General features: G+C 50.4%; 3 protein-coding genes across 13 annotated transcripts in view; 1 reads left to right on the top strand and 2 right to left on the bottom strand.

Moving 5' to 3' along the window:
- Positions 1-1,905: 1,905 nt before the first annotated feature.
- Positions 1,906-39,453, bottom strand: BFSP1 (beaded filament structural protein 1). 2 transcript variants are annotated; one of them, XM_058679538.1, is made up of 10 exons: positions 39,421-39,453; positions 38,416-38,509; positions 37,076-37,161; positions 19,700-19,760; positions 13,236-13,331; positions 10,909-11,001; positions 10,104-10,211; positions 6,532-6,752; positions 5,536-5,621; positions 1,907-3,000 (listed from the first exon to the last, which is right to left on the bottom strand). In XM_058679538.1, exons 4-10 carry the CDS (start codon positions 19,718-19,720, stop codon positions 2,042-2,044), a joined length of 1,584 nt encoding a protein of 527 aa, XP_058535521.1. In that variant the 5' UTR covers positions 19,721-19,760; positions 37,076-37,161; positions 38,416-38,509; positions 39,421-39,453; the 3' UTR covers positions 1,907-2,041. The 2 variants fall into 2 exon arrangements, with proteins under 2 accessions (XP_004598228.2, XP_058535521.1); XM_004598171.2 differs by lacking the exons at positions 37,076-37,161; positions 38,416-38,509; positions 39,421-39,453 and adding an exon at positions 21,909-22,270 and having other exon boundaries at positions 1,906-3,000.
- Positions 39,454-51,028: 11,575 nt separating this feature from the next.
- Positions 51,029-77,180, top strand: DSTN (destrin, actin depolymerizing factor). 2 transcript variants are annotated; one of them, XM_058679464.1, is made up of 5 exons: positions 51,029-51,187; positions 70,617-70,924; positions 74,596-74,672; positions 76,289-76,435; positions 76,972-77,180. In XM_058679464.1, exons 1-4 carry the CDS (start codon positions 51,185-51,187, stop codon positions 76,396-76,398), a joined length of 498 nt encoding a protein of 165 aa, XP_058535447.1. In that variant the 5' UTR covers positions 51,029-51,184; the 3' UTR covers positions 76,399-76,435; positions 76,972-77,180. The 2 variants fall into 2 exon arrangements, with proteins under 2 accessions (XP_058535447.1, XP_036353066.2); XM_036497173.2 differs by having other exon boundaries at positions 76,289-77,180.
- Positions 77,181-80,640: 3,460 nt separating this feature from the next.
- The window catches only part of RRBP1 (ribosome binding protein 1), a 55,209-nt gene continuing 13,488 nt past the window's right edge, over positions 80,641-122,361 (bottom strand). The window contains exons 2-24 of one of the 9 annotated variants that reach the window (XM_058679838.1): positions 110,077-112,384; positions 98,423-98,577; positions 97,318-97,440; positions 94,328-94,480; positions 93,168-93,286; positions 92,713-92,866; positions 90,938-91,076; positions 89,276-89,445; positions 89,155-89,189; positions 87,970-88,060; positions 87,372-87,464; positions 85,960-86,052; positions 85,795-85,875; positions 85,599-85,688; positions 85,056-85,148; positions 84,663-84,734; positions 84,186-84,281; positions 83,704-83,787; positions 82,439-82,534; positions 81,805-81,888; positions 81,448-81,546; positions 81,201-81,344; positions 80,641-81,103 (exon numbers count right to left, since the gene is read on the bottom strand). In XM_058679838.1, coding sequence (XP_058535821.1) covers positions 81,068-81,103; positions 81,201-81,344; positions 81,448-81,546; positions 81,805-81,888; positions 82,439-82,534; positions 83,704-83,787; positions 84,186-84,281; positions 84,663-84,734; positions 85,056-85,148; positions 85,599-85,688; positions 85,795-85,875; positions 85,960-86,052; positions 87,372-87,464; positions 87,970-88,060; positions 89,155-89,189; positions 89,276-89,445; positions 90,938-91,076; positions 92,713-92,866; positions 93,168-93,286; positions 94,328-94,480; positions 97,318-97,440; positions 98,423-98,577; positions 110,077-112,363 — 4,587 coding nt within the window. In that variant the 5' untranslated portion in view covers positions 112,364-112,384 and the 3' untranslated portion in view covers positions 80,641-81,067. Of the gene's footprint in view, positions 81,104-81,200; positions 81,345-81,447; positions 81,547-81,804; positions 81,889-82,429; positions 82,535-83,703; positions 83,788-84,185; positions 84,282-84,662; positions 84,735-85,055; positions 85,149-85,598; positions 85,689-85,794; positions 85,876-85,959; positions 86,053-87,371; positions 87,465-87,969; positions 88,061-89,154; positions 89,190-89,275; positions 89,446-90,937; positions 91,077-92,712; positions 92,867-93,167; positions 93,287-94,327; positions 94,481-97,317; positions 97,441-98,422; positions 98,578-110,076; positions 112,385-122,361 lie in introns of all 9 variants that reach the window. The other 8 variants (XM_058679837.1, XM_058679830.1, XM_058679831.1 and 5 more) reach the window with 8 other exon arrangements.

Below are 122,361 nucleotides of genomic sequence, written 5' to 3'. Positions count from 1 at the left end.
TAAGCAGTGTCTTGGCTGCTTGCTTCATGGTATGTCCTGCCTCCCCCAGCAGAATGTTCCATCTGTCTTATTCTCTGCTGCCCAGCACAGAACGGGCTCTCTTGATTAATGGAATCAAATATTTTAAATTTCATTTTTAAAATTTCACATTTAAATATTTCATTCCAAAACAATACTTTCTGCCTTTTAAAATACAAATGTTGACTATACACATGACCAAAATAAATTGAATGAACTTCATGGTGGGTAAGCCAGTGTTTGCAGCGGCTGCTACTGCTGCCTACCACACACACACAGGGCCGAGTACCCAGCACAGCCTGGTTCCAACACACAGCTCCTGGCTTACACATACTTCAAGCCCCTGCAATGGAGTGTGTTCTCCAGGCGTCTTCCAGAAAGAACCACAGAAGCCTATTTCTTTCTTGAAATTAAGACTTCAGATGAACTTGGAACAACAAGGTTTAAAGCTTTAAACAGAATGGAACGGTGACTCCAGTTATGCTCCTGTCATTCATTACCAAGACATAACAAAGGGTTAATGGCGTGGCTGTTGGTTTTTCTTTGATAACATGCACCTGCCAGATGCTTTGCAGGGGCTGAGTGATCCACTTAAGCACATTGCGTCAAAGCCCTTAACTGTGTATTTGAGACAATCCACATAGGGAGAAATTGTCTTAATTAGTATAAATGGAGTTACTTTTGGACAGCTAGTAGAAAAAAAATTAGATGCTTAAGTGCACCTGCAGTTTTGGTGAAGACCGGGTGGGAGTAATTTCTGGCTTTTTGGGTGTGGCATGGTCACATTCCCCTAGGATAGGGATAGACCCCAGTCATTCAGACCCTCAATAAATCTGGGAAAACCTCCCTTTACCAGCCTAGTAGTCAGGTGGCACACAGCGCATGCTCCACCTGCGGGACTCCGTCACTGACTTCTGAGCAAGAAACTAACGTAGCGACGTGCCTGTGCCCTGGCTCCATGCTCTTGGCCCTCCTTGCTGCTGTGTTCTTCCGCGTCTGACCTCTGAGAGAGTCCAAGCCTGCTGAAATTCTGGTCACACCTTCAGGTGGGAGGCACAAGCATGGCCCACCCATTTCCTAACTGGTTAAGAGACCACCAATGCGGAACCTCTTAGCTGTTGGTTCCTGCCCAACAAAGAGAGATCAGAGAAGGTTTAAAACCCCAGACCCTTTCAAAGACCCCTTCAATGTCTCTCTCTCCTTTCCAGAGGCACCGCACCTCCAGGCTTTCTTGGCTTTCTCTCAGGAGGTGTTTCCCCCTCCCTGTTTCCCTGCCCACCTGGTCCCTTCACAAATTCTCTGTAACCGGTTCCTGGCTTTTCATTTCTGTATTAAGTGGAGGAAAGAACCCACCAAATTTGTCTGGTAACAACCTCCAAACAGCAACACCCTTGCATCTGGGCCTGTGAGTCAACACACTTAGAGCGCCCCCACTGCCCCCTCCACCAGCAGCAGCAACAGCTCCTCGGTGGAATTCAGGCCTAGGGATTGTGAGTGGGGTCTCTCTCACAAACAGGTGCCAACGAAAACTTCCTGTGTTCAAACACTTGTTTCGGCCTCAGCTTCTGAAGGAACCCACACTAAACCCTACACTTGTAGCCGCCTTATCTCTAACGGAAGAATCACTCGCGCCAGCACACCTGTTTTTTTAAGAGGGGAGGATGAAGTACCAGGATCACCAATCCCTAAGCATGTTGCTGTGTGGAATCCAGATCCCGCCTAAGTATCTAAGCAACTGCCTGCGGGCTGAGCCCAGGGCCGAGGGGGCTTCTTCGCCAAGCAAGGTTGGCTGCAGGGGCCGCTGAACTGAGCATCCAGAGCTTACCCGCCTACAACCCCAAGGCGGCTATTGACCAGGCAAGGGAGGTGCAAGCAAAGAAAACGCTTTAATGGCAAGGCCAGAGGGGTTAATGTTGATGTCACCATGTCACGCAAGTGGGCACCCTTACTCTTGTAGCACATGTCCTAAACTACCAAAGCCCAGGCAGGAAGCTGCATGCCCCACCCAGGGAGCCCGGCTGGGTTAAGATCCCTTCTCCCCAGGCTTCATCTTGTTGGCCTTCGTCTTCCCAACCACGGTCTCCACGATCACGGCCGTCTCCTCGTAGGTCTCGATGCTCTCCGTGCAAATCTTCTCAATGGATTCTACCACTTCCACCTTCTTGTACGCCAGAGCCCTGGGGCAGCCTTTGTCCGGCAGGCTGCCACCCCTCGTCCCCTGCCCATGCCCACGCCCTGGTGATGCATCCCGACCTGGCCCGGGCTTCTCAGCCTGCGGGGCAGCTGGCCCCCCTGGCCCAGCGCACGGTCTCTTGGGCTCCTTGTCTTCCTCCTTTTGGCTGTCTTCTTTCTCCCCGGGACCCTTGGGGTCTTGGCTAATTCCCTCGCTCTCCTTGTCTGTGGACTTCTGGCTGCTCAGGGATCCCCCTTCTCCCTCCTGGGGCTCTTCCTGGCCGTTCTCCTGAGGGGGCTCGGGCTGTTCAGGAGAGGGTTCCCCATGGTCATCGAGAGGCTTGGCATCATCTACGATGGAGACCACCACCCCACCCTTGGCTGGGATGGAGGAGGGGCAGAAGCCGGGGTCCACGTGACTGGCATCGCCAGTGACCAGCACGTGCCGCCCCTTGGTGAAGAGGTCGGCAGGGGGCTCAGGCTCCTGGGGACTATGCGCTTGCTCCTTGAACATCTTGCAGAGTTTCCCAAAGGCTTTGCTTATCTGGCCCCCATCCGGCACATCCTCTGGGATCACTTCCTGCCTTGGTCGACTTGCCACCCCAGCCCCTAGCTCAGGTCTAGGCTCCTCCTTGTCTGTAAGTGCCCCCTGCACCACCATGGTGTTTTCCGGGTCTTTGGGGGGCACATCCTCCTGGGGTCTGTCACCTTTATCTTGGGCCAGGATCTCCTTTCTCCTCGGAACACTCTTGGGGAGGCCTTTTTGTCTGGGTTTAGCCGTTGTTATATCCTGCACAGCCCTGGTAAGGTCTAAAATACACAAATACACAGAGAAACAGAGGCAGTAAGTCAATGATACGGAGGTGACATCAAAACAAGGGGGGGGATGGAATAAAAAGATAAGGCATTGGGGCAGCAGCTAAGACATTGCTCAGGGTCCCTTGTTCCCCTATCAGAGGTCCTGGGTCCCTCTGGATCCCAACTTTCTAACCAGGTACACCCTAAGAAGCAGCAGCTGGGTCCCTGCCACACCCATAGGAGACAGACTGAGCTCGCGAGCCCTGACTTTGGCCTGGTCTGGGCCAGCCCTGGCTGTTGCAAGCATTTGGAAAGTTTCTTTGCTCTCCATTCTCCCTTCTCCCAATCTTTTTCTGCTGATGTGCCTACGAAAACAACAGATTGTGGCCCAAGGGCTCAGACTCCTGCAGCCATGTAGGAGACCAGGATGGGGTTCCTGGTTCCCAGCTTTGCTGTTGGTGGCCATTGAGAAGTGAGCAAGTAAGTAGGTTTTCTCCCTGTCCCTTCCTCTCTCCTTGTCACCCTGCCTTTTGGATGAAAGGAAGGACAGGTGCATGAATGTATAGGTGGGAGTAGATGGATCACACATACACACAAGTTTGTGGAAATGATAAAATGAAATATAAATGCATGGCGAACCCAGTTACATAACCTAGTGGCTAAATCTTCGCCTTACATGCGCTGGGATCCCATGTGGGCACCAGTTCATATTCCCTACTCTACTTCCCTTGTAACTCCATCCTTGTGGCCTGGGAAAGCAGCAGAGAATGGCCCAAAGCCCTGGGACCCTATACCCACATGGGAGACCCAGAAGAAGCTCCTGGCTCCTAGCTTTGGATCAGCTCAGCTCTGGCCATTGCAGCCACTTGGGAGTGAGCCAGAGGTTGAAAGATCTTTCCGTCTCTTGTCCTCTCTGTCAATCTGCCTTTCCAGTAAAAAAGCAAATAAATATTTTTCAAAAGATGCTGGGGTCCATGCAGTGGATGTGGGGGACACGAAGGTGTGAAGAGTATTGTTCCATTGCAGGCAGGGTTGCAAGAAATTTCCCGCTGCATGGCAGGGCCTGGCAGATGTCTCTATAACCACCTGAACGCAGCTCCACCTTCCTTCGCAGGGACATCGGACCCTGCGGAAGAATTCTAATCCATTCAGGCATTGTTTGTTGCAGTGGAGTTGGTTTTTTACTATCAGTGTGACTTGGAGGTTAATGTAGCTAATAACGTCTTGCAAAAGGGCCTTTTATTATTCCTGCTGTCTTGTCTGTCCACATGGACCTTATGCTAATCAAGGGATCTATGTTTAGGGTTTCATGCTTTCCTTGATCTTTAGGTTCTACTTTTCCTTGTGATGCATTTCCTCCCTTAACTGATCCAAGATTAAGTTGTAGAATGAGGATTATAGTAGGAATGTGTTACTGATTGATGTGCACCATCTATTGAGAACTTCTACTGAGAGCTTTAAAGTGAAACAAAGGGCAGAATTATTCTTGGAAACACCCACGTGACCCCCAGCGTGAAAAGTCTGTGCCAGGGCCCGGCGGCGTAGCCTAGAGGCTAAAGTCCTCGCCTTGAAAGCCCCGGGATCCCATATGGGCGTCGGTTCTAATCCCGGCAGCTCCACTTCCCATCCAGCTCCCTGCTTGTGGCCTGGGAAAGCAGTCGAGGACGGCCCAAAGATTTAGGACCCTGCACCCGTGTGGGAGACCCGGAAGAGGTTCCTGGTTCCTGGCTTTGGATCGGCGCAGCACCGACCATTGTGCTCACTTGGGGAGTGAATCATGGAATGGAAGATCTTCCTCTCTGTCTCTCCTCTCTGTGTATCTGACTTTGTAATAAAAATAAATAAATCTTTAAAAAAAAAAAGAAGTCTGTGCCAGAGCTCGTGAGGGTTTCTGTATAAAGGGGGCAGCTTTCTTGCATTTGTCCATTATGATCATGAGATTGTAGTGGTCCATTTATTTCCTTTTCTACGCCTACTCCACGCACCCTTCTCGAGTTCCGAACTCGGATGGAGCTGGATTCCGGCAAAAAGACTGCATGGAGATCAAAATATTTTTGCACCAAAATAGACTTCTTTCCATTTCTTCCTTAACATTGTGAGACACCCTCCTCGAAATCAATATTTACTTCAAGCCAAATGAAGAAACAAGAAGTGAGTCTGTGTTATAATTTCCCTCAGTGCGCCCCCTACCCAGGGAGGGAGTACCCGAGGGGTCTACATCCCCCAGTTCACAATGTTCTCCTTTATGTGTGCTTTGACTCGGGTATTTAGCATCCAAGGGCATGTGCTGAAGAGCAAAAGGAGAAAACCCCCTCACATAAGAACATTCCAGTCGAATTGCATTTCCAGTCGACCTGGAAGGGAACATGAACGACCAAGTCAGGAAGAAGAAGGGGGACAAGGTGGGGACGGAGTGGGAGAAGGGAAGGGGAGAAGAGAGAGGGAAGGTTGAAGGCAGGGAGGAAGGGAAGAGGGAAGGAGGGTTGGAGGAGAAGGAAGAAGGAAGGGAGGGAGGAGCATACAGAGGGCAGGGCTGGGGACTGTTACCTTTCCCACCAGAACCCAGGCTGAGAGAGGGTCCCTGGCTAGGTGTGAACAGGGCCATAGGAGTCTCTATGAAGGCGGAGCTCAACCTGGCAGGAAGAACCAGAAAGAAAATGACACCATTGGAATTCCTCAAGTCAATTAAATGGCTAGGAACAAGAGATACTCTAACGTGGAACAAAAGCGAACACAGCTTCCTCCAGATCCAACTGCTTGGTAAATGGCATGTGATTTTTCAAGAATCGTTTTCTTTATTTGAGAAGCAGAGAAAAGGGTACAGCTCCCACCTGCTGCTTCATCCCCTACATGCCCACCACAGCCAGCGCTGGACCAGGGAAGGGAAGCTGGGAGCCCAGAACTCTGAACAGCAACCCAGCAATCTGAGCTTCCCAGGGTCAGACCAGCACTGGAAGTTAGCTGCAGTCAAGGGCTGCAGCTGGAAACTGAAGCCAGGCCCTACAACAGGGTGGCAGATAGTCTTCCAGCATCCAAGCTACAATGCTCAACATCCATGCCAGGGGAACTTTTGAGAGACTTCTCAGTGGTCAAGACTGGCCTGGCAAGCGTTCAGTAATTCTGGTGCCCCAAGCCAAAGCCCACACCTACATACAATTTCTAGCAGATGTACACTTACATGCTGGAAAACAACATAAGGCTGGCCAATCCAGGCTGAAGGATTTAAGGCAAGCAGGGCAGCCACCAGCAGTATCTCTGCACCTGCAACCTCACCCTGAATACTCCAGGTCACCCCCCACCTGCTGGGACACTTGGGAACCCAGAAGCCTGGAGCGGGGAGGGGAGCAATCTTCCCAGATGCCTCTTTCTTACCAAACTTCCAGCATCCCCAGCCCTCCTCATCTCCCTCCGTCACTTTCTCCACGGCACCTGTCACACCTCACAGAAAACTCACTCATCAATCTGTCTCCCCCACTGACATTCAAGCTCCCCAAGGTCAGGGGGGAAGTTGTGTTTCTTTCCCAGCTCTCTGTGTCTGCACACCTGTTGCCTTCAATCTCAATGATGCGATGGTACCGCTCCAGCTCGTTCTTCAGCGTCTGCTGGGCGACGGCCAGCTGCCGGCAATCATAGGTTGACTTCTCGAGGTTGCGCTCCGTCTCTTCGATCTCCTTGCGCAGGGTTTCGATCTGCTCGTTGTACAGCTGAATCTCGTCCTCGTAGCACTCGTGGGCGTTCTTGATGGCTTGTTCCAGGGTGGAGGTCTGCGGGGCAGAGACATACTGCGCATGCGGAAACCCAGCCCGGACTCCCAGCCAGCGCTGGCCTTGGGCCTCAGCCAGCAAGAGACCGGCTGCAGGTCCCCTTGTGATTCTTAAGCCCAAGCAGAATGGAGACCCTGAACGCCCACATCGCTGTCCAAGTATCCACCTGGCTCTGGGATCGACCTGCTCTCCAAAGCAGTTTACAGGTGACATGCCCAGAAAATCAAGAGAAAACAACCCTTCATGGGTTTATGCATGGAATTCACACAAATTACATCATTCTTCCTATTTTAATGATTTAGCAGAGATCTGATAGACAGTAGAGAAAGAGAGGGAGCGAGAGAGAGAAAAGAAGGGAGGGAGGGAGGGAGGGAGGAAGAACTGACCAAGGACACTTCAAAAGATCCATGGAAAATGCAATTCAGATCCATCTAAGGGCAGCCCAGTAACATAACAGCCTGTTTCCACCTGTTGACACTGGACTCTTGTGAGAGTCTTACCCCAAATGCACAACCTCAACCCAAACCTCAGAAAGCAGCAAGAGGGGTGAGCTCCCAAATAACTGGCCTGGAATCTTCCAGAAAAGCAGTTGGATCATGAAAGGAGAAACTCAGAGGGTGGTCCCGATGGGGACACTTACAGCGCCAGCTGGATCCTGGACAAGGACAAAGCTTAGGGGGGGGTGGTCAGAAGGACAGTCCCTAATCATCAATGACAGCAGGGCATGCTGGAAAACTACCCCCCAAAACCCCTGCCCCGCAGCCTCCAGCCTGTGAGCACCAGGATGCTCATGTCCGGGTAAGTCAGCTGCAGCACGCAGGGACGGGAAAGCCCTGGGTTATTTTTGCTAACTTCTCAGAAATCTAAAATGATTTCAAAAGAAACTAAACCAGTGCCCTTTCAGCTTCAGCTGCTCTCATCAAGTTTCTGTTCCTCCCAAGGGAGAAAAAAAAAAAAACACAAAGTCAATCACCTGCAATGTCACAGAGCGTGCCCGTGTTCAGGAAATGCTCCCGAGAAACAGGGAGTGTTTCAGAACTCCATGAAGGCACAGTGCCTGGAACCCAAGAAGGGCTCAGTGTTGGAGCTGGGAGTGGAGTGTTCCCATGGCTCATGAGACCATGCCCCTACTTTCCCCTATGTTTGAAATGTTCCATCATAAAGAATAAAAGAAAAACCGTGTCTGGGGAGACTGTTGTTGCTATTTGCTTCCAGGTTCTCATCAAACTACAGGGTTCAAACTTGGGACTGAGCTCCCATCTGGGGCAACTGGTCAACCTCACACCCACACAGAGGAGAGACTGTTAATAGTCCCACTTGACAGATGAAGAAACTGAGTCATTCGGGTGAAACAGCTGATGAATACCACAACAGGAGCCAAGCCAAGCCTCACTGGGGTGTCAGATGTTCCCAAAACTACAGGCTTCCCTGCTTCTCGGCCTCCTCCCCATGGCTGTGGACACAGGAGCAGATACACACGTTCTGTCACTTGTTCATCTCCCACTGCCCCACAGCAACAGGCAAGCCCCAGCGGCTGCTCCCCCTACAGGCCCAGACAGCCGGGTGGATCCCCCATGTGGACCCCCTCCTGGCATGTTTCCACTCAGCAAACAAAGTGTGGAGAGCCGAGCATGGCCACACAGTGGGAGAAGACAACTAGGAAATCTCATCATGTGTGGCTGAGACAGGACAAGGAACCCCACCCAGAGGGGTGGCTCAGTTCCAGCCTCACCCTTCTGGCACCCCACACACCCAAGGTCGTTAAATTTTTTTTTTTTTAAGAAATTGGGGCATTTGGGGAAATCGAGCATCTAGCCTCACAGGGCTCCTGCCACCCACGTGGGAGACCTGGATTAAGTTCCCGGCTTCCAGCTTCGGTTCTGTTGCAGGCATTTGAGTAGGGAACCAGTGGATGCAAGCATGCTCTCTCTATTATCTCTCTTTCCCACAACTAAATTTTTAAAATAAAATTATATAAACTGGGTAGGTGCAGTGGATCAACAGTCTAATCCTCTGCCTTGCAGCACCAGCATTCCATATGGGTTCTGGTCCCAGATGCTCCACTTCCAACCCAGCTCCCTGCTTGTGGCCTGGGAAAGCAGTGGAAGATGACTCAAGTCCTTGGACCCCTGCACCCAAGTGGAAGACCCAGAAGAAGCTCCTGGCTTCAGATTAGCTCAGCTCCTGTCATTGTGGCCATTTGGAGAATGAACCAGCAGATGAAGGGTTTCTGTCTTTTCCTCTCTCTGTAAAATCTTCCTTTCAAATAAAAAATAAATACTTTTTTTTAACAAGGACGGTGTAAACAAGAAATCCAAGGATACTTCATTGTCTTACCAAATCGCACCACTAGATGGTGCACGGTGCCTTTCAAGAGAACGATTTTTGTCACTAAGGAGTTCACAGAGAACAGCTGTAGTCCCCTGTCCTATCTGTTAGGAGCGCCATCTCCAGGGGTGCTAGATGGCTGTGTGGCGTTTACTTGAAAGAGAGGTCCCCCCATCTCAGACACTGACAGCTATAATTGCAGGTGCTGCTTGGCCAGTCTCATAGTAGGGGTCTCTCCAGACTGGACCTGCACAGAACCCCTCCACATACCCCCAAGGGCTTGGTTACAATAGCACTGTAGGCTCCGTTCCAGAGTTCCTGCTTCAGCTGGTCTGGGATGTGCCCATGAACTTGCCTTCGTGCATTTCCAACAAGTCCCAGATGAGGTCAGAATGGCCGGCGAGAGAGGAAGAACTGTTGGCACCAAGGGCCACAATCCTTGGCGCTCGTTAGCAAGGAAAGCTGCAACCACAGGCTCAGCGGTTCTGCCAAGCCTGCCAAGATGGCATTGCCTGAAGAGAGACGGGGCCTGGGAATGTGAGCTGCATGAGGATACACTTCTAACCGGAAGCAGACCACTCCCTGCAGCTGTCCCTTCCACATTTATAACCTAGATCCAAAAATGTTACCAAGAGGAAGCACAGGATAAAAATTTCCACATGGGTCTGGTTTTGATACTAAGTATCACCCGGGCAAGACACAGCAAGGTAGCCATCACCTTCCGGGGAGGAGTGTAACTTTTGGGAGCCAAGAGGGGCTGGGAACTCACATGACCCCTGTTCTCCACTGCCTTCACCCTGCAGATCCTTCCAGTTTAGGCACGCAGAGTCATACATGCATCCTGGGACACCCCTCAGGGTCCAGACTATGCCAGGGGCCTTGACAACCTACCGGGAACACGGTGTTCTGCCCTGCAGTGCTGGGCACTCGTGTGTGTCCAGAGAGCTGTGGGAAACCCTTATCCACACGCACAGCATGAGCCCTGATTCATACGCATGGTGTGGACGCCTGGCAGAGGCATACCTGGGCCTGCAGCTCCGCCCTCTGTGCCTGCAGGTGGGACAGTGCCTCCTGGGCCTCCTCCAGCTGACTGCGCAGGGCCGACACCTCCCGTTCCGTCAGGAGCCTCTCCTTCACAGGGAAGACACTCATGGGAGAATCACAAAGAGCAAAGGGCGAAGGTAGCCTGCCCTCTGTGTCCCTGCTTCCTCCATACCACATGTAGAAGCCCCAACCTCCCCGCCCAAAGGTGGTGGGGAAGGAGGCAGGACCCTCGGGGCTGATGCATGCTGTCCAGGCCAGGAGGGTGGGGCCTGTGACAGAGGAAAGTAGAGACCCCAGACTTCTTCCTGCTGGTCACCTTGAGAAGGCAGGTCTGGGGAGCCACCCTGGGCACCCTGCCCCTGGCCTCCAGCGGCCAGAACTGTGAGACATAAATGTCTGTTGGTAACACTCCCCACCCCACTACCATCGAAGTCATTCTAGCACACTACCCAGGTAAGGACATGGGCAGTGGCACTGTGAGGACAGGGTGGGGCAGGGGTGGCTTCCCCTCTCTGCCATGTTGAGGATGTTGAGTACCCTCCTCCCCCCTTTTGCCCTGAAGTCATTTCATGACTCTGGAAAGAAGATACCTAAGCCAATGGCCAGGGAGAGTGAGGGTCGCCGAATGTCGCTATGTCATCATGTGTCACAGCAACAGGAGTCAGCTACAGAGCCGCGTGCAGTGTGGGAGCCCAAGTCAGCCCACCCCGGGTCTGTCCAGGGCTCCAAGGCCAGGACTGTGGGCCTCAGCTGCTTCCCGCAGTGGCCAAGGCTCCATCCTTACCTCTTTCATCCCACCTTCACCGGTGGGCACCTGAGGAGCCGTCTGCATGATCTGATGCAGGATGCTGACATAGGCCTGAATTTCCAGAAGATTCTGTGGGGAGAGCAGAACTTTCGCAGTACCTGTTGAGCTGCCCAGGTTTCTGCTGTAGCAACAGGTGCACCCAGGAGGGGATCCTCCTCCATGTTCTCCCAACAAAAACGGGACAGACTGGGATTAAGTCAGGGCCAAGAAAACAGTGATGGGCCAGCCCACCCCTGGACCCGTCACTGCCACTGACTGCACACCTCCTTGCATTCCCATGGGAAAGGGACTGAAGGGTACATGGTGGCTGGGTTTACCTGCCCGTCTCCCATCACCTGCCTGTTGTCCTCACAGAGCCCTGGATGGCAGAGGCCCAGGAGAAACACGGAGCTGTCAGGGACCCAGGAGCACCCAGAACCCTGTCGGACATCAGCACAGGGCTTCAGTCAGCCAGGCCTGGGCTAAAGGACCGACTGAATACGTGTGGCCACAGGCTAGCCATGAAAACTTCCTGAGAGGGCTGGCACTGTAGCACATGGGTAAAGCTGCTAGCTGCCATACCAGCATCTCATATGGGCACCAGTTTGTGTCCCCGCTGCTCCATTTCTAATACAGCTCCCTGATAATGGCCTAGGAAAAGTATTGGAGGATGGCCCAGGTGCTTGGGCCCCTGCATTCATGTGGGAGACCTGGAAGAAGTTCATGGCTCCTGGGTTCAGCCTGGCCCACCCCTGGCCATTGCAATCATCTGGGGAGTGACCCAGCAGATGGAAGATATCTCTCTCCTTCTCTCTCTGTAACTTTTTCAAATAAATAAGCTTCTTTTTTTTTTAACTCTCCTGAAATGCAAATTCATCCATAAAGCAGAGTAAGCCCTCTGCAGGGACACCTGGTCCCTTGGTGGGCAGCACTCCTGTCTCCAGCTCTGTGGATTAGATGAGGCCTTCTCCCAAGAGCTACCTCAGCCAAATGACACCCTGAATGAAAGATAGGAAAGGCCAACCCGCAGGCCACAATGACAGTCACACCCACACTCCCAGCTCCCCTGAGAGTGGCAGTCAGGGTTGGCAGGGGGAGGGGAACCCACAGTCCCCTGCTTGCTGCTCCCCGAGTCCTCCACTCAAACACCAATCACTCAAGCTTTCATCTCTCTATCTCTCTCTCCACCTTCTCTGTCAGAGGAATAAAAGTCCTGGACTAGAACCACACCCCAGGCCCTGCTCCTAGGAGGAGAGTCCAGCGAGTCCAGAAGCAGGAAGCAGGGAAGGCAAGAGGAAGGGGGGTCACGTGTCAGGAGTGAGAGTGCTAGCACACAGAGCAACAGGCAGGCCTCTCATGGCCTTGATGCAGAATCGCAGGTTTGCCCAGCACAGGCCAGGCTTGGATGCACCTGCACCACCATGCCTTAGTGTGGGTTCCCCCAGAAGCAGGTTCTGACGGCAGGCTCAGAGTGATACCACCTGCTCTGGGCAGTGACACCAGGAAGCTGGACTGTGGAGGGAGATGGGAGAAAGTCAGCAGTGAGGGGTGGGTTATCAGCGAGTCACCACTGGGGCACCTAAGGCTCCATCCGCAAGGGGTTCTGTGGGTCCCGGAGCAGAAGCAGAAGCCGCCATGCAGGCGAGAGGGAGCTGGGGTATGTGTGACATCAACTCCCACCTGCTCATGGGGGCAGCAGATCATCCACACAGCCCTATCGGACACAGCAGCCTCGGGCTGCTTGGACAAAGTGCCCAGGTGGTAAATAAGCACAGTGGGAGGGTCAGGGCTCACCAAGGCTGAGGACCGTGGTCCCAGTCTGCGGGCGCTGCAGAGCTGCCCCACTGGCCAACCCACACAGCTGGGTAGGCGAACCCAGCCCTGCAGTTCACAGAGATGAGGTCCCTCAGCCATGGGGGTCGGGGGAAGGAGAGGGGGCAGGAACCCCTCCCCCTCCAAAGTGAAGACTGTTAGAAAGTGGTGCTGTGGTGATCAGGGCGTGGCAGGAAGAGAAACACTTGAATGACTACATTCCTTCCACGAACTACAACTCCACCCTTTCTTTCTTTATTATTTCTGCAGTTGGAGAGCACTACGTAAGCACAGGCTTAAGCAGGACAGTGTCCAACAAAGTCACGTTGTAAACTGGAGACATGATGCACAGACGCCCCACACTGAGACACACACAGCCCCCCCACCTCCATCGCCAACATGCCCACCCGTGCCTGCTCCTCTGAACACGCCAGGCCCAGCGTGGCTCAAGGTGGCCCTGGGCTCTTCTGACAAGCCCCAGGCAGGTTTTCCAGGAGTGGGGTCATGGTTACCTTCTTGTACCTGTCCTTGGCTGCTGTGATGTCATCCTGCAGGAACTGGGCCTCAATCTGAAGGCGCAGGTTGTGCAGCAACGCGTCATCGGCTTCCTGTGAGGACAGAGAATCACAGTCCAGGCACCTGCTGTGGTGACCCTGCCGCAGAGGCCTGAAGTTGACCAGGGTGAGGGCGCTCCAGAAAACACAGATCCTGGGGCAGGCGTTTGGCCTGGCAATCCAAACGCCCAGGTGCCACATCAGAAAACAAGGGTCCCCTTCCCAGCTCCAGCTGCTGCAAGGCAACAGCGATTGCACAAGTGGCTGGATCACTGCAGGTCCTAGAATGAGCTGCCTGCTCCCAGATTCAACCTGGTCCTGGCCAGGCCATCACGGGCATTTGGGGAGTGGACAAGCAGATGAGTGATTTTCTCTCTCTCTCTCTCTCTCTCTCTCTCTCTCTCTCTCTCTCTCTCTTTCTCTCTCTCTCTCTTGTTCTGGCTAAGTATGTCTTAACATAAAGATTTATGTATGTGGAAGGGGGAGTGAGGAGAGAGAGAGGTCTCCCACCTGCTTGTTGACTGAAATCTGGGGATTCTCAGCTGGGATTGGACAGCCTGGATCACGTGCCTATCACCCCCTTAGCAGAACCACAATGATAGGAAAAAAACAAACCCTAGAGGCAGTGGATTGTCGTGGAGTGATGTCCACCCCTGGGGTTGGGGATACTGCCTGACGGAGGCTTGGTTAAAGCTGGGACCAAGGAGAAGGAGAGCCGAATGAAGAGCTTGAGTCAGTCCCTCCAAAGGTTTTTCTGCCTTCCCTCCAGCTCTCTGAACTCGGCTAAGGACAAGACAGATTGGCAAGTTCTAATCATCTCCACTTCTAGTACAGCTCTCCCTCCATGACTAAGCCACCATTGCTAGAGCTGAAGGACTGAGAGCAGGTTCCTGGGGACTCTGCATTGTTGATTCTGAAGGGAGCACATGTTCAAGGCTTTAGAGCTAGAAGACCATCAGGGCAACTTCTTTTAAGTGATAGCTGCCATCTTTCAAACTATCCCATGAGAGCCAATGCACCTAGCAAAGCCAAGATGCTCTTTGTAAAGAACAGAAGGGGACACAGGCACCCCCATCCACCCAGCAGCTTTCTCTAGGGAACCTTAGGGCTTAGCCAAGTACAGCTCAAGACCAAGAGTCAACCTTGGCAGGTTGGGGTGCTGAGCCACACAGCCCAGTGGGTCAGTGAGTTAATGGACACTAAAAGAAAATGCGAGAATGGGAGTCTGCCAGAAAATGGGCTTCTCTGAACTGGTCAAGGGCTGGGGGCTGACCCCTGATTCCATCCCTCAGGTCATCTGCTACTGCTCCCCATCTCCCTCTTAAGCTCCTGTCCATCACAGTGATAGAAGGCTGGTCATTGATTTGTCCCCAAAACAGAGATGGCCCAAATGCTTGCGAAAGCACATTGTCTGGCTCTGATGACAATCACCTGACCAGCGGCCCTTGAGGATGACTAAGCACCGCTGAAATGTGCGGCCGCTGGTATGTCGTGGAGAATTTGTTTTGGACCTGTTCTCTTTTGTGTGCTCTAGAACTCAGAAAATGTGTGGACGCTCGTATTTTCATGAGGTATTGCGTGCTGTCAGCTGAATTGTCAAAAGCTTTCAATGGCAGAAGAATCTAGATTGTACCAAAGTGATTCTGGGTCAACAGTTTCATTAGAAAACATCCCAGCCCTGACGCTGTGTCAGTTGTAGAAGTAACCCAGCAGTTGTCAACGAGTGGGCTCCAGACCACACCACCCAGGAACAGACCTGAGATTCACACAGCAGTCTGGCAGACCCCAGACAGACCAGATCAGCATCCCCGGGGCTCGGACCCAGGGATCTGGGTCCCACACACCCTCCAGGTAACAGAGGCACAAGTTGGGTCACAAACGCTGATCTAAGCTGTTTATAGCCACTTTGAGAAAGAGATTAAAGAAATCACTAGCATTCAACACACCCTGGAAAACCAGCCTGGCCAGCCTATTTAGGGAAATCTGGAACCCCTTAAAAACTCAACTACTAAAGGATATTCAAGTTCATTAAGATTTCTAGTTAGGGGGCTGCTGTGATGACGTAGCAAGGTAAGCCTCCACTATGGTACAGGCATAGCATATAAGTGCCAGTTATAGCTTCAGCTGCTCCTCTTCCCATTCAGCTTCCTGCTGGTGGTCCGGGAAAGCTGTGGAGGATAGCCTACATCTGTCCTTGGGCCCACCACCCATGTGGGAGACCCAGGAGCTCCTGGCTCCTGGTTTTGGACAGGCTCAGCTTCAGCAGTTGCAGCCATTTGGAGAGTGAAACAATGAATGGAAAATCTCTCTGTCTCTCCTCTCTCTCGCTTTTTCTCTCTCTGTAGCTGTCTTTCCAATAGAAAAAAATTTTTAAATATCTTCTTAAAAAGATTTCCGGTTAGCTACATTTTAATAACCATTTTTCCTTCATTTTCAAAATTCTGAGGATTTCAAAGAAAAAAAAAAATGGAGAGTGAAACCTGTAAGTCTACTGCTTAAAGCAAACCCTCATGTTCCTGGGGACCATAACTGCATCTATACATGCTTAGTGACAATGAGCTGTCGTCAGACTGGAATATTTCAGTGTCATCTCAATTTCTTACCATGTCCAAAGGCTAAAAATTCTAATGAATCTGGCTATCATGTAGGTGAGGGGATTGCTTTGGCTTCCACATACACCGCAAACAGTGGTCAGCTTTAGCATCTCTGGCTGTTAAGAAGACAGGAACTCAAGCCTGGAGGTTTAAACCCGTGGGAAGCCTCTATGCATGGCAGCTGTGTGAAAGCAGCCACACTCCGCACTTTCACACACACCATGCTGTTTTCGAAGCACGATTCAAAGACTGGGTCAATGACTTCCTACGGCCATGCCCTGGAACGGACAAACCCCAGCTGCCAGCAAGACCAAAGCAAGTGGTCGTGAAGACTGACCCAAGAGTCGCATTCTTATTGAACCCATATAAGCAGACTCACCAGCCAGAATCTAGACTAGAGGTGAAGTCCCCATCCATTCTCATCTCTTAATCTCAAGGACAGAGAACAAGAAGGTCCAGTGGTCACCTGGCCAACCCGTGATGCACAGAATGCTCAGAAGATAAGGTGCAGGTGATTATGTCAGAAGTGAAGCCAGCAAACACAGGGAAGGGTAGGGGGAAGCAACGCAGGGCAGATACAAAGACAACAGGAGGACTTGTGAGCAGGTCCCCATTGTGGACAACTGAGAGACTAAAGGGAACACTGAATCATCACCCTGACAGGTGAGGCAGCGGGTGAGCCTATCCACCTGCTGTCCCTCAGTGGCTGAAGGTGGCTCCTGTGGTGTTCAGGGCTGGCACTTCTGGACTGTGTACTTCTTGTGCGTCTTAGCACAGCCACAGAGTAGCAGGAAGTCATCTATGTGTTCCGTGTGTCTGGGCAGCTACCAGGTGGACCAGGGCATGTGGACACACCACTGATATCAAGAACTCAGGATTAGGGGTTGGGGGAATCCCAGAGCCTATGAAACTATGTCATAAAATGAAATAATAATTTTTTTAAGTACATTAAAAAAAAAAAAAACAGCTCAGGATCCTCTTTGACAAAGATTCTCTGCTTAGGTTGAAAGGAATAAGCCATGGGGCCCTGCGGCGTGGCCTAGCGGCTAAAGTCCTCGCCTTGAACGCCCTGGGATCCCATATGGGCGCCGGTTCTAATCCCGGCAGCTCCACTTCCCATCCAGCTCCCTGCTTGTGGCCTGGGAAAGCAGTTGAGGACGGCCCAATGCATTGGGACACTGCACCCGCGTGGGAGACCCGGAAGAGGTTCCAGGTTCCCGGCTTCGGATCGGCGCACACCGGCCCGTTGCGGCTCACTTGGGGAGTGAAACATCGGATGGAAGATCTTCCTCTCTGTCTCTCCTCCTCTCTGTATATCCGGCTTTCCAATAATAATAAAATCTTTAAAAAAAAAAAAAAAAAAAAAAAAGAAAGGAATAAGCCATGGATTCAAAACCCCCAACTCCCATGTTCACCTGCCACAGATGGGCAAGGGGCTATGACGTCACTTCATCTTACCAAGGGCGGTTTTACCCACTGATTATGAGAAAAGGTTGGCAAGGTCATCTCTAGGGAATAGCGCCCCCCACCCGAAAAAAAACCCTGAAGGCAACTGTCCAAGGCTCCCATGAGTCAGCAAGAACCTCCCCACCTCCCCACATGCAAGCTGTGCTTATGACCTCTGCTATATCCTGCTGTCACCTGCTCTATTAAGGACTCAATTCTACTTTGATGTGCTTACAAAGGGGCTTTTTTAATGTTATACTCTGCTATAAAGGACAGATCATCATAAAAAATGTGCAACCCTAAAAATCTGTTCCTACACACATCACCTCCCATTCCAGGGTCACACAGTTCACATTCCAAAGAAACCAAGCCAGGGTTTTGTCATTTCAAGTGCTCTGTAGTAGGGTCGGGTATTGTGGCGTGACAGTTAAGCTTCCACCTTCAATGCCAGCTTCTCACAGAGGCACCGGTTCAAATCCCAGCAGCTCCACTTCCAATCCAACCCCTGCTAATGCACCTGGGAAGGCAGTACAAGACAGCCTGAGCACGTGGTCCCTGCATGCAGGTGGGAGATTCTGATGAAATTCCAGACTCCTGACTTTGGCCCAGTCCCAACCGCAGCCCCAACTGTTGCAGCTGTCTGGGGAGTGAACCAGCAGATGGAAGAGCTATTTCCCTTCTCCTTCTACAGCTCACTTTCACTTGGGCTCACCTGTGGGCTGAAGCATCTTACCCTGGACCCAGGAAGCAATCACACCAAGGCCCTGTGCCGAGCCTCACTGAGATCTCTGTAACACCTTTCCCCCAAGCCTGCATAATATTCTCCCGGGGCTGGTCCTGCAAGTGCTCACAGTCCACATCACAACAGGCATGAAGTGCCACAGCTGGGTGGGATACATTCTCCTTCTTTTCCATTGCATTGTCTCTGTGTTTCTACTGAGAATATGTATTGCTTTTGTCACAAGAGGGAAACAGCAGAAGGTCATGGCTTCCACTGTCATTTAAGAGGAGCCCTGTTCTCTCTTGGGCATTGCCCAGGATGGTTCTGTGTAACAACCTGAGAACTCAGTCCAAAGCAAGACATGCTTGCCAAGACAGCAGATACTCCCAACGTCACAATGTGGAGGGCCGGGCGGGGGTTTGGGGCAAAGTCTGGACTGGCACCTGCGTGAAGGTGATTCTGTTCCTACATTCCTGAGGACAGGGGCCTGTGGACAAAACAGGGACTCATCTGGCTGCCTGGGATCGTCACCACAAACCTACAAGCAGACAAGAGTGGGATGAGCTCTAGACATTGGCAGGCATGCCAGGTGATGTCAGAGACTGGCAAGGCCCAGCTCCCAGCACCAGCTTCCAACTGGCTGAGGGTCGGCACCGAGCCTGGCTTCCCAAAGCCCCATCCTCCTCACCGGCTCTGTGCTTCCATCTAGAGGGCTCGCCGGTCCTTCCAGCTGGCCAGGCCTCTCGTTGTTTATATCAACTGACTGCATAACCACAGCCAGCACCCCTACACCAACACAGGCTACACCAACTAAGCAAAGTTTCACTTCCTAAATGCTAGCCCTTATAGAAGAGTCCCCACACAGAGCTTGCACAGATAGAAAACAAACAAACAAGAAATACTCTACGCTGATCTGGATGCCTCAAGTGGTGACCTGAAGGGCAGGAATCCTGTCAGCGACTGTCATGAGGTTGAGGGGCTCACCTGCTCTAACCAGTAACCCTCCACTAACCAGTCTGCAGGGGTCCTGCCACTCTACACCTGTGCCCGAAATGACATGAGAAGCATAAGGTTGTACGCTGTTTGCAGTGGAGAACACCCCAAGTGCTTAGGCCCTGGGAACCCACATGAGAAACCCAGACAGAGTTCCTGGCTCCTGGCTTCCACCTGACCCAGCCCTGGCTATGGTGGCCATTTGCAGAGTGAGCAGTGGTAGACATCTCTCTCTCTCCCTCTGTCTCTCCAATTCTCTGTCTCACAAACAAACCTGTAAGCAAATAATGTTGTCTCTGCTCTCTGGAGACCTCCCCTTGGGGCAGCCATCTTGGAGCCCTGACTGCGTCCGGACGACCACGGCCAATGGCTACATTGCTGCTGACTGAGCTGTCTGGGATCAGGCTGTCTGAAAGGTTGGCCAGCACTGATCCTGGTCAGGCTAGCATGCCTTGGTGACCCCCACATGACCAGGACACTTCATGGCCAATGATTCTCTCATGAGACTCTATCTGATGAACAGAGGCATGTGAGGGTGAAGACTGGACCATTCATTGGAAAGAATCAAAAGTCCCAAAACAACATGAAGAAGAGGCATGTGAAACCTGGGCTCTGGCCCTTGGTCCAACGCTGACTGAGCCACTCCCACTCCAATGTATCCAACTCACCTTGTTAAGCCGTTCAAGCATCTCTTTGAGCAGCAGCTGACACTCACACTCATTCTCATACCTGCAAAGGGGACACACAAATCAGAGGCCGGGCGGCTGCTGCGACGCCCCACATGTGGACCACACGCTCGGCCTTCAACCCTGCCTAGCCAGAGCGCCACGCCCTCTCCTTCAGGGAGAGTGCAGCAGTAGCTGAGGCGACATCAGGCAGCACACTGCTGCCACACCTCCTCACACCAAGGTGCAGGCAACAAGTGGTAAAACTTGCCCTGTGTATGCGGGGGACAGAGTGGCTCCCTCCTCTGCTTGGATAACCCAGCCTGTGGAGCTCCCAGTGCCCACAGTGGTACCTGGTAACAAGCTTCACTATGCACTCAGTAGCTGCCTTCCCCTGCCAAGTTGTCCTAGTTCTCCTCATAAGAGCCACTCGCCCTCAGATTCCCATCTCAGGCTTAGCTTCTGCGGGACTCCACACTAACATACAGGTGAAATAACCAGCCCTGTGCCCCTGGGGGGCCCCGAGGATCTTCCTGAACGCAGCGGGAAGGACCCTTCACACCACCCCCCACCCATCCATGTAAACACACACAAGGTGAATAAAGCAGATGCTAAAAGCAGGTGCGGGTTTTTTTTTTTTTTTTCTCTCTCTCTTAATCAATGCTTTCCTGGACTTGTAGAAATGACAGGTGTCAAGGTAACTTGAGACCCCAGACATGATTCACAGCAAGACCTCCCCTTCCCAAATGACCCCTGCCTGTAAGCTTCCCCCAGCCCTGCCTCCCTGTGGCCCCCCCGCCCCCCTCCACCCCATTTCACTTCTTGTCTTCCAAAATGTATAGCCCTAGATGTTTGGCAACCACGCAGTTGCCAATAAGGCAAACTATATTTCCCAGCTTTCCTTGCAGCCATGTGTGCCATGTGACAAAGCCCTGACCAATGGGAAGGAAGCAACAGTCTGTGGCACTTCCAGGGAAGTGGGGGCTCCTCCAGGTTTCTCTTCCTCCAATCCGCAGCCTAGAACGTGGCTGTGGTTTTCTTGAAGCCCAGGCAGAGCCTGCTGGGATTCAGACATCATACAGGGTCACATAACTGACATAACTGCTTATCCAAGGGCTGGTACTGTGGCACAGCACGTAAAGCTGCCACCTGCGGCACTGGCACCCCACGAAGGTGCCAGCTAGAGTCCTGGACCAGCCCAGCCCAGTTCCAGCCCTGGTGACCAGCCAGGGAGTGGAGCAGGCAAGGATGATCTTTCTCCCTCTCTGTTTGTTTAATTCTGCCTTCCAGACAGAAACAAACTTCCATGTCAGGCAAGCCAAGCCCTCCCCACTCACTCCCTTACCCCACTACCCCTCCTTTTTCCCCAGTAGTGGCGGTGGTGAAACATACAAAGCATAAAATTTACCCACTCAGTTATTTTGAGTGTACAGGTCTGTGGTGTTAAATGTACTGTGCCACCATCATCAGCATTCATCCCCACAGCTCTTGCTATTGCAAAACTAAAACCCTGGGTCCCTATGTACTAACCCTTCCGCTCCGCCCCAGCAACCTCCACCCTACTGCGTCTCCACGGCTGCGACGACACCGACCACCCGACCCAAGAGGAATTACACAGCACTGTTCTGTTCACAAGTGGCTTCTCTGAGTTAGCTTCGGGTTCTCAAAGTTCATCTGCTCTGTAGCCCATGTCAGGATTCCTTCTTAGAAAAAATTTTCTATCACTTTTATTTATTTGAGGGGCAAAAGACAAGCAAAGACAGCGCATCCGCTGTGCACTCCCAAATTCTTGCAGCCTGGAGGGTGGGTCAGGCTGAAGCTGGGAGCTGGAATGGCAATCCAGCTTTCTTTCCTGGTATTACGGCCCAACTACTTAATCCATCACCTACTGCCTCCCAGAGTGCACACTGGCAAGAAGCTGGAATATGGTGCAGAGCTCTGATAGGGAATGGGGATGCTCCAACCAGAATCCTTAGCTACTAAGCCAAACGACCCACGCCAGAATTTTCTTCCTTTTGAAGGCTGAAAAATGTTCCATTGTGCACACTCTGAAGCGCCATCCGAATGGAAACTGGTGTCAAGGAATGCGCCACGTGGCGAGAATGAGCTCATCTGTGCCCAGGGGAACCGAGGCTGCACTGCCAACCCGGACCCATGTCCATTCTGTTTCCACACATGCACATACGCGCGCGCGCGCACCGCCGCCGCTTACTTGTTGCGGAACTCGTCAAGCGCTCGCTGCGCCTCTGCGCCCTGACGCTCCAGCCGGCTGCGCTCAGCTGCCAGGTCCCGGGCGCGCTGGCGGTTGCCCTCCACGTAGCGGGCGAGGGCATCCTCGGGACCGGCCAGCTGGCCCAGACGCTGGAAGGCGTCCAGCTGCCGCCGCAGGGCGACGTGGCGCTGCTCGAGCGCTCGGGCCCGCTGGATGTGGGCGGCCACGCGCTCGCCCAGGCCCTGCAGCGCCGCCAGACTGGAGGGCGCTCCCCGGGCCTCGTCGGCCGGCCGCTCCGGCGCCTCGTCAGCGCGCTCGTACTGCTCCTGGCGAGTCTGGAAGACGTAGCTGCGCCGGTACATGGTTACGAGAACGGCGGCTCGGCCAGGAGCCCCGCGCCGAGCCCAGGGCTGCTAAATAAACCCGGGCGGGCCCCGGCGCGCCGCTGGTACCTTCCAGAGCCCGTCAGTCGCTGAGCTCCGCACCGCGCCCTGGCGAGGCCAGACAAAAGCGCAGCAACCGGCTTTGTGCGCAGGATTAGCGTCCCATACAGCCCCCTGGGGTGGGGTTGAGGGGGAAATGCACGTGGGCAAAGAGGCTTTTGTCCGGGCAGCGTGAAGGCCAGAGGCTTTTGTGATTGACTGGAGTGGCAGCAGGACAAGAGAGACGTGGCCTTGGTTTTGTCTCCCCCTGGAACTGTGAAGACAGCCCAAGGCGACCCCTTTGCACTTGGTTGATCCTGGCCGTGGCTCTGTACCTTCCCTTTCAATCACACTCCTGGATGTTCTAATTAGTTCAGCAATTCCTTTTCAGAATAACAGGACTTACAGGAGGCCACCCTGGGAGAGGGATCTTTACCGAGGCTGCAAAGTGAAGGTCGCACAATAGAATCATTACAGATTATTTCTTCCTGGGACTTGTGCCTAGTCCTTACAGCCTGAAGTGCTAACACAGTGGCTGACTATTCCTTAGAGACTTGCCGCGAGGGTTCATTTTCATTTTCATTGTGGAGTAGCAGTTGGATTGCAATGACAAGCTTTTAAATACACACACACACACACACACACACACATCTACATTATTAATAGCTAGACTCCATTAGATTTAAAAGGTGAATTGTGTTGTTGAAAAGAAAACAACACCTGTGCTCACGATAGAAGTATTTTGTCATAGTTTCTGTTTTTTAAACATCATCATCCAAAGGTTTGTTTTATTGGGAGAAAAAGTAAGAATTAGTAGTGTCACATCCTTACCACCTGTATGGATTGCACCTAATTGTACTGCAAATTAGAGCTGTGGTTATCAGAGCCAGAGGAAAAAAATATAAGTTTGTGAGTCACTTGAGAGCCTTTTGAAGGTACAGAGGTTGTGCTAACAACACAGTAAACTGATGTCAGTCTTCCCCGAGAGCAAAACCAGTACACAGGAAGAGCTCTCCATAAACCATTCCTTCCCTTGGATATCACACAAATCGTCCCACGCACTAAGTGACATGCCATGACCAGCAGTGTGTACCAGGGTGCTCCCAGGCATGCAGGGGGGCAGGCTGGCTCTCCTGCCAGCTGCGTGTCCTCTGGACACAGAGGTCAGCTCTGTTCCAGCTGCCCCTCAGCCTCCTAAACCAGCAACGACAAACGCACAAGAGCAGCCAACCACACGGACACACATTGTGTTCATCCCACTGATCAAAGTAAGGCCAGGGGCCACAGCCCAAGTCGGGGGGGAGGGGCAGGCATGACTCAGCCCAAGGAGGTGGCGAGGATGTGGGCCTGTGGCTCTGTTTCACTGGAATGAAGTGGGGACTCAATCTACCCCACTTGAGAAAAATATATCCCGGAAGCACAAAACAAGAAAGCCTGCTACTCCAATGCAAGGCGCTGGGACGGGACACAGGATGCTATTGACGTGCGATGCATGGTTGGTTACAAAGAGTTTAACATTGAACAAGGTCAAGGCCTTGTACTTAGGCTACAGCAGACACATCTGTGCCCACAAAAATACCCAGTATGTGGCAAACACTTGAAAACAGAAATCTACCCAGTACACTGTTAGACACCAGGAGGGGCAGGAAAAGAATCCTAGACAGAGGGGTTGGCATGGATGAGGAGGTGTGGGCAGCTGTAACCTTGCAGCACCTCTAGCGTTTGTATATGTGGCCTGTGCTGAGGTAGCATACGATCATTGTGGCCTGTGCAGGTGTAGCACACTATCAGAGTTCATCTGTGGAGTGACGCCAGGAAGCACTAGTACGCAAGAAAGGTTAGCCACGTTGTGGGAAAATGCAGACTCAAACAGACACTGCCAGCAGGTGGCTCAGAACTACCACACCCACCAGGAAAAAAAGCTGGAGGTTCACGCCTCACTAGGGTACCAATGGTCAGAGAGAGGGCTAAGGGAGGCACAACTCTGGCAGTGACGCGATGAGCCAGCAATCAAGAAGATGGTCAGTACTCAGAGGGTGCTACAGGTCTGTGTCTGCCCTGCCTCCCAATTTCAAATATTGAAACTCAACCCCTGGTCCCAATGGCATGATGGGTGATTTGAAGATTGAGGATGGAACCTTCAAGAAGTGATTTGTCTATGAGGGCAGAGTCTCTATGAAATGGGATTGGTCCCTTACAAAAGAGACCCCGAGAGGACGAATGTTGTGGTATGGCAGCTAAACCAACACTGGGACTCTCCATCCCATACCAAGCGTCTCTGGTGGAATCCCCCACCTCCTCTTCCCATCCAGCTTTCTACTAAGGCACTTGGGAGGAAGCAGTTGGTGGCTCAAGTCCTTGCATTCCTGCCACTCATGCAGGAGATGAGCTTCCTGGCTCCTGCTTCAGTCTGCGCCAGCACTGGCTATTGTGGACATACAGGGAGGGAATCAGTGGATGGAAGATCGGTGTGTTTTATTTTCCTTCCTGTTACAGTGCCTTTCAAATCAATCAACGCATAACATCTTTTAAAAAGAGAATGGCTTAGAGATTCCCTCACCCCTTAATATGCGAGGATGCAGGAAATGGATTGTCACCCAGCTTTGAGCCTGTCACACCCCAACTTTGCCCTTGCCAGTGTCCAGGACCACGAGAAATAAATTTCTGTGGTTTGGGTCAGCCCATCTACAGTAACTATTAGAGCAGCCCAAGGCACTAAGGTAGATACATGGCCACCACATCCCCAGCCACTCCTACAGCAGTTAGAGAAGACCACTTGTTTCTCCTCCTAATCCTTGTGCGGTTCCAGTATCACATTTGGAAGCTCCAGTTCCTGTCCCTGCTCCTCCACCTCTGATCTAGCTCCCAACTAATGCACCTGGGCACCACCATATCATGGCCCAAGTATTTGCGATCCTGACACCCACACAAAGTAGAGATAGCTGGTGGCTCCCAGAGGGAGGATTGGAAGAAGCCAATCCTGCTAACACTTGGATCCCAGCTTCCAGACACAGTGTGAGTTCCCTAGTCCTTGGTGCTTTGGTCTCTGCCCTAGCAACTTCATTCAGGGCTCTCGTATTCTGAGTTCTGCTCCTTCTAGTTCATTCCTTCTCTAGGACATAAAAATGTCTACCACAAGAGGGCCACACTGCCCTGAAATTGGATTACCCATCCAACTCTTCCCCAAGTGTGACTGCATGTAGAAGAGGGATGCTTACATAGACACAGAGACCTTTCCAGGAACCTGAATCAACTCAGGAAGAGAATAGGCCATGGAGAGTCTCATTTTGAGCAAGGTCCTGGTCAACAACCCAGGAGCAAAAAGGCAGAACCCTTACCGCTAGATGCCCACTCCTTCAGGCCCCCATCCGTGAAGACAAGCTATTCAATAAAGCTGGAACTTCTGAGTCAGTGTGGAGTGTGACAAACACGCTGTGAAGCAAGCTCCCTCTCCAACGGCACACACGTGAGTGGCCTAAAGATGCTCTAGGAATAGAAGCCAGAGGCTGGAACACTGTGAAACTTCAAAGATAACTAAGCATCCAACCTGTTCATCTACTGCAGAAATTCCAACAAGCACCAGAAAACCCAGATCTTTCTGAAATCAACTGTCCTCCTGCTGCTCAAATGATGGTGTCCAAAAAGGGGGGGATGGCATCCTAAATACACTGCCCATGCTAGATTGGGAAAAAAAGGGGGGAGGGTGATTAGAGTGCACAACAGTGTGATGACTGATGGCATGTAAAGATAGAATGTGGATTAGTCAATGAAATCACACCAGATAAAATGCCTGACTGCAACACTGATTGTGTAATACATAAGAACACATGTCTTTCTTATGAAACTTTCTTACACACGCTGGGTTAGGAATAAGGAAGCACAAGATCCAATTTACTCTTTAGTGCAAAAGATGAGTTCTATGTGTATATACTGATATGACTTTGTGTGTATTTCACAAGTAAACGAATTGACTAATAAAGCAACTGAAGTAAAACGCAATAATTGGTGATTCAGGTAAAGGGAGTGGAAATGTGCCTTGACTCCGCCTGTACCTGTTCTGTAAGTTTGAAATTGAAAGAAAAATTCCAAAGACCTCTGTGAAATTTTTGCTGAGAATAAATGGTAGCCCCCCCTCCAGTACAATTCTCCTTTGTGTCACCAGATTGTATCATGGTCTCAACACCTAGAATTTTGTTCATAATTCAGCTAAGAGCTAAAACCTACCGTACTGAGGTGAATGGCAGTAGGGAGCTCAGGACACGCCTGGACTTGCCTGCCTGCACACAAGCTGATGGGACACAGCCTTAGAACGTCACCGAGACTGTCACACCAACCGATTGCCACTCTGATTACGTGTGGGAAACGGCCACACCCATGACTTCGTTGCCCAGTGGTAAGTCACGACCCTGGCAGAGTGCATCCTCGGGACTGAGTTTGGAGAAGTCTGGTTCACAGCCACAGCTTCTATAAATCAAAACTGAGCCATGGGATTTATGGTTTCTGCTCTTTACTTCTCCTGAAGGCATCCTTAAATAGGCTTATCACCGCTCTCACGTTGAGTCAGGCACTCTCCTTTCAGGAATACAGTGTCCAACCTCGGTTGGCCAACTGCAAACCCACTCTGCCCTAAGAGGAGCATGCTCTAGACCCTGCTTTGCATCATTTAGGAGATGGAGCCCAAAGAGTTGGGCACTCACATGTGTGAGACATTTCTGATGGAAATGTACGTTCACAGCCTTACATTCGGAATAAGCAGGCAAGCGTTACAGCACAACAGGTGAAGCTCTCTCACTCTCTGTCTCTCCCCCTCCATCCCTCCTCTCTCTCTCTTCCCTTCTCTCTGTAACTCTGCCTTTCAAATAAATTGAAATAAATCTAAAGAAATTAAATCTAAAAAATTACAGATGAGAAATATCATTGCCCTGTCTCAATGTGACCATCTCCTCATTTGCCTAACAATTATCATGGCTCAGTTCCCTAAGGCATGATAATTCAGATTTGTTTTCTAATCATTTCCCTTCTTCCCAATTTTTTTCAAATAGAAGCTTACAAAGTAGCCCAAAAAAAGTAGCTTCTGTTTTTTTTAACTTGTCTTAAAATTATTTATTTATTTAATCTATTTATTTGAAAGAGAGAGAGAGATCTTCTGTCTGTTGGCTTATTTTTCCAATGCCTGTAACAGCCAAGGCTGGGCCAGGCTGGAGCCAGAGGTTGCAACTCCACCAGGTCCAACAACAAGGATGACAAGGACACAGTACTCGGGCCATCACCACCTGCTGCCTCCCAGGACGTGCGCTAGCAGGAAGCTGAACACGAAGCAGAGGCTCCTGGACTCCAGCAGGGACTTTGTACGGTATGCAGGTGTTCCAAGCAGAGCCTTAACTGATGCACCAAACACCCATGTTTCTTCTCAGTTTTTTTTTTTAATGCTTTTGGTTCTTAAGCATTTTGATTCAAATACTATGTCGACCATTAAAATGGATATTAATTCATTTCACAGAGAAAATGGGTCTGTTTTATCAAAAAAGAATGTCCAGCATGACTTAGTGTAGATTTTTTAAAATACCATTAAATATTTTGGGGAGGGTTACATGTTATAATGTGGAATAATCACAAACATATCAGAATTCCTGGGTAAGTGTATGTTTATGAATTTCCTAACTCTCAAAAAGAAATAAAAGATAGGAGGATTACCTTGGCACTGCCAGACAGGAAGGCCAGCAGTGGCTACAACAAAGATAAAGCATTGGAAGGGTTTCTACTGGCAGCTCTGGGGGTGCCCCAGCCCCCTTGCTCTGTGCTGCTGACTGCACAGCTCTAGTGGGCATGGCCGTGGCGAGTCGCAGCCCCAAGTCCACATTCACGTGCCCTCTGCTGCGGTGACTGACCTTTACCCTGCTGGAGGAAACGCAGAGGAACAGAACAGGAATACAGTCATTAAGGAAGAAACAGGGCACCAGCCCGCAGAAGGGCTGTACTTACAGGAGACGTGAAATGGAAAACTAATTCTTCAGACAAGGCCTTTCTATTTTAAGAAGGTGGAGAAAGAGAGAGACAGATGGGGCATGAAGGCATTTCCCAGGCATTCTGAATCGCTGTGGCTTTTCAGATGTAAACCCAACTCCGTTTCAGAGGATGGCACCCGGCTCAAGTCCTGCTTGCTTATTTTGTTCTGTGGTCAGTCCTTGCCGAACATGGCCATCCCAACTGGAGCCGCAGAGCCGAGTGGTCCTCGCCTCTAAAAGGCCCTTGGACTCTAATTGTAGTGACGCTAATTGTAGGACACAGCTAGAATAGCAATGAAAGGGCATGTTTTGGATCAGATTTGCTCTTTCTTCAAGATACTATGGTTTAAGCATACCCTCAAACGTGTCGAAAGCTTAAACATTCCATGCAGCAGCATCAGGAGATGGAGCCTTAGCAGGAGGTGTTCAGGTCCTGCGGATGAGTTTCATGAATGGATGACTAACCTGCTCTTGAGAGTAGGGTAGCTATTGGTTAGCTACGTAAACACGCCCAGTCTCATCTCCTATGCAGGCCCAGGCCTGGTTAGTACTTGGATGGGAGAATGGGGTGGCTCTCACAGGAGCTGAGCCCCGTGTCCTGTGCACTTGCCCACTTTCTCCTCCTCATGAGGCCCTCGGCAGAGGCTAAGCAGGTGCTGGCACTGTGCCATGGGCATTCCCAGACTCTAGAACCATACCCCAAGCTAAAGCTAGACCTCTATTGTTGTTGTGCTTTTTTTTTTTTTGTAAAGTTTATTTGCTTTTCTTGAGATTTACAGAAAGAATGAGAGACAAAGATCTTCTATCCACTGGTTCAATCCCCAAATAGCTGCAGCAGCCAGAGCTAAGCTAGTCTGAATCCAGGAGCCAAGAGTTTCATCTGGTTATACCACACGAGTGCAGGGGCCCAAGAACCTGGGCCATCCTCCACTGCTTTCCCAAGCCACAGGCAAGGAGCTAGAAGGGAAGTGGAGCAGCTGGGACACAAACTGGCACCCAGATGGGATGCTGACACCTGCAAGTGGAGGATTAGCCTGTTTTTCACCAGTTCCTCAGTCTTAGGCATTCTGCTTTAGAGACAGGAAATAGACCAAGACACTGAGTGACACCCACACCAGGTACAGAGGTGCTACTGCCAGCATTTGCTGTGTGATGTCCTGGTAACCTCTAAGATCAACTCCAGCACATGAATGAGCCAGCCAGCAGGTGTTTCCCAAGTCTAAGCTTGAGGTATTAATGGATTGAGCCACTTGCAGTGCTGGAACTCATTTGAGCCAATTGTTAATTTTCCAGAGTTTTGTGAGGCCAATTAACTTGTCTCCAGTAGCTTAAAAACCAGCCACAGTAAGAGAGTATTTACACCACAGAAATTGACACAAACACAACCAGTTAGGACACTTCCTTCCTGGAAAGTCAGTCTGACATGAGCTATGAAATTATAGCCTCTCTGGTGCCTGAAACTGCTGGAGAGGAGCTTTTGACATCCGTTCCCTGATCTGTACAAGTTCAAAAAAAAAGCATGCATCTTCCCAAGTATATAATTTAAAATGATGACCTATATTTAAATGCCCACTGGAAAAAATTAGAGTGTTTAGCTTAAGAATCTGGTTTGTTTTCACTTTCAATAGGCTCAAGACACTTCACAAAACGAATTCACGATAAACTGCCTTATAAAATTAAAATGCCTTCCAAAAATGTATGGGTCACTTTAAAACCTGGGGATGCCAGCCAATAGGCCAAGTTTATAAAGAGAAGGAGACTTATCTCAAAAATATTTTAGGCCCAGATGGAAGAATTTGCTTCTGTTTCAGAAAGAGAGATAGCAACCCCTGGCTAATCTGAAGACTTCTTTTTTTCTCTCTCTCTCCTGAAATAATGGCTGAACATTGGTTCTGTTGCTTTTGGCCACATCTCCCACCAAAACAAAAATTTTGTAGCTACGATGACCTAACTTGGGAAACAATCTTATAACATTTTCTAGGAACCACAAAACATTTGTCTTACTCTTCGTGAAGGCCAACGTAGGGGTTAGAGGAGCACATGGTATTTTGCCTTGCAACAAAGTCAAAGTGTGACAAAGTCAGTAGCCAGAAGACTGCTTGGGTTCAAATGCAGGTCATCCAGAGCCTGTGAACCATTGTCTTTCAATCCATCATGGGGTCATGAACATGCCTCACTCAACATCACAACCAGCTGGAATCCAACATTCACCCAGCTGGCAGTTAGGAACCTTTATTTATCACACAATTAATCTTAAGCAAGGCAATTAGTGCTTAGAAAAAATCAGCAGAAACTGTGGTCAGGTGGAAAACCAGATTTATCTTTTAGCAGAGCCTGGACAAAAGAAAACACTGTTGAACTTGACATGGTTGGACAGAATAGGACTTTCTGGGGCAGGTGTTTGGACTAGCAGTTAGGATGCCCATGAGCTGGAGTGCCTGGGTTTGCACCCCACTTCCAGGCCCCGACTCCAGCTTCCTGCTGCTGTGGATTCTGGAAGGCAATGGGGATGGATCGAGTAACCGAATTCTTGCCACCCATGTGGGAGACCTGGATTGTGTTCCAGGCTTTGGACCTGCTTTGGGGGTCATTGCAGATATTTGAGGAGTAAACCAGAATGTTTGGGGAGCAAACCAGAGGTTGGAGAGTAAACTTTCTTTCTCTCTTCATCAATCTGCCACTCAAATAAATAAATAAAAAGCCAGAGAGAGAGAGAAAGTTTCTTGTGCCCAACCTAGAGCTCACTGGGATGACTACAACGTGATTATTGCTAATTGGTTACAAGAAACTTCTGTTTCTCTGTCACCAAAATGCTCTCGAAGCCAATAAATATGAACCAGCAAAGATATGTGAGGTACCTTGTGCTGTATCCCAGTACCTACAGTGATTAAAAAGCATGGACACATGAGTTCAATATTCTATATTTCAATCCTTTGTGGCCTATTAGCCACATGCCTTCAGATAAGATATATGAGCTCTCCAAATCTGACCTCCTTCCACCTGTAACCTGGAAGTGATATTAGCTCCCCAAAAAGTTGTTTGGAAGGTCAGATGATGTGCTTCGGTGGTGTCTGGCCTGTGGCCTAGTTTGGGTCAAGCATCTGTCTTGGTCCCCGGAAGAGCATCAGGAGGCAAGAGTACAAGCAGTGTCTTTGGTGTCAGCAACGCCCGCATCGCCGCGTACCCAAGTTGAGCGGAGGGACTAGGGTTACAAAAAAGACAACATACAGTGGGTCATTCTTGTAAAGAGAATGCCATTTATTTGAAGTTGGCCTGCCTCTTTTATAGTCTGCCTAGTTGCTCCCAGTATTTTCCCAATGCTCAAACAACTCCTAAGCTCCCTCAAGGTCATCTTAAAAAAGGGGAAGCAGGGAAGAGGGAACTTGAGGTCAAGCCAGGGGCTAAATGTATCAGGCCAAGATTGCCCATCCTGTTACCCCTAGAAAAACAAGCTAAGCTGTGGAGTTAATGTTTGGGAGACCAGGAATTGCACTTTGGGACACAATCATGGACACCAAGAGCCAGAGTGGGAAAGTGAGAGCAGGAGGGCCTATGATGGGAGTGGTACGCCAGCACCACTGTGGGCAAGGGAACTCAACTTACACACGACCAAGATGTCCCACCCAAGGATGCATCTGTCCTTTTTGGGGGGTGATGAGGGAGGGACAGTCACGGGACAGGAAATGGCAGGTAATTTGGAGGCGGGTGCTGAGGAGAGATGGGAGACTGAGGAAGGGGGCAGACAGCCACTGTCACAGCCCTGCACCACTGTTTCCAGATGTCAGATTCGTTAAAGTTTCTATTTGTTTGTTTTAAGGGAACAAACTCCTAGAGATAATAGGGCAACAAAACAAACACCTGTGTTCATTCTATGCTACTTTTAAGGGAGGCAAAAGACAAAAAATAAATTTGTTTAAAAATATTGTAAGTTTCTACCAACCCAATGCAGACCTGGGAATGTTTACCCGTTTTGTGTGTGGAATCTCTCGCCTCTTCCACAGAGATATGCATTCTCTCTCTCTTTCTTTCTCTAATTTTAAGGAATAAGCTCATGTGATCATAGGAAATGGCAAATTTGAATGTTATAGAGCATGTTGACAGGCCAGAAATTCAGGTAGGAACTCCACATAACAGTCTGGGGCAAACTCCGTCTCCAGGTAGTAGTTTTTGCTGCTGAGGCCTTAAACTAATTGCATGAGGCCCACGTTATGGAGGGTAACCTCTTCTACTTAAAGACAATATACTGTAAATGTTGATCCTAATTGCACTAGGCTTTTACCGTAACATCTAGTTCGGGGACCGGCGGCGCGGCCTAGCGGCTAAAGTCCTTGCCTTAAAAGCCCCGGGATCCCATATGGGCGCCGGTTCTAATCCCGGCAGCTCCACTTCCCATCCAGCTCCCTGCTTGTGGCCTGGGAAAGCAGTCGAGGACGGCCCAATGCATTGGGACACTGCACCTGCGTGGGAGACCCGGAAGAGGTTCCAGGTTCCCAGCTTCAGATCGGCACGCACTGGCCCGTTGCAGCTCACTTGGGGAGTGAATCATCGGACGGAAGATCTTCCTCTCTGTCTCTCCTCCTCTCTGTATATCTGGCTGTAATAAAATGAATAAATCTTTAAAAAAAAAAACATCTAGTTCGAACCACTGGGCACTATAGAAGTGGAGCAGTTGCCACTTGAATTGGTGCCCATACGGGATGCTGGCATCACAAGCAGAGGTGTAGCCCTCTATGCCACAGTGTCAGGCCTGAAAATATCTGAAGCCATTAATGCGCACAAAAAGAATTCTTACAAAATGAGATAAAGTTAACTTTAAGAAAGCAGAAAAGGATTTCGGTGAGGATGAAGGGAGCCCCTGAGGGTTGTGATGAAGGGGCACTAACTGATTTCTTATGGAACAGCATTGCTTGGGTGGTTGTGTTGAGGACAGCAGAAGCAGGGATAGCAGTTAATCAGCTACTATAATAATCCAGTGTGGAAGTGACAGCGCATTGGGCTAGAATGGGTATGGTTTGCTGATGTGGGATATGGGAAGAAGAGAAACGTTAAGCTGAAGATTTTGGTTTGGGTGACTAGAAAGATGAAATTGTCATTTGCAAGATGGGGAAGATTGGAGGTGAGGACAACTGGAAGGAAAAATCTCAAAAGTTCCGTCTTCATCTTGATAAACCAAGACGTCAATTAAACACCCAAGGGCAGATGTTAAATAAGCAGCTGGGCCTGTGAGGCCGAAGCTCCAGAGAGAGGTCAAGGACGGAAATGTGCATTTGAACGCCATGAGCACGGAGCTGATGTTGCAGATCCTGAGACTGAATTAGAATACAGATGGTTTAGTGTAGGTGATGAAGGAAAGTCTGGGACTAAGTATGGAACACTCCAGGGGGTAGAGACAGGAGATATGAAGGAGCCAGCCACACAGTCTAACAAGAAACAGCCAGACGGGTACGGGCACGGGCACGGCAGGAAGAATGTGGCCCCTGCAAGTGAGGTGTTTCAAGGGAAACAAAAGATGTGACTGGCTCTGCTGAGTGAGGACTATGAATTGACCTCTGGATTCAGCAATACGGAGTGAGAACCAGAAATGCTTCAGGAAGATAATAGGAAAGAACCTGGGAGGATGAAATGCCAAATCCCGTAAGCTAACTAACTAGAACTGACACCTTGAATAGAGTAGACAAAATAACCTCTCACTTAAAAAAATGAGTAGTTCAGTTAATAATGAAAAGTATTTGCACTCAAAGCAAATATTCTGTTGGAGTTAAAGAGACAATAAACAAGGAAACAAATATATAGTGTGTCAATTGCTGAAAAATACTTGGAAAAAGAAATAATAGATGGAATGATTTCCAGAGTCTCTCAAATATTTGATTACAAATGTTTTTCAAAAAATTTTTTTATTCAACTAGCAGAGCAAGAGAGAAAAAACAAAGATCTTCCATCCAGTGGTTTAATATTATGTACCCCAACTTTGACATCTGCCAGAAATGCATGTTTTTTAAAAGATTATTTATTTATTTATTTGTTTTTATTGGAAATGCAGACTTACAGAGGGAAGGAGATACAAAGAGAAAGATCTTCCATATACTGGTTCATTTCCCAAGTGGCCACAAGTGCCAGAGCTGAGTTGATCCCAAGCCAGAAGCCAGGAGCTTCTTCCAGGTCTCCCACACAGGAACAATTTTTAAATCATTCGATTTTTAAAAAGATTATGAATGTTTTTTTCCTCACATATTTTCAGATTTTTCCTCCCCCAAAGCATGTACTTTTTAATAATCAGAAAGAAAAAAAAAAAGATGTACCAACGTGATTTCCATCCCAAAGTTATTTCTAAAGATTTTAGGCTCCACCGGCTAAACAGCCCAGGCTCACCTGTGTTCTGGTCCAGGGCCACCAACCCTCATCCTCAGCAGCCAGCATCTCCTTGGCTCCTGGCCTGTTTCCTTGGTAGAGAGAAAGCGCTCCCACCCCAGCAGGTCGTAGCGCTGACCAGGTAGGATGAACAGAGAAAAGTAGTGGGAATGGCAGCACAGGGCCAGCCTGTTTGGAGAGAAGGCCTACTCGGGCCCCAGATCACCTCTTCCTGAACTGCCTTCTGCACTTTGTCTCCCTGCAGCTGGGGGGAAGGATAGTGGAGGCAGTGTGTTTAGCCTAGCGGTTAAGATACTCATGTCTTTCATCAGATTACCTGAGCTCTGGCTCCAGCTCCTGATCCAGTTTGCTGCTAACGCACGGCAGGAGGCAGTGGGGATGGCTCCAGCAATGCAATCCTCCCACTCACATGAGAGATCTGGATTGAGTTCCTGCTCCCAGTTTCAGCCCTGCCCTGTCCTGACTGTGATCAGTATTTGGGGGAGAGAGAACCAGAGGATGGGAACTCTCTCTGTTTTAAATAAATAAAAAGGTTAAACACAAAAAGGAGGGCAGTTGAATACACAGTGTCCTTGAACATTCCTTCCCACCTGCCCCAGAGTGGTTGACCTTGTCAGCCACCTGCTTTCTCCCACCACCACATGCTTCTCCAAGGGAGTCAGGGGCTGGCTCTCAAGGTGTGTCTGCCCTCCCACCAACCCCACAATGTGTTCTGGAGTATTAGGTCCCCACCGCTCTGTGCCAGTCTCACCACTGGCCACAGGTCCATGAACAGTGGCAGGAGTGTCCTGGCCATGGCCTGGACAGTGGGCTGACGCTGTCCAGATTTGGTGCCTCTCACAATTCCCTCGCCTGTGGCTTTCAAACACTTGCGGGTGGCTAGTTCATGGCAGGTATAGAACCAGGGCCTTCGTCTCTTCTCACTACATCTTGTTATTCATCTTCCTTACCACCAGCAGTCCAGAGTCTGTGTGTGTGAACTCTGAACAGCAGTAAGGTAGGCAGCTGGTCCAATAATCAGGATGCCAATTGGGAAGTCCACCCCCACATCAAGGGCCAGAGTTCAAGTCTTGGCTCCACTCCCACCTGCAGCTTTCCTTCTGATGCCAATCCTTGGGAGTAGCAAGTGATGGCTCAAGTGAGTAGCTCCCTGACACCCACATGGGAGACCTGGGTTGTGTGCCCAGCTCCTGTTTCCAGCTCGACCCAGCTGCGGAGCCACTGTGGGCATCTGAGGAATGAGTCAGAAGACAGGAGTTGTTTCTGTCTCTGTCATTCTCTGTATCTCTGGCATTCAAGTAAATAAAAAAATAATAAATAAATATTTTTAAAAGAACAGTGTTACTGATGCTACTGTGTAAACAGTTTATCTGTTAGATAGCATAAACCAAGCAAAAGGCAAATTCAAGCTACTTATTACTAGCTTCCAGTAAGTAGTTATAGTAGCATTTTCACGATGTACGACTGCTCATGTATGGTATTTTCCTTAGGAATTTTTTTTTTTTAAGCTGACGGAAAGCTAAAATAACACTGATTTTTTTTTTTTTTTTCATAAAAAAATAGCTCAGGTGGCCACCAGTTTGTGGCTCTTGTTTTAAATGTGGCTCTTGTTGTCACCAGTTGTCACTTCCCACCTTACAGTTTCATCCAGGATGTTTCAAGCGGGTTGTGGATCTCCACTCCAAAAGAAAAAAATATATATTTATTTTCCCTTTTCCTTTCAAGGAGAAAATATTTTATGTTCACCCTCATTCATCTTTATACTTGCTACAATATTATCATAAGCCACAAATAGAGTCTAAACAAAGACTTAACAAAGTATAGAGCCAAAGCCTTTTGATATGCCTTCATGAGCAGGAGGGACCCGAGACCTCTCAGGGAAGATTCTGGCCTCAGTAAGAACATTCAGGAGGTTGGCCTGCCCACAGGAAACTCACAGAGTGAGGCTTGCCTCCTGCCCGATCTCTCCCCACCAAGCCTGGAATTGGAGTCATTTTATTTGTGGAATACTCTCTTCTTGTTTCTTGTCACCATGGCATCTCGTTTAGTGGAGAGTGTTCCTTGTGTTGGGCTCCTGCTGAGCCAATAGTTATCGTTTTAGAAATTTCCATGAGTCATACAAGAAACCCGCAACCCGTTGTACCTTCTATGGGCGTTTCTTTCCTGGAGTTTAAAAAAAAAAAAAGCCAAACTTAGACTCGGACACTTGACATTGATCAGAACGCCTGTGTGGAGAAACCTTGTGGACATCTCAAAGGCTGTTTGAGGCACGCAGCCTGCTGCCTGAGGGCGGGGCCTGGGAGAGAAGGGAAGCTTCCAGAAATTTCTCCAGGGGAAGCTTCCAGAGGTTTCTCCAGAGGAAGTGACTCACCAGCTCCAGGGGCGGGAGGGAAGGTTTTCCACAGGATCCAGAATAAAAATGAATTGCTCACTCCTTCCACTGCTGGTCTGGAAAATCTGTGAGGAAACCACCTTTTCGTGATGGGGTCTGAATTTATTGTCCTCTCTGTATGCACTGACCACCTGCCTCTCCCGCTTCCCACCTCAGAAGACACCAGAGCAGGGCTGATGGCAAGATGCGACATGCTGGTTCATTACCAGTTAGAGCGTGTGCAGGTCATGCTGTCTTGCCCAGACGTGAAGAGCTGACAGAACCCCAGTCTACAAGCTGCTCAGCTATGGCAATTTAGTAATCGTGCTGTTAAAGAATAGGCCCTGGGTCTGGAGCCCACAGCGTTGAGTAGATAAACCCAAATTCCAAGGGCTTGCCTCCGTGTGACTAGGATACTTGCAGGGGGCTCTGCGGAAAGCTAAGCTCTCAGAACTCAGGCATCATGTCCTCAGAGTCACCGTGGTTTAAAAAAAAACAAAAACGCATCAACATCTCAGGTTCCAGGTGAGATGCCCGGAAGCACACTGGGCAGAGTTCAAGTGGCCATGTAATTTGGGTTGGGCGAGACTTGGACTTGCAATCCCAGGTGAAATTCTAGGGAGTGGTCAAGATATGGCCAGGGACACCCACCTGCCTTCTGGGAGTGCCTGGGTTCAAGTTCTAACTCGGCTTCTGCTTCCATCTGCCTGCTGTCGTATCAAGGGAGGCAACGGGTAATGGCCTTAGTACTTGGGTCCCTGTCACCCATGGTTGACTGCTCCTGACTTTAGCCTGGTCTAGCCACAGCAATTGCAAGTGTTTTGGGAATGAACTAGCAGATGGAAGATCTCCTGGCCTGCCTGTCTCTTTCTCTTTTTCAAATAAATAAACATTAAAAGAAGAACTCTTGAAGTCTTGGTAACATAAACCAAGCTGCTGCACTAAGTGGCCTCGGCGCTGTGGCAGGTGAAGTGGTCCTTGAATGGACTGCCGAGTTCCCACATCAGGCAGCTCTAGGTCCCTCTGGCTGGTATCCATCTCCCAACTCTCAGAAGGCAAGCCAGAGCACCCTCTGGAGAGAAAACAAAAAGGCCCTTCATTTCTATGTGAAATCTGACCCATTTTGCACCCACAGAGCTTAAGTTTTGGATAGGAACATTAGATGTTCCCCTGCTGCAGACACTGCACACCAGTCTGCCACCTCTATCATACTCATCCTCGCTGAGTGACAAATCTCGCCAGGGATCAACGCGTCCTTCCTCTGAGGATGCCTTTCTCATGCCATGTCTCCCTGGTACCTGCCCCACCAGAGAGGCTCCTGAAAGTCTTCTTTGACCCACCTGTGGTCTTCTTGTGGCACAGCCTGTGACTTCTCCGTGGTTCACATGGCGAACAGCGAGCACACAGGACCTCAGCAAGCATCTGTCAAATTAACTGGAAAAAAAAGTGTGAATGTCAGCAAGATAACTTGTTTTGCTTCCACATACAAACATGTATGTATGTGTGTATTAGCACATGGTTCTTCTCTTTGATGCAAGGAATTCATTTGGAAATGTGCATGACAGATGATGAGATAATGAAAACAATCCTCTTTTTGGAGGCCAGACAGTTCAACAGGCTGATCCTCCACCTGCAGGTGCTGGCATCCCAAATGGGCACCAACTCGAGTCCCAGCCACTCCACTACTGATCCAGCTCGCTACATGTGGCCTGGGAGAGCAGCGGCTCAACTGTTGTGAGCATCTGGGGAGAGAAACAGAGGATGGAAGATCTGCCTGTCTCTCCTTTTCTCTGTAGATCTGCCTTTCAAATAAAATAAATTTTTGTATCAAAAGGGAAAATAATACTGTTTTTAAAATCATTTTTAAAAGATTTTAAATTACCAGGTTCTTCGGACTTGTACTTGAAAAATTCCTGCTCTGTAGGTGAAAGTTGAATGGTGTCAGGTGAAAAATACAAAGCAACAACACTAACTACACTAGCGAATACCCAGAGGATATTTTCTTGGTTACTCACCCCACCTCCTCAACAGTGTCTACATGGCCACCATGAGCAGGCCACCACGAAGCTACCTCTTAGCCCCATTCGGGTCCACCCACCTGTTCACCAGGCCCCAGTCACGGTTTCCCTTTTGTAAATAGCAAATGCCAACCTCATTTCCTCTGCCTGGGATGCTGCCCGCCCTGGCCTTCACATGACTGGGACCTTCTTGGCACCTAGCTTTCAGCTGCTAGTCCACTACTTCCCAAGACTTCTTCAAGCACCATCTGAGTGTCCTGCTGGTGCCCAACCACCTGCTGTCAAGCCCTCAGGTGTCCTGCCAGCAAAGCACCTGTCACTCAGTACCCGTGTGCAATCACTGGAAGCGTGTCTTTCTCATTCCTAGTTCTGAACAGTACCTGTGTTTTTGTGTTCAGTTGTTGGCTTCTGACAGTCGCAGGCAGCTTCTGTGTCTCCTTTACAGCTCTGAACACTGAAGGGGGACAAAAAATGAAGCTATTGAAACAATGAAGCCAGTATCTGCTTTCTAAAAAGCTGCAGAATCAACGTTGTAGCCAGGATTCTTCAAACAATTCCTTTTCTTGTTTCACTCAGAGTTCCTTTATCTTGTTATTCTGCTCTCTGCCCCGCTTGTAGTCGAACATTTTTCTCTCTCTTTATCTCATCTTGATACCTTCTGAATTCATCCTTCACCTCATCTTTTGACTGTTTTTTTTGCATAGAGAGGTATTTCAAAAGTTTGTCAAGAGATGGAATAAAAGGATTATTTTAGTGTAAAAAGTTTTTTTTAAAGATTTGTTTATTTTTTATTGGAAAGTCAGATATACAGAGAAGAGGAGAGACAGAGAGAAATATCTTCCATCCAATGATTCACTCCCCAAGTGGCTGTGACTGCTGGAGTTAAGTCAATCTGAAGCCAGGAGCCAGGAGCCTCTTCCAGGTCTCCCACGTGGGTGCAGGGTCCCAAGGCTTTGGGTCATCCTTGACTGCTTTCCCAGGCCACGAGCAGGGAGCTGGATGGGGAATGTGGCTGCTGGGACGTGAACTGGCACCCATATGGGATCCCAGCACATTCAAGGCGAGGACTTTAGCCACTAGGCCATTGCGCCGGACCCAAAAAGTTTTTTTTTTTTTCTCTTTAAAGGTGCCAGTGTAATGGCTCAACTGACTAATCTTCCAACTGCAAGCACTGGCACCTCATATGGGCACCAGTTTGTGTCCCTGCTGCTCCACCTCCCATCTAGCTCCCTATCTATGGCCTGGAAAAACAGCAGAGGGTGGCCCAAGGCCTTTGGACCCTGTACCCACATGGGAGACCTGGATGAAGTTCCCAGTACCCAGCTTCGAATTGGCTCAGCTTTGTCCATTGTGGCCATTTGGACGATGAATCAGCAAATGGAAGATCTTTTTCTTTGTTTTTCTTTCTTACTATAAATCTGCCTTTCCAGTAAAAATAAATAAATCTTTTCAAAGTTTTACTTGAAAGGCAGGGTTATGGGGAGCACGAAAAGATATTTTATCCCTTGGTTCTCTCCCAAACAGCAAGGGCTGAGCCAGGGAGAAGCCAGGAGGCTGGAACTCCATCCTGGTTCCCCCCATGGGTGCAGGGGCCCAAGTGCCTGGGCTTTCCCAGGTGCAAGAGCAGGGAGCTGAATGAAAAGTGCAGCGGTTGGTTTTCAAACTGGTGCTCACATGGGATGCTGGTGTTGCAGGTAACAGCATCATCTTCCACTTCACAACGCTGACCCTACGTAAATGCTTCTGAATGCCCTGCATAGATTCCTCATCATAGGCATGTTCCTGAACTTTTTGAAGACCCCTTAAAAGGCTGGTCTGTATCCCAGGCCATCCATGACATCTGCACATTCTCCAGTCTTGCATTCTGCAGTTCTCCAGTTTCTGCCTATTCCTGCTTCCAATTAGCCGAAAGCATTCTCTGAGAATATTCTACTATGTTCCTTTTGACATCACGGCTTGTTCTTCCATTGGGGTTTAGTGGCCTGCTGCCTTTCACAGGGCTGAGATTTCTCCAACCTCATGCTCTTTATCTGTGGACTCAAATTTTCATCCACAGGCCCTTCATCTCTCTGGGCTCCTGAAGAGTAGCCAGGAAAGGGGAAGCAACTGACACAGCTCCTCAAAGTTTGGGGATGACAGATGGAGTGTGTCAGGCTGGAGGGCCCCTTAGGCTGGAATCTGGGCTCCACCCCTTCTCTCAATCAGCTTTATCCCTTTCAGGTAACTTCCCACATGCTGATCCTGCACTGTTCTGGGCTATGATCTTTGAGCTTACATCTGAGGCAAAGCTCTGGCCTGGGCAGCCCCTTTCATGTATTGGCATCACCTCCTTGTAGTCCCCTGCTGGTCTCCCTGGTAGCCTCTGGGGTGGGCAGTGTGCAGCCCCTGAGGTTTTCCTGCCCAATGGTTGCAGTGGGAGGAGAGGAATTCTGCAGAGAATGGTAGGATCGGAGGAAGGAAAATGCATGTCCACCAGAGACCTTGCCTCTGAGTCTTGCTGTCGCGATGTGTCTGTCTTTTCCTCTGTCATTTTCTCCCTCTTTTCTTCCCCTAAAATTACTTCTTTGGAGCTTTAAGATAAGCCCTCTTGTTTTTATAAGTTAGAATTTGCTGCATAATTGCTATTCACCGAATTCCTAGCCTTCAGGATCTCAAACCTTGGGCTTTATTGAAATTGTGGAGGCACTGCCCTCAGTTCAACTTTGCCACAAGTTCTCATGCCCTTCTTTGCCCCCTTCTGCGAGCTTCTCTTTTCTGTTCTAGAAGTACAGGCAGGTTAGAACTGTACGAAGAATGCACCATGCACTAAGGCAGTAACAAAAACAAGCTACAGGCCTACATGTATTGCTTAGGTTATTTATATTGTTAAGAAAATATTTATTTTGGGAGCTGGCACTGTGGCTCAACAAGCTAATACTTTAGCTTCGAGCACCAGCATACCACGTGGACACCAGGTTATGTTCCAAATGCTTCACTTCTGATTCAGCTCCCTGTTTGTGGCCTGGGAAAGCAGAGGAGGATAGCCCAAGTTCTTGAGACCCTGTGCACCCACACGGGAGAATTGGAGTAGGTTACTGGATCCTGGCTCCCGACTGGCTCATCTCTGGCCATTGTGGATGGTTTTTATGGAGAGAGAGGGAAGAGCTCTTCCATACTCTGGTCCACTCCCCAAATGGCTGCAATGGCAAGACTGAGCTGATCTGAAGCCAGGAACCAGAAGTTTCTTCCCCAACTCCTACATAGGTGCAGGGGCTTAAGACCTTCAGCTATCCTCTGCTGCTTTCCCAAGTCATAAGCAGGAAGCTGGGTGGGCAGTGGAGCAGCCAGGGCTTGAACTGGCACCCATATGGGATGCTGGTGCTTGTAGGTTGAGGGTTAGCCACATCACTACACCAGCCCTGACCATTTATATTTTTAAAAATGATCTACTGCAATGGTCTGAGAGATTTTGTGAATAAACACGAGTGGTGGGACACCGACAGGGATTTTGGTGTGCACGTCGGCAAAAAATTGGGGACCTACAACGGGTTTCCTTTGAGAACATTTCCCAGAAGCTTTCCTGGAGTGCCTTAGGTCGGGACTCCTCACTAGGAACAGCAGTGAACATTGACCTTTCCAGAGGCGGGTGTGGAAGTCACGTGTGAGCAGTTAGCCTAAGGGTTAAGACGCCCACACCCCATGGCAGAGCGGCCATGTTCAGACGCCCACACCCCCATGGCAGAGTGGCCATGTTCAGGTGGCCACACCCCCGTGGCAGACGGCCATGTTCAGATGGCCACACCCCCATGGCAGAGCGGCCATGTTCAGGTGGCCACACCCCTATGGCAGAGCGGCCATGTTCAGACGCCCACACCCCCCATCACAGAGCGGCCATGTTCAGATGGCCACACCCTCGTGGCAGACGGCCATGTTCAGACGCCCACACCCCCCCATCACAGAGCGGCCATGTTCAGATGGCCACACCCCCATGGCAGACGGCCATGTTCAGGTGCCCACACCCCCATGGCAGACGGCCATGTTCAGATGGCCACACCCCCGTGGCAGATGGCCATGTTCAGGTGCCCACACCCCCATGGCGGAGCGGCCATGTTCAAACGCCCACACCCCCCTATCACAGAGCGGCCATGTTCAGACGCCCACATCCCAGTGACAGAGTAGCCGGGTTGGATTTCCAGCTCAGGCCCTGATTCCACCTTTCTGTTGACACAGCAGAGGGTAACTGCCACGTAAGCGGTGCCTGGCTCCTGGCTTTGGATTCCATCCAGGTTGGGACACTGTACTTAGGAGGGGACGTTCTCTCTCTTGCTTGTTTATCTCTCAAATAAATAAAGCAATGACATTAAAAAAAAAAAAAAAGAAAAACACATAAACACCCCAAAGGAAACCTATGACCCAAGAGGGAGTTAACAGCCGTTGGCCAAGACTGTTGTGGTACTAATTCCTAGTCCATGTTCTCGTGGTTTCACTGCAGGTACACAGTTACCTGAAACCCACACGCAACAGCTCAATATTTAACACTATAAAGTGGTGGTATATGACTTTAGCACTCCCAGAAGGTCTAAGAGAGAAATCAGGGTTTTCACATGGTACTATATCCCTCTAACCTGTTATACTTAAATATATCTGGCCTTTTCCTAAAATAGATGCCGGGGCCCGTGGGGCTATGTGACCCCTCAGAACTGGGCTATGTGCTCGAGTACTGCCCAGGGACTCTTGTCTCCAGCTTTCTTTCGTTTTGCCAATAAACTCTGACTGGTAATAAGGAAGCAACGAGACACCTGAGTTGTGTTCTGCCACACCCACCAGTGATGTCGTGTGGCCTGGATAAAGGTCAGGGACTTGAATAGAACATCTATTCCTCTTCATCCAACCTCAGCCAAAGAGTGAGACTGAGACTCTTAGATACCTAGGGTAGTTAGCATCCATGATCTGTGGGCTCCTCCTGCCTCCACCAAGGCACCCTAATTTCTCAGCTGAACCCACGGCTGATCAGTGAGCCCACCACATTCTCCAGCCCCCTTGCAGTCACAGTGACTGAATTCTGGCCAATATAATGGAAGTAGAACCCTCTACACGGTCCTTCTGGGAAGAAGTTAAATGGGTAAGGACACTCTTTGTGTCTTCTTTCTTCCTTCTGATGGTCTAGGATGTGGAAGTAATGGATGGTGCTCTAGCAGCCACTTGGACCTTGGGGTGACCTTGGGAATCTATGAGCAGCAGCGCAGTCAAGACTGGATCTCAAACACCACTAAATCTACATACCCGGTCTGAACTGTTTGTTTCTGCACAATTTAAATGTGGGTAGGTTAAGTTAACATTTTGTTAAGTCTTTGTTACTTACAGCCAAATGGAATTCTAAAACACTCCTTCTTTTATTCCCTTAATAAATATTTATTGAACATGCACTCTGTCAATGATTATTCTAAGCACTTAAGACAAAGCAGTGAACAAAAGGGCAGAAATTTCTAGTCTTGACGGTGCCTTCTCGATGAGGGAGCTGGACAATAAACAGGACAGACAAAGTGTATGAGTGAGATAATAATAATAACCCATAAAACACTGGCAGGAGTGAAATGGGAACAGAGTGTCTGAGGTGGGAGTTTCCATTTCAGAGACTGCCTCATGAGAACATGTTTTTGCAGGAATCTCAAGGAAATGAAGGAGCGTGGCTTGCCAATATGAGGTAAGGCACTGTGCAGGGGCGACACCGCCAAGGTGCCCTGATATATGGGCATCAGGCAGCCCAGGTGGCCAGGGAGACAACTGGGAGACCAGAGGGAACCCTGAAGCCTTCAATGAGTTCCTAGAAAAACTAAATAGTCTTAGGAACAAGTACATGTTACATGCTTAATACGCTTGATTTCCCTGTAAGCTGATCTCTCCAAATTAAAATTATTTTTAAACTTGTATGAAATTATTTTTAAACTTGTATGAGACACACAGAGTACATCTGTCTGCTGCCTCACTCCCCACAAAAGGCTGCAAAGTCCTTATTTGAGTTGGAGGCTGGGGGCTGGGAACCCAATCCAGTTCTTTGATGTGCGTGACAGGCACCCAATCGCTTGAGGCAGCACTGTTGCCTCCCAGGGTCAGGAACAGAAGCAGGTATAGACCCCAAACACTCAAGCAGGACACAGTGCCTCCACTGCTAGGCCAAGCTCCAGTTATAAAAACTTCAAATACGCGGGGAAACCAAGAACATTACATATATGTATGTGTATTCTTACAGATACAGATTATATTTATTAAATAAACCCAAATGCCTACCACCAAGATGTTTGTGTGGTTTTTTTTTTTTTTTTTTAATTTATTATTGGAAAGGCAGCTTTACGGAGAGAAGAAGAGACAGAAAGATCTTCCATCTGTTGGCTCACTCCCCACGTGGCTGCAACAGACAGAGCTGAGTGGATCATAAGCCATAAGCTAGCAGCTCCTTCCAGGTCTACCTATCCATGTTTTTTTTTTTTTTTTTAAAGATTTATTGTTACTGGAAAGCCGGATATACAGAGAGGAGGAGAGACAGAGAGGAAGATCTTCCATCCTATGATTCACTCCTCAAGTGAGCCGCAACGGGCCTGTGCGTGCCGATCTGAAGCCGGGAACCAGGAACCTCTTCCGGGTCTCCCACGCGGGTGCAGGGTCCCAATGCACTGGGCCGTCCTCGACTGCTTTCCCAGGCCACAAGCAGGGAGCTGGATGGGAAGTAGAGCTGCCGGGATTAGAACCGGCGCCCACATGGGATCCCGGGGCTTTCAAGGCAAGGACTTTAGCCGCTAGACCACACCGCCGGGCCCTACCTATCTATGTTTTTAAGGTGTATTTCAGAGCAAGTGGCAGACATAAAGTACGCTTGATTTCTTAACACTTATGCATGTGTATCATGAATCAGAGTTCAATATTTGTTTAGGCAGTTCTCCCCCCACCTCCTCCCTCTACTGCCCCTCACTGCCAGGTAATATGTATACTTGGTGAAGAGCATGAATCTTAAGATGAAGTTTGTCAAATGCATATACCCAGGTAACCCAAACTCCTAACAAGGTAAAAAGAAAAAGATGACCTTAGAACGCCCCTCCAGGGAGTCTCCCACCCCACTGGGATTACTCTGGCTTTCATTCACTATCATTATTTTAAAAAATTTATTTATTTATATTGGAAATTCAGATATAAAGAGAGAAGAAGAGACAGAGGGGAATATCTTCCGTCTGTTGATTCACTCCCCAAGTGGCCACAATGGCCAGAGCTGAGCTGATCCGAAGCCAGCAGCCAGGAGCTTCATCGGGGTCTCCCATGTGGGTGCAGGGTCCCAAGGCTTTGGACCATCTTCCATTGCCTTCCCAGGCCACAAGCAGGGAGCTGGAAGGGAAGCAGGGCCACTGGGACATGAACCGGCACCCATATGGGATCCAGGTGTGTACAAGGCGAGGACTTTAGCCACGAGGCTACAGTGCCAGGCTCATAATCAGTATCATTTTGCCTGTTTTAAAACGCCTTACACTTTGAAGAGCAGAACAGTGGAGAATAAAAACCTTCTCAAATACTGTGAGAGAGATTAAAAACCGGTATAGCCTTTGCAGGAGGCAGTCTGCACCAAGTAATTATTAACACAGAATGTATGCATTCCTCAAGGCCTCGTCATTCCAGTTGCAGCGACCTTCTGACAAGTGTGCTGCTTCACAAATGCACAGCCGCTCACTGCACCATGGTCGGTGACAACCACGCACTGGAAATAACCTGAGCAGCTACCACTGGGGAAGGTCACAGAAGACAGTCATGGGCCTCACGTGATGGTTCAGTGGCTAAATCTTTGCCTTGAATGTGCTGGGATCCCATATGGGTGCCAGTCCATATCCCAGTTGCTCCACTTCCCACCCAGCTCCCTGCTTGTGGCCAGGGAAAGCAGCAGAAGTTGGGCCAAAGCCTTGGGCCCCTGCACCTGCCTGGGAGACATGGAAGAAACTCCTAGCTCTTTGGCTTCACATTGGTTCAGCTCTGGCCACTTGGGGAGTGAAACAGTGAATGGAAGATCTGTCTCTCCTTCTCTCTGTATAATATCTGCCTTTCTTGTAAAAATCTTTAAAAAACAAAGGAGTAAATTGTTTGATGCTATGGTATAAAATGTTTACATAAAACAGCACCAAGTGCTGAACACACACAAACACAAGGTACCTTTCTTTGTTAGGTTGTGAATGAAACTGACATCAGTGGCTATCTTTTGACATTATGGGAAAGACAGCACCTGCTCAAGGGCCTGCCCTTGGTTGTACTGTTTTTATAGTAATATTTGTTGGACACATATGTGTACGTGTAAGACCAAGGGCATAAATAAGGGACAGGGAACAGGCTTTTCCAGGTTATGCATTAACATCCACTCTCTCCAAGCTCCTCATTAATGCACAGAATATTCTTTCCTGCCACTCATGTTAAGCGTTTTAAATGAAAGTGCTGGGACAATCACAAATGACGCCTGCAGTTCTCAATGAGAAATGGAAGCCATGCACATGACGTTGAAGACTTTACATGTTCCTGTTTGGGCTGTTCCTAGACCACAGCAGCCTGAGACTGGGTGTCGGCAACGCTAGTGCTTTCCCACACAGTTCTGGGAGCCAGAGGCTCGGTGTGCTGGGGGTCTGAGGAGGGACCTTGGGCTGGGCTGCTTCCTAAATACGGTGCTAAAAGGGTGAAGGAGGAGTCTTTGGGTGTGTCAGGAGGACACAATCCCACTGCCTGGGGTCCTGTCCTTCCCAGAACATCACCCTCCCCAAACCACTGTGTTTGGAACTAGGGCTCTGTGGCTGAACCTGGCAGAGGGACATAAGTGGTCTGTTTTATTCTGTTGAAACTGTTAGTTTTTTTTTTTTTTAGAAAAGATTTATTCATTTTTTATTACAGCCAGATATACACAGAGGAGGAGAGACAGAGAGGAAGATCTTCCGTCCGATGATTCACTCCCCAAGTGAGCTGCATCGGGCCAGTGCGCGCCGATCCGAAGCCGGGAACCAGGAACCTCTTCCGGGTCTCCCATGCGGGTGCAGTGTCCCAATGCATTGGGCCGTCCTCGACTGCTTTCCCAGGCCACAAGCAGGGAGCTGGATGGGAAGTGGGGCTGCCAGGATTAGAACTGGCGCCCATATGGGATCCCGGGGCTTTCAGGGCGAGGACTTTAGCCGCTAGGCCACACCGCCGGGCCCGAAACTGTTAGGTTTTAAACGCATTTATCACAGGTAGGTGGGTGAGGACTAGGGGGAGGGGCTGCAAGAGAGTGGGGGGTGGCATTCTCAGCTAAGAGCCAGATTACATACCACTGCCAGATGACCAGGACCGTGGGAAAAGGGGAGAAGCAAGTGCGTGGGGTCCAAGGTGGGATGTTGGAATCACTTCTCACAGAAACGTTCACCTCTGCGACAAGAAGCAGAATGAACTTCTCTGCGAAACTGGGTGTAAATGCAGAGGCTCAAGTCACTGGGACTTGAGCAATTGTGATTCACTCCAGGCTACCATGAACACATACAGCAGTTGGCCCGGTAAGTCATAAAATCCTTCTGATATGGATTTACTTGCTAAACAAACAATGTATAAAATGCCCATTGTGTATCAGGGGCTCTGCCAGTTCACATGGGACACATCCAAACATTCCTTCACCTCAAGGAACTCTGGTGGGAGTGGCAAAGATGAGGGGATTCAAAAAAGTTCTTGGAAAATGGCATTAAACGATTATTTTGATGCTATGAAAGCAGCATTGGCAGGGGTGGGGGGCTGGTGTGGTGGTGTAGTAGGTTAAGCTTCCATCTGTGGCGCTAGCATCCTGTATGGGTGCCTGCTCATGTTCCAGCTGCTCCATTTCCCATCCATCTCCCTGATTATCCATCTCCCTGGGAAAATAGTGGAGGACGGCCTAAAGTCCTAGGGTCCCTGTACCCACATGGGAAACCCAGAAGAAGCTCCTGGCTTCAGATTGGCTCAGCTCCAGCTGTTGACCAGCCATTGTGACCATTTGAGGAGTGAACTAGTGGACGGATCTTTCTCTGTCTCCTTCTCTTGTTCTGTAAATCTTTAAAATAAAAATAAAAACTTAAAAAATTGTGTATTAAAAAAATATAGCAGCATGGAAAATTCATTAAAGCTCCTGCTCCAAGTGCAGCCTGCCCCTGCAGCTGCTGGGGGCATCTGAGGACCCCAGTGCCAGATGGTCTGGACACCTCAGATTTGAGAAGTGCTGAGCTGTGGTGGGCTGGAGAGGAGGACCCACCCTGGTTGTCTTGGGGAATGGTGAGAGAAGGCTTCAGCCTGTAGCGGTGACAGGAATATTCCAGGCTGGGAAAGGCCTATGATCACCATTTTAGTAAGCACAGGGAGGCTTCTGGAAGAAGTCTGGTCTGGGACAACAGTAGGCACTTTGCAAGACTTGGGAGCTGGCACAGGCGTGTCGGCTGAAGGCAAAAGGCCCAGGTTCACTTGCTAAGGATTCTGGTGGAAGCCATGGCAAATACTGAGCAGGAAAATAACATGGTCAGATTGTTATGCTTGGACACGACACCCAGGGACTGAGCCGGGAGAGCATGAAAGCCCCGTGTCCTTAAAAGAGCACCACTGGATTCCAGACTTCAGCAGTCTGACCCTCAAGAGCTGGGGGGGCACACTCACTTGTAAGCCGACAGAAAGACAAAGATTCCAGCTGCAGCTGAGGGACTCCCCCCTCATCCTCACCGGGAGATGTGAGGAATGCGGGTTCTGGGTCGCAGCTTGGAGCAGCACCCACAGATCCTCTGGGCGAGGCACCAATCCCCACGCTCAGCCAGTTCCCCTGAGGGGGACGCCTCTAAGGCCAAAAATCTTTATGTATGGGAATAAGAGGGCTCCCAATGTTGAGAGCCACCTACAGTCTAGGTTCCAGCAGTAGTCCACACTCGAAGCCGCATATTTGGACAATTAAAATAGTTTTGGTTAGAGACCACGAAGTTCTCATTACCCTAAATTCAGAAAAAATTAAATAATCATGCTAGTAGTAAATTATTTTCTGTTTCCCAGGGTTCCCCACAAAAACCCCCATTGGGGGAGGGGGACAACGCTGGGATTCCTTCTGGGCCTCGAAAAACTGATGTTTCTGATGCAACTGCCCGTCTGAAAAACACAATCCCAAATTATATTCCCCCCAAAAATGGAGCAGAGGGGGCTGGAGCCATCACCCCCAGGCCACGCAGCCGGTTCCTAGCCACACCCCTGCGGGCAGCCAGGCCAGCTTCCCTTACCCCCTGCCTCGCCCCGGGGCTGTACCCAAAGATAAATAAATCACTCCTTGTTTTCCAGACCTGAAATTAGCGGTGACTCACGGAGCACCCTGAACTGCCACGGTCGCTCCGTGGAAAAAAAAAAAAAAGGAAAAAAATAAAATGTCCGGAGTTCTCTTCTCACGCGAGGGCCGGGCGGGCCAGACTGGCCAATCAGGGCAGCGTGGCAGCAATCGCACCAAAGTAGGTAGAAAAATGCGGGATGCGGTCCTAGGGCCTAGGCCCGCGACTCGGCTCCCGCCGGTCCCCGCCACCCCGCCTCCCGCCCCGGTCCTCCGCCGGGGACCCCACCCACTTGCACCCCCCCCCCCGATCCCGCCCCCCGTGGCGGCGCACACCTGCCCAGGTGGCTACTTCCTTATACGGGCAACGACGGCGCAGTGGGCAGGGCATCCTGCGGCCAGCGGGGAAGGGGGAAGGCTGGCCCGAGCCAGCCCAGCTCTGGAGGAGGGGCTCCTCGCCGCGCCCCACGAAAACCCGAGCTGCTCGCGGGGGGGAACCCCGCCCGTCCAGCCTCCAGCAGGTGAGGCGTTCGCGGCCCGCCTGCCCCGCCTGCCGGTCGGTCTGGGCGGCACTGGGGCGTGGTGCTGCCAGGCCGGCCGGTTGCGTAGCAACGGAGGGCGGGGCCTGGCGCGCGCAGGCGCGTTTCCGCCCAAGGCGCGCGTCCGCCCTCCCCTTAGAAGGCTCGCGCCGTCGCGTCGGTTCCGCGCTCGGTCTGTCGGTCTCGCTTCGGTGAGATCTTCGCTCCGGCTGAGTCGACGCCATCCGCCTCCCTCCCCCGCGTTCCTGCTACCGCCGCGGCCAAGATGGTGAGTGGGAAGGAGCCTGAAGCGTGGGCTCTCAGGCTGCCGGCCGCGGATCTCTGCGGGGCGCCCGCGGGGCGCCCGCGGGGACCGAGCCGCGCCCCGGGCCGGGCTGCAGCGTCCCCGGGCGGAAGAGCGTCTCCGGGCCTCCGCACCTCAGGGCGGCTCCCAGCTGCTGGCCAGGCCGCCGCCCCGGACCGTCGGCTCCGCGGCGTTTCCTGCCTGGCGTCGGGACGACCCAGCAGCGGGGTCGAGCATATCCCAAGCTCCTCGGTGGAACCCATCGGGGGGGATTCGTGGACAGCCGCCCGGTGGGGTCCCCTGAGGCCCGAGATTCCCGAGAAGGTCGGAGAGCTCGGGCGCTTCTCGGTCCATCTCAGGAGGGAAAATAAAGGCCTTTATTGCAGCTCCCTGCGAGGCGGAACGAGCGAGCGCTAACGAGCCTGACCCTGGCATGCTGAAGAACCGAGTGGCCTTGCAGCCGCTTTGTTTGTCCTATCTGGCGATCAACTTCCAGCAGCACTCTCTGGTCGTGCTTGTCAAGCTTGGCAGTGTCTCTCTTAACCCTCCCCTGCCCGATCTGGCTATGGATAGTTGGGGATAACTGCAACAAAACCCACCAATTCTGGATCGGCCAGAGTTGAGCATGCAAAGTGCGGGTCTAGCCCGAGAATGCTGAATCCTAGCAATTTCTTCTTCTTTTTAAAGATTTATTTGTTTTTATTGGAGAGTTAGATTGACAGAGAGAGACAAAGACCTTCTATCTGCTGGTTCACTCCCCAAGTGGCCGCAACGGGCCAGAGCTGCCTACCCATCTGAAGCCAGGAGCTTCTTCCAGGGCTCCCAGGCTGGAGACTTTGGGACCATCTGCTTTCTCAGGCCACAAGCAGGGAGCTGGGCGGGAAGTGGAGCAGCCAGGATATGAACCGGCACCCGAATGGGATCCCAGCGGATGCAAGGGATTTAGCCACTAGCTGGGCCCTAGTAATTTCAGCTAGACAGATGGACTTATGGCTGGACTGTCCCTCTTCTCCCCGCTTTAGACTACAGTGGAGTAAGGCTGTGGGCTGGGGCAGTCAGGTACAGCATTTTGTCGTTTTCTCCAGTCTGCACTCACTGTGACCATTTTTGGTCAATGATTTGCAGGCAAAACCCTTAGCTGGCTGAGTGAGGCAGATTGCACTGGGGCTGCCTGTCTGCCTGGGGCAGCTGGGACTGTCTTCCTGAGGTAGTACAGCTTGTCTGCAGAGTCCCAGCGGCTCCTAAGGAAGCCAAGGAGCGTCTTGTGTTTTTTGATGATGGGAGGCGGGTAACAGGGAGTTGATAACTTAGTTTCGGGTTCTCTGGTTTACTTCCGCAAGTGACCAAGAAGGTCAGCATTGGCATCATGTCTTTTTTAACCTCTTAAGTTTTCCAGTGTGTAGGTACCATAATACTTTTAGCTTTTTACTAAAATACCTTCACATCGAAGGGTTTTGTGGTGAATTTAAGCCCATCCACCCTTGGTGAAAGTGTTGGTAAGTGGGCTGGAGCCTACTCTACTCTCCTGATTTCATGGACTGCTTTGCTTTTCTGACTGCTGCTACATTTTATTTTTGTATTTGAAAGTAGAATCAAACATTTAAACTTCAGTTAAATGCCTAAGGGTAAATGCTTGGTTTTGAAAAACTCAGATTCTGTACGTGTATACATAACGTAAAGAAACAGCTGTTATTTTTGTGGTTTATGTGAAGAAGAGAAAAACAATGAAAGAGGGATTGATTCCAAATAGATTTCCAACTTTTATTCAGAGAAGTCAGGAACCTGGTAGGCTGCGCTGGTTTGAAAGATTGTAAGGAACGTAAGACCACCCATTTGTGAAGGTTATTTTATTGGCCTTACGTCTCTCCACTCAGTCCAGCTGACATTTTCTTTTACCTGTTAAAAACAATTTGGCTTGGCCGTAATTTAGCTTGCAAGAGCTTGATTTCAGATACTAACACTTTTTTAAACGGTTCGGATCTGTTGGCTGGATACTTGGTTCCAAATTGCTGTTTGCACACACACACACACACACACACACGATTAAATTTTAACTGCTGATGTGTTTGTTCTGAATTAACAGTCACTTCCTGGTATTCATCAGCTGTTCTAGGAGCACTTGGAATAAAGCAGTTGAAGCAACTCAGATCAAGCTGGGCACTTCGAGATGTCATCATAGTGCCAACAAAGATGCATACATTTGCGGGTGCTGTTTGTGTCTATAGTGGATGTGCCCATTTCCGTGGAAGCACAGAGATGGTTTTCCGGCCCACCACTGAGTTCTCAGGGTTAGTTGCTCAGTGCATCTGTTGAGTGTGGATTGAGACATCACCTTAGGCTTGCCTACTTCCTTTTGTGACCAGGTTATGCACGTGCAGCATGGCTGGCTGTTACTTCAACTTTGAAGTGCATTCTTGTCCCTGAAAGTGAGATAAGATGTGGTATAATCAACAATTTCCCTAATCAAAACTCTGCAATAACTGAGCAAATTGGTTCAGGCTGAGTTACAGATATGTAATACCAATTGGTGATTTGCAAAAACATTTGTAACAATCCAGTTACAAAAATTGTGTTTCTGTGCCTAATATGACTATAAAGAATTAATTGGTATCAACTTAGATGATTCCACATCAGATCTTAAAATATTATATAGTTAATGTTGAGACATTTTCAACAGAGAAGTATACAAAATAACAAATTTCTTTTTAGCAAAAATAAACCAAACAGCCAGTTGCGTCTTGGCAGTGTTTCTGGTATTTCTGTTACTAATGCAGTTGGCTATTCGTCTTCCTCATCCTGTTCCCTCCTCTCCCCAGAGATAACTGCTCTTGGGACAGAGACAGAATGCACTGGCCATGAGGATGCGATTTTCTTTGCTATTGCAGTTAGGAGAGCCATCAGTAAGGGTAAACATCTCCAAGAAAAAGAGAGGGGATGGGGCAGATCAACCTGGGGGATGGCTGTTACACAGCTGCTACCGACACGCAGAGTAACTACCTGGGACACAAACCAGCTGGTGCACTTGTCGTGCCCTGCCTGCCAGGCGTCCGTCTGGGGAAAGGTCAGCAGTCTCCTGACATTGACATTCATCCTCGTTGATATTGTCATACTTTTAGCTATACATAACAGATAAGTTATTAGTCCTTGATAATATATATTGATGTGTTTTAAAAATTCATGTAAATGTTATACATCATGTCACTTCTTATGTGGCTTTAAAAAAATATTTATTTGGAAAGCTTACAACAAGAAAGGGTGAAAGGGTAGGAGGTAAAAAGCATGAGAGAGGGAGAAAGAGAGAGATTCCACCTGGTGGCTCACTGCCCACATGACCCCAGTGGCTGGACCAGACCAGAGCCTGGAGCTTCATTCAGGTCTCCGATGTAGGTGGAGTGGCCCAGGCACTTGGGTCATTGTCCTCTGTTTTTCCCAGTTGTATTAGGGAGCTGTATCTAATGTGGAACAACTGGGATTTGAACCATAGCCCTTATGGGGATGTCAGATTAACTGGTGGTTTTACTGTCAGTGCCACAATACCAGCTTAGCAGTTTTGTTTATTAATCCTGGGGTGTTCGTGGGCATAATGTTTGATTCTAGCGTAGCTTTAGTTCTCATTACCCTGCTGGTGGACATTTGGACGTTTCTAACTTTTTTTTTTGTCTACTTAAGTTATTTCTACAGTAGGCAGTTTTCATATGATACTTTATTGTGTCTGTAGGCAGAAGCCCTGCGTGTGAGGGCATGAAGACCTGTTTTTGATCTCCTGGTTTGTTAGTTTATTTTTCATCATCTGTGGCCCATTTCTCTATGTCCTCTCACCAGTTAGAACTGTGAGACTTAAAACCTTCTGATGACTGTGGCATTGTTTCTGATTATTTTAATTCACATTTTTATGATTAGTGGTGAGTTGTCTGTCTTCATATTTAATTGCATCTTACATTTTTATTTGCATGCTGCATCTTGTGAACTTCAACTAAACTTGTTTGCAAAGTCATTAAGTAAATTAAACACTACAAGCAATTAACAAGATTATGATTGTCAATGCTAAAACCTCATACCGAACACTAATATTCCTCTCTACTGGAATGTATGTTCTTTTCCAGCTCCATTAAAACTGCTGAGGGCCGAGTTCAGTGTGCTTAGCTATAGACATGCTGTTTTCAGGCTCCTGGTGGTGGTCGACTAAAGTGAGCTAGGCAGTACGGGACGGTGGTTAACACTTCCTGTTCAGGCTTGCCCCTCTCTTTGTTTTTCCTAGGAAGTTCATCTAGCAAAAATGTTAGGAACAGTCAGTACAGGGTCCACAGGGGGACTCTGTGGCTTCTACTCTGTGGTTACTCTCAAATATGCTGGAAACAGACAACATCTCTTAAAAAATAGAAGGTGTTAAGCAAAAGTTACACAAAATAAGCATGATGTTTTCATGAATAACATTGACTTAAATAAAAATCATAGCAAACTTAGTAATTGATTAACATTGGTAAGCTCCAAATGTTTGTGTGTTATGTTAATATAACTCTATAATGTATTTTGTTTCATTAGTAAATACTTTGCATTTATCAGAAGTGGAGGGGGAGGGGTAGGCTGGTGTGGTGGCATAGCTGGCTAACCCTCCATTTTTGGCACCAGTTCATGTTCTGTCTGCTCTACTTTCCATCCAGCTCCCTACTTATGGCCTGAGAAAGCAGTGGAGTTGGTTCAAATCCTTGAAGCCCAGTACTCACCTGGAAGGCCTGGAAGCTCCTGGCTTCCGATCTGCTCAGCTCCAGGCCGTTGTAGTCATTTGGGGAGGGAACCAGTAGATGGAAAATTCTCTCTCTCTTTCTGTCTGTCTGCTATTCTCTCCGCAAATCAGCCTTTTGAATCAAAACAAATAAATCTTTAAAAAAAGGAGGGCAGCTGGGACTTGAAATGGCACTCATATGAGATGCCTGGATTACAGCAGAAGGCTTAACCCTTCGTGGCATGTTGTGTCATGTCCTTGAGATGCTGCTTTTATTTGTTTGAAACATAAGAGTTCCCATCCCCAGATTCCCAACAGTCCCTCCCTGAGACTAGGAAAGGAATAAGTGTAGGAAATTTATCCTTGCTTTCTGTGGTAACAAACAGAATAATCTATATAGTAACATAAAAGCACTAAAAAGAATAAATAATCTTTCTTTGATGTGATCCAAAAGCGTGGACATGGCCTATGATGCCTTAGCTGGATTAGTATACCATAAAGTTTCTTTAAGATGAGGTAAAAGTCCTATTTTTAAAAAACGTGGCTTGAGCTGACGCCATGGCATAGCATGCTAAACCTCTGCCTGTGGCACCAGCATTTCACTAAGGGCGCCGGTTCCTGTCCCAGCTGCTCCACTTCCCACCCAGCTCCCTGCTAATATGCCTGAGAAAGCAGCAGATGAAGGCTCAGGTGCTTGGGCCCCCACAAGCACATGGGAGTCCCAGAGGCGGCTCTGGCTTCGGCTCAGCTCCAGCCATTGCAGACATTTCAGGAACGAACCACCCGATGAAAACCTGTGTACACATATACACTGTGTGTGTGGGGTCCCAAGTGGCGCACTGCAGTCCCCTTCCTGTGTGTCTAACTTAAAAACTATGCTCATCAGAGAAAAATTGGAAAGTACAAAAAACAGAAGAAGGTAAAAATCTACTTACATTCCCACTGTTAAATTGTGGAATTTCTTTAAACTGTTTTACAGTTGATACTACACTGTGCATAGAACTTTATATTCTGCTTCCTTAATCACTTAAAGCAAGCTCGAATAGTTCCCCAGTGTTGTTAACCTTGTCCACCAACAGCTGTGTCAGAAGTGTCTCCTGTGGATATATTAAAATTTAGTTTGTAGGGTTTTTGTGTTTGTTTATTTGGACTGTCTGGATTTGAGTGTTATGTAAGTTATTTCACCGCAATAAATTCCTGGAAGTGGAATTCCTGGGATACATGATCAGAAGGTATGGATTATTTTAAGGTTCTTAGGCCAAGACACTTTATGAAGACCTTGGGAACGAATAGAATTGCTTGTGGTGGTAGATGAATCTGGGAGATTCATTTCTTGAGTTAGACAGTGAGGGCCATATTATTGTTATTAATAAATACGAATTTTGTCTTAAAGTTGTTAGGAATTGTGCAGGATTTTTAATTTTTTTTTTAAAGATTTTATTATTTTTATTACAAAGTCAGATATACAGAAGAGGAGAGACATAGAGGAAGATCTTTCGTCCGATGATTCACTCCCCAAGTGAGCCGCAATGGGCCGGTGCATGCCTATCCGATGCTGGGAACCTGGAACCTCTTCCGGGTCTCCCACACGGGTGCAGTGTCCCAATGCATTGGGCCATCCTCAACTGCTTTCCCAGGCCACAAGCAGGGAGCTGGATGGGAAGTGGAGCTGCCGGGATTAGAACCGGCGCCCATATGGGATCCCGGGGCGTTCAAGGCGGGGACTTTAGCCGCTAGGCCACGCCGCTGGGCCCAGGATTTTTAATTTTGAAAGTGACATGAAACGTTTTAAATGTTTTTGAGAGGTTCAGCCGCATATTAGATGTTTTAAAATATGAAAGTACCTATCCCCAAATTTTAAACAAATGCTAAGTGTAGAACTTTACTTGATCAGCTTCACAGTTGTGATACATGAGAAATTGTATGCGTTGGAGGCTTCAATTAACAAACGGCTCTCCAGCGTACTATATAATATTATGATAGAATTAATTGCAGTCTGTGTTAGTAGATGAACGGATCTTGTAACTTAGAGCTGGTAACAGCAGGGACCAAGTACCAGTTAGTTGTGTAACCAGCTAGAGGAGAGGAAGGTCAGGTGACAAGAGAACTTGGTGTTTTCAGGGAGTCCCAGTGAGCTGGGCGTGACTGGACCTAAGCACTGACTGTCAGGGCCATGTGGAAGAAGAGTGGAGGTGGGCATAGGTTCTGACCTGTCATGCCAGGGACCTTGATTTCCCCCTGAAGGAAACTGGGGCTCATTGAAAGAAAACAGTATCAGAATGTCCTTGCCATTTGCAAGTTGCTCTTCTCCCCTCCTCTCTGTCTCCTGTTTTCTGACGGGTGTGTCCGGTGAGGAGGACAAACAGGAAATACTCCATTCACTGTCAGCCTTCTACACTTTCTTATTGTTCCTACCTCCCAGTTGTGATGGCCACTCATTCACAAATTGTGTGAGGATTGTCTACAAGAGATCGTGCTTGCAGTGCTAGGGAGATGGTTTTTAAGCTACTTTGGGAGTAAGGGGATGATTTATAGAATGTAGGTCATTGAATACATTGTCTCCCTTAAGTAAGGGTTAATCAAGAACGGTTTGAGTGGAGCTCACTAGCACCTGACAAGGAGAATTGCTGTGTAGTCTGCAGGCGTCATTATCTCAAGGGTGTCACACTTTGCTGTAAGCTGAATGAGGATTTTTGAAGTAGGACGTTTGTGACAGATACAGTGCTTTTCACCTTGGCTTTCTGGAGTGTTCTGGGGAAGTAAGGCAGGGAGTTTGATGGAAAGTTTTGGATCTCTGTTAGACTAGGTGGTGACTGGAAATGAGAGGGTGGGTGTTCTCCTGGGGTGCTGCAGCCTCCAGATCTGGGGACATGGTCCTCTGGCGGGCGACTGCAGCCCTGCAGGAGGCTGGTGTGACTCAGGGAGCTGCAGCTTTAGTTCAGCACTGTCTTGCCCCCTGACATTGGCCTTGTTACCTTAATCTAGGTACATTTTAGGAAAATGCACACAACAGTATCCAGTCTATTTTGAACTTGTCAAAGAGATTAGGGATTCATTGTACACTTGGTTCGCTAGTATATGCTGGGGAGGATTTGTTTTTAAATTGTTTTGTTTATTTGAGAAACAGTATCCAGATCTCCCACTTGGGTGGCAGGAACCCAACTGCTTGAGTTGTCAGTCCTGCCTCTGCATTAGTGGGGACATTGCTCAGGTGGCAGAGGTGCTGTCAGACTCAGGCAGCTGGTATGGGATGTGAACCAGTTAGTGTTTTTTTTTGTTTTTTTTTTAAGGTTTATTTATTTGATTCCCCGCTCCATCAGATACAGGAAAAAGAAAAGAAATTGTCTAAAAAACAGAAATTGTCTAGAAAAGAAGTGTGCAGAACCTGACAAAGAGAGGGGAGGGAGGTCAGGGGATTGTGGGGAGGAATCCGGGGAGTGAAGGAAGTGTGGTTGTCTCCTTGGAATTGCATGGACTGCACGAAATCTGTGCTCTGTATATTAATACAAATTTTAAAAGAAAACAGAAAGATTTATTTATTTGATTGGTAGAGTTACAGAGAAGGGAGAGATAAAGAAGGAAATCTTCCATCGGCTGGTTCATTCCCCAAATGGCCACAAGTGCCCCGAGCGCGACTGGGCCGAAGCCAGGAGCTTCTTCTGGGTCTCCCTTGTGGATGCAGAGGCAGCCTCCACTGCTTTCCACGTGTGATAGCAGGGAGCTGGGTGGGAAATGGAACAATCAGGACTCAACTTGGTGTGTTTGTGCAGTGTCAGCACCGTGGGTGGGAGCGTTCCCGTGAATGTGAGCCACAGTGCTGGCCCCAGTCCAATGGTGTCTTAACCGAAAGGCCAAATGCCTGCCCAGAGTAAAGATCTTAGTACAAGATCTTTTAGTTCACTCTGTAGCCCCGGTTCTCCTCATTGTAGATGTTGATTTATGGCCACAGGTGATGGTTGTTCCTACTAGGTAGTAGTGTAATTGGATCTACTGTGTTAAAAGGACTGTTGGCTTCTCCATGCTATTTTGTATCTTTGCTGTTTAACCACTTACTAGTCGTGGTATGAAAGAAGAGGTCAAATTGGGTTTTAGTTCATAATTCTTATCAGAGAACAAAGCTCAGTGTTTCAAAAATTAGTTTTGTGTTGATTTCATAGCATTTTAATGCTTTACTAAAAACTGGCCACATTTGGTGACTGGGAAGAATTGAGAAAGCTCTAACAAGTATCATAATTCAAAGTTTATAGATGATGAAATTGAGGCTTATGGGAAGTTGGGTTACTTGCTTAAGTTGCAAGATTTGAATGAGTATTATTGTTCAACTCTATGGTATAATTTTCTCTTTACTGGAGAGAAGAAAAATACAGCCCCCTGTCCCCTTTTTTAAAAATATTCACTATCTCACTTTCTCAACATATTTATAAGCCATATTCCCAGTTAAGTGTAAAATTCGCCTGGAACAGCCCTGGTGTATATTAAATAAAGCTCCTTTATTGCTATTGTGTAAACCTTATGTTTTAATTTCATTACTTCACTTCTTTCCCAATAGCCAGGTTGTCTTAATTTGAAATGAACAGAAAGGCTTTAGCTATACCGTCTGTAAGAATTCACGTCTTCATTGGGAGTTGGGCTCTTCTGTATGAGACTTCATGACCATTCTTTATTTTTGATTATTTTGATATTTCCAAAGTAACACAATAAGTAGTTTTTAACAGCACTATTTGGATTTCCTCATGGTTGCTTCCATAGCCCCAGCAGTAGTCGACCGTGATTCTAGGAGACTAGAGTTGAAATCCTTGCTCTTGGAGGGATTGTACTGTCATTCCGGAGTCTAGCTGTAGTCCCTGATACTATAGACTATCAGTGAAGCGAATTCTGTGTCACTTTCCAGGCAGAATACTAAATACAGCAGTTTGTTTATATAAGACATGCTGTTTTAGTATTAAGATAATTTATGTTTTGATATTTATACTAAATTATTTAGAATAAAAATGTAGTTCTCAATATTAACTAGCAACATCAAACACTTAACAACCATATGTGGTGGCATTGTGTGTTAGTGCGAGGAAGGAACATGAAGTTCTTCTGGGTAGTGGAATTTTCCCAAAGCAGGACTGGGGACTCAGTACTTGGTGGTCAGGCCTCAGGGTGGGAGTGATGGGGGTGGTGGGGTGAGGGCCTCAGCATTCTTCCTGTTTCCTTTGTGAGCACCTGCTAATCCTCTCCAGAACCCAACTCTGGAGCTTGAGGTGAGGGAGGTACGCTGGGATGGCTGGAGTCAGGGTGGAGTGCTCCTCATGGGAATTCCTTCCTTCCTCCTTAGGAAGAGGTCCTTGTTTATCTCTCTTCCTTGTTCTAGTGCGTTTATGTTCTTTCCAAAAGAATTCTCTTTTGTACTTTCAGTGGAGTTTTTGCTGGAGAGATACATTTTTTTATTCAGCGCCCCCTCCTGTATCTTAACACAGGACCTGCAAGCCTATTATCTTAGTAGTTGCCTGTAAAATTGTACCCAAAGCAGCTGACATTTTCATTTTGCTATCTCAGGATCATTTGTGAGAGGTATCTAGTTGTAGCCAAGACCTCAACTCTTTTGTTGCCCATCATTCTGTTTTTTGTGGAGTCTTGTGCAAGCAGTGATACAGTTAAAGAATTGTGAGCAGTTTTGAGCCATTTCCCACTTGCAGCTCCTTTGAGAAGTTGGATCAAAGTAGGTAGGTTGAAAAGGAGCCTATGACTCTTTGCTGCTAGTGGTTTATAAATTTGAGACTGGGTTAGTCTGCTGTGTAATATTCTTCAAATATTTCAAATAAAAAATAATTATAAAAATTACTTTCTAAAGTGAGGTCACTTTCATTCCTGATTTTTCTGTAATGATAAATATGGTTGACAATCTATTAAGCCAGGGTCAGGTGTTCTGCTTGAGTTTAATAGTGTAGACACAGACTCTGTTTATGACACTTTGGTTCAGGGTGGACTGAAGATGCAAGATGGCTGATTTAGTTTTTCAGCTGGTTTCCTCGTTTACAGACATGCAGTCACTCTGCAGCTGGGATGGAAAGAATTGCTGCTTTGTGTTCTATCTTGAGTACAAAGGCTGCCTTGCATGCCGACTGAATCGGTGTACTGGTATCCTCCCCTCTTGGTCCCAGTTATGCTTTCTGGGAATTTCTGCTCTCTCTGGTCAACTGCACTGTGACTGTATTAAGGGGCTGGTGCTATGGTATCCCTTATGGTGCCAGCTCAAGTTCCTGGCAATGTTCAGCACAGTGTGATAATAAAGTCTTACATATACCAGCTTGCTTCATCTTATGGGGGTGCGAATCAGCTGTTTGTCAGACACATCCCTGCTGTATGTACTGCTCACCTGCTAGTCCCATAGTAGCAGCTGCCTGTGTTACCAGATGGGCTGTGACGATGTGTCAGGCCTTGTGCTCCAGGAGCTCTTGCTTTACCTTGTTAGTAGTGGCCCCAAAGTGCAAGAATGATGCTCCTCTGTATTTGAATGTGCCAAAGCTTTCTTTAGCGAAAAGGTGAGACTTCTCCACTGACAACAGAAGGAAAGACAGCAGCATCTAAGATAGCTAAGGGTGTGGTACTAATTATGTGAGATGAAAGAAGGAAAAATTTGTTAGTTTTACGTTTGCTCCTCACACTGTAGAAGTTACAGCTACACTGCCTGGTGTATTAATTAGTTAGAATGGAATATTTCAACTTGTTTTTCACCTGTGTTCACAGGGGAGGAGGGAGAGAGGGCCGTTTCTTGCTGTCAGACTGATGGGGGAGGGTCCTTTAATGATGCCTTAGAGACCCCAGTGTAGGGAAGTGTGTTCCAAGGGTATTATTACTTGAGTGGTTTTGATAGTTCTGAGAAGTTTGGTTTCCTTGCTCCAGGGTTGAGAAAACCTTTCCAAAGTCTTTTCATTGGCAAAGCCCACCTTAGTGCATCCACAGACCCAGGAACTTGCAAAGCTTGGCCAGGAGAGTGGTCCAACCTGTAGTGCTTTCCATCCTGTGACAAGGCAGTCAGTGTCACCTGTGCATCGTGTCCCTCTGTGCATCTTGGCATGCTATCCACTGCACAGGCATCAGCAACTGTTGGAGTCCAACACAAGGTCAGACAACACATCCTGTGATTTTTTTTTCCCCCTGTGGTTGGGGTCTGAGTTCACTGGTCCAGTTGGGAAGTCCCCAAAGAAACTTCATCCGGGGTGACCTCAGACCCGAATGTTATGTGCACCCGCCAGTGCAGAATCAGGTGCAGTCTGTCACCTGCACCAGCCGAAACACATAACGATGGACGCAGCTGCCTGGGCAGTTCTGCCTCCACATTGTACCTTACCCAGACTGACGGGTGCTGTGGCCCAGTCCAGCCAGCCCACCACAGATCTGGTCCTCAAATACTACCAGCTGATGCCATGACCTTGTTGGGACAACCCCCACGAGACCTGTCCCCCAGCCCTGGTTTCAGCACATGCCAGCTAGCTTGGCCCAGCCCACATCTCGTCCAGCTTGGCTCTCGTGTATACCGACAGGTGCTGCCACCTTGTCCAGCCTAGCCAGTCTCCAGCCCTGGTTCTTGTGCTCAGCAGTGGGACGTACAGCCTAGCAGGGGAGAGACCTCAGTTTTCTTGCCAGGTGTGTTCCCAGCCTTGTATCTTGCACCTGCCAGGGGATACTGTGTTCCAGCCTGACCTGACTTGTACCCAGACCTGGCACTTGCCAGCTAGTGCTACACCCTAGCTTGGCTGGCCCATATCCGTTCTGGATCTCCCATCCCCAGACCAGGCCCATAAAAAAGCTTACAAATGCTGCAGACCTGCTTGACCTGGCCTGTCCCCAGGCCCGGCTCTTGTGCTTTTCATAGGGAGCTAAGGCATAGTAGGGGAGTTCCCCAAGCTCATGTGTGGATCTCACACTTGGATTTCATGCATGGATCTCACATGTGTCATCAGGGACCATGTCTCTGCTTGGCACGGCCAGCTCTCAGTAACAACCCTTGCGTGCGCTGGTGGGTGCTGCACCACCTGACCTTCTCCCAGCCCCGGCCCTCGCAAATGTCAGGTGAATTCCTGTCAGGAGGGTTCTGTGGTCCAGCCTGGCTCTGCCTGTCACCACCCCCAGCTCTCCATGTAAACTGGTGGTGCTATAGTTCCACAGAGGCAAGCCCACAATTACCCTACCAAATCTTCCCTCAGATCTTCTCCCACTTTCTGGTGCATGCTGTGGCCTAGCCCAGGCAGGAATGCCCCAGCCCCATCTTTTGTGGGTGCCCCCAGGCGGCAAGCAGTCCTTTGCCATTGAGAAGTATGTCCACCAAAGTCTTCTTTGCAAGGGAAGACCTTCTTAAGATGACCTTAGAAATATTTTTATGGTTGACATAACTCATTTTATTGAGTTAATATTGATGTACATATTAATGTATGTAAAGATTTTTAAGAATTTATTTAAAAGGCAGAATTACAGAGAATGGGAGAGACAGATTATATGCTGCTTCGTTTTCCAAATGGCTGTAGCTGCCAGGGTTTGGCCAGGCCACAGCACAAGCCTGACGTTTTATCTGGGTTTCCCACATGAGTGGTAGGGGCTCCAAGTGTTTGGGCCATCTTTTGGTCTCCCAGGCAGATTAACAGGGAGCTGGATTGGAAGTGCGGTAACTGGAATGTGAATTTGCACCCTGAGCTGCCAGCATTGCAGACAGCAGTTTACTCACGGAGCCAGCTTGTAAAGGGATAAGGCTAGAAATGATTTATAGCACCATTTTCACCTTTGCTGTATGACATCAGCTGAGTTAAAAGGAAAACTGGGGAGTGCAATCTTCCTGTGTGCCTAGGAAGGGAGGAGTGTGATTCCACTCAGCCTACTGTCCCTTTCTGGGATCAGGTAGGAGGCGTGAGAACTTGGCTTGGGATAGTGGCAGGAGATGAATATCTTGAGTATCTGAGAGAAAGACGAAAATCGGAAAGGTTCACTAGGTGGAGCTCAGTTAAGGATGTCTTTGAGGCTTCAGCCGTGTGATTAAAGAGATTGTGATAGGAAGCAGAAGATGGCTTGATCTCCGGGGGCAGGCCAGCTGGCTTTTTGGACATGCTGAGGCTCAGGTGCCTTTGAGACTTCCAGCTGGAGCTGTTAGAGACTGGCAGTGAAGTCTGGAAGCTCGGAAAAGCAGGAGGCTTAGAGAGTTGAAAGTTTGTGTTTGGAAGAAGCCTTGGGAGAATGTGTAGTCCTTCCTCTCCACCTACTTTGTCACCAACACATGCTTTCTGCTGAACTGCCGGTCATCTCCTCTGACCCCCGCTGAACCCTCTCAGGCCCCAGAGCCCTGCCCCGTGTCTGTAGGTGACTCTCTTGTAATGCCCATAGCAATGCTAAAGCCTTTCATGGTGTGTCTTCAGACCCCTGCCTGACCGACTCCTCCTGGCTTACATTTCCTAGAGAAAATAGATCCTTACAGGCATGGCCTTTGGCAGTTTGTTTCCAAACTGTCATCTCCCTCTCCTCTGCTTTTACAGGGAAGAAAGTCCTCAGCTATGACTGACTGCATCTGCGTCCTGGTCCCTGGCAGGCTCTCAGATCTCTGGCTTTGTTAATTCTCTGTTTAAGAAGCCAAATTGCCTGATTTCAAATCTCACTTGTGTCATTTCCTGCGTGGCCCTGGGCAAATTACTTTCTTTTTTGTGCCTCAGTTTCCCCATCCATCAAGTGCCAACACTAACAGTTGCTTCATAGAATTACTGTTATTTGGAAGTACCTAGCAGCAAGTACTCAGTATTTGTTGATGGGTGTGTGTGTGTGTGTAATGATCCCGCTCTCCTCTGGGTCTCTCCAGCTTCTCATAGAGTGAAATCTCCCCAGTTCTGAGGCAGTTTTCAGGAATTCAGCACCGCTTCCCTCATGATTAACCATCCTGCTTTTTGTCTTTACCTCAGAAGGTCCTCATGGATGGTTAGCTTGTTACCCTTGGACGTCTGCCCTTCCTCCAGTCTGCCGAAACGCTCCTAGGCAGAGCTGTCGGAACGGATGCACTCTGTTCACTCTTTTTTTTTCCTCTTTCTGAAGTTGTTAGTGAGCTCTCTCCTGGGATGTTCTCCTTTGGTTTCTAGGATGTGGTTTTTCTCTCGTTTGCTTCTTTACTTTCAGGCAGTGTCTTCTTGGTCTCCTTGATTAATGGTGCTCTTGCAGTGTTGTCTCCCCATGTGAGCCATCTGCCCTGTGTGTGCTGTCTGCCCCGCGTGTGCCGTCTGCCCCGCGTGTGCCATCTGCCCCGCGTGAGCCATCTGTCTTGTGTGAACCATCTGCCCCGCGTGTGTTGTCTGCCCTGCGTGTGCCATCTGCCCCATGTGTGCTGTCTACCCCGTGTGTGCCATCTGACCCGTGTGTGCTCTCTGCCCCGTATGAGCCATCTGTCTCGTGTGAACCATCAGCCCTGCATGTGCCGTCTGCCCCATGTGAGCTGTCAGCCCCATGTGAGCCATTTGCCCATTGTCAGCCTTCCAGGATGTGTGCATGGTGCAGCCCTGCTGTGGACGCTGCTGCTCACTGACTGGTTGTCTCCACCTGTGGTGCTGGTGGCTTCAGGCTGATGTGTCCTGCAAGAGCTGCACCCAGCTGCTCCTGTGCTGCGTCCCAGGACTGAAGTGTCATCCGGCGCCACCCCTTCCTGGTGTGCTCTGCTGGTTGGTTTGGCTTGACAAGTGCTTGGGTCGGGTCTGTGTTTGGAGCTAGTGCTGAGCTTTCTTCTCAGCACTGCTCTTTCTGCTCTCAGTCCTGTGGCACTGGCTCCCATCTGCAGCGTCCACACAGGGTCTGGGCGCTGGCGTCTCCTGGCCTTCCCCATCAGAGGCCTCCACAGGCCTTATTTCCCATGGGAAAAGGCCCAAGCTCCTTCGGACTCAGGCTTTTAAGGGGCCTGTCATGCACAGCCGGATTGAGCTGCATCGTTATTACACAAGATATATTACTTACTATCTTCAGTTGCAAGCACATGTTTAATTAGCTGTAACTTTGAAATAAAAATTTATAATGCCCTTGAAATATTTAGATAATCACAATTTCCAGATATTGGTTGAATAAGACTTTACATTTTCATTGTCTTAATGGTTTTTAAATTGGTTGTTGGGTCAAATATGGTTGACAGATAGTATTACAGACTAGGACATTGAAGGAATTAAATCAGTTTCTGGCTCATTAACTTTTGTTACTTTGAACATGTAAGTTATCTGTTGCAAAATAAATGTTGTCAACTTGCTTAACATAGATAAATTGTAAAGATTAGTAGTAACAAGGTTTAAATTTTTTTTTAGAGTAAGATTGTGTAGTTTTTGAGTTTTCTAATCTTAATTTCCTATATTACTTCATTCATTTACATTGAAGTGTTCATTTATGAGCTGAAAATGTAGATTGATAGGATTGAAGTAGATTGTGATTCAATATGAATTAGATGGGATTGGAGTGTATTATTTTTAGATATTCCTAGAATGCGTCAGATGCTTAACTAGCCATTATCCCATTGTTCCATATGTAGGACCCTAATTAAACTTCAGTTGAGTAATAAATAGCACTGTTTATGGTAATTTTGAAATACTGTAATGTTCAAATATTTGCAGAATTGAAAATTTGGGGTTTAATATTAAGTAAATGCTTAGATTTTATATTATCTCTCTCGTCAATACTTACATACATTTTTAGGTACCAGCTTTATTGAGGTGTTATTCGCATAAAATGAACAGCTCAGGCTCACTGTATTCACAGAGCTGTGCTTGTGTCCATTCCTCTGGAAAGAGACCAGATCCCCCTGCAGTCCTTCCTGGTTCCTGCGTGCGCTCGGCCCTGCTCTGCCTGTGGATTGGCCTTCTTGGACATTTCATGGAAATGCCGAGTGTGATATGTGGCCTTTGCTGGCGTATTTGTTTTTCTTGTTTAGGGCTGGTTTATTTGAAAGGCAGAGTGATGGAATCAGACCTTCCATTCTTCTGGTTCACTCCCGGGATGTCCTCACCAGCCAAGCCCTGGAGTCGAGGACGCCCCCTGGTTTCCCACCTGGGCAGCAGGGCCAAGTACTTGGCTGTCTTGTGCTGCCTTCCCAGGAGCATTATCTTGGAGCCAGGTGAGAAATGGCACCTGGGACTCGAACCAGCGTTCCATTGTGGGGTACTGGCACTGCAAGGAGCAGCTTCACTTGCCAGCCCCTCTCTCTGGGTTCTTTTTAGTAAAATTTCTTTTTTTTGAGTTTCTTCTATGTTGTGTGTTTATGGCCAAATGATATTCCATTGTATAGATACACCACATTTTGAAAGTCTTGTGAACACTTGATAGAAATTTAGGCTTTTTTTCTATTGGGTTCTTTACGAATAATGCTACTGTAAACATTTGTGTACAAGTGTTTGTGGAATTCCTAGGTTATGTATTGACTTGTGTTCAACTTTTTGAGGGGCAGCTGCGTTGCTCAGGTGCCCGGGAAGGTCCAGTTCTCCGCAGCCTCAGCCGTGTCTGCCACTGCCCGGCTCGCTGCCGTAGCCGTCTGGGTGGTGTGAAGTAGTCTCTTACTGTGGTTTTGATTTCCATTTCCCTGGCGAACATTTTTTTTTCTGTGCTTATTGGTCATTTGTGTTTCCTCTCTGGAAAATTGTCTATTGAAATCTTTTGACCATTTTTAATTGGCTTCTTGTCTCTTTTTAAGATTTATAGAGAGGAGGATCTTCTGTCTGCTGGTTCACTTCCCTCTCACCCACTGCTTCCCAGCATGGGAACTGTTGTGAGGGCTCTGAAGTTGGAAGCAGTGCGCAATTTACATGCACGCACTCTGAGATGGAATGCATAGCACCCCGTCTTTACTTTCAGATTGTTTGGGTTCTTTATATATTCTGAATCTGATCTACAGATACTTCCTTTTGTTCTGTAAGTTACCTGTTTAGGTGCATTTTTATTTATCAAATTACCTGATGTTAGCTTTGGGTATAATTAATATTCTAACTTGCAATGCGAAGTAGTTGATAAACCAAATTATGGATATAGTAAAGTTAATAGAGGACATATTCCTTTTAAAAGAAAGTAAAGATTAAGAATTGATTTAAGGGCCCAGCATGGTAACCTAGCAGCTAAAGTCCTAACCTTGCACATGCCGGAATCCCATATGGGCACAGGTTCTAATCCTGACAGCCCCGCTTCCCATCCAGCTCCCTGCTTGTGGCCTGGAAAAGCAGTCAAGGATGGCCCAAAGCCTTGGGACCCTGCACCCATTTGGGAGACCTGGAAGAGGTTCCAGGCTCCTGGCTTTGGATTGGCTCAGCTCTGGCTGTTGCAGCTGCTTGAGGAGTGACTCAGCGGATGAAAGATCTTTCTTTGTGTCTTTCCTCCTCTCTATATATATCTGACTTTCCAATGAAAATAAATAAATCCTTTTAAAAAATGATTTAAGCCGTTTTTCCATCAGCATCTTGGTTAGAGGCCGGTACTCTGGGGCAGCTGGGAAAGCTGCTGCTGTGACACCGTTACCGTGTGTGAGTCTGTGACCTGATGCAGATCTCTGCTGGAGCTCTTAGCTGTGCAGTGGCCGAGGGCGTGGGCGCTGGCATCTGCATGGGAGGCCAGCTCGAGTGCCTGGGTTGGCCTGGCTGTGATGACCATTTGGAGAAGGAACTCATGGATGGAACGTTTCTTTCTCCCTCTCTTTCATGTAACTTTGTCAATTAGGTTAATCTTTTAAAAAAATCTTATTTAACTGTTTATCTCAGAGTAGCAAGTACAACATGATAAAAAACTTGATTTTCTGGTCAGAATAATCTCAGGTTTAGTCATCCTCTGTTAAAAGTGTTTTTTTTTTATTCTAATTTTAACTTAAAATTTGGAGATTTCTCTCTCTGTGTCTCTCTCTGTAACTCCATATTTCAAATAAATAAATTTTTATCCTCCCTCCCCCCAAATGGAGGCTACATTGGGGCAGAGTGGGTAAAAGTGCTGAGTGAGACCTGCATCCCATATGGATACCAGTTTGAGTCCCAGCTGCTCTACTTCCCATCCAGCTTCCTGCTAATGTGCCTGGGAAAGCAGCGGACTAATTGCCCGAGTACTTGGGACCCTGCACCCATGTGGGAGACCCAGACGAGGCTACTGGGCCAGCCCTGACCATTGTTACCATTTAGCGAATGAAGCAGTGGGTGGAAGATCTCTATTTCTCTATTGTCTCCCCCTACCTTTCAAATAAATAAAATAGATCCTTGAAAAAGTTGGCCATCCTTTTGGTAGGTAGAATTTTATTGGCAAGTGACTAAGATGTTAGTGCATATTCATCACATAATTCTGAAATGTGAGTAGAACAAGATTCTGACCTTCCAATTATTTTTTGAGAGAAAGAGATGCTTTGGAAACAGGGTTTTCCCAGCCTGGCAGCTCTGAGCACCTGTGCCCCGGGAAAGGCATTGCAGAAAGCACTGCTGTTTAGGTTCCTGGAGAGAGCGAGGCTGCTGACGCCGCGTCCTCCCGCCACCCTCCACACCATGCTGATAGAGGCTTTACGTGTGTAATCTGTAACAAAGTTCGATGTTTGAAAATAGTGGTTTCAGCTCGTAATTCCCTTTTCTAGTAAGTATATGTGAAAAATTTTAAATATATGCAGTCTATAACCAAAAGCTAGTGTTTTGTATTTAAGTATGATAAAAATTCTAAGCCTTTTTCTCATTTCTTTTCTCATGGTAGGCCTCCGGAGTGCAAGTTGCTGATGAAGTCTGTCGCATCTTTTATGACATGAAAGTTCGGAAATGTTCCACACCAGAAGAAATCAAGAAGAGAAAGAAAGCCGTCATTTTCTGTCTCAGTGCAGACAAAAAGTGCATCATTGTGGAAGAAGGCAAGGAGATCTTGGTTGGAGATGTTGGTGTCACCATAACCGACCCCTTCAAGCATTTTGTGGGAATGCTCCCTGAAAAAGATTGTCGCTATGCTTTGTACGATGCCAGCTTTGAAACCAAGGAATCCAGGAAAGAAGAGTTGATGTTCTTTTTGTGGTAAGTGTGTTAGGAATACTGGGCCTTGTGTGAATTCCTTATTTTCAGCTCTTGGAGAACCGGTTCTAGGATCAAATCATTTTTATTCAAGCTACTGCTAGTCGCTTACATATAGTTTTTGTTTATAAGGTTTCCTAAGAGCTTAGCTCTATGTTTAGGGGACCCAAGGTTAAAGGTGCCTTGGCCTCTGCGGTGTGCCACTTTGGAAAGAAGGTGCACCGTTGCCTACTCACGATGATTCGCTCTGCATTGCTCACTATACTGTAGGCAGCCATTGGCCAGTGTGTTTACGTCAATTTAAATTAAAATTCAGTTTCATATTTGAATGAACTGCCACATTCCAAATGCTCTTTAGTCCCATGTGACTGGATAGAGGCTGTCTTAGGAGTGCAGATGGTGACTGGTCTCGTCACAGACGTTGGGCAGTGTTGCTCTAGGTCAGAGGTGGGAAGTGTGCAGCCCCGGCCAGGACATTCAACAGATCTATAGTATGCAGATTTTGAAGTTGATTACAGATAAATTTCTAGGTGGCCCTTGGTGGAAAAAAAGGCTCCTCCCGACCCCTACTGCAGGTGGTGACAGAGTTGCTGTCAAGTATTGAGATGGTTTTTTCTGCAGCTAATCATTTGGTCTTTTCATGTAAGTAAATCAGTATTTGAATTTAAGCTGTAGATAGAAATCACACTTGACTCATCACTGAGTGGTGAGCTGGTGTATTCCTGCTGGCCACATGGCGAGAACACTCCAAGGGGCAAGGGAAGTGGCCACGCCCTGATTGTAGGAGGGGACATTTGGCTTGAGCCCTGGCCAGGCAAAGGGGGACTGAGCTCTACCCAGGTGCCATCTGTGACCAAGGCGAGAGGGAGAGGGAGCTTAGAGGAGCATCACGACCCGCAGTGCTGAGGCAGGAAGTTAGGGACAGCTCACCTCCCATTGAGGCTGATCTGTAAAGATAACAGCTGGGCAGATTGGGATCTGAATGAAGGGTCGGTACACTGCTGCTACCAACAGGGATTGCACAGAATCTGAGAAAGGAGCTCTGAGTGAATGGGTTACACCCTTGTCCTTTTGGGACAGATAAATCAGCTAAAGGTGCAGGCATTTAAATTGTTGACTATTTCCTTCATTTACAATTTTTTCTGGTTTTTATGAAGTTTTTATTGTGAAAAAATTAGACATTTTTACTGAACAGTGTTTGGAAAATAAAAGGAGAAAGAAAGGAAATTCAGTGTTAAGGCAGTGGTTTACTGTGCACTATTCATTTCAGGAAGAAGAGGCCTTATCAAGGTGTTTTCTCTAAGAAGCTGGGTCCCGAGAGTGGCTCTTAACATATTTTAGCCGTCTGGCTAGATAAAATCAGCACAGCTTTGCTTGTCCACGTCCCTGACCTGTTTGACTAAGGAGAGAACCCACTTGCCTTGGCATCTCAAACATCTGCTGGCCCTGAGGTGCTTGTGGCTTTGCCCCCTCCCTGCGGGCGGATCTGGAGCAGACAGCATGGGGGCCGCAGGCTGCCCTGTGCCTAGGGTGGAGGCCAGTGAGAGCCCGCCCCGGTGCTGACTACACGAGTGTTCCTGGGCCACACAGCTACGTGGAGGCGTCCCTTGCCTTTGCTCGCTGCGTCCGGGAGCGTGGTGTGGAGCCGGGCCTGAGGCCAGCTGCTTGAGAGGAGCAAAGGCGTCCCCGTGTAAGCGGTCTCAGGGGAGTGAGGCGTCGCCGTCCAGTACCAACCTGGTGATTTGTCAGTGTTGCTGGTGCACCAAGTGTTGTGAAACCTGTGCCATACTTCTTGTCACCTGGCAGAAAGCACTACAACTTCAGAAATGACAGCTTAGTAACATGGCCAGACGTGGCTGCTGCCAGACTGCCCTTTAGCCAAGAATCATGGGGCTGTATGCGTGGATTTAGTGTTTGCCAGAACATGGTTGACACTTGGGTTTCGATTCTTAATTTGAAAGGAAAACCAGTCCTTTTGTGGCTGCTGTTGGAACAGATATGAATGGGGGACTTGGGTGGGTTAGGAAGGGACATCATTTGCAGTTTTTTATTCTTTAGTAAACAGTTGGAAGCAAAAACTGCCACAATGCAAGTATTTCTTAATTGTTTATTCTCTATTTTGTTTTTGTTCTATAACTATCTCCTAATTAGAAAAGCTTGTCGAACTTGAGTGTTTGTAGTTGTTAGGCTGGACACAGCTAATGAGAATCCCTGATGAGTGAGGCGCCCAGTGTGTTTTTTTTTTTTTTAAGGATTTAACAGATTTAAGATTTTGGAGAGACAGCGAGATCTTCCATCGGCTAGCTCACTCCCCAGATGGTCAGAGCTGAGCTGATCAAAGCCAGGAGCACCTCCGGGTCTCCCACATGGCTGCAGGATCCCAAGGCTTTGGGCCGTCCTCCCTGCTTTCCCTGGATAGGAAGCAGAGCAGTCAGAAGTCAGACAAATGCCTGCGTGAGATGCCATTACTGCACACAGAGAATTACCATGTTATGCCGCCGCACTGGCCCTATTACTCTGATTTCTAGTCAGTAGTTTTCTTTTTTCACCAGGGCTGTCTGTCATTTTTTTTTTAATATTTATTTATTTTTATTGGAAAGTCAGATACACAGAGAGGAGGAGACATATAGAGGAAGATCTTTCATCTGATGATTCACTCCCCAAGTGACCTCAATGGCCGGAGCTGTGCCAATCCAAAGCCAGGAGCCTGGAACTTCTTCCAGATCTCCCCCATGGGTGTAGGGTCCCAAGGCTTTGGGCCATCCTCAGCTGCTTTCCCAGGCCACAAGCAGGGAGCTGGATGGGATTAGAATCAGTGCCCATATGGGATCCCGGTGCTTGCAAGGCAAGGACTTTAGCCACTAGGCTATCACACTGGGCCCCAAAGAGTTATTTGTGGGGCTGGCACAATGGCTCAACTAGTTAATCCTCTGCCTGTAGGTACTGACATCACTTGTGGGCACTGGTCTATGTCCCAGTTGCTCTACTTCTGATCCAGCTCCTTGCTTATGATCTAGGAAAGCAGTGGAGGATGGCCCGTGGCCAGCCTTGGGACCCTGCACCTGCATGGGAGACGGGGGAGAGGTTCCTGGTTGCTGCCTGCAGATTGGTTCAGCTCTGGCCATTGTGACCCTTTGGGAAGTGAACCAGCATATTAAAGACTTTTCTGTCTCCATAAGTCTTCCTTTCCAATACAAATAAATTAATCTTAATTAATGTATATAGTTTGTGTTTGAAAGGCCAATCTAATGAGAGATTGACCTTCCATCTGCTGGTTCACTCACCAGACAGCATCAACAGCTGGAGCTGGGCTGGGCTGAAGCCGGGAGCCGAGCGCTCAGCCTCCCATGTGGGCCATTTTCCTCTGCCTGCCCAGGCGCGTTAGCAGGGAGCTGGATGGGAAGTGCAGTATCCAGGACTCGAATTGGCTCCCATGTGGAGGGCTGGTATTTCAGGGCATCGGTGTGCTGTGCCACAATGCCAGCCCCTCTGCCTTGTAAGTCTCTGCTGTCACCTGGAGTAGTTTTGCATAGGCCCACCTATGACGTGACACTGTGAGAACAGGTCTCAGGAGATGCCAAGGCCACCCCCTCCTGAGACCAGCTGTTTGACAAGGGGTAGGCTGTGACTTCTCTGAACTAGCTTTTTTTTATTTGTGGCATCTTTCTATCCAGGGCACCAGAGCTAGCACCTCTGAAAAGCAAAATGATCTATGCAAGCTCCAAGGATGCGATCAAAAAGAAATTCCAAGGTATGTTCTAGATTGGCCATGGTGAGTCCCAGGACCAGAGGAGGGGGGCCAGGGGCTGCTGAGGTCCCCGTACCTCATTTTCTTTGGAGCCCTTCCCTGCACCTTCACTATTGAACGGTGTGATTGTAGGTAATTGATTCACTTCGTTCCCTGGGAGAGTGCTCTCTGCCCGAGCTGGCAGCTTGGTGTGACTTGCCATTTGGGCGCTGGGATCCTGGTGAGTCCCTTGCAGGCTGCAGCCAGGAGGCCGTGCTGGGGTGACAGGAAGTGCATGGAGCTGTCACCCAGGGCCTGCGGCTGGGGCTGAGCTTGTCATCTAACTGCTGTGTGAGCTTGGCCAAAAGGGCTTCACCCTGGCGGGCTGGAAGCCTGGCCTGCATCAGGTGAGTGTCCATGTGGGTCTGCCCTGCCGCTTCCCTGCCCAGCCCGGCTTGCCCAGTGCTGCTGGCTTGGTTTGTTTACCTGTGATTGGTTGTCATGTTTTTCTAGCAGAACAGGTTTGCCCTGGCTTGTTTGACTTCAGAAAACAAAATTCTTGCTGCCTTGTCCAAGCCCTGCTGCTGCATAGTTGAGTGCTGTGTCAGGCTCCCTCGTGCATTGACTGGATGTTGGAGTATCCCCTGGAAGTGCTCTGTTAACTGGTGTTGATGGCTCCCTAACAGCAGTTCCTCAGATGAACGCGCACTGCCTTTCCTTGGGGGACTTGCTGTGGAGCCTTGCAGGGGTGCACGGGATTGACCGACTCTGCTGGCCAGGTGGGCCCCGAGACCCGGGCCTGTCTGCGCGGTGCAGCCCTTCCCTCCCAGAGCGAGCAGGCTGCAACACAGTTGTAGTGTTCCTGGTGACAGGGTTCTCTTTTTTTTTTTATTTTTTATTTACTTTTTTTTAAAAGATTTTATTGTTATTGGAAAGCCGGATATACAGAGAGGAGACACAGAGAGGAAGATCTTCCGTCCTATGATTCACTCCCCAAGTGAGCCGCAACGGGCCGGTGCACCGATCCAAAGCCGGGAACCAGGAACCTCTTCCAGGTCTCCCACGCGGGTGCAGGGTCCCAATGCATTGGGCCGTCCTCGACTGCTTTCCCAGGCCACAAGCAGGGAGCTGGATGGGAAGTAGAGCTTCCGGGATTAGAACCTGTGCCCATATGGGATCCCGGGGTGTTCAAGGCGAGGACTTTAGCCGCTAGGCCACGCCACCGGGCCCCGACAGGGTTCTTTTTCAAAAAACAATTTACTGTAAGGCAGAGTGAGACAGGCAGGAGACCTCTGTGCTGTTCTGTCCCATATGCCCACACCAGGACCAGGCCGCAGCCTGGAGTCAGGAGCTCCATCTGGCCGGCCAAGCAGTTCATTGGGCCCTCTCCTCCAGGGCCTTTCCAGGCACATCAGTGGGCAGCTGGATCCAGAAGCCCAGTAGCCTGGACCAACCATGCACACACACATGTAGGAGGCCCGTTGTGGCGGGTTAATGCCACAGAACAGTTTTCCAGTTATTCTAATTACTGCATACTGTGGTTCTTAAATAGCTACCCTTATTACAGCTGGGTTTTATCTTACAGAAACAGATAAGCTGCTGCTATAATTCTAATTAGGATTGTTGTTTTTCCTCCCTAGGGATAAAACATGAATGTCAAGCGAACGGGCCGGAAGACCTCAATCGGGCTTGCATTGCAGAGAAGCTGGGTGGATCCTTAATTGTAGCTTTTGAAGGCTGCCCCGTGTAGCTCATCATTCAGTGCCACAAATTGAAAGCTTCCATGTGTAATGTTATCTTCTTGCTATATAAGTAAAGCAAATATATGTAGGCCAGGGTCTTGCTGAGAGGGAGCTGTCTTGTAACCTTTTAGAGTAAACTAAATATTCTATAAATGTGCAATCATGGCCCTAAATAAATCTAGATCTGCAGTTCTATTGGTGTGAAATTAAATTCTTACTGGCCTCTGTTTTGATGAGTTGCCTTATAAAGATTTTTGTTAGGCTCAGGAGTTTTAATAATACCGTTCACAAAACCAGGCCAGGCCATGTGAAGAGAATTACTGCATCTTTGTTGGCCTCAGCAGTCTTTGCCTAGTGAATTGGTTATAATCTGGTTATAATTTTGGTCCAGATTCCTTATTCCTGCTGAAACTAAACATAATCACGGAATATAATTCTCCTCCTGACACTTGACAGTACTAATATACTAACAACTCTAAGGTGACGTTGGGCAGTCTTTTGATCCTACTCAGTGTGTGAGGAAGACTGACTCAAGATCGTGTCCACTTGTGACTCACACTGATCTTGCACAGCACTTTCAGGCCTGCAGATGGCAGCAGCCCCTGCACCAGCGGCGGGCTTACCGCTGGCATGGTGGGCGACTGCGTGGAGAGTGATCTTGTATCCTGGAAGTGTGGGGTGGCCTCAGGAGAACCTGTAGTGTCTTGTAACACCTAGTTACAATGCAAATTAGGGCCCCACTGTAATCTGCTTTATTAATGGAATGATAAAATGATATCTTGATGAGTTAGGACACTTGTGATTCTTTTGAATTGCGTCTCCTTCAGAGCATTGCTGCTTCTGGTGTGGTACAGTGTGGAGGAATATGGTGTGTGTTTGCGTGGGCCTGGGAGCAGGGATTGTGGGTGACACTTGAAGTTATTGTCATTATCACAACATAAAACACTTTGAACAACGTAGAGATGCACAAACAGTCAAAGTAGCAGTTACTGGCATTATGTAATAAAGGAAGCATTTGTAACTTCTCTCTGTGTGATTCATGTGGGAATTTGCCTTCCATGAGGGTTGTGTCCTTGAGGCCAAGTATTTACAGTAAGTTCATAAGGTCACAACTCCTCTCTGATTGATAAGTTGGTGTGAAAGTCGGGACGCTTTTTTAAAATTCCAAGTTTTTCTCCAAGTCCCAGGCTTTGGGGAGGCAAGATGTTAAAAATACTTTTGGTGGTCAGTGCATTGGCTCAACTGGCTAATCCTCCACTTCCAGGCGCCAGGTTCCCATATAGGTGCTCGTTTGTGTCCCAGCTGCTCCACGATTAACTATCTGGGTGAGTCTTAAATTACTGCAGAGACAGAGCACTTCCACCTGCTAGTTCACTCCCCACATGCCTGCAGTAGCTGGGCCTGGGATCTCAACCCAGGTTCTCAGGGCACAGCAAGGAGCCGCTTGCTGTGCCATCAGCATTGGCAGGAAGATGGGATCAGCTCTAGCTGGCAGTCTGACTCCAGGCCACTGCTGCAGGTGCCTTCCAGTGTTCCAGCTCCTGGGGGAACTGTAGGGAAAAGTTGGGGCCAAGGATTATGCTAACAGGCACAATAGCTGATTGTGATGCAGAAGGGTTAGACTTCAGTTGCCATGGGCTGGGAATAAAACTGCAGGTATGCTTTGGGAGTCAATGCAGGGAAGGTGACTTAGGCTAATGGTTATGTGGCCCTTGGAGAGGCAGATAACCTGTCTGTCTGGCTAACAATTCAGCCAGAGCTTGACCTTGAGGGTTGTTGCTTCCCTCATGGGAAAACACAGACACTTGGAAAACAGAATTGGGTTCAGTCTAGAGGTCTCCTGTGTCCAAAACTGCCTACAGTGCTGGCTGGTCAGGAATGAGCAGTTAGCCTGACAGATCCCTTGCCCACTGGACCATTGGAGACCGCAAGCAGCCAGGGACACACCGCTCTCTGTAATCCAGTATGCCTGGACTGGCTCCTATTTGGGCTGCAGCTGGAGAAGGGGTCATGATTGGCACAAGCGTGATGATAGGATGTTCCGGAAGCCAGGTTTCAGCGCTCTCCTTGGGCTCTGGCCAGTCAGCTTAGTAGCCAGCCCAGAGAGGTAAGGTAATGGCCACAGATCACTTGGCTCTCTTGAGCCACTCACATTCCAATCCCAGGATTTGGCACCTGGAGCTACCAAATGAAAATATGCAGGGGTCAGACCCAGCCCCGAGGAAGCTCTGAGAGATCTTCCTGGAGGTGCCAGCTGAAACTGGAAACCTCATCTTTGCCTATCCCACCCAAAGCTGGTCCTCTGCCCTTCACTGTCTTTTCCCCGGCTCGGTGCCTGCACTTTGTAGTGGGTTGCCCACAGGTGAGCTGTGAGGTGGCTTGAGTGCCCTGTTGGGATGGGCTTCCGGTGCTCAAGGTGCTGTCTCAGGGCTGTGTGGACCTTTTAGTGTCAGGTGGAACTCAAAGGGAGCCTTTAGGCTGGGTGTTGGGCCTGTTACAAGCCCGCCCGCCTGCCCACCAGCACAGGCTGCAAGCCAGGCTTCTGTGGAGGTGAGCATGTTGACTTTTGGCAAGCACCCACAGCTGCGCTTAGCTTCCGTTGTCCTGTGGAGCGGAACTGTCCTGAAAGGTGTGGTGACAGGGCAGGCCCGCTGCTGGCAAACTCGGGCTCCCTCTGCTGGCCTGGGAGGTGCCACTGCTGGGCCTCAGGGCTGTGGAGGCAGAGGAGCTGGCAGAGCTGCTTTTGTCTTCCCTATGGCTAGGCTCCCATGGGTGTTGAGGGCGTTGCGGGGGGTGCTATACCCAGAGTACAGGGCAGTCATTGTCCCCCTGCCCCTCTGTGCACTCTGGCTCTGGGGGTAATGGTGGTACAGGAGCGTTCAATTCTGCAGTGTGTTCTAGTGCCAGAGGGGGAGACAGCAAGAGAGAAAGCAGTGGACTGGAAATGCAGCTCCCAGGCCCCTGGAGTCCCGGTGCAGGCACGGTCTGGACAAAACCACTGAGGCCACCGCCTGGGGCGCTGGGCTCCCGTGCCAAGCCACCTGTCCTGGATGCACCAGATGTACAGTGGGTAGTTCTGCGGTACCACTAGTAACAGGGCTCAGTTACTGAGCTCCTCTGATCGTGACCCATCTAGGATGCCAGGATCCTAGTGTTACTGCCAAGTGCTGTGCGGAAGGGGATTCATCACCTGCCCTGCCAGGTGGGGCCCCTCAGTGCCAGCCAGGTACAGGCATCAGGCGTGGGTATTGGTCACTTCTACTGTTTCCTGGCCAGAACTCATGGAGCTGGTGTCTCAGGACCCATGGGCTCCCTGTCCTAACTCCCCAGGTTCCTAACAGGACTCTCTTGGCTGAGCAGCCTGTCAGGGCGGCTCCTGCCTTATTTAGTCATCATCACCTGGGTCCTTGGTACTTCCCCACCACATGCGTGAGCCGTACCTGCTGTCCCCGACAAAGCCTCTCTGCTGACAGGCTCCAGCTTAGGCCCACTCCTGCAGGGAGCCTTCCCAGGAGTCCCACGACTGTTTCCAGTATAACTCAACACCCAAGTGCCATGTGCTGACTACACATACTGGGCCAGAACCAGGACTGGCCCCTGGCAGGTGCTGTTGGGAGTTATGGAGGTGAGGGACCCCCCCAGAGGAGTCACATGGCCCCCCAAGGGTCCATAGGGACAGTTCAGCTGTAGGGCTACACCCCCTGCTCCTGCAGTGCTGCCTGGCTCCCTCAGCCCAGCCTGGCCAGTCAGCGCCTCCAGGCTTCTGAGGTTCGGCAGGGAGACGGACTGGAACGGCAGCCCTCTGACATGGCTGGCTGACACCTGCCACTCAGGCCCCCCTCCTTTTCCTGGCGTGGTCCAGGAACTGCACTGTCTTTCTGCCTCAGTTCCACTTCTTTTGCTTTCTGTGTTGGTTGAGGTGCCTCTGTCCCACACTGGGTGGGTCACCGAGGACACTGGCTCTGCCTCCAGGCAGGCAGGGGCTTCTCTGCCCAGGACCAACCCTCCTGAGACATGGGCTCAGCCAGGGCCCTATGTTCATTACTCCTGGGCTCACCTCACCCAGCAGCCCATGCCACTGTAGTCCAGCTCGGTGCCTCTGCTGCCTTGAGGCGCTGGGGGAGCAGGAGTCAGAAGTCCCACCCCTTGCTCCACCCAGCTAAAAGTCAGCTGCCTTCCAAGGAACCAAGCCCCAAGCTCACATGCTCCCCCAGAAGGTGCCCCAGCACCATAGGAGACTGCACACTGGATAACAATGTTGGTTTTAATGGCATTCACATCCAGGAGGTAACACACCAGTTCCGGTTGGCAGTTTGCAGGGGCGAGGGGCAGCCGCTGTGCTGGGTTCTGGCCTTGCAGCCTCTAGGCTGGCCACTCCCACCCTGCTGAGAAGACACAACAATTGCACTGCTGGCCGCAGAGGGCCCAAGCCCCGGCCTCCCAGCACCCAGGCTCCAGTGGGAATAGTGTTCAGCAAGGGGACGGGTCCTCTCGGGGGCCACGGGGCTTCGAGGTCCGTTTCTGTGGTGCTGAGTGCCCCGTCTCCGATGGCTTCTCTCGGAGCCCCTGGCAGGTGGGCCTGGATGACACTGTGGTGCTGGGCCGATGGACTCATCAAAGGAATGTGTAAGGCATTTTGGTAAAGTCGAACAGTAAGGTCTTTGTGGCAGACGAGGCTCAGACGGAGGTGCCCTCCTTGGCGCCGCTGCTGTCCTGTGGACAACGGAGGGCAGGGTGAGGGCCCGGCCAGCCATGAGGCTGGCAGAACCAGGACGGCTCCAGCCCTCGCTGGCCGGAGATAGACACTCACGGTTTTGGCTAGCTGCTCCTGCAGCTTCTTCACTGTGTCCTTCTCCCTGGCCAGCTGCTTCTGGGTTGTCTTGAGAAGCTCCTGCAATTTGGTGGCTGCGCGCCCCAGGTCACTTGTTAACTTCTTCTCTTTGTCTAGTCTTTCCTACAGGATGAGAGGGAAGTGGGAGTCAGGCCTGTGCCTCCGTCCTCCACCTTAGCGGCTGGCAGGTCCAGCACAGCCCCAGCCCACTGTGCCCTGCACCTACCTTCAGCTGCGCTGCTTCTTCTGTGCCCGAGGACTCGAGGGGCCCGGCGGTGCGGAGCTGCTCCAGCTCCTCCTGTAGCCGACACGCAGCTGTCTGCGCCTTGTGTGAAGGAGGGCCAGACAGTGTGAGGCCTCGCTGGCATTCTCCCTGACTGCCCCCCAGGGATGGGGTACCCAGCCTGACAGGGCCCATGGGGCCAAGGAGGCAGCAGGGTGACCCCAAGTACTACCTCCTTGGGACCCCCTGCTCACACAACCCCCAGCACTGGGAAACTCAGCTGCAGCTAATCAGGTGGTCAAGGCTGGGGTGAGGACCGCTGACTGGGGGATGGATGGGGGACCACAAGCAGGGCCTCACCTCCTCAAACTCTGCTGTGAGCTTCTGCCGCCGAGTCTGCTCATCCACCAGGACGGCCTCTGTTCGCTCCAGCTGTGTCTTCAGCTGTGTGCAGACACAAATCCCATGGGAACCCAGCAAAGCAGCGTGGGGGCCCAGGACACCTGGGCAGGTGACACATGTGGCTCTCCCACTCCCTTCCCTGCAGCAGCTCTCATGCTCTCTTAGCCTTCTCCCCCTCCCCCCAGGCAGTGGGTCCTGGCACTCGCCTCTATGACCATGCCACTGCCACCCTGATGACAAGTCCCTGCACCTGGTTGAGGACTCCTGGCAGCTACTCCTTGGGCCAAAACTCTGGAGAGCAAAAACCGTATTGGGGCCCAAGGGCAGACCTACTCCATCTGGTGGCTGTAGCCCTGGCCATGGACAATACCCCAACCTTGAGTTCCTCCCACCCAAGTGCTTGGGACCGACCAAGAGTTGCGCGCCCCACCTAGCACCTGCCCTGCCCTCTGTGTCTTGCTCAGACCCAGGGGCCCTGGCCTGGGGGTGTGCGCTAGGAACCGCGACGCAGGGTTAGGGGAAGACAGAGCTGGTGACCTGCACCATGCTTCAGGGTTAGTGACACATCTGGGGGCCAGCTCACCGCCCTAACCTCCATGGGCTCCTGCTCGGCTGGGGAGTTCTCTGGGGACCCAGCTACGTCACCATCCTCTACGTGGCTCTTCATCTCACTCAATTGCTGCCTGACCTGCAACAGGGAGGGGGCGTTTGTGCAGATCATGGATGGTCATGCACCCACCTTGCCTTGCACACTCAAACACAGACATCGGAGGAGTAGGGTGGCTCTCCACGCCTGAGGGCCACACAGAGGTGGCCTGCTCTGGATCCTGGGCCCCTCTTATCCCCCTGCATGGATGTCTGGTGGGTCAGAGGCCAGGAACTCAGCTCCCCTGGGAGCCAAACTGAGGGCTTCAGGAAAGCCAGGGCTCTGCTCCTAGTTCAAGTGGCAGGGAGTATTGGGTGGAGCCAGGTGACCTTGCCTACACCCTGCAGCTTCAGGAACACAGGCCCCTACCTGGGGCTCTTCCTAGGCTCCAGAACCCTGGGATGTCATTTCTGCTTCCCTCAGGAGCCCAGGCAGAGCCTCAGTGTGAGCTCCCAGAGATATAGGTGGTCTTGGGCCCCATCCACAAGGCCCTGCCTACTTCAAGGAGCAACCTCAATTGCTTCTCCCCTCTCCCTCCCTCCACAACCCCCCAAAAGCAGAAGTGAGACTGCTCAGTCCAAGGTGAGAAGCCACTGGGGTTCTCCACGGGGTACCCCAATGCGGGCCACACCCTGCAGACTGGTCCAGATCCAGTTTGGCGCCTGACCAGGTGATCCGGGGAGGATGCATGACCCTAGGCTGCAGCCTGCCTCCTGCCAAGCCAGAACTGCACATCCTCTGGTTTCTTGACATTAACAATGACTCAAAAGGTTAGAACAGATGTAACCTAGCTGGGTGACAGTGCCCTGACGAGATGGGCTGCAGGTCAGACCCTGCAGCTGGAAACAGCATAGCAGGCAGGACTCAAGTTGGCTGGCACAACAAGGCCCCCAGAGCCACTTGGCAGCAGGTTCTATACACCTGCCTGTGTGTCTGACTTCTCAGTTGTTGCCGGGGTGAGAAACGCATGCACTCCCCAGAAACCAAGGAACTTGTTGAGAGCCACCAGGCGATGGCTTCCAGGTCCTGTGCCAGGGGAACCTGGTGACCCCAGGAGACCCTGGGAATGGGCTTACCAGGAGCATGGACTCCCATGGCAATGCCCCCTCTGCTATGCCACCCCAGCTGCTGCCAGTGGCAGCACCTCCCACACATCTAACAGCCACTCCCCCCCACCCCCACCTGTGACAAGGGATCACACGCCCACCTACCAGGGCCAGTTCATCACTCTGCTTCTGCGCTTCGCTCTGGGCCGCCTGTAGCTGGGACTGAGACTCGAGCAAAAGCTGTCTCAGCTTGGGGAGAAGCAGGGAGTGAGTCAGCACAGCCACCCATCTACCCTGGGCCCACATGGCACCACAGGTGGCTGGGGCTCAACACACACCTGCCTCAGGCTTCTGTGGTCACCAAATGTCTTTATATAAGACGCCATGAGTCTAAGATAAACCCCAACTAGGCATGCTGGTGTGCATCCATGATCAAAACTCTGCCTCCACCAACTATGGCAGCGATCTAGGTGCCACAACCCGACCTGTCTCTCTGAGCATCTCGGGCCAAGCGAACCAGGGAGGTGCGTACAGGCTGAGTCCCACGTGAGACCCAGACTCACAGCAAGGCTCACATCCAGGGCTGAGGGGTGGCGAGTCCAGGGGACACCCAGATCCCACTGGAGGCCGTGTGAGGGCAAACTCACCCCTGCCACCTCTCTGGCATAGTTCTGGCATTCGGCGCTGGCTGCTGCCATGTGCTTCTCCAGCTCTGCTTCTAGCTGCGAGGTGTGTTCCCGGACCTGCCAGGACACAAGTGGCCATCATTGCTGACACCCCATGTGATATCCCAGCTGACAGCAGCCCAGGGTGATGAGGGAACCTCCAGGGCCCATGACCATTGGGGACGCTGAGACCATTTCCTGAGAATGGCCCCAGCCCTAGCACTGCCACACTGGAGAGAAGTCGGCTTTCTGGTGTCGAGGGACACCCCCACCCCCAGTGCCTCCATTTCCCCCTCTACTCCTGTTTGCGCAGCCACACGTTAAGCAGGTTCTCGAGATGCTCAGGACACATGGAGGCTCTCGTTGAAGACAGCCAGGAAGCGGCCGTGGCCCAGGAGAGAATGGCCTGTCCTGTGGCCCTGGACCCTGTTCCCCTGAGAGCAGCTGCCACCCACCTACCTGATCTGAACTTTCGAGCTCCGCCTTGAGCTTCTGCACGACCTCTTCAAGATGCCGCACGGCGCCCTGAGACTGCAGAACCAGGGAGAGTCTGTCAAGCGTGGGTTCCTCCCAGAGACGCCTGGGGCCCCAGGACCACCACCCTGGCCAGCAGGCTCCAAGGGGATCTCCCCAAGGCAAACCAACTTCCAGCAGAAGGGCACAGCTTCTTCCCGACAGAGGCACCCACTCTGTTCTATGTCCTCCACAAGGGATGACAGTGACCACCAAGTTCTTCACTTAGGGAGGAGAACCCAGTAATGCTCCCCCAGAGGCTTTCCCATTCTGTGCCCAGTGAGTCCCTGGGAGTCATGCGGGAGGGGGTGTGAGGTGCTCAGGGGAGGGACTGCCTACCTTGTGTAGCTCTTCCTCCTTGGCGCCCACCCTGGCCTTCCACACCTGCTCCTCCTCCTCCACGCTCTTCTGCAGGTTTCTGAGCATGCCCTCCTAGGAAGGGGTGGGAGGAGGCGCACTGCACCAGGGAGCTTTCCTGCCAGGCCTTCCTTATGGCCCTGTGCCCTCAGCTCTTGCTGTGCCTCCTGTGTGCCTCCCCAGGAGGAACAAGGCCCAGTTCTGGCTGTGCAGACGTCTGTCCCAGTGGGAAGGTGAGAGCTGTGACCACAAGGGGTCTCCAGGCCTCTCAGCAACCCTGGGCTGGGCAGTTGGTGCCCTTGGTGCTGGCCAAGGGTGCTGGCCCTAGTATTGCTCTTTGGAGTCCCAGGGGGCAGGGTTCAAACCAACAGCTGCCTGCTCACTGCTCCCCGTGACCAGCCCCAAACCTTTAAACGATGCCCTGAGAGACCTGCAGCCCCAGACCACCCAGTGCCAGCCTTGACTCCAAGCCACCTCCCACACTGTGGGCCCCAGGGTCCTTCCCCGCAGCTCCCGCCTGCTCACCGTCTCAGCCAGGATGGTGCGGTACTGATCGCACTCAGCCTGCAGGGTGATGTTCATCTCCTGGGCCTCCCTCAGCTCAGCGGCCCTGTCCTGTGGGCACAGGGACTGGTAAGCCCCACACAAAGGCTTCTTCCCAGCTATCTGCCAAGATCATGTGGGGCACATCCTTCCCAGACACTAGCAGGGCCTTGCTCACCGAGGTTTCCATGTCAGTGCGCAGCTGCTTCAGCAGCTTAGGGCCTCGCTCTCGGAGTTCCTGCAGCCAGTCGGCATAACTCTGCAAGGAGACATGTAAGATGGGCCTGGGGACAGGCCCTGGGCATGGGCACACGGTGGGCTGCCCACCTGCCCACTCCCCTACCTGGTGAGCTGAGCTTGAGAGCTCTGGCACCAGTGCCAGCAGGGCCTCCTTCGTCTGTGCCTCAGTCAGGTGGAGCTGCTTCTCGGACTCCTCCTGCAGGGGGAGAGGGCGTCGTCTTTCAGCCAAGGAGTCAGGGAGAGGCTGCGGTGGCTCAGTGGAGCTGACCAAGAACAGCCTGTACTGGATCCGCTAACAGAGCTCAGATGAGAGGGACACAGCAGGTACTGGCCCCTCTGGCACCTCCTGCAGCTGCCTAGGTTCAGCACACCCTCACTTGCAGAGTTCTCCTGAGAGGGTAGGAGTTGAATGGGCATTCTGGAAGATAGGGTGACATCTGTGTCCTGGAACAGCAGCTGGGGTGGAGGTGGGGTCAGGACAGAGAATGACTCTTACAGAAGCCACAGTAGGAGGGAAAGAAATTGGTTAGTTGCGGCTCTCGGGGAAAAGCTGTCACTCCTCACCGCACTGAGGGAGCAGCAGGGTGAAGCCTGGGGACAGCAGTCAGCCCCTCTCTGGGGTTTCCTAACAGCCTGTCCCTAGTAGGCTGGACCCTCCACTGGCCCTGTCACCTCCTAGAGAGAGCAGGGAGCAGCAGCAGGAACTCCAGGTGACGAGGGGTCGATGGAGGCTAACCCCAGAGGCACAGTGATGGAAAAAGTAGTGTGGGGCCTGTAACAAGGAATGCCTAGGTCCCTGACAGCCCACCAGCTCTGGACCTGCAGCTGTCGCAGTCCACACTGCAGAAGACCTGGGGCCAACTTTCCTTTTCTGCCCTTGTGACTGTAACTATGTCAGGTGACACTGTGGTCACAGCTGCATTTGCTGGCACTCTGAGGTCACTGGGGTCTAGTGGCCTTCACCCCGTCCCTTGACTTTCTATCAGGTGGACTTTGGCCCTTCAGAAAAGATGGGGTGGGCAAGGGCTTCAGTCGACATCATTGCTTGCCGGGAGCCCTGCACCATGTGCTGTTCATGCAGGTTCTTTTCTAGCCTAGGGCCCAGACCCTGGGAGGTATGGTCACCATCTCTCCACCTAGACAGCCCGGAGCAAGGGGCAAGAGGGGACCTCACCCAAGTGACCGACTGCAGGGGTGACTCTGACTTTTGGGACATCCTAGGCCAGCTTTCAGGGGGCCAGGACAGACGCAGGTAGAGCTGTAGTCCCATTCGGGGTAGGGCAGGCAGCAGGCTCCCACCCTGTGGCCTCTGCCTCCACCCTGGCAGCCATTCTCAGTCCTGCACCCTCATGGCAGTAGGCCCTGCTGAAAGGGAGAGAGGGCAGGGGGAGCAGCAGAGAGGACACTGGAGCCCAGGGCCAGGCCTGTCGTGTTCGTAGCCTGCCTGCTGTGCCTGCCCCAGGCAGGAGTGCTAGTTTGGTGAGGGGTGAGTCTGAGGCCAGGTGAGGCCCTGACCTTGGCCTGGGTCAGGGAGCGCAGCTTCTCCTCGCAGGCCCTCTCAGCTGAGGCTAGGGCCTCCATCGCCTTCCAGTTCTTCTCGCGGAGGTCCTGGAGGGGGGAAGACATGGACAAAATCAGCCACCAACAGTCAGTCCCTGTGCTCCAGGCCAAAGCAGGACCCACAGAGGGACAGTGTGTTCTTCTGGCCATGCCCAGGCAGCAGGCTTTCCTGGGTAGCACTTAAGACAGGCTGAGGTGCAGGAGTGTGGGCGAAGAACGGGGCATGCATGGAGATTGTCTTTTCAGGCGAACTCACTTGGGGGTTGGCGCCTGTCATACAAAGTCCTGGGACCTTCAAGGAGAAGAGAGGTGAGGTGCGTATGGCCAAGGCCTCACACTCTCGGAAGCCATGGGGATGACAGCTGCGTCACTCCCTGCTCTCAATGCCCACCAGGCATAGCGTTCCCACCACAGGGATGGCTCCATACTTGAGCCAACTCAGCCCTGGGACCTGTGGTGTACTGGAAGGTGGGGCCCTCCTGATTCGCCCCCTTGGCTATCTGGGCAGCACCCTTCTCTGCTAGCCCCGTCCAGCACAAGAGCCATCACTCACGTTGTTCTTCCCTTTCTGCTGCTCCAAGGCCTCCTTCAGTTCCACGGCTTCCTTCTTCAGACATGACACCTGCGACTCCAGCTCCCCAAGGCTAAGAGGACACAGTGAGGTCACTACCCTGGCTTCAGGGGTCCATAGCTCCCACAGGTCCAGTCTTAGGAAGGCCTTCCTGTCCGAGCCACTCAGTGCAGCTGAGGCTCACCCGGCAAGGAACACCTGGGGGCTGAGCCAGTCCACTGGGGAGAGCCTCTCCAATGCCACAGGTTCCCGGGGAAGGCAGAGCAGCTGCCTGAGTCCTCCCACCATGGTGGCCAGTGCAGGATGGGCTCTGGGATATGCTATAAGACACTCTCTTCCCTTGAACCTAGTCCTGCTACTGGTGCACAGCTCCTGCTCTGGGGAGCCCAGCACAGACAAGCTGGCCCTGCCTCTGGCATAGCTGACCCTCAGAAGCCTGAACTAAAGACTCAGTGCAGCCATGACAGCACGGGGACCCTGGCTGACACTGCTCCTCAAAGACCATGTGCCCTGTGCTCTTCAGAGCCTATGGCACACCCTAAGTCCCAAGTGACTGCCCTGTGGACCCCCAGGGAGGCAAGCCCCAGAGGGTATAGTCACATCAGCTCAAGCTCCAATCTGTTCATGGAATCCACCCAGGTGTGGCTCCAATCATCAGCAGCAAACAGGCCCCAAGAAGGGCCCGGGGAAGCTGCCAGAAGGGACAAGGTCTGGTTGGCAGTGAAGTCATGTGTGCTTATTAGCTCCTATGTCCCAAACCTCCAGTCCAGCAAACTACCCAGGCAGCCTGCCCAGGTCTCCAATCTAAACTGTGTACAACCTCTTCTTACTTGAGTTATTGACCACAGCCCAGGTGTCCCTTGCCTTGTGGAGGTGGACAGAACCCAAATGGTGGCTGGATGGGTGGTAGCAGATAGACAGGTGGGTGCTTGGCTGAGTTTCGCTCCTTGTGAGGAGCCAGGAGCCCTCTGCGGGCTGCCTTCTCTCCTGCCCAGGCCTGTCCTGGCCTCTAACTCACAAAGGGACAAGGGATGGGACAGGAAGAGAGTCTCTAAAAGGGGCTCTTCCCCAGGGCACCATGAAGGTGGCATCACCCAGGGTCCTCTGCCTCATGGCTACGGTGGAAGCAATTGGGCAGTCCAGTGTGTCTCACCCTCACCAGCTTACCGGGTCTGCTGCTGCTCAGCTTCTGCGTGGCTAGCCTGCAACGAGACACAAAAGGCTCCTGGGGCAAGGGAAGAACTAGGGCACAGGCAGAGCTCTCCCCACTTCCTGTGCAGGGGCTGACCTGAGCACTGCGGGCCTGGCCTGCCTCCAGCAAGGCCTCGATGGACTGGATCCGCTTGGTGAGCTGTGAGTTCTCCGCCCTGGCTTCCTTGAGCTGCCCCTGGAGGCCGCTCAGCTCTTCGCGCTTGCTCCTCACCTCAGCCTCGGAGGACTGCAGTTTGCTGTGCAGCTCTGTGGCAGGGAAGGGAAGAAGAGGGGGTCAGTGGCTGCCCCTGCTGACCGCTGCCCCAGGCAGGCATGACACCCAGTGCTGGCTATCTTGGCTCCAGTGTGTGGTCCAGGGTGGGGTGGGGAGGAGTAGGTCACAGCCACCAGACACACTAGGGTGGAAGTGCCCTCTGCCCTGATGAGACAATGATGGCCTGAGACTGCATCTCAGTGAACTTCCACTCACCCCAAAGACATCGGCTTGTGTCTGTGGAGACCCAGTGAAGGCCAGAGGTCTCTAAAAAGTGCTCTGTGGCCTCTACTGGCCCTGCCAGCCTCCCAGCCCACCCTCACTCACCTCCAAGCACAGCTCCAATCAGGCGCCTCAAATCCAGATCCCAACATCCCAGGCCCTTGTCTTGGCTGCTTTGCTTTCATCAAACTCCATGTCTATCACCTGCCACACTTGTCCCCATCTCCCCAGGGCCTCTTTCTGCCTGGGACAGGCTCTGCTCCTCTGGGCCTGGGTGGCCCCCAAGAGCCTCTTCTTTGGCATACCCCAGCTGCTGTACCATCATGGCCCACTTACTACCAGCATCAAAGAGACTGGAAATGGATCAAGGTGTGCCAGTTCCTGGCCCTGAACCCTATACTTCACATGGTACCTGGGCCCCTCCTCCACCCAGTCCCCCATTAACCACAGTAACCTTAGTTCTCAAATAGGCCAGGTTCAAGTTCACTCCTCTTAGGATCCCAGAACTGGCTTCATGGGGTTGGATCATTCCATCACTCTAATCCAAGCCTACATATCTCCTCCTGCCTCAGAGAGAACACTGAAATCTATTTGGTTTAAAGCCTCAAGTGGTCCCTGGTGCAGAGGCCAGCAAGCTAAGGGCAAAGGCTGCTCTGGGTTTCCATACACAAAACTGCAGGCACAGCCAGGCCTCTCTGTGCGCATGCTGCTCACAGCCACTTTCAACCACAGCAGCTGAGAGACCCTCATCTGTCCTTTCACAGAAATAGTTTGCTGATCCTGCTTCAGCTGACGTTGCTGTGGGACTCTGTCCTTGCTGGTGAGCATCTGCCCCAGCCCATTGGCCCCCAACAGTTGCCCAGAGGCCCTGCCAAATCAGGGAACATCCAACTCTCAGTGGCATGAGCTGCCCCCTTTCTCCAAGGTCACCCAGAAGCCCCATCCTTGTTACTGTCTCCACACCGGTGAGGTGCAAAGACCCAAGATAGGCCCTTACCTTCTGAACCTGTCTGAGCTGGTAGAGCAGAAAGACCCAGAACAAACATGTGATCAACAGACATTAGCCACAGCCTCAGTTCACCCAGACACAGGTTCCTTACCCCATCCCTGCCCGAGAGGGCAGAACCCTTACCTCTCTTCTGAGAGGTAGAGTGGAGCATCTGTGGTACACCCAACACCTGTTTGTTAGGTTCTGCTGGTGGGGCCAGGAGGTGGGCAGCCCAGACCCCAGCCCAAGGAGTGTCACTGGGGAATGGCCCTCACCAGCTGCCCGCTGCTGCTGCTCCTGGGCCTTCTCTGCATCTGCCCGCAGGTTGGCATGGCTGGTCTGCACTCGGCATAGCTCTCGGCTGACCTCATCCAGGCGCTTCTGCAGGGCTTCCTCGTTCTCCTTGTGCGACACCTGGTGAGTGGCACAGAGGGCAGGACAGAGCTCTTACCTGGTTAGCCAAACCCTACCAAAGCCGACTGTGGGTCTCTGACATGCGGAGGCAAGAAAGAACAACATCTTCTCTGTGTGAGAAGGGCTGCCATGGGCCTTCAGTCACTTTCCTCTTCTGGACTTCAGGTGATAGGTGCAGCTTTGCAGTGAAAGTGAGCAAGCACTTCCTCCGAGGTAACCCTGGCTTTCACGGGGGCCTCCTGCTTGAGGCTCCCTGCATCTATTCGGTCCCAGGTGTAGCTTGTGGTTAAAAGCATTTAACATGTGGTTCTCTGTCATCTGACACCGGAGTAGACCCTGTGATGTTGCCAGCATACAAACAGCAATCCCATATGGTTCTCTCTAGGATCTTACAGGCAGCACCACACTGCCTGGTCTACCTTCCACTGCGGCCACAAGGGGCCCCCTTGTGCGGTGTGCGGGCACTCCTCATGCTGGGCTCCTGGGACACAAGTGCTGTGCTAGGCCTCTGACTGCTGAAGTCACAAGCATGTTCCAGGGGAAGGCAGGGTTAAGAAGTGCCAGTCTGCAAATGACTCCTGCAGACTGGGTCCTCCTCAGCCCTCGTGACCAGATCATCCTCTCCATACTTGCTTAGGGCAAGGAGATAAAAGCTGGTGTGGGCATTTTGATGAGCGATGTCAAGGCACAGGTGGCTCTGACACGACTTGCAGTGGGCGGCAGGGCTGGGATCTGAGCCTGGGAGCTGTCTCCAGAGGCCTTGACATTGACAACAGCACACTTGCACCGTCTTGTCCTAGCACCTTTGGTCTTAGATGAGGACTGGACCCGTCTATGCAGCCCTGCGCCTTCATCCCATAACAGATCCTGACAGGCTCAGGCAGATCCATCTCACTGTCTAGGTCCGCCGGCATCACAGAAAGCGAAGACTCCACACTGGCCAGCTCCATTGCACCCAGCTACATTTGTTTTTCCACTCACGTGTTAGTCTATTTGGTGTATGCAGTCCCAGTCCCTTTCAATGTCCCTCTACATCACAAAGCCTTTACTGACAGAAATAAGCCTCTGGACTCACCAGGATGTCCTTGCTTTCTTAAAAGCTACCACAAGGAGGGTGTGAGGGCAGCAGGGCGCCGTGCACCATGTGGTAGGGTACTCTCCTGTGAGAAGAGGCTTCCTGGCCATGTGTGGAAGCTAAGAAAGAACAAAATCCACCTGGCATTGAAGTCAGAGGCCGAGTCTATGTCACTTGGTTTGGTGGCTGCTGCAGATTGGCAGCATCATAGTGGTGCCCAGTGTTGGAGGGCAAAAACAACCCTGTAGCTAAACTTAGCTGGAGTTCATACTCTACCTGCCATGTGCGGGCCCTGGCTGTGCAGGTAGCGGTGGTCACCTCAAATTTTCCTTTGGGAAAAATGCAGATGCCAGCATATCTGCCTCATTTTGTTACCAAGGGAACTGGCTGAGTTTGCTCAGCACATGGGAAGCAGCTGCTTGATGCCCCCTGGCACTGTTATTGACTAGGTTAAGGTCAAGAGCTTGAGCTGCACTGCCAAAGGATGACAAAGTGTGGCTAGGTGAGCATGAGCCTCTCCATACCACACAGATAAGCTGGGTGGCAAGTGCCCCGACTCACCTGCAGCTGCAGGACCTGCTTCTCGAAGGTGGCAACCTTGGCCTCCAGAGCCTTCCGCTGCTGCTCCTCCTGCCGGTTGGCCTCTGACTTCTCCAGTAGCTCCTTGCTGACCTTGCTGAGCTCTTGCCGCAGCTTGGCCAGCTCTGCGTTCTGCCTGCAAGAAAGCCACCGGCCTCCATGCTACTCTGGGCCATGCCCAGCTTTGAAAGTCAGATCTGGAGCAGGTACTACATTTCAGCCCGACAGGGGGCGCTGCAGGCTGTAGCAGTGAGGGGGACAACAGGCTAGCTGGAGGAAGGCCCCAGTCAGGGCCCTACACCAGGAGGTGGCAAAACTGTAAAGCAACCCGAGGCTCACATACATGGGGCCTGGGCACAGTCACACATCCAGCAAGAAACCAGAGCACACCCCTATAGGCGCTGGAGCCCTGGTAATGCAGGGTCACTGTGGCTTACTTGCTCTCCACCTGGCTGGTGGCCTGATTCAAGGCGTCTCTCAGGATGGAGTTCTCCTGCTGCAACCGGGCCAGCTGAGTGTTGGGGCCATTCTCCAGCTGTTCCTGAAGAGTTCGGATCTGCAAAGTCACCATCAGGGACATCAGAAATGTCCTGGCCCCACCAAGAGAACTGGCTTCCAGATGAGGCAGAGCGAGGACACACGACAGAACCCCCAGATGGAAGCGAATGCTGGGCAGCAAGAGACCAGAACATCAAGGCTGGGGGCCTGAGGCCAAGCGTAGGCTGCCAGCCACTCCTCTCCACCTCACTGCTCACTGCCGGCCTGTGGTCGCGGGCTGAGGCCACAGCGTGACACATCTGGGGAGGCCTGCTCCTGAGGTCACCAGGGTTGACTGTGCTGGGATGAAGCACACAACCGCAAGTCACAGCCTGTTAGGCATCCTGAGGAAGACTCCCTTCCTGCCCTCTGACCTCCTGTGCCTCTAAGCCAAGCAGCAGGCAGGAGGCCATGACCATGGCGGGGATGTGAGATAAGGATCAGGCTGTGAGTAGGGTAGGCAGCTGCCTGGTACAAGCCTCAGTTCTGTGCTTTCCTTCTTAAAGATATTCATTTATTTATATAAAAGGCAGAATGTGAGTGAGTAGTGAGGAAGGCAGAGATCTTCCTCCTACCCACTGGATCACTCTCCGTAGTATGGCCAAGACCAGATTGAAACCAGGAGTCAGGAGGCCCATGCATGTCTCCCACACAAGTTGCAGAGGCTCAGTGACTTGGGTCTTCCCCAGGAATTTAATAGCGGGGAGTAGCAAAGCAGCTGGGACTCAAACAAGTGCTCTAACATGGAACACCAACATCTTAAATCCTAAAGCTCCAGCTTAGCCTTCTGCACCACAGGTACAGCCCCACTGTGACTCTGGAGCTCACAAGCCTGCAGCAAAGCAGCCCTGTCCAGGCTCACAGGCAGGCTGAGCATCTGATGCGCAGAGCTGGCTGCTTGGAGCTATGCTCTTTATCAGAACGTGCTCTTTAAACTCTAACATACTTTCCTGATTATTAACATGAAATGCAGCACCTTTGTCCAGTTAGATAACCCCAGCCTCCTGCACCCCTGCCACCAAGTGACCCCCACCCCCTGGGCCCCAGGGTCACTGCCCACCTTGCCCTGCAGCTGCTGCACCTCCTTTACATGCTCCCGATAGCTGGCCTGCATGCGCGCCTGCACAGCTGCGATTTCCTGCTCCCGGGCCACCAGCTGCTTCTTCACCTTGGCCTCCCCAACTGCTGCCTTGGCCTTTTCGGCTGCCATCTCCTGGGAAAAGGATAGCAGAGAGAGAGAGAGAGCCGGTCAGGCCTGCTGAGGAAGAAGTGGAAGTGCCCCCAAGGTCAGGAGGCGATCTGAGTGCTCAGCAGAGACCCCTCCAGCTGGCTGAGGCCACCAAGAGCCCTGCCAACAACAGCATAAGCACCAAGAGAGCTTGCTGACCTGGCTGGAAGTGGGCTGGATGATAGGCCTCGGCCATGGTGGAGTGCAGAGCCTACTACCCCAGTGCTCCTGAGCACTGGTTCAGCCTGTCTCCGCTGACAACATCCCAGTGTGGCTCACACCAGGTTCCCAGAACATCCACTTTCCCTCCAACACTTTTGTTATGACAGACAGGCACAACCCTTGGTGCTCGGGACCAGGATGTGGCCAGTGTTTCTAGAGGGCCTGCATACCAGGAGCCACCATTTGTCTACTCCAGCCCAAGGGAACTTGTGTTCCAGTCCCTGCCAGGATGCCCAGTCTGGGGAGCTGGCAGCCTGTGCACAGGCAGCAGAACCCAGGGGTGGCAAATCATCCCAGGATAGTGGCACTGAACAATGTGGGGGAAAGGCATGGCTCACAACCTGAGGAAGGGTGGTGGGCATGTTTCCTGCCCCTGACCAGGCCAGTGTCTATATGGTGAGCACATACACTAAAGACGTGGCTCCCCGCTGGCTGTCTGGGGTGCAAGTACCCCATGCAATTTCAGGGCCGTCCCCTTCCCCGAACTGGGCACAGGACCACACAAGGGAAATCCTAGCCTTCTCCATATCAGCACTGCAAGGGAAGGCCAGCTATTGAGACAGAAGCACCAGGGGTTGGACTGGGCTGACCATAATGGCACAGGGTACTGGTGCGGTTCTCTGGGTCAGCACTCCTGGGATCAGCTGGGATCCACTGGCACTGCTTTTCAAAGATGGATATCCTTTTGGCTCTCCCCAGGGTGGGCCTGCAGGGCTGCCGAAGGGAAACTGCCCTGTCTTTAGTAGTGGGAGGGTGTCATTCCCACTGTGCCTACAGAGGACAATTAAGGTCCAGTGCTCATTTGATTCTTAGATGTGGAAAGTGATCCACATCTCGAGTAGATGTGAGACCAGTGCTGGGGAAACACTGTGACAAACGAGGTATGACTGGATCTGGAAGGGCACAGGCGTAAGGGGTGTGGGTGTGGAATGCCGATGCCCTCCTCTGTCCAGGGAGGCAGCACCAGGTATCTCAGCAAGGAACCCAGGCCCAATTTGGGCAGCACAAGTGTGCCTCCACACACACCAAACTGGAAGGTTCCTTTCTCCCTCTAGCTTCTTCACACCAGCCCCTTGAAGTGCCTGGTCCAGCCTCGAGAGGAGGAAACCAAAGCACAGAAAGGCCTCAGCAGGCCCATGGCTAAAGAGGGCAGGTGGGGGGAGTTGCAGTGGGCTGTCCTCCTTACACCTATGTCACCTCGGCACCACAGCTGGGTGCTGGGCTATGAGAGGCAAAGGCTATGCCCGAGGCTTACAGCCACGGGCATCTACTGCTGCCCCACACAGGCAGGGCTGGGCTGCCTCCTCACAGACAAGGTATCTGTCACATGCTGTCATCCTTGGTTTTGGAAATCAACTCACAGTCAGTGCTGAAGGAGAGCATATTGGTGCCCAGTGACCAGCACAGAGAGGGGGCTGTTATTAAGCTGACGCCTGGGCCACCTGACTCTAGTGGACAGAGAAGCCAGCCAGAGGAAGAGGTGGGGACCACACGTCACTGCCTGAAGTGGCCACCTAGTAACTGGTCACACTCCAGCCATTCTGTGTTAAAGGTGGGAGGCATGGGGAACTACCCAGCCAATGGCTCACTAGCCCTTCTAACTCGAGGGGTGTGTGTGTGTGTGTGTGTGTGTGTGTGTGTGTGTGTCAAAATCTCATTAGGATGCCTCAGTTTGCTTATAAAGAGGGAATGAATGAAGACCCTGAAACCAGCAGGCCCTTGGGATGGGAGGCTCACGGTTGCAGAGAGGTGGACACAATGGGCTTTCTGAGCCTGGGAGGGCAGCTCCAGCCACCCCACAGTTCACCAAGAACCCAGACCAGCTCGTGTGGAGGTTGCATGTACATACACTTCAGAGGCAAGGCAGAGAGAATGTAAATGGCAATGGCCACTGGAGGCCTGCCCTTTACTTCTCTGTTCTTGCCTACCTCCACCCAGCGATCCTTCCAGTCTGGTTTAACTGCACCTCCTGAATTTAGGACAGAGAAAAAGGACGCCTCATCTCCAGCTCCTCCTGAATACCAGCAGGAAGTGCTGCAGGCCACCTTCCTGCACCTACGGCCCAGGACAAAGGAGCAGACAGCGTCCTAATGCAGCGCTATTGCCCTATTCTGCATGTCCTCTTGGAAGGCAAGGTTCCAGGAAGTGGAGAGGCAAGACACAGATCCTGATGAACTTGGCAGGGCCAAGAGTGGTCTGCACCACTATGGGTCCCAGCATGTCCTCAAGGATGCCCTCCCAGGAATCATCTCCCCTGCCATGCCAGCAACTGATACCAAAGCTGCCTGCCTCCTTACACATCACTCTCTGATACTGGAAAAAAGCTCTTCCCCACCTCCCCGCAGGGTTTTCACTTGATTCAAGAAACCACTATAGATCATGGTGCCCAACTGAAAACCAGGACCCTCTTTGTGGTGGGACCAGCCTGGTGAGAGTCAGTTCTGAGCCAGCTGAGCTCCCAGCACCTGCTTAACTTCCACGCACTCTTCATGTCACTCACTGGGCCTGCAGGTTCCACTGAGCAGCCACCCTCAGAGCCTGCGACCCAAGTGCAGCAGTGGGCAGAGGTCCTCACTGGGCAAGGACAGCAGGGGCTGTACCTTGTTGAGCTCCCTCAGTTTGCTCTTGGCCACGGCTGCGTCTTCCTGCTCCGTGGCCAGCAGCTTCTCCTTTTCTTCCAGTTGTCGTTTCAGAATCGCCACGGGGTCACCCTTCTGAGTAGCCTAGAAATGCCCAAGAGCTTCATAAATATAGGGGACAGACAGACTCAGGGCTTGCCCCCCAAGGTGAGTATGTCTGAATCTGAACACTGCCCGAGCCACACAGCCTGCCAGGCCTCCAGGCCCCGGAGCACCATGTCCTAGGGCATTTTTCCCATATGTGGCCATTTCCAGGCCCTCCCAGGAACAGACTTCATTTCTGGTTCGGAGTCACCCTTGAGCTGATGTGGGCAGCCTGGGGATGAGGAATATGGTCATGGGGGTGGTGGCTTGAACTGAGCCTATCTCCTCTAGCATTCACAGCCAGGAGGGTCCCACTCCCTGAGCCAGGAGCTCCTAGCAGGAATGCTATTACGCGTGATGTGAGATCAAACCCCAGCTCCTGCTGGCCTCAGGCAAGGCTCCCGAGACATGCTCCCAACACAAAACCTTCCAGCAAAATTACCTAACATCTTGATTCCAGTTAAGGAATAAACAAGTGTGTGTGTGTGTGTGTGTGTGTGTGTGTGTGCATGTGTGTGTATGCACCCACACATGCTATTTCCTGGTCTTACTGGCCAGAGCACTGAAGGGGAGGTAGCTTCTGGGTTTGCATCTGACAGCAGGGGTACTTCTAGGTTCATCACAGGGTTCCCTCACACATGCTGTCCCTACAACTTCCTCACTGCACACTGAGCTCCGGTTGCAAACTAGTGTGTGGGGGCGAGGCGGTGTGCAGGGTGGGGAGGAGTGGGAGGATACCAGGTACCCAGTTCCTTGTTCCACACCCAGGGTCCCCTGGAACACAGTGGCCCTTCACCCTTCACAGCTTTGGTTTCAGTGCAGGGGCCCCGGAGCCTGCCTGGAAAGAGAAGTGCAGGTTCTTCCAGGAACATCCTCTCTGCAGCTTGGCAAGGCGGTACTGTCAGCTCATAAGTGGTCCCCAAATCCTCAACCTGGCCAGCTGCAGTGACCTCACAGCACGGCCAGGGGCTGGGGGGCCTACCTTGTGCCAGGTGTCCTGAACGATGCCAGCCTTCTCAGACAGGATCTCGATGAGCCGCTGGGCCTCCCCCTCATTGAACACCATGCTTCCAACTGTGGAGACTAGTGTCGTGTAGGGTAGGTAGAGAGGGCTGTCGGTGTCCAGGGGCCCTGTGCCTGAAGAGGGAAGGAACAGGATCTTACACCCACTCCCAAACCCCAGCTGCAGCCCTGACGCCGCTCCCCAAGCCCAATCAGCCAACGAGAACTCGTCTGCCTGGGTGGCAGGCTGGGCATGTGGGCAGGCCCTGGACGAATCTCCTGAGAAACACTAAAAAGCATGAGGCAAGGAGTCCCTACTCCAGCCTCTGAATTTGCCCCAAGCCTCTGCCTGGGCCAGGAGTAACCAGCCTCCTTTTTAACCCACAGAAATAACTGAGTAGAATCACACAAGGCATGAGTGACTTTTCTCTCCTACCAGCAATGCACTAATTCAGTTCCCCTGCCCTGGTTCGACAAGGTTTTCCCACTTGGCCATGACCACTGTGGGTCTTGAGTCCCAAATCTATCCCTTACCCTGCTACACCCACAGAGTAACAGGGCCAAACACCCTACTCCTGACCTTCCCTGAACGAAGTACAAGCAACACAGGCCTGTGGAGAAGGAAGCCTGGGACAGGCCGGTCCACTGATGACTTCCTGGAGGACACAGCCTTTTGCCAACAACCGAGAGTCATCTCTAAAACCCCAGCTATGTCCTCCCTGTGGCCGGTCAGGGTGTATCACACTGACACTGCCTAGGCAGCTATCCCTGAGCAGGCAGAATCTGCCTGGGAGCCCAGCAGAAGAGCCAAAAAATCACTGGGTTGTCCCTTAGCTAAGCCCACCTTGGATGGACAAAGAATTTGGGGGAAGTTTCCACAGCAACCCTGAATTCTCAGGCTAGTCACAGTGTTTTCACTTACCCCTTACAATATTTTCATGGCAAGTCACTGCATTTAGCATGGCACCTTAAAGAGGGGACGTGGGTGAACTGCTTATCATGAACACCCCTGGAATGTCCTAACTTGATGAAGCCTGACAGCTTACAAATACCCACACTGACACTACAGGTGTCACAGCTCGTGGGGGCCCCAGGGAGGGTGTGGAGGAAGCCCCTTTCTTCCTTTCTGTGGCAATGTGTCTGTGTACAGAGGTGAAGGCCTGCTCTTGGAAGTATGGGGGCGGAATTTGAGCACAGCCAGGCCACTGGAGCTGTAGCCTAGGCAGGATGACTCCATGTCAAACTGATGGTCACCAACAGCTTTTCCTCTTCCTGACTCCTCGGGCCACCAGTAGGAAATGCTAGGAGTTTCAAAGGCTTGGATAAAAATTAATAAGATATCTGCAATGATCTGTATTTAGTGACTACATGCTGAAACAGCATTTCAGATGAACCTGGATCCACACAGACTGTTTCTGGCCACCCTCCGTTGACATCGCTGAGGTGGGACATTTCAATCACAGGTGTGCCACACATATGTGCCTCACACTGTGAAACTCCTCTGCTCCACTCCTGCCCAACCCTGGGCACCAAAGTGCTGTCCACAGCGGCTGACCCTGAGGGGAACCAGGGGCTCTGGCCTCTCTCATACTCTCCTCAGGAAGACCCTCCCTTCCAGGTTCCCACACAGTGTGCAGCCAGGCCCACTGCTCTCCAAGGTGTGAGCCACCAACAGCTGTATGTGCTTCGTCCTGCAGCCTCTGCCCAGTGTCCCCATGGTATTCCCTGGGAATGCTATTTTTACAAATTTTTTATTGAAGCCTTCTAATCTTAAGTCTATCAAATTTAATTAATATCTTAATTTAAAAAGCAATAAAACCTTGTAACAAATGAAACAACTCAAAACCATGCAGAAAAGCTATTTCTCTTTTATCCATCCCCAACCCTGCCTACACTGTCTCTAAAATTATTTTTTAAAAACTGTAACATTGTAAAGCCATTTTTGATTAAACTATTTACCTAAGGACTGTGTCACCTTTATTGTCCCAAAGGCAGGAGCCGTAATACTGAAATTGAAAAAAAGCTCCTAGAAGCAGGAGGCAGGACTTTCCTGAGACAATAGAGCAGGACCAGGTCACTCACCGTCTCCGGCATACATTGGTGACTCCAGTAATCCCTGGCACTGTGAACACTTAAGGCACTAAAGGAAATCTGTCTAACTCCACAGTTCATCTTGGAAACCACAGGCTGCAAGGACACAGGGAAGTGGAAGTGTACTCCACGGGTTAGCTCACTGAGAGAACAGACACTGCAGAGGGCACAGCGACAGTCAGGGACCAGTCAGATAATCCTAGGCCAAGCAGCCCTGGGCACATTCTTTCAGGTAAAACCCCCTTAGCAGAAACTAAAATGCTCAACTTTGTGGACTAGTCAAGACTAGAAATGAGATTTTAATGTGCCATTCCTGATTGTGAGTGCTGTCAGCTAATTCCACAAAAAAACCAAGGAAGAAAACTGAGGGGCATGTTGCCAGACAAGAGGGTTCACCTCCCTTTGCCTTGGTGCCCCGTCTGTGAAGCAGAGCTGTCACTTATCCCTCCCTCACAGCCAGCTACAGTGATCCAACTGCAACAGGCCAGGATGATTCCTGGCACAGCAGGGCTAGCCTTCAAGGGCAGATGGCAGAAGCCCAAACCCCACCCCTGCCCAGAGGGAACGGCAAAGGGAGGCAAAGCTGATGCCCCAGAGCCAGTCCCTCCAAGACCAGTCCAGGATGTCAGCCCTGGACCTCGGCACCTCCTCCGGCCTGGGATACCACTGTCCTCACTCAAGATTCTAAACAGGCAGCACTTCAGCTAACAAACCCTGCTCCTCCCAGCACCCCCATTCCAGAATTACAGTGTCCCACATTTCAAAATGATGCTCCCTTTGACAGCCACAATGGAAGCTTAACCCTACAATTCAGGGACAATCTTCTCTCTGCCTGCATCATAACAAGGGCCTCAGTTATAAGAGAACTTAGGAGACTCAACAGCGCAGCACTGGCTCACTCAGCCACAGGGAGAGCATCGGAACCAAGCTAAGAACTGTTCCAATGCACACAGCTGGTGGTTAACGGGTGGGGATTATTGCCTTGGCCCCAGAATGAGCCCATCAGAAAGCTCCAGCCTGACATCAGCTGACACTCAATGTGCGGGCAGCCATGCTCAGGGCAGGCAGGTCCAGCTAGTCTTCACAGTAAGCAGGTACCTACTGTGTCTCTGACAGTTTGCAAAATGCTAAACCTGTGAAAGTGAGGTAAAGGTGGGACTATGCTGAGAGAAGCAGACAGGAGACCAGGCAAAATGGAGGGAAGGCCAGCAAGCAGCACCAGCATGGGCTTCAACCAGGTGCCACACACATGGTGGCAGGAGGAGGCAGCGGTGAGGGCTTGGTGAGGGCAGCAGCACAGGAGAGCAGCCTGGGCCACCAGATTTCACCCTTAGGCCAAGAGTGAGGCTTCAGGACTCCTGGAGGGACGAGACTAGGGCAGCAGCCCAGAGAGGGGCCCAGATCTGAAGACTCAGGGGGCCTGGCTGTTGCCAAAGGGCCAGACATCAAGCTAGCAACTCTAATGGTGGCTCCTGACCCAGCAATGGCTCTCCAGGTGAATTAGATGACGAACATCCTCCTCCTCCTGGGGACTCGTTCCCACCCGTCCTGAGGGCCTCCCCTTCAGACACATAGGGCATCCGGCTGGGCCCTGTGCAGAAGGCCACCTGGAGAAAGGAACCCACCCTGCCATCCCCAGACACCCAGCTAGAAGCCCTAGGAAGGGGCTCTCTGGGCTCCTAAGAGTCCAGCACTGCACAGGGCAGAATCAGATTGATTCAGAAATGCAAGGCGAGTCCCCTACTCCTGCTGATCCCAAGTACAGATAGCCTCCCTCCTATGAATCAGAGGCAGCAACTCCCATCAGGATTCTATCCCTAGCTGGCAGGCGGTGCCATCTCTAGGAACAAGAACTCTAGCTAGCCTCTCCATGATGGCAGCTTCATGAACCAAGGCTGTGTGGCAGGTGCCAACCCTGTGAGGAAAGCACCCTTACAAGGTCCTGGCAGACACGTGAGCTGCTCAGGCCACAGCCACCTCAAACATAACTCTCCAGCCAGGTGTGCCAAATCCTCCCCCGACCCCATGACCACTGACTGCTCTGAAGGTTACAAAGCCTGACTCCAGATTTCAAACTCTATCTCCACCTGATTTAGAAGAGGTGGTAAGGGTGCCTGCCAGGGCACAGCTCATGGAGCTCACAGAGACCCTGTCCCTGAGAGCGCCGCCAGGTGCTAGGGACACCTGTGTGCCAAGGGATTGGCTGGTTACTGCAGCCCAAGGGAGCAAGATGCTCTGTTCGGTGGCTCAAAGGGTACTTGACAAATACCAGGCTTTGTACAGGCTGTGGTGCAGCTTACTAAATTCAGAGACAAACAATGGAGCTTTTTCTTCTTCTTCTTTTTTTACTTAAAAAACAACATCTGGGAGGCCGGTGTTGTGGTATATGCATGCCAGTTCAAGCGTCAGCTGATCTTTCTGGTCCTGCTCCCTGATAAAGGCCTAGGAAAAGCAGCAGAGGATCGTCCAAGTGCTTGGACTCCTACCACCCAAGTGGGGGCCCACATGAGGCTTCTGGCTTCAACCTGGCCCAGTCCAGCTCTTGCAGTCACCTGGGGAGTGAACCAGCAGATGAAACATTTCTCTCTGTCCATTTCTCACTGTAACGCCTTCAAATAAATAAATCTTTAGAAAAAAAAAGTGCAGAAAAGTTGGAAAATGCAAAAGGATAAGATTCTAAAGGCTACTCAGAATCTGCCTTGTCCTTTGGGGACCTCTTCTTCCCTGTGGACTTGACAAAATTGCTGAAAGTGTTTTCTACCTTGTAGAAACTCATCGGGCTCTCTTGGACCCTGCCTTGCTGGCTTTCTGGTTTGAGCCAAACTCAGAGGGAAGGTCCTGCAAAAGCTAACCCAGAGTCCAAGGGCAAGGCTCCAGGCTTTGGGGAGCTGTGCCTGTGAGGCAGAAGGCCACAGGTCCTCAGGGGCCTGCATGCCCCTGAGTGTTCACAAGCTGGCCTGGACCTTACCCAACATGGGTACCCATGGCCCTGGCTGCAGCTGATGACACACCATTCTGGGGCCATTAACTCTCAGGCCTCAGGGATCAGCTTCTCAATTATTCAGGGTGCAGTCCCACATCTCACTGAGCTAGACTCAACCCTAGGTGCCAGGGCAGATAACCTCTGCTGACAGCCTCACGTCAAGGTGCGACAAACACATCATCTGAGCAGCCCAGGGCTCAGGGCAGGAGATAAGCCAACATGGTTATAACGGCAAAGACTACATGAGAGGATCAAAACAGGTTTTTCAAAAACAACCTACACCATATACACATGCCTTCTATTACACCAAATGCCAATTTAACCACCGGAGAAGGAACCAGGTAAGGGCCATACTCCAAATACCTAGAAATTTCATTTCTCCATGATTCTGTCAACTCCTCTTTCTCCAAACATTTAGAAAAGAATCTGGGCCCTTATTTGAAAAGCCAGTGTGTCTGCTTACTCCATGCCTAGATTCATAACACTGCCCTTAAACTTACACCATTTCCAGCGACCAAGTTAGAAAACTTAATTGAGCCACACTGTGATGTATTTGTGAATGGTAAAGCACCACCGTCTTCAAGATGTAGCTACAGAGTCTGATGAGATGGCTCAATGGCTAAATCCTCACCTTGCAGGCACAGTATTCCTTATGGGTGCCAGTCCCTGTCCCAGCTGCTACACTTCTCATCCAGTTCCCTGCTTATGGCCTGGGAAAGCACTAGAGGATGGACTAAAACCTTGAGCTGCGGATTCCTGGCTTTGGATCAGCTCAGTTTCGGTCATTGCAGCCTCTTGGAGGAGTGAAATCAGCTGACAGAAGATCTTTCTGTCTCTCTTTCTCTCTGTAAATCTGATCTCCCTTCCCATAAAAGACCTAGCCCTTAACTCTCTGGGAACTTACTTCATAGACACACAGAAATAATGATACGTGCACATCACTGCAGTATTAATTTTACTAGCAAGAAAAAAAAGAGCCTGTACACTTCTCAAATGCAGTTTAAATAAACTGATATTGTCACACTACAGAGTATTACGCAGTTGAATGGGGAGCACAAATGCAATATGGAAAGGTGTCACCAATACAATACTAAGCAAAGAGAGCTTACAATTCCTGTTTGTGGGTGCCCATGTGACCAGCAGTGTTCCTGAAGTTCCTATGAGGTGAGGGGCAATGAGGATCAAATGGGAAGAAAGGTTTTCAATATTAACTCTCCATGCTTCCATGCAATGTTTGCTGAGCACACATATTTATACCATAATAAATTTTAAATGCAAGGATTAGGAGACAGGTGTTCACTGTCAAATAAAGCCACGGACAGGGGGTAAAAACCTGTCACCCAGCCCCAGGCTGCTCTTGTAAGACAATCAGAGCAGCAGTTTGGGCAGAGCTCCAACCTGGGCCTGCAGAAGCATGTCCTGAGCCCGCCTCCACACCTGCTGGTCTCCTGGGATACCCATCAGTCAGCAAGGGCCATGCAGCAACTGACGACAGAGAAGGCCCAGGAGGCTGAGGAAGTGGCTCTGGTCTCTGGTGGATCCCAGTGCTGGTTCTGCTGTCTGTCTCATGCTGTGTATGAGGCACCTCTGCTGCTGTGTCCTCACTCAGTCTCACCATGACAGGAAGGAGGGAGCAGGCAGCCAGAACAAGCGTGTGACATCAACACAGGGCTCAAAGACATCGCTGTCTTCACAGGACCACCTGCAAGGGCACCCCAGGGGCAACTTACCTCCAAATGACTCCTACCTGGAACAAAGCCACACAACAGACCTTCCAGACCACTAGAAATCTCCTCTGTCTGCCCTTTCCAAAGGTGGCCACCAGTCATGTGACCACTGAGCACCCAGAATGTAGCTGGCACACATCAAGAACTGAATCTGGAATGGTACTCACTATGGATGGGTACCTAGTGGTCCCTCATACTAGTGGTTCCAACCCTGGCCAGCCCAGCCCTGGCCTCCCTCCTTCTCAGCTATCCATCATGAAGAACACTCCTGCACCCCAGTGAGGGAGTGGCAGGAGCAGCTCCCCACTACGCAGCTGGCTTTGGGGTGGGTGGGCGGGTCTGCACAGAGCAAGACCTGCAGGGGAACTCTACTGCCCATGGCGTTCCCTCGGCCCGATCTTTGCCTAACACTTGCATGTGGGATCAGTGAAGGTGCTGAGGGGCCAGCATTGCTACTGCCCTGAAGCCACCCTAGGGGCCTGTCCCATAGAGGGAGACCTGCCAACCCTCAGGTGCTCTGAGCACAGACCACCTCCCCTTCCTCTTTCCTCCTTCCTCCCATGCCTCCTGGCAGTGGCCCAGAGATTGGGCTCCCTGCTTGTGCTTTTGTGGGGTGGCAGCCACAAGAACATCAAGCAATGTCCCTGGCACTTATCAGAGAATGGAAAATATATTTGTGCTGGGGAATAAGCATACCATGACAGAGCCCAGCTGATGCAAATCCTCATGACCACAAGAAGAGCAATACACACATACACAGAACCACTATACCCCTGCCCCAGCCACTGATGACCATGCTGCATGCTGCCTGGGAGACTGCTGACACATACCCACACAGACCAAAGCATGCGCAGCTAGTCACAGGCACATTCTCATCTGCTGTAGCCCCCACAATGGCCAAGCAGGGTGTGACTGCTGCAGAGGGGACAAGGAAAGGATGTGCTCCTGTCCTCAGTCACTAGCCAGCCAGGCAGGTGGACAAGCCAAGGACAACTTTGAGCAAGTGTGCCCGATCTCATGTCCTAGCAGTCAGCATGACGGGAAGGCTACTGAGCAGGATAGCAGGAGGATGGCCAAGATGCCAGCAGCAGATGAGTGCTGGGGGCTGGAAGCAAGAATGCCAAAGGTTCTCCCCATCCTCACCCACAAGACACTCACCTCCAGCAGAGGGACGACCACCGATGGCCAGAGACATCCACGTTTCCTGGAGACAAGCTCAGCCTTATAAACATGCTGGTGCAATGCCTGCACTTATCGAATGGGCAGCCCTGGGACTTTCAGGCCCTGCCGCCAGCCCTAGTACTGGTCAGTGTTTCTTTTCCACGTGCACAACTGCCTCCTTTCCTCTGTCCTAAGCTCCACTGCTGGACAATCAGGCTGGAGCTCTGGGCCTGGTCCCCAGTCACAATGGCCTTTACTGTCAGAGAAGACTCTCTGGCTACCCTGGATGGCCCTAAGGTCTGCCTTCAGTGTTACTCTGCACATCACCCCAGAATTACCAAGGTGAAAGCACACACAGAAGCCCTATATCTCGGAGCTCTGTCCAAGGAGTGTCATCTGCTCCTGCTCTCCAGCAATCTCTCTGGAAGCTTCACTGTTGACTTTTTTGGGATGGTATCTACAGCATTTAAAAATAACACAATGGGATCCATTTCTATAGCCCTAAAATCATGTTTAAAGGTCATTAAGTAAGAAGGGCTTTAATACCAAAATTTCCATGCCAACAGCTCCCTAGAATTCCTCTACTGACAATTCCAAGGGATGCAGTCACAGCCACAAGACTCAAGGCTTTCTTTGGGGCCACTTTTTGAATTTGAAGGGTAAGTATTGGTACACTGAAGAAAAACTCAACTGCAGTAGTCATCATGGTACAGCCAGCCTCACTATCTTGTCTCTTCCATCTCCACAGAGTCCTGCCCCCAGGGCAGGAAATATTTCAGAATAAACAAACATCCTGTGCCTAAACCCTCAGCCCCTAACTCCCTAAAACATCCAGTGCAGCAATTGTCTACCTGTAATTCAACAGGAGTGGGAGGTTCCGCAAACGCCTTCCTGTTGCTTTCAAGGGACTTGCAATCCACCGATCTGGATATCCCCCAGGAGGCCCACAACCAGCTGGACGTCAACACTGAGGCACACATGTATCCTGAGGTCACTGTTTCTATCACTGTCATTCCCCTAAGACCTTCACCTCCCACAGTCACATAGGGGAAAGAAGCACACCATGCCCACATCTCTGCACACAGCCACAGCACCTTCTCATCCATCCCTTCTAGGAGATGCACTGAGCCCACCTCGGCAGTTGCACTGGATCCCCAGTCTCAGGAACTGCAAGGCCACTAAGCCAAGACCTGGTTCTGTATACCCACAGAGAACCCCAAGAGTCAAAGAACAACCACCAGCCTCCTCAATGCTGTTTTCAAACATTTTGCAAAACTGCTTTTGAAAAGGGTCACATGGATGCCACTTCTGACCAACTCATGATATTGCTTATGCCGATCATTTTTAGTAAGGTCAATTTTTAACACTGTTTGCTGCTTACAGGAAAACATCTGAGGTCCCTACTCTAGTACAGGCTTGTGACCAGCAGCACCAGAAGCCCCTGGGAGCTGTCAGAGTGCAGAGTCTCAGGCTCCAGTTACGTCTGCAGAGCCAAAATTTTCATCTTAACAGACACCTTAGGGATTTAGCTTGCATTCAAGTCCGAAAAGCACTCAAAGAGGTCATTCTGGTCTGGGGTGGGTGGCCTGCAACCACCACGCAGGGCCTGGAGGATGCCTTCACATATCAGACAAAAGGGAAAGCAGGGCTTATGTGGTGCCCACTCAGGACAACTAAGCACAAACAAGTACTTTCCTGTGCTCACAGGCTTCAAGTCACACTGGCAAATGAAGCCACATGCCATTCCAGCATCATGTTGGCTGCATATTGTCCATGCTCTTAATTCTCCATGTCAATCCCAGCAGTCCCCTGTGGCTAGCAGTATGGTCATGGTCTCCCAACCATGGTGGCATTGGTGACCTCTCACTGCAACTTCAGAGTGGCCATCTTCTACCATCTGGCTGGCCAGGATTAATCTCTTTTACAATTAAACACATTTCCTGCCCACCTTACATTTTTCTTCAGAGGCAAGCGCCTGTGGCTCAAAGCAAACTGTTCAGATCCTGGGCACTCTGCCCAGTGTCTCTGTGGAAGGACAATGCTTTGCATGCTTAAGTTCTTGTGGACAACATGGTTGATTCCTGGGCCGGGCTATTCCCTCCCTAGAGATCACAACAGTTAGGAACAGCTGACACACCAGGTAGGACTGGCTTTCCAAAAGCCACTTTAAAAAACTGACACCACTTGGTTATCTCAGGTGGGACTTTTATGGAATTTCTGACAACTCCGTGTGTGTAGGGGGAGGAGGGGAATCCCAGTGGAAGGGTAGCAGAACTGGGTTAAGCTGGGAATGACAGCCATTTCATCTGCACTGCATCCTTCTTACTCCGGAATGCTGCGTTTATCTTCTTGGCTCACATTTTCTCTTTAACCACTCCACAAGCTGCCTCGTGCCCTTGAGGTCACATTCCTACCGAGATTCTACTTTTACCTTCCTTTCCAGTGTCCTCACTAGTTCTGTCTCACAGCTCACTTCAAATGTCTAAAACTAGCTGGGGCAACACTGACTACAAGATGCAGGAGGAGCTGAACCCAACTTGAGGTGGGAGAATCAATGCCTCATTACTGCCTTGAGTCCAGCTGGAACAGAATGTTAAAGCAAGGGCAGAGTGTCAGGGCTTGGCAGGGCCAGGCAAGCTGAGCACTGATTCCCAGGAGTTCAGAGTCACTCTCCTGGGTGCAGACCCCTCTCATGCCTGAGCAAATGTCCCATCCAAAGTTGGGGAGGACAGGAAGAAAAAGCAGGGGAGGAGGGAACCTGAGAGAAGGTGACACAGCTCAACACAATGCACAACAGGGGAAGCTCAGCTGAAAACAAGGGGCCCTGCGCCACCCAACACAACACAACCCAGCCCTGATGGTATCTTTTGTCAAGACAAAGGGAACTGATTTCCAAGTTGGCTAGTGGTTTTCAGAGGTAAAACTTAAATAAATAAATAAAACAAGTGGAATTAAATGAATGATAGAACATGAAAGAGGAACTTTCCCTTGACCTAATTCTTATTGTAATATGCATTTAAGATGATGGATGGCAAATCAACTCTGTTATTTCATGTCAATTCATACATCTATTCAATACAAACGAATGCAACTGCTCCTTAAAAACACCCTATGGTTACACACTGAGCAAGCAAGCACATAGACAACAAGATCTACACAGGGGCACCCAGATAAGAACACCCAACAGGCTGACAATGGAGATGGACTCCCAAGCAGACACTATTAATCCTCACAGCCCCTTTCCCACGTCACTCTGCAGTCCCTCTTGCCAGACAGCTCTGGAAGCAGGGCTGTCACATGACTTGCCCTGGCAAATAGGCTACTGGAGTGACATACACCTGCCTGGAAGTCCCTGTGTGCGAACCTCTGCCTCAGGAGCCACTGAAGCCACAGGCTGGGTCCCGAGTGAACACACACGGACACCCGTAGTGAGGAGCCAACCCAGTTCAATCCCACCTTGAAGCAGAGCCAGCCGGCCGAGACAGACGCAGAGCCAACTGGTTAGCCGCATCTGAGGTGCAAGGATAAACACCTGCCTTTGTGGAGCACTAACTCCTGCAGTGTGTGCTACACAGCTCCGCAGTGGTACCAGCTGAGACAGACGGCATGCTCAAAGGAAGCCCACAGGCCGCTTACACAGATCCCCTTCAAGATCAGAAAGCAGTCACTTACCGGGCTCCTCCTTTTTCTTTGAACCAGACTTCTTCTTCTTCTTCTTCTTTGCAGGAGGATCCTCTTGCTTTGGTATCTCCTGGCTCTGCACTGCATCTGTGATTTTGCCCTGGACAGGAGCTGACTCCATCTTTTTACCCTGATTGGCAGCTCCTTCCACCTTTTTGCCCTGGTTGGGGGTCCCCTCTGCTTTTTTCCCCTGGTTTGTAACATTGTCTGCCTTTGTGCCCTGGTTAGTAACAGAATCTGCCTTCTTGCCTTGGTTCTGGGCCCCCTCTCCCTTCTTGCTCTGGTTCTGGGCCCCCTCTCCCTTCTTGCCCTGATTCTGGGCCCCCTCTCCCTTCTTGCTCTGGTTTGGAGCTCCCTCTCCCTTCTTACTCTGGTTCTGGGTTCCCTCTCCCTTCTTGCTCTGGTTCTGGGTTCCCTCTCCTTTTTTGCTCTGGTTTGGGGCGCCCTCTCCCTTCTTGCTCTGGTTTGGGGCTCCCTCTCCCTTCTTGCTCTGGTTCTGGGTTCCTTCTCCCTTCTTGCTCTGGTTCTGGGTTCCTTCTCCTTTCTTGCTCTGGTTCTGGGCCCCCTCTCCTTTCTTGCTCTGGTTTGGAGCTCCCTCTCCCTTCTTGCTCTGGTTCTGGGCCCCCTCTCCCTTCTTACTCTGGTTCTGGGCCCCCTCTCCCTTCTTGCTCTGGTTCTGGGCCCCCTCTCCCTTCTTGCTCTGGTTCTGGGTCCCCTCTCCCTTCTTGCTCTGGTTCTGGGCCCCCTCTCCCTTCTTGCTCTGGTTCTGGGCCCCCTCTCCCTTCTTGCTCTGGTTCTGGGCCCCCTCTCCCTTCTTGCTCTGGTTCTGGGCCCCCTCTCCCTTCTTACTCTGGTTCTGGGTCCCTTCTGCCTTCTTGCCCTGGTTTGGGGCTCCCTCTACATTTTTACTCTGGTTCTGAGCCCCCTCCCCTTTTTTGCCCTGATTGGCAGCCACTTCTGCTTTTTTGCCCTGGTTTGGGGTTCCTTCTCCTTTCTTGCCTTGGTTTGGGGCTCCTTCTACCTTCTTGCCTTGGTTTGAGGTTCCCTCTGCCTTCTTACTCTGATTTGGGGTTTCTTCTCCTTTCTTACTCTGCTTTGGGGTTCCCTCCCCCTTCTTGCCTTGACTTGGGGTTCCTTCTGCTTTCTTGCTCTGGTTCTGAGTTACTTCTCCTTTCTTACCCTGGTTTGCGGTTCCCTCCCCCTTCTTACCCTGGTTCGGGGTTCCCTCTGCCTTCTTACCCTGGTTTGGGGTTCCCTCTGCCTTCTTACCCTGGTTTGGGGCTCCTTCTCCTTTTTTACTCTGGTTCGGGGTTCCCTCTGTCTTCTTACTCTGGTTTGGGGTTCCTTCTCCTTTTTTACCCTGATTTGGGGTTCCTTCTTTCTTACCCTGGTTTGGGGTTCCTTCTCCTTTCTTACCCTGGCTTGGGGCTCCTTCTTTCTTACCCTGGTTTGGGGTTCCTTCTCCTTTCTTACCCTGGTTTGGGGTTCCTTCTCCTTTCTTACCCTGGTTTGGGGTTCCTTCTCCTTTTTTACCCTGGTTTGGGGTTCCCTCTCCCTTCTTGCTTGAGTTTGGAGTCCCCTCACCCTTTTTGTTCTGGCTCTGAGGTCCCTCTGTCTTCTTGCCCTGATTTGGAGCTGTCTCCCCCTTTTTGCCCTGACTCTGAGCCCCCTCTGATTTTTTGCCTTGACCAGTGCCAGTGCCTGCAGTGCTGGTCTTGGCACCCACTGGGGGCACAACCACCATAGGCACTTCCTTGGGTGCAGCTTCAAAGATGGCAGCCTTGGAGGTAAGAACCTGGACGGAATTCACTACAGAACTGACTGCTGGTTCCACCTTTGCTACTTTTTTCTCCTTCTTCTTTTTGTCCTTAGGGGATGAGGCTGGCTTCTCTTGGGGCATGGCTGTTACAGTGGCTACAGGGGCAATGACCACCTGGGACTGGACTGGGATTGGGGCCACAGCTACAGCAGGTGCCCGCAAGGGATCTTTCAGGAGAAGAGTCACGCCGGGGGCTGGCTCATGATCAGGTATCTTCCCGTTAGGTTTCTCTTCCTTTTTCTTGGTCTTTCCTTTCTTCTCAACTGTTTTCTCCTTTTTTTTCTTCTCTACCTTCTGGTGATGAGTCTTGGCCATCTCTTTGCGCTGGTTGGCGAGGGCTTCTTCATATGATGTCTCCTTCATGGAGAAGGTGGACACTAGGAAGATGCCGATGGCAGAAACCACCATGAACCCACCAAAGACCACAACTCCCAAGGTCTGAGTGTCGTAAATATCCATCTTGGCTGGCCTTCTTTTCACCTGCCAAATACACACAGGGGGATTATTATTATTATTATTGTAGAAATCGAGAGACTTGATAGTCTCCACCTCTGCCCTGGCCATCACACTTAAGGTGCCTGTATTCCTTCTTCAGATGAACAGACAGATTTAAGCTTTGACATCCCATGTTGTTGCCCACCTGCTGTAGGAGTGAGGAGTCCCTACTGGTAGACAGGGGGCAGACTGCAGGTCTAGAAGCTGAGTATACAGTGCTCAATGATGCCAACAGAAGACAGCCCTGCTGGAGGGAAGCACGACACACAAGCTGGTGTAAACCTCAAAACGGCAGCAAATCCCCCCATGTCTTAGCTGACTGCAGAAATCTGAGTATGGAGTTAAGAGATGTTTTTTTTTTAAAGATGTATTTTTATTACAAAGCCAGATATACAGAGAGGAGGAGAGACAGAGAGGAAGATCTTCCATCCGATGATTTACTCCCCAAGTGAGCCGCAACGGGCCGATGCGCGCCGATCCGAAGCCGGGAACCTGGAACCTCTTCCAGGTCTCCCACACGTGGGTACAGGGTCCCAAGGCTTTGGGCCGTCCTTGACTGCCTTCCTAGGCCACAAGCAGGGAGCTGGATGGGAAGTGGAGCTGCCGGGATTAGAACCGGTGCCCATATGGGATCCCGGGGCGTTCAAGGCGAGGACTTTAGCCGCTAGACCACTCCACTGGGTCCGAGAGATGTTTTGATTTTCCACATTGGGCCAAGAATCTTTTCCTTCTCTTGATGTGAAATTGATTAATTCAAAAATACCACATGGGCCAATGTAAAAACACACCTGTACTGCGTGCTCTGGGCAGCAGGCCCTGGTGTGCATTTAGGCCGTGTGCTCTGGGCAGTAGGTGCTGGTCTGTGTTTAGACCACATGCTCTGTGGGTAGCAGGCCCCTGGTATGCGCTTAGATCACATGCTCTGGGCAACAGGTCCCCAGTGTGTGTTTAGGCCATGTGCTCTGGACAGCAGGCCTTGGTGTACATTTCAGCTGCATGCTCTGTGGGCATCAGGCCTTGGTGTGTGTGCCATTTCTGCTGCATTGCCTCCCCTCTCCAGTGCTGATCAATATAGTTACGCAGGGGCCTGCATTACAACCCTGACAGGTCACGACACACTGCTTTTGTTGGCCAGCAATGGCTCCTGAAGTCACCGAGCCTGCACCTACACAATGGACAAAAGGATCAGCAAGCCTGTTTGGATCTTCAGAGTCACCAAGCCCTGTGCTGAACCCACATGCCAAACCTTACTGCCTACCAAGTCCAAAGGGCAAAGGCCAATGGACCACACCTTCTGGCCACCTCCACCTCACTGGGATCTCCAAGAGGTTTGCTGATTTGGGTGTACTCATCCAATGCTGATATTATTACCCTTTCCCAGGTCCCTGAACTGGAAGAGCCTACAAGGATTTGAATGAGTGAACAGACCTGGGGAAGGAGGGTACAAGAGAGGAGGGGAAGAAGGAAAGTGGCTCTCCAGGCACTGGAGAGGTAGGTTGCCATGGTTGGCAGCATACACTTTGAGATTTCCCACTCCTTTCTTTCTGAATGGTTACAATATTCAGATCTTACTACAAACAAAATACTGTTTGTTTTTAAACATAAAAGGTGTCAAGTGTTGCATTTTAAGAGCCAACCTGGAAATCAGAACTGTAAAGATTAAGGGAGAAGCTCCAGTGAGGGCATTCAGAAAAGGGTCACAGCCAGGAGAAGGAAGTGCCAGACACCCGTCCAGGAACCCCGAACTTGACCTCAGAGTGAAAAGGGGCACTGTGTAACTGGGCATCTGCTCTAAGAAAGATATCACTTGCAACCAGCACAATGGCTCAAATGGCCATCCTCTGCCTACAAAGTGCCAGCATCCTGTATGGGGCCAGTTCATATCCCAGCTACTCTGCTTCGCATCCAGCTCCCTGCTTATGGCCTGGGAAAGCAGTAGATGATGGCCCAAGTCCTTGGGACCCTGTACCCAGATGGGAGACCCAGAAGAAGCTCCTGGCTGCTGGCTTTGGATCAGCTCAGCTCTGGCCGTTCCAATCATTTGGGAAATAAACCAAGAAATGGATGATCTTTCTGTTTCTCTCTCTCTTTTCTCTGTAAATCTGCCTTTCCAATAAAAATCAATAAATCTGAAGAAAAAAGTCACTCTCATGTGACATGCACATCTCATGTCATGCACATTCACTGCCTCTTTCTAGAAAGTAAGACCTTTGTGGCAAGAAGACAAACTTCCCAGCCCATGTTATGCAAACCCATCCCTCCACCAGCTGTAGCTGTGTCCCTCCCTTCGCCCACAGACAGTACCCTCAGGTGGGCAGGCCAAGGCCCAGCCATCCATGTCAGCTAACATTGTTGCAAACAAAGCCTGACATCCTGGATGCCAGGCAAGGTAGCACATACATCTCCACGTGGATTCTGACCTCTGGCCCTCAGGGGCAATGGCATGACTCACTGGCACAGCCTAAGCCCAAGCCTAGATGCTGGAGAGGGAACTGACCTGCTTGGCCCTGGATAAAGCCAGCAGTGGGGAGGGCAGGCAACAAGTCAGATGCTCCATGTCACACAGCCATCCCCAAGAAGCTCATCAGCAAGGGAGTGTTCAGGTACAAAAACTTCATTATCTTCCCTCCACGCATTCTATTCATTTGACCCCAAAACCCTCTCAAATAGCAGCCCTTTCTCCAAGAGGGGGCTGGGAGCCAGAGGTGGGAGTGAGGAGGGCCTGGGTCACCCTGGCTGAGGCTCTGGAACCCCAGGGCTTCCCAACAACCATGTCCTAGAGGGGGGAATCCCTGGGCAGCTGGAACAGACACTGCTCAGGCACCAGACCCTGACCAGCCAGCGGCCATCCACAAAGCAGGGTTTGTTTGCTGCCGAGAACTGTGGAACTCTGTGTAACCTTGTAGTTCCCAACTTGTGAACTCCAATAGGGACGCCAAGGCTAGAAACTCAGCCTTTAATCTTGCTCCACAGAGGCAAACATGAGACACAGAAATACATTCTCTGCAGGGAGCACAGAATTGAGCAAGGCAAACCTGGGAGAGTTTTCCTTCACAGTGCAGACAAATGTATGTTTTATAGTGGCACCTACGTGGCTTCCCAGCTTCTGCAGACTGAGCTGCTTTAAAAAGACATAACATACTCAACACTAATTCCTGAGTTAGAATCTGTTAAAAAGGAATCCTTCACAGCAAAATGAAAGTATGAAGTACTGACACAGAGACATTCAGGGCCCAGGCAGCATGACCACAGCTAGCAGAGAAGTCAATGCAAAAACCACCCCACTGGGAGCTCCCGGAGTTGCAGAAGTGATCAAGCAGAGATGCCCCCAAACACACTCTCTGCTATTAAAAGTCACCAAGATCACCACGATCACAGGCATTAAGGCTTTCAGCCACACTCCTGTCCAGGGGAGCAATCAAACCAGGCCCTGTACAGCCTAACCACAAAGACCCTCACTTTCATCAATTCCAGAACTTCTGTGGCGCAGGCACTTTGAGTCACTATTCTGAGTACACACACCAAGTCCGAAGCAAACAGACAAGCAACCCAGACAGCAGGAGGAGGGAGGCCATGCAGAGGCTGGGGCATCTCCAGGCTCAACAGACCGAACTCACAGCCCACCTCCAGGACCCCCTGAGACTTTTCTTCTTAGACTTCGGGAACAACAGGAGTAGAAGCTCCAAACACCTTAGACGTGGAGCACACCCGGTAAGTCATGTGGCCCAACCAAGCCAGTCACGTCTAACGGATGAGTAGGGATCCAAGCAGGCCCAGGGATCCAAGACCCCCAGGAGCCTGGTCTCATCATTACCCAACAGTTCCAATGCAGATCACACATGGACGCCCAGTGAAGCAAAGGGCAGGGGTGATCAATGAGAACAGGTTCCAGGCCCTTCTCCTGGGCAAAAGGTAACTTAGCAGGGTGCGACAGAGCTAGAACGCAATGAGACCAGAGTAACAGACACAGCTGCACCCCCTCTATTTTCAATTACACAGCATCCCTAATCTGAAAACCCAAAATGCTCCCAAACCTGAACCTATGACCATCAACATAATGCCAAGTGGAAAATCCCATCCCTGATCTCACATGATGATAGGCTGAAACACAGGCACACTAAAAATGATGCATACAATTGCCTTCTGGCTATGTGTACAAGGGGTATGGGAAACATAAATAAACTTGCTTCTTATGCCTGGGCCTCCTCCCTCAGCTGTCTAATATATCTATGTAATGACAAAGAAATCCTGCTTGGGAAGTCCTCCTGATCCTAAGCATTTCGGGTACGGGAACCCAACCTGTTTTCATGACACAGCTCAAACACCAAAGAGTTAAAATGAAAAATATGAACATCTATTTGCCAACACCCAGGTTTATCAAATCATGACGGTTTGGCACAATTGCCTCCAGGTCACGTAGCACTTACATATTACTTTCACTTAGGTCCTTGCAAGCGAAGTGACTTGGCTTATACATGGGTAACTGCAGTAGGGACCCCAGCCTGCCTGGGTGTCATCTGGCATCTTCTCCCAACTAACCTTTGTTCCTGAGATTGCTTCCTATAGGCTGTCGTGGCTTCAGCTCATTGTTCCTTACCCCGACTCACATGATGGCACCAGACCACAAGCACACTTCCCTGTGTGTTTAGGTTCTTCAAGTTGATGCTACTCGCACAAACCTGTAGGGTGACACAGGTTTGGGAAAAGATCTCCCCATGTCCATCCCCTTCCATTCCCCCCAAGTCCCTTCCTGGAGATGACACCTGTGCTGGGAATCAACTTCCTTCTGAGAGCTTTGGTCTTCTGAGAGCTTTGGTAACGCTTTTTGCAGTTAGGTCTTTCCAAGCCCTGCTTTACAAGGGATTCACTCTGGCAGCTGACAGGAAACAGTGATATGACTTTCCCCCATGGGCTCAATGACCCAACACACCGCTTCCTGTCCGGGCTCCTCCATCCCCTTGCATGCACACGGCCATCTCTCAGCCACTGAATTCTACACTATGTTCTCTCTGTCCACCTCCACTCCTGGCATCAACACTACGTTCTCAGTCTGTGTATGCCCTCTGAAATGTCTGCTCAGGTTCTCATTCACGCCTCTGAATTTCTGAATGAACGTGAGGAGAACTGACAACGGTACCTAGGAGTGCTGCCGGTCAATGAACACCACATGCTCTGACTCTACCCAAATTATATGTTTTCTTTCACACTTTCAGAAAGTTTCTTTTTTTAATGGCTTTCTTTATGAAAGTCATAGATTATGCTAAATATGCTAGAAAAAAGCTATCTTTTGCAAACTACTTTCCCTATTCCCCAGCAACAGATAGATAACCAGCAAACTTATTATCTGTTGGGTATGTGTCACTGACACAACAACAAAAAGAACAACTACCTGCGGGGGGGGGGGGGGGAGAACAGTTACTGTTTTATTGTTTCTTTCTAAACTATATTGTCTTCTCTTTCTCCTGCCTTAACAGAGCTGAAGGCAGCTTCCCTCTGCATGCCTGTGGTCACTATCAGTGTACCACTTCCCAGCTGGACTTACCGTAGGGGAATCTTACACTCTTCGGGACCTTTAGTTCAATTAGGTGTTTAACCTTGGCCAATATGAGCTCCTTATCACATGATCCTTTCCTGCTTTCACCTGGAATGTGCTGAATTACCAAAGAGCGGTTCCCTCTAACTGGTAGGGAAACATCCCAGCACTCAGAGCATGCCTGAAACCGCAGAGAAAAACTCCGCACTGGAGAAACTAGGTTTTTCCTCTATGTACAAAGGGACTTCAAGAAGTTAATGGCAAAAACACAATTAATTGTGGGCATCTAAAAAAAAAAATCAACGGATAGCTCTCTCGCTCTCTGAGCCTCTTAAAAAAAAAGGCTTATTTTGACAGGGAAGGTTGAACTCCATGAATAGTTTTTCACAATATGTACTTTCCATGAGCTTTTAAAAGATATCTTGTATACACCTATGAACATTTTAAATTTACAATTCTGCACAGAAAGACACTGGCAAAAATAACTTACAGTAAGTAAAACACAACAAACTGCCAGTATATCGTTGTTGCACTTCAGGGCCACTATTAAGCAAAACAAGGGTAACATGGCAGTCATGCTACAGGCACACCAAGACAACTGATGAGGGTCTGACAGGCAGGTAGCATGTAAAGCATGGACACACAGGACAAAGGCAGGAGTCCGTGCTGAGCAGCAAAGCGTGGGACAGTACACTGAGTGTCATCAGGACACTCAGAAGAGTAGTGTTAACACTTAGGATTTGGTGAGCCTGGAATCTCCCATGCTTGACCAAAAGGAAACTGAAACCAGGGAAAGCAAGACCATGGCTAAGGGGAGACAATGCTATATATGCTCTATGGCTTTTGTAGTAAAATCATTACTCGAGGGAAGCCCTTTTCTTTCATAATACATGCTGTGCACCTTTATACGGGGCATCTCTCTGTGTTCTGGGTGAGAAACACAGGAGTATTTTTAGGTCATCAACAAGCTACAGCTTATCCTTCTCCCCGTTTTGTGGGAGCTTGTATAAAAATGGGGCTGTTTGTTGCAGGTTTGAAAGAACCCTACTCTACAGATCTCTCCCTGGCATGGGGAGGCTGGGAAGAGCACTGACACATTCTAATTGCTGATTCAATTTCAATGATTCTAGAAACAGCTTTCAGGTTTAGGATCCACTCTGTAGTATTACTTTTCATTGTTCCTGGGTCTATCTTCCACTGGTTTATTCTGTTCTTTCGCACCACTCGGCGGGTATCAATTTTCAAAGTTTCTTCTCTTCCTGAACCACACATTTACACATTCAAGTGTCCCTGTGGATGTGGCTATGGCCTCCTACACCCTCCGACGCAGGTCCTCACTGTTACCCCATGTTATTTTCTGATTTCCACATTCTCTCTCCTTTGACTTGTATGTAGCATGTTTAACTTTCCTACTACATGGTGGGATTCTGAACTTTCATTGATAAATCCTGGTTTAACTACACTGCCACCAAGGAATACATTCTATGTGATACAGTTAAAGTTGTTAGATTTTTGTGGTTGTCTGTATTTATTTGAGAGGCAAAGCAAAATGTCTCCCTAAATGTCTGCAACAGATAGGGTTGAGCCAACACAAATCTAGGGTCCCAAACTCTGTCTGGGTCTCCCCAGATAGGTGGGTGGTACTCAAGCTTTTGCCCCATCGTCTGCGGCCTCTGGGTGCACATCAGCAGGGAGCTGGATTAGCCGCAGAGGTGGGCCTTGATCCCACGATGCGGGATATGGGCACTCCAAGTGGTGGCTTATCCCATAGCACAATATCCCTTTCAGCTTTCAGAAAAAATTAATTTACATGTGTTCCTGGACTTGAGAGTCACATACACACGCTTATTATCACATGCAAATAAACTCAAGAAACAGTAACTCAGTATGTAGAATGCACTGGTACTTTCTAGGCCATCAAAAAAATTAAGGTTTCCAACAACCAAAAAACTGTCCCACAACAGTTGAGGCTTACAGTTGAAAACCACTCATTTGAATTATAGCATATTTGGTGAACTTTGCTAGACTACGGACAATTTTTATAACCAGATGTATACCCTACTAGAGTATCAGCCTCTATGTGTCTTGAAGTGTAGTCACCTGAAGAACTTTTTTTTTTGCTTGCTTGCTTACTCTTGCCAAATTCTGGGAGCTCTTAACTATCCTGCTATGATCACAGACTTGCCAATTTCTTTTCAAAACCTGTCAATGTGCAATTTACTTGGTGGCCATCTCATTAGATTAGTATCAGAACCGTTACATTATCCTGGTAAAGCGCCTGTTATTTTTGCTCCCTATTCTATAGCAATCCTTGTTGTATAATAATGATTTTCGCGGGCCCGGCGGCAATGGCCTAGCGGCTAAAGTCCTCGCCTTGAACACGCCGGGATCCCATACAGGCGCTGGTTCTAATCCCGGCAGCTCCACTTCCCATCCAGCTCCCTGCTTGTGGCCTGGGAAAGCAGTTGAGGACGGCCCAATGCATTGGGACCCTGCACCCGCGTGGGAGACCTGGAAGAGGTTCCTGGTTCCCGGCTTCGGATCGGCGCGCATCGGCTCGTTGCGGCTCACTTGGGGAGTGAATCATCGGACGGAAGATCTTCCTCTCTGTCTCTCCTCCTCTGTGTATATTTGGCTGTAATAAAATGAATAAATCTTTAAAAAAAAAATAATGATTTTCTCCTCATGAAACTCTAGTTTGCATTATTTATTTTGAAAGTTTTACTAATGTTTGAAGTGTTCACATTGGCCTGTTTTTTTTCCTATTCTTTTACTTCCAATCCCTGTGTTGCTATGTTTTAATTGAAGCTCTTAAAAATAGCATATAACTGGATTTTATTTTAAGATCAGTGTGGTAATTTGTCTTTCTAACTGGTAGATTTAGTCAACCACCACCGACTGCAAGCTCCCTATCTAATGGAGTCACTTGTACTTTTATTTTCTGTTTCTCTACATGCTTTTTCTCTCATTCACCTCCTTCATCTGCACTCTTCATTGTACCATCTAAGCATTATCTCTTTTTCCTCTGGAAAAAGAATGGAAGTTAAACATTTCAATTTTTTTTCAGCGAGTACTCATTCAAAAAAATAGCTTCCACCCTAATGTTTTCCCAGCATACATCCCTGAAGCCACCAGCCACCTTCTGAACAGAACCCAGGTCTCCAGTGTGATGTTCTTCCTTTGTCTCTGTGCCCCCCACCTCCTCCCCACCTCCCCTCCTCTCACTCACATCTGGAGGAGCCACTGCTGTTTCACGCCAGATGGCTGACGCTGACTGTACAAATCCCCCAGTACTTGCCATTTGCTCTTCACTGCTTCTTACCATCCCTCCTCTTTCAGGGTCTTGTCCAAGCATACACACTCACTACTGGTTAGTTCTTTCAGCAAGCTTTTCTACTTGAAAACATGCTCTGTCCTTACAGGTCTGAAAATTTATTTCACCTTCATCCTTCACTGGTAGATTAAATGAGCACACAATTTCAAGTCAACAGCTGTCTCACACTGCCTTGAAGGCACTGTCTTCTGCCTTTCGTTTTTTAAACAGCAGGATTACCACTGAGACCCATACTGTGTATTTACTACTCCTTTATTGAATTCCCTTATCTCTCTCTACTTTGAAGATCCATCTCTAGATTTCTAAGAATCAACCAAGTATTCTTAATGGTGTAAATATGCTATTCAGTTTCACTGTGCTTTCCCAGTTTGAGGAGCCATAGTTTTTCATCAATTCTGGAAAATTCTTGTCCACTTAGTCTTCTGGAAATAGCTATTCTCTTACCCCTATGTGGCTGAAGCCCACAGTGAGGCCTCAGTCTTCCTGCACCACAATTAAGCAAACTCCTCAATAATGTGCTCCATTCACCAATTCTCCTTTCAGCTATATCTAACCACTTGAGTTCTGCTTTGTTTGGTTTAGGGCTGACTTTTTGCATAATGTGACGATTTTCCCTTTCCACCCTAAGTAGTGCTTTCTATATTGTGTCTGTTATACGCCAAAAAGGGAGGAAGCTTCAGCAGCAGCAATCCTTTGTGGGGATATGTGGGTCTGCCAGTCCCCCAGGCCTTCAGTGGTTAACATTCTGAGGAATGGGCACCTTGGTTGAAACCCTCACAAGACAGGTAGGCCTCTCAATGTCATCTGCCCTTATTTCCAGGCCAGTCTCTTTTCCAGAAGGTGCCTCCTTTCTGGGCTTGGGCTTTGCATGGGACATTAGCCATCTGCCACAAACTTCTGTTCCCCTGGATGTAAAAGCCAGTCTCGAGATGACCTTGGTGGACAAAACCCCACCTACACCTCACACCAGGTCAGCAGAGATGAGCTGTAAGTCACTCCCCTTGCTTGAGTTTTGACTACCTCATAAGCTCAGCTGTGCTTTCTAAAAACTATTAATCTTATCTAACATTTCTAAGAGGGTTTCAGATAATCTGA

This window comes from Ochotona princeps, chromosome 22 (genome assembly GCF_030435755.1).
Source record: "Ochotona princeps isolate mOchPri1 chromosome 22, mOchPri1.hap1, whole genome shotgun sequence".
NCBI lineage: Eukaryota > Metazoa > Chordata > Mammalia > Lagomorpha > Ochotonidae > Ochotona > Ochotona princeps.
This window is presented reverse-complemented; position numbering and strand designations above follow the sequence as displayed.

What these genes read in the sequence shown, in the direction of transcription:
- BFSP1 (XM_004598171.2), bottom strand. Translation starts at nt 22,270, where the DNA reads ATGTACCGGCGCAGCTACGTCTTCCAGACTCGCCAGGAGCAGTACGAG. An exon ending in GTGAAGGTGGGATGAAAGAG is followed by an intron (nt 10,212 to 10,908) that starts GTAAGGATGGAG and finishes TTCCCTGTGAAG; the next exon opens with GAGAGGCTCCTGACGGAACG. An exon ending in GGGCGGAGCTGCAGGCCCAG is followed by an intron (nt 6,753 to 10,103) that starts GTATGCCTCTGC and finishes TCTGCCCCGCAG; the next exon opens with ACCTCCACCCTGGAACAAGC.
- DSTN (XM_058679464.1), top strand. An exon ending in GAGTTGATGTTCTTTTTGTG is followed by an intron (nt 70,925 to 74,595) that starts GTAAGTGTGTTA and finishes CTTTCTATCCAG; the next exon opens with GGCACCAGAGCTAGCACCTC. An exon ending in GATCAAAAAGAAATTCCAAG is followed by an intron (nt 74,673 to 76,288) that starts GTATGTTCTAGA and finishes TTTCCTCCCTAG; the next exon opens with GGATAAAACATGAATGTCAA.